Source organism: Notamacropus eugenii, chromosome 6 (assembly GCF_028372415.1).
Source record: "Notamacropus eugenii isolate mMacEug1 chromosome 6, mMacEug1.pri_v2, whole genome shotgun sequence".
Classification (NCBI taxonomy): domain Eukaryota; kingdom Metazoa; phylum Chordata; class Mammalia; order Diprotodontia; family Macropodidae; genus Notamacropus; species Notamacropus eugenii.
The window spans coordinates 318,084,847-318,229,025 of record NC_092877.1 but is presented as its reverse complement, the minus strand read 5'-3'; the positions used below and the strand labels follow the sequence as shown (position 1 = coordinate 318,229,025).

Sequence of the window (144,179 nt, the reverse complement as noted above, 5' to 3'; positions counted from 1 at the left end):
TGGAATTTGGCTTAAGGAGGGAATAACACATACTCTATTGGATATGGAAATCTATTTTACCCTGAAGGAAGGCAAGGGGATAGGAGAAGGAAGATAATAGAAGGGACATCAAATTGGGGAAAGGGATAATCAGAAGCAAACACTATTGTGGGAGGATAGGTCAAGGGAGAGAATGGAATAAATGAAGGGCAGAATAGGGCAGAGGGAAATGTTGCATTGTTACACATGTATGACCTATATTGAATTGCTTGTTTTCTCGATGAGGGTGGGTGGGGAGGGAGGGAGAGAATATGAACTCAAAGCTTTAAGAATGAATGTTAAAAACTGTTTTCGCATGCAACTGGAAATTAAACTATACAGGCAATTGAGCATAGAAATCTATTTTGCCCTACAGGAAAATAGAGGGGAAGGGGGATGGAGGAAGGGTGGGTAACAGAAGGGAAGACAGACTGGAGGAAGGGGTAGATAGGGTGCATGCTGTCCTGGGGTAGGAGGTAGGGAGAGATGGGGAGAAAATTTTGAATTCAAACTCTTGCAGAAGTGAATGTTAAGAACTGAAAAATAAATAAATTATATATTTTTTAAAAAGAAAGTAGATTTCCAGGGGGGTGCAGAATAATTTTTTTGAAAGGGGACATTGGGCCAGATAAGTTTATGAACCTCTGATTTTAATAATAAAGAGAGGTATTTTGATCTTAAAGGTGATAGAGAGTCACAAGAGTTTATTGAACAGAATAATGATGAGATTGCTGTTATCGTCCAGTCATTCAGTCATGTCACAGACTATGGCACACCAGGCCCTTTCATCCTCCACTATCTCTCAAAGTTCAAGCTCATATTCCTTGTGTACATGACACTATCTACCCATCTTATCCTCTACCATCCCCTTTTCCTTTTGCCTTCAATCTTTCCCAGCATCAGGGTCTTTTCCAATAAGTCCTATCTTCTCATTATGTGGCCAAAGTATTTAAGCTTCAGCTTCAGTATTTGACCTTCCAGTGAATAGCCTGAATTAATTTCCTTAAGTAGTGACAAGATTAGATCTGTACTTTAGGAAAATCACTATATGGAGGATGGGTTGAAGAGAGGAGGATAGGAAGCCAATTAGGAGGCTACAGAAGTACTCCGGGTACTGAATTAGGACAGTGGATGGGCATGTAGAGGAAATGGGACAAATAAAAGAGTTGTTTGAGAGGTAAGATTATAGGGTGGTTCTAAAGGTATAAACCTTGTTTCTTGGAAGGATGATGGTGCCATGAATAGAAATAGGAAAATCTGGAAGAGGGAAGGGTTTTAGGGGAAAGCTGATTTCTGTTTTGAACATGTTGAGTTTAAGATGTTTAAGAATTTAAGATATCTAGTTTTTAATGTCTAACAGGTAGTTGTTGGTGCATGATCAGCACTCAGGGAAGAAGCTAGGTAGGCCTGCATATATAGATCTGGGAGTGATCTGTGTAGAGATCATTAAAGCTATGGGAGCTGAAGAGGTCACTATAAGAGAGAGTATAACGAGAGAAGAAAGATCAGTACAGAACCAGTCACTCACCCCTTCCGGGTATCAGTCTCACACAAGAAGCACTCTTCTCTTCTCAAATGGCTGGGTTGCCACAGAACTAAGATTAGCACCACTTCCTTTTAGTCAAAATTAAAGGATGCTTGCTGTTACAAGCTGTCATCCTGGAGTGTGGGAATGAGAGCTGTGGACGAAGGTGGATAGCTTGACAGATAAATAAGCAGCTATTCTGAACAAACCTGACAGATTAATTTCGGTGAACTTATTGACCGTGATCTCAAAGTGCAATCCCTAGAGAGCAGAGACCAGACTGTTTCATTTGTTTTCTGTGGGAACAACACCAGTGGACTGACACACACTCTGGGGGAGGCAGTGTATAGATAAATAACCTTCCTTGGCACTGTGTTTTATAGCAAAGTTTCAACAACAATTGACAAAAATAGAACCCTTCGCTTTCAAAGGAATTTAGACAAGAGCTTTAGAGTAAAGTCTTTCCAAAAAGGATCTTTTGCTTAGTACTAATGGTATTGAACAGCATAAGGCTACCAAGAAGAAAAGACTCTGTTGAATATTTGAGCTCCTCAGACCTGTTTGCAGAAAATAAGCTCTAGGAGAGTGACGTCCCCCTCCCTTAAGAGTTACGTGAACAAATGCAGATTGAAGAACACAGAACCAAAAGAATGATACACCCAGTGACCACCATAATGTAAATGAAACAACAGTAAAAAACAGCAGAACTCTGATTAAATGTAATGGTCCTTTGGTGCCAGAGGCATAACATACTTCTTAGTAGAAAAGTAGCCACTAAGGACGCAGAATGGGGAATATGGCTTCATGCCAAATTACTATGTATTTTTTTCTTTTGCTTAGCTGTTTTTTCTTAGTTACAAAAGAAAGTTCAATGGGGGAGGCATGATTTCTTTTTTATAAGAAAAGCTCTTCCTATCTCCTCTATATCAGTCTTTTTTATTTCAAACTCACTGGACAGAACACAGAAAGGGGGATCCATAACAATATTGGTTGTTTTCATCCCCAACAAGACTTTTCCATGAGAATAAAGGGTGGGGATAGGAATGCCTCACTAGATGTGGTGGTTATTCTGAAGTCTGTGGCATTGAAAGGAGAGACCCATCCTTTTCTCTCCAGGGTCCACTGCAGGAGGAGTCTGGTAACATTAAAAAATGCAATTTATAAAAGTCTAAGAGAATTCCTGTCTTGCAGATTCCCACTCCAACACATCCCACGGCACATCTAATGAAGAAGCTTGGATTTGTAGAAAAGATAACTGGCAAAAACAAATACAGAAAGTGATAAAGGAGGGTAGGGCCAGAAAAGAGTGAAACCAAAGGCTAGGGGGCTGGAGAGAAGGGATGCTAATGTTGGAAGAAGTCAGAGGAAAGAAAGAAGCAAGAAGTCCCCAAATGACCAGATCTCTCTTAGTTCTTGGGGTTAGCAAGAAAAAAATTGTAAACACCAGAGTTTGCTGATTGTTAGCAGCAGAGACATTTTCCGCAATGCTTCTCATAGCAACCAACTGAGGGTCCACATGATTTACCCCAAAACCCAACTCTAGAAAAGTCCTCAAGTCATCTACAAATTGTAAAATAATAGAATGCCAACACTGCCAGTCAGTAAGTTAATAGAAATTTTAAAAGTACCTGCTATGTACCAGGCACTGTGCTAAATGCAAGGATGCCAAAGAAAGACAAAAGACAGTCCCTGTTCTCAAGGATCTCACAGTTTAATGTAAACAGCTATGACAAACAAGCTATACACTGTACAGGTTAAAATTAGAAGTAATCAATAGAGGGAAGGCACTGGACATTAAAGATAGATTCATTCAGATAGGAATGATAAAAGTACCTTACCTGCCTATAGACAGAGACTGGATCAGATGATTCTGAGGTACCTTCCATTTCTAAGGCTTTTTATTTTATTCAACCGTCTCACACAATTCAATTCAACGAACACTTATTAAGTGCCTTCAATGTTCTAGGCACAATGCTAAGCATGAGGGATACAAAAAAAAAGGCAAAAGACAATCCCTACCTTCAAGGAGCTCATCATTATCAATTTTCAGATGAGGAAATTTAGGCTGAGCCAAAGGAGTTCACGATAAAAAATAAATAAAATCCTTTTAATTGCTTGTGACTGGGCTGATTCAGTTCTTAGTGCCAGAAAACCATCTGACAAACTTAAATTCATCTTATATCCCTGATTAGGATACTGTGGCCCAAAATCTATTTGCAGAACTTGCTCAAAAAACTCACAGGAGCTAGGCACTGAAATGAGCCCCACTCCTGACATCCTCTGATTGGCATGCCAGTAAAATCAAGACAAAAACAAAAGATAGGTGAAGAGGACCAGTCTCCTTTCTACACTCGTGCTACAATTTGTGCATATTTCCCAAGAGCAAAAGTTCAAGGATCCTCTTTTGTTTGCTGTTGCCCAACACAACGATCCTTTTCTACTTACAACATGATATACCCAGATATAGAAAGATTAAGGGACTTGTTCAAAGTCACACAATTAATAACTGACAGAGCCAGAATTCAACCCTCCATCTTCTGACAGTGCTTTCACCCACTACTCCAAAGCTGGCCAATTCCATGCTATCCTTATTTTACATTCAAAACTGAATCCCATCAAGCAGCAAAATGGAAATACCTTAAGATGGCTTTGTTGAAAGTTAATGTTTTTTTCATTGATTGGTACTTTTGAGAAAGTGGTTGATATATCAGGATAATCCTACAGTGATACAGGGCTTTGAATATCTGGGAGGAGATAACTAAGGCTATGGAAACCCAATACATTTGGTGCCCCTAAGTGCAATCTTAAACAGTCTGCCATTTGGGATCCACTATCATGCTTTATGCATAGCAATTGCTTAATAAATGTAGTTCTAGGCTACCAATGCCCAGGATCACAGAAACTTTGGCACTTTGCTAGGAGAGTGAAGGAATCATGGATAGGGACACTCAGCAGTTCTAAAAAGAGTTCAGGTCCATTGTTCCAGTGACTACAAGGAAAGACTTTCACCCAGGTTTTGAAGGTACCCAAAATGAAGATGGTGAGACACAAGCAGATGAGCATGTGAATATTTACCAAGAAGAGAGAAAGTCATGCAACAGAAGAATATCCTGGAGCTAGGGCCAGACAGAAACCCCAGTTGAGACAATTGATACAGTAATTATCCTCATTTTTCATGTAATACCTAAGGGGAGAAGGAGCTTGGATGTGGAGGCCCAGGAGAGTTACTCCAAGTTTGAAACACTCTTTGGATCAACACTTACTAACTCAACGAATATATTCAATCAGCAGCTCTTTCCCCACTGCAGCTGTACCTTATTTAAAAGCATACCTGTGTTTATTACTTCATTCTGCTAATAAGCTCCATGGTCATTAACACTGATTTTTGTCTAAGCAAATAAGTTTGGGTTTTGAGATTGAGAGCAAGAAGACTGGCCCATGGGAGAAGATAGTCTTCTGGGTTTCACTAAAGTTGGGGGTGAACTGGGTAGGAAGTTTTTGTAACTTTGATAATTTCTGAAGGTATTCCAGAGTTTGCCCACTAGACTATCTTAGAACCCAGTAAGAGAAAATGTGGAAGGACACAAGCTAGTAGTAGCCTTAAAAATGGGAGATTAGCTCATTTGTCCATAAGGACATTGTTCTTAACCTAGAATTGTATATCCACATCCACACCCCATAGCCCTCTACCTAAATACATGTTGAATTAAATAGAATTATGTCTGAGGTAACCTAATTTTTAAAAAACACTAGTTACCTCATCACAGGTGAATAGGAATTCAGATGGATATAAAACATACTGAAGGCTACCCCAATTATATGAACTCCAGACCACATCAGAACTTATGGTACACCATGGACAACCATAGAAATATAAATATATACATATTATAACTCACAAAGTTATCCAGAGGTAGCCCAGGTCCACAAGGGACCCTCTGTCTGCAGCCAACTAAATTTTTCAGTCTGAAGCCACACCTTCCTGCCTTTTTCCTTCTGTAGTAGGCTTAGATTAGATCTGGAATCAGCTCACAGCTCCAGGTCTGGAGTCGGGAAGACCTGAGTTCAAATTCTGCCTCAGACACTTACTGGCAGTGCGACTCTGGGCAAGTCATTTAAGCTTTTCTCTGCCTCAGTTTCCTCAGTTGTAAAAAGTGGATAATAATAGCACCTACTTCACAAAGTTGTTGTAAGGATCACAAGATAATATTTATAAATTGTTTAGCATAGTACCTAGCCCATAGTAGGCACTTTACAAATGCTTATTCCTTTCTCCAGCTCCCTAATTTTGCAAACAAGGTTACTGAGGCCCACAATCATAGTAATCATAGAGGTGAGATTTGAACCCAGGGTCTCATATTCAAGAGCCACTGGATGTATTACCATTGTATCATGCTGCCTCCTACTAAATGCAGTCTGGAGGTAAAATGACTTCTGGTGGGCTGAATGGAACCAAGGGCAGAAGCTGATAGGGAAGAAAGCCAGGAAGTGGAGCAGGTCCTTTGGAAATGAGACCTACACACACACACGCACACACGCACACACGCACACACGCACACACACACACACACACGCACACACCGCCCCTGCCGACTTTCCCTGGGACCTCTTTTCTGGATTGTCTTTTCCAGGGCCTGAGTTTCCATAACACTGAGTGCAGGGGGAGGGAGAGCTTCTAAAATACTAGGTAATGAGCTTCCAACTTCAAAGGGACCCTGGAAAATGTATAATCCCTTTCTAGGTCCTTTCTTCATGCATGCTCACAGGATTTTTCCCCCATTCAGTATGAAGTTATCTAATAAACAGGCATATTTATTTTGAGCTAAAGTTTCTGTAGGATAAACGTATATATCAATTCTCTGCATTTGATAAATATACCTGTTTTTAGGAATAAATCATCATGCGTGGGCATGATTTATTGACTACAGTCTTCCAAGAAGCAGTATTACCAAGGTCATGAGATTCTGAATTCACAAGACTCTCCAAGGGTAATCCAGTTCTGGGGGAGAATACAAATAATTCTTCATATCACTGTTATCTAGTTAATGAAATTAATGGAGAAGAGTAAACAGAGGCAAAGGTCATATGACTTCCTAGGCCTAGAGGCCCAATCTTCTCATTTTACAAAATAAGGAAACTGAGTTCCACAGTGATTAATGAACACTGAGGCTCCAAAGTTGATCTTTTAGAGTCAGTTACCCAGTTGGATTGTATAGGTTGATCAAAGCAGATAATTATCAGTCCTCAGCTTCACCCTACTGACATTGCAGGAGCTTCTTGTTTTGTTTAGAAAATGCAATTCCAAAAGTAACCAGTTAGAAAACAAAAATAATTCAGGATGCAGAATATGCATTTTTAAAAACCTAATTAGGATTCATAAGTGTAATTGAAGGCTACAGACTTCCAATAGTAGGTTTATATAGCAGAGGATTGCTGAAATTATTTTTCCATGCAAATTTACTTTTTTTCCTTTAGCTATTGATTACCTTGGCAAAGGAGAGAATATTGACATGTGCATGAAAGCGTAACAGGTTGAAATAGTTTCAGATGGAGTATCTCAGGCTGTCTCCGTGTTCAGAATTAAGTGGGAACCACGGAGGTTCTGAAATCGATTCCATAACCAGTTTCATCACAGGCCTAATCATCCAAAACATCATTCCCCTTTAATTTGAATGAAAAACATTGAAAGAGCAAAGACTTCAATCTTTAAAAAGGATTTTCCACCCAGTCAGGTTATTTATTTATGCTTATTAGAGGCCCTCTGACATCATCACTCCCCCAGCCCCCAACCAAGACTAAATAAATTCAGTGGTTTTAATCAATACAGCCTCGAGGTAGAACTAAGGGAAAGAATTACAGAAACTTCTTGGTTTAGAAGCTGGGAGGCCCAGATCTGAGTCCCAGTTCTGCTGTTAGCTGTGTGACTTTAGGCAAATCACTTGTCTGCTCTAAGCCTCAATTTACCACTTCTGTAAAAAGGATAGAGTTCAACTGCTCCCAAGTTCTTAACATTTGGTGTGTGTGTCTGGAGAAATGGATGAATCCATTTTTAAATAAATGGAGGAAATGTTACATTTCAGCTAGGAGTTAGTGAAAATATGTGTGCTTGTGTGTGTGTGCATGTGTGTGTATTTTCCCATACAAGTTCACAGACTCCCCCGAAATCTATCTGTAGAGCCAGTGATATGCTAATAAATGTTTAATAACCAACACTTTGGGGAAAAAGTAGATAACACACTTTTAAGTTTAATTTGCTTTGTTAACATTTTCTCCATCACTTTCTTGAAGCTAGACAATCAAAGAAATAATCAATCTAGCCCTAATTTGTAGCCATTTGCCAATTTCTCATCCATCAGCTCTCTCAAGCAGAGCTAGTTCAAGCTGGCCGCAACACACTCCTGCATGGTACCCTGAGGGGTCCATGGACCCAAGGTTAAGAATCACTGGAGATAATCTCTAGAAATTTATGGAAAAAAAACATAAACACTGAACAAGATGTTTCAACTAAGCAAAGGCTCTTAATTCAATTTTTGTCTCAACAATTTGAGAAATTAAAAAGACAAAAAAAATTTTAAACTTTCCATTTTTTGTCCATTGAAACATGAGAAGACACACGAAATAAAAACTGAAGTGGCTAATGTATCATCTAAGAAATGGGAAACCTGGGTCCCAGGCCACCCCTCACCTCTTTTGACTGCTTTATTGCTTAGTGTGACCTTGGACAACTCATTTAACTTGTTACTTCATCTGTATAATGGAGATAAATAAGACCCTCTCTAACTGAAAGCAGAAGACTGAAAGAGATAAGCACTACAAATTCCTCCCTACTTTAAGATCAGATATTCTATATTCGATTGCTATGAAGACATATCTTTCTCTTAAGTAGTCTTATTTATTAGGCCTCTGTGAGGGAAAATTGGGCTATTTAGGAGTGATCCCTGAGATCTCTGGAACTGATTAAAAATTCCAGGAAGGCCAAAAGCTTCTGGGAGAAAAAATATATTTTCTTTTTGGTAATTTCATGGATCTAAGATTTAGACTGTGGGTTGTGATGTGAGCAACATTTTCTCCCTCCACACCATACAAGTTAGGCTAACTTTTCCTTAAACAGGATCCTAAACCATCCTTGAGACATCATTGGCTCAAGGGATAAAAAGCTCAAGTTTCCTGGTCACCTGAGAACAAAATAATCCTAAGGGTTCAGGTATACTCTGATGTTGGCCCCAAACCACCCCCTTTGAAGCTAGAGAACTTCTCTCAGGTGAGTCATTTCCTGGTTTTCTCAGGGCATATGTATCCTTGTTGAACTTCCTCAGTTTCTTTCTGTCAACTGTTGAATGACCTCCAACTATGTCATTTTGTTCCTATGTTACATACAAACTAGCAGAGGACCAGTCTGAGTCAGACCCAGCCCAGAGCATGGGTCATCCCACTTCTTCCACTGATGTTAATCATAATTGGTCTACACTATTTCCTGTTGAGTGCCTTTTGTCCACGGCTTTCCATTAAATCTCACAGAAGATTCACCCAATATTGAAGAGATAATAGCCCATGAGACATAGGTCACTCTTGTTTCAGATTCTCCCATGACATGATGAATCCATGTTTAGGGGAATTTGTCACCTCTCAAGTTCATAACCTTGATTCAAAATGTCAAGGTGACTCACTATATTAGACCATCCCAATTCCTCTTGCCAACACATGGCTTACAAAACTCAAAGGAGTTGCTAAGAGTCAAAGAAAACAAAATGGAAATTATAATAGAACCCATAGAAAATAAAGACACCTTCCCCCCATGAGCAGCTCTCTCTCCAGAGGCCTGTATAGTGTCTCATTCTGTTACAGTCACGACTGGGCAGGGCTCCAAGTCTACCTCACCTGGCACCATTCCTGGGCAGGTGGCTCCTACCCTCCTCCAGATCTCTCAGCAGGTAGCATCGTAGATGCTGCAGCTCCTCCACAATCTCCCTGCAGGTGGTACCACCCCAGCATTGCCCCTCATTACAGTCACTCTAGTCATCTTGCTCTTCTGGTTTTCAGGTCTTGCTAGCTCTTTGGCAGAGAAAATCCCTCACTATCATACATGCAATCCTGTTACTACATAGGGGAATCCTCCAGAGTTCCCCTGTCTTGACAGGAGACATTCTTCTGCCAGAGTATGAAAAACTAATGTGCTTTGGATTCAGAGAACCAGCTAATCACCTCACCTCTCTGGATCTAGGTTTCTCCATTTTTCAAATAAGGCTACTGGACTAAGCAATCTCTAAACTCTCAGTCTAGGAATTCATCATCCCTATATCACAGATCTATTGCAGTATCAGTCATGGGACCCTGAATCACAGAGTTTCTCACTTCTGATCTCAGAAATTCATCCAGGAATCTGGAACATTTCAACTCTATTCCAGGTGGATCCTAGTCACTACCACTGGTCCAAATATAGCGATGTCAAAACACGATGTCCAGTTTCCCTCAGGTTCACAGGGAGGCTATCTCCCACCCAAGTGAGCACAGCCTAGTATTTTGAGTCTAACCAAACACCCTGATTTCCTTCTGTCTCTAAAGCCCTAGAAAATCTGCTTGGGACAAATGGATATAAGATCACTCAAAATACCCAAAACTGTTATTCCCCTACACCAAAAGGAGAGGAGATGAGAGCAGTCAGTCAACAAACAGTTATTAAGTGGTTCCTACGTTTCAGGAACTGGGTCAAGCACTGGGAATTCAAAGGCAAAAACATTATCTCTTCCCTGCAGGGGTTCACATCCTAATGGTTGAGACAATATACAAATATCTATCTGCACATAAGATACATAGTGTAAATAGGAGATGGTCTCCTAAGGAAGATGCTAGCAATGGGGAGGGGGGAACCTAGGAAGCGGAGGTGAGGAGAGTGGGTATTATAGGCATGAAGGACAGCCAGTGTAAATGCACAGTTGGGAGAGGAGGTGTGTTTGAGACCAGTGTCAAATTATCCAAATAACCAGAGACACAAAAGGGAGGAGATATCCACCACCTGCTATTAACCAGTCACCAAAACAGCAGAGAGAACAGCAGGAACTGCCCACTTTAGATAGATGATCTTAAAGGTGGAGAAAATACATCTTCCAGGAAAGTACCTAGCTCCAAGAATGAGCTCTTCCTGATGATTTGTAAAGCAACTTCCTCCTGTCTCTCTGATTACGCTTACTTGCCAAAAGGCATGTTGTGTTCGTTGGTTTGTTACTCCTCCAAAATCTGTTCTCAGCATGTGACTTCCCCAAAATCGATCTGTGAGCTAAATAATACAGGTCTGCTGTTATTGAATTAAGGTAAGTCTTTTCTGACACATCAGTGCTGCCACGAGTTACTTAAGTCCAGTCAGTATCCCACATTTTGCTTATCTATTTAACAATCATGATTTTAAAAAAAAACTATAGATTGGATCTGCTCCATCTTAATCCCAGATTTAGGATAATCCCAGGTCTCAGTCTCTAAGTAGGAAATTTCTAATACAGAAATTATTTTCTCTATTCATCCACTGATCTTTAAATCTGAAATTGTAGCTCACAATTTTCTCCTAATGTCACTACAATGGCTGAGACTGTCCCAACAACTGGCTAAATGGCATAAAACAGGAACAACTCAGTATTAAATGATGAGTCATGACTGCACCCAAGAAACAAGACTACTTGGGGGCATTGCCCCACATAAAGACCCTCACACCCAAGTTAGAAGCTATCCCTTTTACCTGCCTCACATCTGCCCAACCCCAGTTATGTATTAATTTAAGTATTTACTAAGCACCTACTATGTGTCGGGCACTAGACACTGCAGATGCAAAGACAGAAATGAAAGTGTCCCTGCCTTCAAGGAACTTAAGTTTTGTTGGTCATATATGAAGTTATAAGGACTTTGAAAATAAGGAAGAACCAGGAATTTCTGAGGTATCAAGGTATACTTTATGTTAATTCTGCTGGTAATAAAAAAAGTAGGAAAATACATCATCATTCAATTCAATTCATTTTAATCTCCAACTAAGAGAGGTGCTTGGTTTAGTTCATAGAGATCCATTCTTAGAATCAATACTAGCTGTTTTACCCTGAGCAAATCCCCAGACCTCTTAGTTCCCCAGTCAATTCTCTAAAGTTATAATCTGGAGAACAGTTATGATATGCATTGGTAGAGAGAGTTTCTTTACTAGAAATTGTCTATATTAGAGTTCTGAATCAGAAATAAATATGTAGGGTACTGTGTGCTAAGCTGGTAAAACAATGTTTTAAAATGGCAGTCCCTGCCATCAAGTGGTTTATTGTGGGGTAGGGAATGTGGACATAATATATAAAGAAATGAGTGTAATGCAAAGAAAGGAATGATAGAGGGAAGGGAACAATAAGGCCATGTCCTAGGAAAATTGAAGAAAGAAAAGTTGTCTAAAATACATTTTTGTTCTCCTAAATGTAGCCTAGATGTCTCCATATTGTGAACACCTAAAAGCCAAGACCAGATCCAAAGTACTCTTTGGTTCAGTGGTCATTAAAAACCTTCATCTCAAGGCCATTCGGTGTATTCTCTCATAAATTATACCAGATTTGATACATGAAATAGTTAGTAAAATGCATCTAGTAAAATGAAATAGCAAGAAAAACAAGAAGAAAAATTCTTTTCTCATAACCAAAAGGGTACTCTTTCCCATAGATTCCCACACCGCTAGTGAAATAGGGAAGATTTATAGCCTAAATAATCCATATTCTAGGGAATCACAGCTGCCAAGCAGCTTCTTCCCTTCAGGGAATGTTTATAGTTCCTTTTCAAGCCAACTCCATAGCCTCAAGACTATTTTAACTCTTCTATGAGTCATACCTACAGCTGGACACAGACAGCCTGTTCCAACTATGTAGCCAATAGAAGGTAGCTGCTCCCACCCATGGGGTAAGAGAATGCAGGATGTAGAGTACCTCCATGTTAGGTGATCTAGGCATGCTCCAAGGCCCCATTAAATTATGAATAAAAATCCTTTCTCCAACATCCCTAACAAGTTGTTAGTTACAGACCTCTAACTGAGGGCTTACCTACTACCTCCCAAGGCAGACCCTCTCCACTTAGATTTTTAAAAGAAATATACAGAAGATGGAAGCAAGACCAGGTAGACAAAAACAAATATAGGAGGGTACTATGGCCCTGTAAAAATAGTATCAGGAATGCTAACGCTCACAATGAGTTGAAGCTGCTGAAGGAAGCTAAAAACAACAATGTTCTGTTAGTTATTCTGGAGGAAAAAGAAGGATCAAAGAAGGGATAGGACCTGGGTTTATGCGGTAAGGAGCCGTGCTGGCAACAGAGAAAAAGTAGAGCGGCTCAATTTTTACTTTGCTTCTGTTTTCTCTGCCAACAAGGATAACCTGCACACTGGAAACAATAAAATGGAAATGAGGAACAGGGAGTCAATGCCCAAGATAAATGAGAATAGTTAGAGAACAGTGTACTACTATTGAAGCATTCAAGTCACCTGGCCTAGATGAACTATGAAAGAAATAGCAGGTGTGAACACAGAGTCGGGATCAATGGCATTTAAAATATCATGGGAAATGGAAAAGGTACCAGAAGATAAGAGGAGGGCAAACTCCTGATTTTCAAAAAAGGAAAGAGGACAAAGTCTGTACACTTCAGGTCAATGAGCTTGATTTTGATTCCTGGAAAAATTCTAGAATGGCTCATTAAAGAGATGGTTAATAAATATCTAAAAAGAGAACTAGTGATGACAAAGAACTAGCATGCCTGGCCCCATAACTTCATTCTCTTTTTGGAAAGGATTAACTACATAAGGTAAGACTATGGATAGAGTGTAATAGATTTTAATAGATTTGAGCAAAGTTTTTTCTAAGTATCTTGTGAAGAAGATGGAGAGATATGGATTACAGAATAATTCAGTCAAATAGATTCGGAGTTGGTTAGATGACCATGGAGTAAGTTGTTAATGGTTCAGTGGCAATGTTAGCAGGTCTCCAGAGAAATACTTGTGTTGTTTAACATTTTTATCAATGCCTTGGACAAAGGTAAAAATAGTATGGTCATCAAATTTGCAAAAATGGTATTTGCATCAAATAAAGCTGCAAAAAATAGCTAGTATAAGATAAAAGAGGTATAGATCGACAGCATTTATGAAAGGCTCTGGGTTTTTAGTGAACTGCAGGAAGACTATGAATAAGCAATTTAAAATGGCAGCCAGAGAAAAAAAAACCTGAAATAATCTTGGACTTCATTAAGAAGGACTCTTTCTAGGAGTAAGGAGGTGGTGGTCCCATTTAACTTTCACCAGACCTCATCTGGAGTATTGTGTTCGGTTTGGGCCTTGACAAGATAAAGAATGTCCAGAGGACAACTAGGATGGAAGGGCCTTGAATCCATAACTTATGAGGGGCAATTGAAAGAAGTACTTGATATTCATTAGAGCAGGAGTGGGGAATCTGCAGCCTCAAGGCCACATGTGGCCCTCCAGATGCTTAAGTGTGGCCTTTTGACTGAATCCAAACTTCACAGAACAAAGGGCCACACCTGAGGACCTAGAGGGCCACAGGTGGCCCCAAGGCCCCAGATTTCCCATCCCTGCAGTACAGAAAAGAAGATTCAGGTGGCACATGACACATATCTTCAATTATTTGAAGAAACGGTATGTGGATGAGGAATTAAACTTGTTTTGTTAAGCCACAGAGGACAAAACCAGGAGACACGGATAGAAATTGCAAAGAGGTCAATTTAGATTTCTCGTCCTTGGAGTCGTTCAAGTGGAGGCTGATTAACCACTTGTATGGTATGGTAGAGATTCCTGTAGTATATGGATTAGTATAGTTGGCCACTAAGTGCCCTTCCAACTAAAAATTAATGATTCTTTGATTCTGTCATTTGAAAACATACTTCTTTTTCAAAAAAAAAATTCAATATATTTTTCAATTTTCCTATTTTCCCATAAAATACTTGAATGAATTAGAAATTTCTAGGAATTTTTTATCTGTAGTGATAGTCCTCTGATAATTCAACAATGGTCTCTACTATTCAATATAAAGAATTTTTTCCTAATTCTTGCCCTTACAATAGCTACTTGCTAACACAAGATTACATCTGCCCATCCCTATTGTACCTTTGACAATATACTTTTCAGTTACCATCAGCTACACTCCAGGAATATGCAAATATCCAGGGCTCTCCAAAGAGACAATCTCCAGTGGCTTTTTGTGGCAGTCACCAAGGAGAGATCAACCTGGCTGTTCCCTCAAAGCACCCATCTCTACTCCTGAATGCTCCCTTAGCTCTTAGGATATTTACTTTAAAAAAAAAAAACATTAAAAGAAGGGAAAGTAGAGAAAATACTCCATAAGGATAGAATAATGTTTTAGAATATGACCTAGAATATTTCAGAGTTTATAAGCAGAATTAAAATTTCCAGTCCTTCTTACAATTTTTTTAAAAGAGAGAAATTTTAGTTTTTCCATCCCTCTGATTTTAAAAATAAAGAAACTAAGGGCCAGCAAAGTAAAATACTTTGCCCATGGTGACTTATAGGACTAACACCCATGGTCTCCCAACTAATAATCTAATGATCTTTCTACTGTCATGTGATTTTTTCATCCTATGACTGATAGAAGTATTTAACCATATAGCATTAGATAGCCTCCACATATAGAAGAGGTGACCATGGTGTAATGGATAGAGAGCTGACCTCAGGGCCCAGATAGACCTGGGTTCAAGTCCTGTCCTTGACATATACTGGCATTGTATCCCAGGGTGAGTCGCATTCTTTCTCAACATTTTGAGAAATCTTCTTAGACCATAAGTTGCAGAGCAGGTGATGCTGACCTGCATTGATAGAGTTTTCTTACCTGAAAGTTCTCTATATCAATGAAATCACAAGTCAAATCCCACTCACTTTCACATACAGACTTATGGGGAATGACTCCCCATACTGGGATGGTAGACACAACATTTAAGGAAGATGGATTCTGTGTTTAAATTTCTACTTCTAGAATGCATATATTTTTCAGAATGGACGTTCCCAAGAAATTTGGGTTCTATGTGCAGTAAGAGGTCAGGAACATAACACCCCACTGTTTGAACCTTAAAATCAGCATGTCATCTCCTACCTCTTCCCCATCTCCCAGCAATGGAGGAGAGAACGGAACTCAGCAGAGACCATGTCTGCACTTCCACTTAGCAAGTGGAATTAACATTCCCACAAAAGCTGTTAATGTCCCCTTGGGAGTTCCTCTCCTTGTAATGATTTCATCATAAACGAGGCATAATAAATAGCATAGCGAAAATATCACATGAAAGTCATTAAGATTGCGTCTATGATGGCCAATTAACATCTTTGGGGACTAATGAACTGATGTAGTGGAAAAAACGCTGTACTAAAAGGCAAAAGACTCAAAAGACCTGAATTAGAGTTCCAGCCCTTCAATTTAATAATAATGGCTCCCATTTATATAGTATTTCACTCACCATTATCCCACCCCATGAGGCAGGTTCTAGCATTAATCTCTGTTTTACAAAACAGAAAGAAGTTAAGTAACTTATCAATGATCAAACATTGAGTAAGGGTCTAAGGTACTCAGATCTTCCTAACTCCAAGGCCAGCACTCTCTTATTTAAAAAAAAACACGACTTTATGTCTGTCATGTCTTCTGAGCCTTACAACATCCCTTTGAGGTAGGTATTCTAGAATTATTATTCTCATTTTACAGATGTAATGAGAGTTTGTCCTGGGAATGCTCAGAGACCTCTGAAACATGCCTAGATCACCTAATATGGGAGTCCGAAGTCCAGGCTTGTTTCTCCTTGTCATAACTACACACTTCACTGTTCCTCCACCCCCATCTCACTGCTTTCTGATGTGAACCAAGCCATTGGCTTGGTCCAGGAGCTAGCTACTCTACTTGGTATAGGACAGGGGTGGGGAACCTGCGGCCAGTCAAAGGGCTGCACTTGAGGATCTAGAGGGCCACATGTGACCGCGAGGTAGCAGGTTCCCCACCCCTGGACTCTAGGAACTCCTTCAGCCACTTTTATCCCTAGGAGTGAGTGACTCCATGAAGGAGTCATGTGGTTGGACAAGCCTCTCTGCAGGGGATTGTGTTTGTGACTTTACATAGCCCCTCCTCTTTTTCCAGTCCCCTTTGGTCTGTGTGGAATTCTTTTTAGAAGGCCAGATCCAAGGACATAGACCATAAGCTTGAGTCAGAGCAAAGAATAAAACCTTTATACCTTGCTTAAATCATTCATACTGAGTCATGGAAACAGAGTGGGAGGAGGACCTTTTCCTGGGATTCATGGACAATACATCTGTACATGCTTCCTGCCCAAAGAGTCTTCCTGCTGGAATAAAGTTATTTCTTGAACTCCAAGCAGTTAGTTGAATGTGACGATTGTCAGAGGCAGTTCTAGCACGCAGAGGGAAACAAGGAGTTAATGGATGAACCTAGAAGTCAGGCCAAGAGTGTCTGCGGGAGGTCAAATGAAGTAATTAGGGAGGCAAGGGAACTGGAACATTGAATAAAAAGGAGCAGGCAGGAACAGAAACTAAGCACAAGCTGGGTCCAATGATGTGGAATATTGAGGAAATCTGGAGAGGGAAAAAAAAACAAATAAACAAATGAGGAAAAAAACTTGAAGAAATACACCAGGAAGACCATTTATCACAAGAAGAGCACAGCTGTGGCCATGGCCTCTTTTTTCCTCCAGGCACTGAGGTCTGACAGGGTACCCCTACCCTGCCTCTTAAAGAAGACACCAGGTAAAAAATCAGTGACCTAACCATGACTTGGCCCAGCTTGACATGATTGGAGGAGGGTGATGAGGAGGACTCAGGGGCAGGGTCATGTTCTCAGGACCACTGTGTAAAGAGAAGGCACCTCCCTCTTCTAACCCCTGATTGGTGGCAGTGGGCATGATCAATAGTAAATGATTATTGTCCCTTAGAAATGCCCCTGGCGTTCCATCACATGGGCATTTGAGTCTTATTTTTCAACACCCAAATGTAGCTTCTATAAGCTACAATAACTCCAGGGAGCTCCAGAAAAGCCCACCCTATCCCTACTGCTAATTCAGTATTTGGCTCTGCACACGTCTAGGCTGAGATTTTTCCTTATAGTTTAATGTCAGTAAGTAAAATAAAGGCCAGCATCTACAAACAGAATACTGGGTAGAAATTTGGAAGGACATGCTGGTATTTGGACTGTCCCATTGCCTGCCCCCTCATGAATTTGAGTCAAGCTCACTGAGTGGCATCTATTACCTTGAACTATCCCGCCTCAAAGTCATGATGCACAGGATTTACCAAAAGTTATCCACATTATCATTTCAATTAAACAGATGGCTGAGGAATCTAATGAAAAGCCCTTGAGTGATAGGTCCAGAATCAATACAGTCTTTCTGTCTTATCGATTTAGCATTTTCCATGCAGTAGAATTGATTTATGTCTTCAGATTTATTTTGATAACTCAGTGATAGCTCCACTATTCCTAAATTAATGTCATCTTTTCTTCAAGCTGAGATTTTTCCTCCACAAGGAAAGGCTCTTGCATGGAGCCAAGCTGATTTTGCTAAGTAATTCTGTGGCTACCAGGATGCCATAAATCAGAGGAAATGATGTACTGCTGTAATTGTGAATCATTCATGGCATGGAAAGGTACAACGGCATTTATTTGCTGGTATTTTGATGGTGTTGTTCACTACCTCGTTGCTGCCTAACCGGGCAAAATGCATAATATGTCCATGTAAACCATCTTGTAGAATGAGCACTTTCCAGAAGGTATTGTCTAAAGCTAGCATTAAATTTACTTCCCACATTTTAAATGTCTAGGCTACGTGAGACACAACATAATATAGCAGATAGGATGATGGATCAGAAATTAGGAAGTTCTGGGTTCAAATCCCACCTCCAACACTCTCGGTATACTATATGACCCTGGGCAAATCACTAAACCTCTCTGTGCCTCAGTTTCTTAATCTGTAAAACAGGGGTAATAATAGTATCTACCCACCAGGATTGTTATGAGGACAACACCGGAAAATATTTGTAAATTGTTTTGTAAGCCTTAAGATGCTATACGAATGCTAGCTGTTCTTATGATCATCATCCCAGCTTTGATGCTCTCAGCTCACTAGCTGTGTGTTACTGAACCTCTCTGAGCTGGTTTCCCCATAGTGCACTGAGGATGATAGTACCAGAATATTTACCTCACAGGGTTTCTCAAATAAAAATGTCTTTAAAATATCTCACAAACCTGAAGGTGCTATCTAAATGTTAGTTATTTGGATGGTTATGTGAAATAAATATATCCCAGTTCTCAAATTAATACAATCTTCCTTTGGCTGCATTAGATATCTAGATAGATAGATAGAGTGACCATAGTTAGGTAAATAAAATAGATAGACCTATAAATAGACAGATAGACAGATAGATAGATAAACTGATGATAGATAGATAGACTGACCATACATAGATAGATGGATGGATGGATAGATAGATGGATAGATAGATAGATAGATAGATAGATAGATAGATAGATAGATAGACAGATAGATAAGCTGCCCATACATAGGTAGACTGACCATACATAGACAGGTAAATAAAGTTGATAGACCTATAAATAGACAGTTAGATAAACTGACCATAAATAGATAGAAAGATAGATAGACCATAGATAGATAGACTGACCTATAAATACATACATGCATACATCAATACATAGATACATAGATAAATAGATATAGATCTATCTATTCATCTATTCAAGAAATCTTTCCTGAGGTCTTATGTCCCTGCTAAGCTCTGCCAGAAATACAGAGCTAGGTAAAAAAACGGTCCCTGCCCTCATGGGGCTTTTAGTGTAGTAGGAGACTGATATGCACCTACTTCTACATAACAAACTGAACACAGGAAAGTATACAACAAACAAAAAAGAATAAATCCAATTAAACAGGCCTACATTTGATTGGTTTGGAGGTGACGTGGGTGGGGGGGAGGAACGGAGAATCTTAGAGATTTTCTATCTAGTTGTCATTTTAACAGATGAAAAAATTGAGACTTGGAAAGGGGAGGTACCTTGCCTGATGACACACATGTAGTAAGTAGTAGAGACTAGATTCTAACCCAGCTCTGCTGAGCCCAAACCTAGTGCTCTCAGGTGATTTTTTTCTCCCTTTTCCAGAGACATAGGATAGGAAGGACAAGAAAAGACAGGGCAATAGCAAGGAGGGAAGCCAGATGAAGTTAATTGGTTCACGTAAGGCACCTCGCATTGGGAAGAGCAATTTAAACTATTTATGCTCTCTGTTGGGCCCTGAACTAGTTATAATTTCTTAAGAAAAAAGATCTTGAAACTATCATGAAGAAACGTGTAAGGAAGATGTCCACTCAGGGCTCAAAGGAGGGCTTGCAGGAGCCATTATTAAGAACAGGCTAATGCCGTAAAACCACACCATAATGGCCAGTGACACAAAAGGTGTCTAACACAAACTGGGGCATCTTGACCTTGAAGACTGCTTCAATTTGGGTCATCTCAACTCAAAAGGAAATTAAAGAGGTCACAGGAGGGCAGTGAGAATGATTACAGTCTCAGTGAGGGTTCAGAACATCTACAATCCATGTGGGATAAAATGTTAAATTAAAGCCTGAATTAATTGGGAAGAGGAAAAAGAAAGAAGAGGGGTGTGCCTAGAAAAGGCTGTGAGCCAATATCCTAAGGCATCAGAGGCTCTCAAGGAGACCTTTGTGTAACTTCTAGACTCTACATGGATATTTTCGTGAGAGTGGCTTTATAAGGCTTCATCTTCCTCCTTGGGTGGGGGAGGGGTTGTCTGTGAAGATAAATAGATTAGGCCAGGCAGGACATTTTCCTATGGCTAATTCAGCACAACTCTGGCTTGGCAAACCAAGCACGTTAATCAGGCAGGAACTATGTTCTGACCTGTGGGGAGGCTGGCTCTGGAGTTTGTCAGAGAAAAATACAGCAGGGCTCAGGAATGCAAAGGTTCCCCAGGGATGCTCCTCCCCCTCAGGGCCGCAGAGAACAGCTGGGGCAGGAGGTAGGCATGAGAGCTCCCACGTGGGCCTGAGGCTAGCCAGGACATTTCAGGGAACCAAAGGATCAGAGGTGGAATGTCATTGATCAAACTGACCTATCTATGATGGCACAAAGTGAGAAGAAGATATGAGTGGAGGCCAGATGATGCCTTTCACAGCAGCATAGATATGGTAGCACGCAACACAGACTGACTCAGATGTCCAAGCCTAGGCATTTCTTTCTTTGGGTACAAGAATTTGTTCTTCCTAGGTGTGTGTGTTTGTCCTTTGTTGTTGAAGAAGACCTTGTCATCAGAGAAATGATGACATGACTTGAACTTGACTTTGTTTTGAGTGAGGGAGGGCTGTGCAAGTCACCAGCCTCACTTCTCCTCCAGAGCCATCTAAATCCAGTGACCAGATATTCATCAGGATGACTGGAGATGACCCAGGATGAGGCAATTGGGATTAAGTGACTTGTGCAATGTCACACAGCTAGTGAGTGTCAAGTGTCTTTGAACTCAGGTCCTCCTGACTCCTGCACTGGTGCTCTATCCATTGTACCACCTAGTTGCCCCTCTTTCTAGATAGAAAAGCTGTCAAAGCTGTCGTGACTTTTGGGGGAGGGAGAAGTAGGCAGAGCTGTGTGCGAATTTCTTCCTGCCTACATTGCCCACAAGACAGAATATCTGCAATCAGGGGAAGAAAACATGATTATAGATGGAATTTGAAAATATCTTAGAGGTCATCTGGTCCAATTACAGATGAGGAAGCTGAGGCCCAAAGAGGTGGTGACAAATCCTCATGTCAAGGTCAAAGTAGTTGCTCCCATGAACACATATTTTACACCATCCTAACCTACTAGTCCTCTTCCCTGGGTAGCCCACCACCCAATTCCTTCCTTACTGATCTAGGACTGCTTAGAGTCTTACATAAAAGTTGTATAGAACCCCCCCCCCAAGACTCCTCCCCTCTCCTTTGTGCACATAGGTTAGATTCCCAGAAGACAGCTCTCATGGATTCTAGGTTTATCCTTTGTAGAATTTTGTTCCTATAGCTTAGCTTACAAGCCCCCACTAGTATGCTTCCCATTTATATTCTACCAGGAGACACAATTAGTTCTTAGAAAAGGAATGTATTAAGATAACATAGTAAAAAAACAGTAGTTATAAAACATTCTTCCCCATAAATCTGAGCATATTCTCCCACAAATACACATTGGGAAAAATAGCCTCAAACTTACAGTACAATAGACATGTGACACAAACGTAGGATATATACGTGGCAAATTTGCAGAGTTCTCAAGTAGCTCTCCTTCTGTGTAGCATCTCTGCCATATGGGTTGCTCAGCTGAGTCCTAAGGGTCTGCTACTCTGTACAACTTGTATCTCAATGACCAAAGCCTGCTCTCTCTTGAGTCCATAACTGGCTCTCTCCTTGGCTTTCAGGGTTCCTCAAAGCTGATTCCTCCCTCAAATTGCTGTCTTTCTATATCTGTCTATCTGGAGTATATCTCTTCTCCCTACATTATGCCTTAAACTCATGATCCAATGAATCTCCCTCTGGACAAGTTGATGCTAGATACCATGGCCACTGGCGAGGAAAGAAGAAGAGAAATTCTTTACTTTGCACCACAAATGCTTTTTCCACAAAACTTTCCTGAACCTGTATTCCCTTGAACTCTAGAACTTAGATACTTAAAGCCCTGCACAAGTATTTCTAGTTTTTATTTGCCCAAAGAGGTTTCAATTCCATCAGCAAAAAGGGTTCATTTTTCATAAAGGGATCACTGGGTGTGGCCGTAACTTTACAGCTAGTTCAATAATTTATTACCACATAAAAACTTCATCATCTGTGACTAAGTCTCGTGACTATATCAACTGAGCTAGGAGAAAGGGGTTCACATTCCCCTTCTCTCCCCCCTCCACACATACAGTGCAATTTCACCAACTACAGTTTATGTTGTATAATTTCAGCTGAGCCCTCATTGGTGCTAGATAAGCCTATCATTCTATCTATTGACTCCTTAGGTTATCCTCCCCCCCTCTCCAATAATTATTTTAAAGCTTAGCTTGTCCTCTCTAGAAATCAAACACATTCCCTCACTTGTCTTAACGTTCTTCTCCACTAATAAGATTAAGACCACCTGATATGGATCTCCTCAGCTCCCCTCCCTCCCTCCTCAACCCTTCTAGGTTTCACCACTTTCTCTGCCCTTTCTCAAAACAAATGGTTGTCCTTACTACTAAGCAACACTAAAGGTTCTGTTGGCTCTCTTGATCCCATTCAATTCTGCCACCTTTGACAACTTACTCTTCTGGTTCTCCCCAATATTTCAAACACCTTCAATCTCTCCCTCACTTCCTCCCTCTCTGCCTACAAACATGGTCAGGTCTCCCCAGTCCTAAGAATGTCTTCCTTTATAGGATCATAAGTTTTAATCCCAGAAGAAACCTGAAAGGTAATAGATTCCATGTCCTTTTTCTCAGTCTTCCTTTGCCTTGACTTCTCTGCTACTTTTGACCCTGTTCCTCACCCACTCCTCCTGGATACTCTCTCCTCCCTGGGTCATCATGCTCTCCTAGTTCTCCCCCAAACTCTCTAACTATTCCTTCTCAGATAGGCAGCTTCTTCATGGGGTGCAGTGGATAGAGCGCCAGGTCTGGAGTCAGAAAGACTTCTCTTCATGAGTTCAAATCTGGCCTCAGATACTTACTAGCTGTGTGACCCTGAAAAAAATCACTTACCTGTTTACCTCAGTTTCCTCATCTATAAAATGAGCTGGAGAAGAAAATAGCAAACCACTCCAGTCTCTTTGCCAAGAAAACCACAGATGGGGCCATAAAGAATCAGAAACAACTGAAAATAACATCTTATTTACGAAGCTTTAATATGGGTAGTCCTTGGCTTTCTTTTCTCTTTCAACATACCCTTCAAAATTACATTCACTCCCACCTCCATGCAGATGACTTCTAAATTTATTCCTCCAGTTCTGGCCTCTCTTCTGAGTTCCAAACAGGCCTACACCTCTGACTACCTTCAGTGCATTTTCACTTGGATATTCCCCGGCACATCTAGAAGGCCAATGGATTTTGTACTGAGAGTTGTGCTATGGAATAATTCAATGAAGTAAGAATGGAAAGATTTCAGGCTGAAGACTGTACCTTGAACAGGGGTTCTTAAGCTGAAACTCCATTAACATTTTAAAAAAACATTTAGATAACTACATTTCAGTAGAATTAATTCCCCTTAAAATAGTTTCTATTTTGTTTTCAGAATTTAAAAACATTGTTCCAAGAGGGGACCCATGATCTTCACCATCCTGCCAAAGGAGCCCATCATACAGACAAAATTAAGTACCCGTGGACTAGAAGCAATAGGGAATCCCTCAACTTGTCCAAAAGAGACTACCTCATTTTTGGTTTTATCATCTCCCTTCCCCTCCCCCAAGCCTCTTTCTTCTAACTTCATTATTTCTGTCTGTGGCAACCCCATTCACCACATTTCTCGAGTTCATAATCTTGAACCCATCTTTGATTCAACCTCCTTTTATTATTTTATTTTATTATTTATTATTGTATTTTAGTCATTGGCCAGGTCCTATTAGATTCCACCTCCATAGCTCTCTCATCTTTCTTATTCTTCTGTTCTCCTGTAGTCAATTTAATAGGGGTGTTCACTGCCACCTATCTGAAGTATTTTAATAGCCTCCTTACTGGTCTTCTTAATTCCTCAATTCTACCCATCTCTCATCCATTACCTGATATTGCTGCCAAAATAATCTTTCTCACCCAAGTATCTGGTTATGACTTGCCTCTGTTAAAGTCATCGTCATCATCAGTAGCTTCCTGTTGCCTACAAAGTAAAATTCACATCCCTCTGCTTGACATTCAATGCCCAAGTCACCCTGGTACTAACCTGCCCCACTCACCTACCATCTTTCTAGTCTTGTCTCATATTACTCTGTTACCTTCAATTCTCTGTGTTCCAACTGAAACGGATAATTCTTCATCTGCTCAACACATGCTTTCATTTCACAATTGTGGACCTTTGCTCAGACTATTCTTTATGTCTGGAATGCCTTCCTTTCCTCCCTCCCTCCCTCTCTCTCTTTGTTTGTTGAATTCCTCCTCATGCTTTAAATCTCAATGCAAATGCCACCTCCTCCTAAGTTCTCTGTCCTTGAGCTGGTTCCATCCAGAGCCCACATTTTTTGTTTAAAACTCTCTTATGGACTTAATGCATCATGCATTATTAAAGTCATCACAATTGGTACCGTAAAATCACATGTAAACTACCTCTTGTCCCTGACTACAGGGTCACTGACGTGGAAGTCATGAGGGACCCAGATATTTTTGTTTGCTAGCTAGATGGTGTACCCAGCATTCTCCATACCTGTGGTCTTGCCTCTAACCTTGACTGTGAACAGACTTCTAGGAAGAAGGAGGAGAAGACATACTGAAAAAGCTATTAGAGTTGGCAGAGGCAGGGTGGGGAGGAGGGTGGTCATTCCAGCATGGATGAAACTATGGTTGCTCCTACTTACCCACAATAGCTTCTCCTCCTTCTCAGAAATCCATCCAAGTTCAAAGTCAGGGGAAAGACCACAGGAGTTTGGGAAATGCTGAGTAAATTAGCTGGCAGGCAAATTTGAGCTTCCCAAGGTTTCTGTGTCAAAGCTCCCTAAGGGTAGGGGGCCAAAAAGGGGGTTACAGATAAGATTTAATATTTAGAACTGGAAGAGACCTCAGATACTGTGGAGTCCAACCCCCTCACTTTTCAAATGAATCCCAGGGATACTATGTCATGTAGTAGTAAGCTTCAGAGGTACGATTTGAACTGAGCATAAGATTAAAAAATTCTTAAGGGCAGAAACTATATTTTAACCAGGCTTTATAACTTCCTTAGCACCTCACCCAGTCGTTTACACACAGGAGGTACTTTTTAAATGGTTGTTGAATGTATTATGTAATGCTGCACCACTGAATTAGGAGAAGAATGGAGAGGAATCAGTAATAGTTATAGCCTTATAAGGTTTACAAAGCATTTTAAATGCTTCTGCTTTAGCTCATTTGATCCTCACAATAGCCCTGTAAGGTAAGTGCTATCATCCCCATTTTATAGATGAGGAAATTGAAGGTGAGCAACTTTCCCAGTGTCTCGTAAGTATCTCAGAGGATACTTTTGAACTCAGGCCTATCCTGACTGCAGGTTCAGTATTCTATCCACTGTACCACCTTGCTGCTGCCAGACCCTAGTGCTAGCTCCAAAGGCATCAAGAGTCTACCATTTCATTTCCTTACATGGGAGCGTGGTGTTTCATAATGTCATCGGCTGCCTCTGCCCACCTGGCCCTGGACTGCAGTGCCACCAGACAAGTAAAGGACTCCCTCTTGGGTTGGCTGCTTCCTGCATCCCTGATCTCCTAGGCTACTTTTTTTCTTTAATGAAAAGGACAAAATATTGATTTTCTTTTAAGCATATGCTCTCATTTCAAGCTGAGAGGTCTCACTAAAAAGCCAAAGGAAGCAGAGTGCTATCCATGGGAGAGGGCTAGTGCCCCAGCTGAGAGGCCAGCCTAGCAAGAAACCTATTCCAGCTTCCTTAAAGGAGATGCTGCTGCTGAGAGGATGAAATCTCAATTCAAATCTGCCCTAGGCCAGAGCCACAGAAAGGAGGATTCAACTTGGCAGGTGAGGCCTCCTCTCAACAGCCAAATTTCTTCTTTATTTTAAGGACCTGTGATTCCATCCAGGCTGGTCCTCCCTCCCAGTCACAGACACATCCTCTTTACCCATGCACATGGTGTCTCTGAATTGTCAGTACCAAGAAAAGTGATCACCCAGCAGGCAGCCTTACTGATGATAAGCCTGTCTGCTGAGTTAGGATCATAACAATAATTGTCATTTATAGAATGCCTACTATGTGCCAGGCACTGAGCTAAGAACTATATAAATATTACCTCTTTCGATTTTCACAACCACCCTAGTTGTTATCCTGTCTTATAGAAGAGGAAACTGAGCTAGGGAGAGGTTGAGTGACTCATCCAGGGTCACGACAGCTAGTAAACGTCTGAGGCTGGATTTGAATTCAGCACTCTATCTAACTGCCTGTGAGCCTAAGAAGTACCCAGCCCATCTTTAGGCCCAAGTCAATCAATAAACCATTATTAATTATTTTGTATTTACTTCTCTGGGCCCGTGTTGTTTTTCTCAATAGAAAGTAAGTTTTTTGAGAGAAGGGATTGTTTCTTTTTTTTCTTAGTTTATCCCTAGCACTCAGCACAGTGCCTGGCACATAGTAGGCAATTGTGTTTGCCCTTCATTTTCAAAGAGGACCATGACATCAGAGAAATGATGACATGACTTACACTTGACTTTATTTTGAGTGAGAGAGACTATGCAAGGTCACCAGCCTCACTTTCTTCTGAGTCACCTGGATCCAGTGACCAGATATTCATCAGGATGATTGGCCCAGGATGCAATGGGAGACTTTGGCCTTGGACCTATTCAGTTACTCACTTAGGGTGAGGTAAGGCCCACACCATGAATAAACCCGTCTAAGAAGTAGTTAGGGAGTGGCCCCTTTAATTAGCAAAAGAAAAATAACTAAATCAAGCTGGAAGGGAAGGGAAACAGTTACAATTGATAATCACTCTTTAGCCAGGAGGGGTCCAGGAAACAGCCCTTAAGTAGAGTTTGGACAGGGACCCAGTCTATGGGCTTCAGAGTACAATAGGTTTAAGATTTAAGGTCAGAAGGGGAAAGGGCAGGACTAGGCAATAGGGGCTTAATAAATGTTTATTAATTTATTGCATTAAATTGAATTGAGTACATACTATCTGCAAGAGCTGGATCATACAAAGCAATAGATATGTGATTTTCTTAGTCTTTGTATAGAAACTCCTTCCGAGAAAGCCAAGCAACCACTCTACAATTTAGAAAAGTCCTAAAGAATTGCTTAAGATACAGAAAGGTGAAGAGGCTTGCCCAGGTTCCTATATCTAGTGTAACTGGTGATATTGGCACTCAGATCTTCCTGAATCCAAACCTAGTACTCTATCTACTTACCATACTCTTACCCTACAAAGGTCAAAAAATAGTCCCTGTCTTCAAGGGACTTCGAAAAGCTAACAGTCCACCACACAGGGCTTCTTAAACTTTTTTTCACTTGGGACACCTTCAGCATTTCTTAAACTGTGGGTCAGTTGGGACTCACAGTTTAAGAAGTGCTTGGAGAACACAACTTTTCTAGGCCTCAGTTCTTCATTTACAAAATGAAGGAGTTGGATTAATGACCTCTAAGATCTCTTCCAGTTTTCAATCTATGATTGTATATGAACAGAGAAAACAAAGATCATTAGCTCTGGATCTAGAGTGGGATTCAGATCCCACTCCTGATATCTACTGTGCTTTTAACCATGGTCATCACCTAACCTCCATAGGACTTGGTTTCTTCAGCTGTATGTAAGACATGTATGTGCCCATGTAAGAAATGGGTGTGGTTGTAGGTTGTCTAAATGTAAAAATGCAGTTCAGATAGATATGATCTGAGACTTTGCCTTCCTCTCAGGAGAAGAGGAAAATCAATGACATTCCCTGCACAATAGCTGAGGGAGGGAGTGTGGTTATTCCTTTCCACCAAATTTTGCCAGTTACACAAAAGACCATCACAAATTCAAGTAAACCCATTTATCCAAGCAAAACAGCAAATAATCACTGAAAGCATTCTACAAATTAGAATATGCCAGGAAATACACAAGAGTGGGTGAGCTCTTTGGCTTGAAGTAAGATGGGATCCAAGCTCAAACCAAGAGAGAGGGTTTCATCCCAGCCAAGGAGGACCACTCTGGTGGTATCCAGGGAGACAAAGTAGAAATCAAGAATATGTGGAAGACCTGACTGAGTAACATCTTCTCTGTGCGTGGAACCAAACATCTCCCTCTCCAAAGTCTTTGCAACAAACTCACTAAATTTTCTAAGCATGTCTCCCTAGTAGCATTCTCTCCACCAATCAGGAGTCACATCTCCTTCTACATCAGCACCCACATGCCAAATACCCCAGGCTTAGTTGGAAGGCCATTCACATATAAAATGAGAGGTTTGAGTCAGGTGACCTTTGATATCACTTTCAGGTCTAAAGCTATGATCCTAAGATAAGTTTACAATAATTTGGAAACGGAAAAAACCCTGAGGAAGGCATGAAAGGGGAAGAGATGAAAAGAGGGCTAAGAGGAGAGTAGAGAAGGCAAGAGGGACAAAGAGAAGGAAATAAATTCAAATTCAACAAACTTTATGTGGTGCTTACTATGTAAAAGACCCAATGCCAAAAGCCATTTCAACTCCATGAGACCTGACATTGCCTTCAAGAACATAGGGTGACATCCATGTCCCTTTCTGTGGAACAGCACTCAAATACCCAGTTACAAACATGAAAGCCTACCCTAGCTTGTAACAAGTTTCCTGTTAGACTAGGTACTGTGCTTATCTGTTTGCACCTGGCAAATGTGTATTTTAACCTTTCCTCAAGTCCCTGGAGGTCCCCAGCTGCTGCCAGGGCAGATGTTTGGAAGCCATAACTCAATTAAATTTGCATTTCTTTTTTTGATCTCTGGACCCTCCTATTTGGAATTCATTTGGATTCCATTGAAAGCTGCCAGGTGCATCTTCTCTGTTCCTACGTCCCCTTATTAGAAGGAGTTAAATTCTGTTTTTATTTCAGGTCTCCAGTAACTAACAAAGGCTTGTTGCCAAAAGTGTCTTTTGGGTGGCTCACAGGCAAGTAATTGTGGGGATTAGGAGCTCTCTCTCTCTCTCTCTCTCTCTCTCTCTCTCTCTCTCTCTCTCTCTCTCTCTCTCTCTCTTCCCCAGCCACGCACTTGATTTAGTTAGAATAAAAGCAGCAGTGACATTGCCAATGACCCAGATGTTTGAGAAACCCTTAGATTAAGCCACTGAGGCCCTTACCTTCAAATCCTATAATATTGCATTAACACAGGCTCAACCTACAGAATTGGATTTAAATCCAGTACTTGAAGGCTCGCCCTCCCTCATCCCTTCCCCACAACTAATCTCATTTTGTACTCTTGAGTGCCGAAAATAATGGTAATGCAGCTGCTGCAGAAAGTGACTGTGAGCAGTTTTGTTTTGGACTGTTGGGTTTGAGTTGTTTTTTTTTTTTTAATAAAATAAAAGGACTCTGAGTGATATAATATCTTCTCTTTCATTTCTCCTGCCTAAAAAATAATAATAAGTTACATTTCAAAATTCCATAGTCTGCTGTGCCTAAGAAGCTGGGGGAAAGGCTTCATTCATTTAATTTATATGCCATATACACACAGGATTTTCACCTGAACCCTATGTTTTGGGCCCAAGCTGAGACTTTTTTATGCAGATATATGAGGAATTTCAATGTAAACTTCGTAAAAGTGGGGGAGACAGTGGAAGGGAACCAATCCAGTTAGTCCCCTCATTAGGACCTAAAACTTTTCTCAGTCCCCCACATTAGTCCCATCTTTATAGTGTGTTCATTAATCTGACCTTAGAGTGGGAGCTTCCACTATAAGCCTGGACCTTTCTCAGTGATGAGCCCCTGGAAAACCATCACAGATTCAAGAAGGGTCATCACCTACTCAAAGCCACAGACCATGAGCATACACACACACACACACACACACACACACACACACACACACACACACACACACACACCCACCATCAACATCCCTTTTCCCAAACCAACCTAAGGACTAAACCAGTTCAAAGCCAAAGATATTTAACCAGCATAGCAAGCTAAAGGAGAGAGAACAAAGCCCATACACATAGGGACATCATCCACAGATGCTCATAGCAAACTACCTCCCATTCCCCTACTGCCAAGTCAAATCTCCTCCCATTTCCCCTCCCATTACCCATCCGTAGGAACCCAGGCAGTTTATAAGCGCTTGTGCTAGTTCCGAAATAACCCTCCTCCCTCCCCAACACAGCATGATAATAGCTAGCTGGGGCGCTCATAGAAGGTCTTAAGAAACCTTGTTGTGTTTCTTGGAGTATGCCAGTAATCTCAGCACCAGAATTGGAAAGCATTGAAACCAGCAGCAGCAGCATGGTTTCTCTATAGGGAAACAAAGATGGTGGCAACCTCTCTTTCTCCCACTTCTACAAAGGATAATATCAGTATAGTCTAGATGCAGGTGAAGGAAAAGAAAACCCCACATTGCACCACCCCAATGCTACTGTATCTTCTGCCATTTATGATGGATCGGGTAGGGATTAGATACAGGGGCTATGAATTGCTCCCTTAAAACCTCCTACATTAAGAGAGACATTCCATAGTCCTCTTGGAAATGCATTATCCTCCTGGACATGACATTCAGGTCTCTCTGCCAATGAGCACCACTCTTTGGCACAAAGCCTTATGGGGAATGTGGTTCAGAAAGTCTGCCTATTGGGACACTAGGTTTTATTTTTATTTTGTTTTAAATCAGGAACAGGTTTGGGTTGTAATAGCAATAAGAAATCCTGGCTGCCTTGGAAACAAGGCTCTTCAATGGCCAAATGGTTGATCATTTCAGAGTTCATGCTGCCACTTAAGACTTTCTCCATCAGCAATGGAATACTACGGTTATGTGACAGGTTCAGAATAATTCTATTTCTACTTCTCAGAACTGGACAATAAAGAATATAAATAAACATTTGATCTTCTGCCATAACTTTTCCAATTTAAGTAGAAGGCATCACTCTCCCTCCTTTGACTGAACCTAGCATATCATATCTCTCCTATTATACAGGGGAGATTATTATCATAATTTATCAATATATCATAATATTATTGATATAATTTAGCAATATTATATCAGATTATCCTTATTTGTGCATGTCTTACTTTCCCTATTAGACTGTAAGTTCCATAAAAGTAGGTATTATGTTTTAGTCTTGTTTAATTTTATTTTCTTTGCATTCCCAGCACAAAGTAGGTATTTAATAAATACTTGTTGATGAATTGATTCTTTGTTTTGTTTTGTCACAGGGATCTAAACAAAGGTAAATTTCATTGCTGTGGAGAGATGTAGCTTTCAGGAATAGGGAGATGATGATCCTTCTTTACTTAGTCTTAATTTGTCCTTATCTGGACCATTATGTCCAATACTGACTGCCACGGTTTATGAAGGCTGTTGAATAACAGGAGTGTCCAATGGAGGCAACCAGATTGGTGAAAGGTCTACAGTCTACTTCACATAATGATAAATTGAAAGTACTAGAAATAGTTAACCAAAAGAAGAGAAGACAGGATTGGAGGAGAAGGAGGGGAGAGACTCTGTTTGTCCCCAGAGGACTGAACCAGAAACAGAATGGAAGGTGAAAAGAAATTCAGACTTCTATCAGGAAAAGCTGTCCAGAAGTGGAACAGACTGCCTCAAGATGAGCAGGGTCCCCATCCTTCGAGTTCTGCAAGCAGAAGCTGGACAATCACTTCCTTGTCTGGTATAGTCTAGTAGAGCTTTTTTTAGTGTATGGTCTGGACTACACAGTCACTGATGTTCACTGCAATGTTCTGGCTCTGAGATTTTACTGAGGAGGGCTTGCGGTGCTCCAAGGTTTGATGTAATTAGTACAATGTCATTAGCAAATAGGAACATTTGAAGAACTTCACCATCCATAAATGTTCACTAAATTGAATTGAGTCAACATGGAATCATTCTTTAGTTTGGATTACGTGCAAGGCTCTGTCAAAGACAAATGTTATTTGTAAGGATCCCCGTGGCCTCTAGCATGGTCCCCAGGTGCACAGGCAAACCTGAGGCAAAAAGGAAGGACCCAACTTGGGGCATACTATCATGGCTCCCTAAGCCCTCTGGTGTCTGATGTGTCTTAACACCTGAAAAGCTTACAGAGTAGCCCACTGCACACTAGTGAAGACAAATACAACAGAGGAAAACAAACACACAAAGGTCTCGTCTGGCCCTCTTGCCCTTCTCCTTGAAACGGTTGTCTGTGCAGTAGGAAGACTAGGAAAATGCTAGCCCAGATCCCTGGACTAGCCTTGCTTTAAAAAAAAAAAACTTAAATAAACTGGATACAGACAATATCAGAAGAGGAGAAAGACTGATAGCTCCATTCCCACTCCACAGCACAATTGCTCTGATTTTCTGATTATGGTAACAACCTTGAGAAACTCCTTAGGTGAACACGTTTCATTGTTTTACACCAGGCTTTCTGTGGATCATTGAACAAAGTTATCTCTGTACCCACAGCCATCATAGTGACATGTACGTTTTACATTTGAATAGAAGATGCCTTGACTAAAGAGAAATCTTAAGGTTGTGTTTAGTTTAGCCACATTTTTAAAAATGCTTTTAAATAAATACTGAGATCTTATGATCTCTGTACCTCTTAGTTATGTTACAATAGCATTAATATTACACTATAGAAAATCATCCATAGGTGCTATCTAATGTTCTGCTATAAGTATCCTGCCTGACTTCTCATGTTTTCGTTAAGGATACCTTCAATATGTCCATAGACCTTTCTAATAAAGATCTTATAGAGATTAGAAAGTAGAAATGTAGTTCATCAGTTGACAATACCTTCTTACTTGCCTATTTTTTTTTTTGTTAAGGAGCATTGTTGATGGTCATTTCCATTGTTTTAGAATGTTGCTTTTTTAAATCTATCTTGTAAACAATCTGGGTGCCTTTAAAATTGGGCATGTGACCTTTAGCATGGATGCCTTCTGTTTATCCTTTATCAGTTCTAGCCATTCTTACCAATTTCATCTTCTTAAATTCCTACTTTCTGGTATAGTTCATCTTATACTGAAATGGTCCAAGACAAGTGATGTAGGGGGCAATTACCGTCACTGATGAGGTCACTTTTTAAATGCCCATAGATTTGTTTAATTTCACACCTGCTTTTTGTCTTTCCAGATTAATTTACAAATGTTCTCTATAATCTAGCTTGCTTTTTCCAGACTTACTTTCTCTTCAACCATATTTTGCTAATTTGTAAGGTAGCATGATCATAATCTGATACCAGTCATCGTAACGTTTTACAAGGTGAGCTTATATTCTAAATTAGTGTACCCTTACCTACCATGTTTGACAAAAAGACTGGGGCTGGGGAGCTTTGGGGAGTTTTGGCATTCTTAATCTGAGGACTATTTTTCATCAGTTTAGCTTTTCTCTAGGAAATAGTGTTAAGATCAAGGGGGTCCACAGTTTATTTAAGTAGTTCGGATTGTAAATGCTATCGTGTCACCCAGTATTCTCTCATTTTAGTTCTTTCTTTTAATTCATTGTAGTCCGACCTTTATCTTATCCAATCAATACCCTGACTGCATACCAACAACTGGTCATTTCTTGTCTGTTACAATAGGCAATTTCATTTTCTTTGATATTCAGTGTCTGCCATATTCACTGCCTTCCAGTTCTCTTCTTCAAGAAATTATTCGTGAGATGCATCTGTCAGGCTTCTATGCAGTCCATGAATGAGCCTTGGCCTCTTTCATTTCTTGATCCCAAACCACAAAAGCATAGTTCTCAATATTCTCCTGTGAGGCCCATTTCTGCATTGAAATTATCCATGAAGGTATAAGTTGACATAATTTGAGGAAAACCATTAAATGATATCCCTATTCCCTATTAAATTCTTCACCACATTTACTATTTTAGCCTCTACAGCGAGTGTTAGTATATGAGCTACAATTATCTTCCCAGTGTCTAGCACAGTGCCTGACGTATAGAAGGTGCTTAGTAAAGACTCTTTGGTGGATTGATTGATTCAAGATGGTCTATTTGTTTTTGCTAACTACACCCATTCCATCTCACTATCTCAGGGTCTTTGCATAGGTTTCTCCCTTTCCTGGAATTCCTCCCCCTTACCTTCTTACCTCGGAGATTTTATAAAATCTCTACTTCATAGATCTCTGTTGTTGTTCAATCATTTCAGTCATCTCTGATTCTTTGTGACTCCATTTGGGGTTTTCTTGGCAAAGATACTGGAGTGATTTGCCATTTCCTTCTCCAGATCATTTTATAGGTGAGGAACTATGCAAACAGGGTTAATGACTTGCCCAGAGACACACAACTGGCAAATGTCTGAGTGAAGATTTGAACTCAAGAAGATGAGTCTTCCTGACTCCAAGCCTAATGCTCTATCCACTGAGCCAACAACCATCCTTCTGCCCTTCCCCCAGTAGATCTCTAACTTCCTTCAAAGCTCAGCTCATGGAAGCTTCCACAGGAAGTTTATGTCCTGACCTCTCCCAGTTGCTAATATTCATTCCAAGCTAATGTAGTCCCTAATTTGTATACCTTATATATTTGAATTTATTCATCTATATTCCACTACTCCCCAAGACCATCACCACCATCACCACAAATAGAATGTAAATTCCCTGATGTCATTTGTGGTCATATCTTTGTATCCCCAGCATCTAATAGTACCTGGCACATAGGAGGTGTTTGATTAAAGCTAGTTAAATTGAATTAAATGGAACTGAGAGTCGAGAAGAGCAAATGTCACATGAAATGACATTTCTCTTTACAATCCTGCCAAATTCTTTACTTGACTCTCTAAAAGGAACCTGTGAGCTGTCCTTCCACTCAACTGAAAATTTTTTGTGTCTCTTGGGTTAATTTAAAACAATAATGCCAGCATAGAGATGGTTCCACTCCTCTAGTGTGTATCAACAAAATGGTCACAATAAACGTTAATGAAAAAAAGTGAATGTTTGTAGGCTAAGATCTGTGTAGTTATTCTTGGCACCTTCTGACCCCTGTTCTGCCTTTCTATCACCCTTCCTGCAGCAGGAGGCTAAATAGAATTGAGAGCCATTTTGTGGATTTGTCTATTTCGTAGCCTCATTGGATTTTGACCACTCATTGATTACTTGGAGAGTTAGCTTGGCATAGTAGATACAGAACTGTATATGAAATCAAGAAACTCTGGGTTCAAGTCCCACCTCTGGTACATAATGGCTTTGTGACTCTGGGTAAGTTACTTAAACTCACCATGCTCCATATCAATCATTCCCTGAGTTTACAAGCATTTAGCCAAGTGCTTCTCACTGCCGGCCATTGTGCTAAGAACTGGGGATACAAAGAAAGGCAACAAACACTGTGTCTGCCCTTCAGAAGGTCACTTCTAATTGAATAAACAACTTGCAAATCACTATGCACATATAAGAGACATGCCAGGTAATGGAAGGTAATCTCAGAGGGAAAAAGAGGAGGGAAAGTCTCCCTAAAGAAAATAGCTTTTAACCTGAGTCTTGAAGGAATCTAGGGAAGTCAGGAAAAAGAGAAAAAGAGCATCCCAGGCATGGGGGACAACCAGTTTAAATGCCCAGAGTCCAGGGATGAAGTGCAGAGGGAAGAATAGAAAGTAGATCAACGTATTTGGATCTCAAAGTGCCTGTACAAGCAACTAAAGCATAAGAAAATTGGAAAAATAGGAAGGGGTCAAGTTACCAAAAAACAACTTTAAATGCCAAAGAATTTTATATTTTATCCCGGAAGTAGGGAGCCACAGAAATTTATGGAGTTAGGATGTGACATGATCAACCTGAGCTTTGGGTAAGTTATATTGGCTTACCTGTGGATGTGTCCTGCTGCTTCCTCTCCCACTATTACTATTGCCAATAGAATGCAGCTTATAGTCTTCCTCTCTAAGATGATAAAATGCAGAGTAGGGGCCATCCCGCATTCATAGAAGGAGTTTCTTTACCCCAGAGTCCCTAATACCAATGAAATCCCAAGTCTAATCCCTACCCCTATCCACTAATTATTTGGTGGCTTAACCTGGTGACACCAGTTTGCTTCCCCATATTTAGCAAGACTGGTCCTCAGGCGAGATACATTTTCTGTAGCCAGGACTATACACAAAACTTTTCCAGAATAGAAACAGCGTCTTCCTAACTCTGTGCAGGAACAGCAGAGGAATGAGACCTTTGTGGAAGGCCTTAGTCTTAGTGAGTGATTAATAAATGTTTATAAAATAAAAGAAGAGGCAAAAATCAGCAACATAAGTCCCACAGACCAGTGTTATTTGTTGAACACTCATTGGCTTCTTCCTGCGCCAAATCGACGGTTTTTTAAAACGTTCACTTCATGTGCGGGTCATTGTGCTGACACTGAGGGGGAGACAAAGATAAATTAGAGACAGTCTGGTTAGGACCAGAGCTCACAAACGCAACTCAAGACAACCTTGATGATTACCAGACCAGCCAAGGCCCAGTCCTGAAAGCTATTTATTCAGTTGAGGGTGTCCTTACAAGAAAAGCATCCAAAAGGACTCACCAGTACAAGCAGAGCATTCTACCCCTGCACACTATCTCCCCAGAGTTGTTCCCCAAATCCCCTATATATCAAGGCCCCTGGACTACCATATTGCCTACTGTGACTCCCAGTGATTGTTTCCTCCTTGCTCTGTCCTAGAACTCATTTACTACAGCACTCCCACAAGAGCCCTGTTGCTTCTCCAACTCCTTAACCACAACCCCACACACACCAATTATCCCTTGGGTGGGGGACGTGTACACCCTGTATAGAGCAGGAGGTGTTCACCTTTTTAGTGCCTTTGGCAATCTGGTGAAGCCTAAGGATCCCCTTCTCAGTCATAAAATAAAAAAAGACTACCAGGGAAACCAATTCTATTTAAATAGTTATCAAAACATTTTTAAAATGTTATCTCTCTTACTTCTATGCATTATCACATTTCAATTTGTATTGCAGTCACTTGGGGTCCAAATTCACAAACTACAGATTAAGAACGCCTAGAATGAAGAGTAGGAATACAGTGCGGGGTATGTTTCATCTGCCTTTCTCCTCCCAAACAGCAAGTAGAACTCAAGGGGAAAGGGGGAAAGGAAAGGTCTCTCTTTTCTTTTCTTTTTTTTTTTTTTAAGAGAAAAGGTCCTGGCACCTGACCCAGGGTCCTATCTCTTACTTACTCAGTCCCCTCCAAAACAACAAAGCCCAAGGCTGTCTGGAGGCCTGTGTTTTTACCAAGAAATCATCCTCGGATCAGAGCTGACTCTTTCCCATGCCAACTCACTGTCTCAATTTTTCAACAAGCTTAACTCCTTAGCCACCCTAGCATCACTGTCCTAGTGAGGAAGATCACACAAGACCAAAAATGACTGGAAACAAACTGGAAGGTGCAAGGTAGACAGAGGTAAGAGAGATTACATCTGGCTGGAGGATCAGGGAAGACTTCCAAAATAACCTTTGTTATTCTTAAATCTAACTCATGTCATGGCTCTTCTCAAAACCTTTCACTGGCTGCCTGCTACATATGGAGTAAGACCCAAAGGCCTTTACCTGGCATCCAAGGTCCTCCACACATCACCAGACTGACTGCCAAAGGGAACTATGCCACACAAAAGAGTTTGCCCCTAAACATGCCCTGTGCTCTCTTCTCTGTTAGCTTCCAATCACCTCTATTTCCAGAATGTCCTTCCTCCATTCCCTTTGCCAGGTTAAACCCCATTCCCCTCAGTTGATAATGACCTTTCCTTTTGGACTTCACTTACTTGTTTTTGTACTTCTCATGTTTATTTATCAGGTAATGCACATTTTCAAAGCCATAGTGCAAAAATAATTATCTGCATTGTATCTTTTCCCCCCAATTAAACTATAAATTCTAGGAGACTAAAGACCATGTTTTATCTAAAGTTTGTCTCTCCCATTATTGGAATGATGTTCTGCACACAATAAGTACTTAACAAATGATTGTTGAATTAATATTAATGAATACAGAAGATGGCACCTGAAGGAGACTTGCAGCATGGGAAGAATTTCCCATGAGAGGAAACACATTCCAGATTATGGGGGAGGGAAGGGGCAATGCAGGCAAAGTTATACAGGCTGGGAGAGAATGGGACCAGCTGAGGGCACAGCCAATAATAAATACAATTTCACTGAAACGTCCAATGTGTGAACCATGAAGGGAAATAGGTAAAAATTAGGCTTCAAAAATAGGTTGGAGCCAGATTCCAGAGAGAGCCTTTAAGTGCCAACCTTTAGGCTTTCTTTGTTAGGCAATGTGGAACGATTAGCAAATTAGTAATGCTTTGGATCAAATTGAAACTTTGAAGGTTTGTGAGTGTGGGAATGAGACATGAACCAGTCTACACATTCAGAAGACTGTCTTGAGAGTGGTGTATAGATTCAGGGAGAGTTGGAGGAAGAGAGGTTATTATAACACCGAAGATAGTAATGAGTTTCTGAACTGGGTCAGTGCAGTAGAAATGGGAAGAAGGGGGCTAGACTCCAAAGCTAAGTGTGTAGAATTGATAGGACTTGGAAACCAAGGACAGAGGAGAAGAGGCAGGGAGAGGGTCAGAGATGATTCTGGGGTTTTGAACCAGGGTGACTAAAAGAAAAGTGATAATACTGACAGAAATCCATAAAAATGTATTGATCCCCAGCCATTTACATTGCACTAGGTGATGGAGAAGATACAAATAAGTACAAGGCATCGTCCTTGCCCTCATACAGATTACAGTCTAGTCAGTGAAATAGGAAACAATAACAAATCACTCAAAATACCATAGGCTAAAGGCCAAATGAGTAGTATAAATAAAAAACATATGAAGAAATAACAAAAAGGGGATCAGACCAAATCCTCAAGTCATTCCCATAGTTTGCTGGTCTCTATTTTATTTGGTGACCTCTGCCATGCTGTCGGGCACCACCCTCGATCTCTCTATCATCTGCCACCATCACATACCTTGCTCAGGTAGCCACTGTCTGCTTTCCAGTAGCTGATCCAGATACAAAAGTGAGTTTTTACAAAGCGTTTACTAGTTAAAGGGAAGAGGATGGAAGAACAAACAAAATTACAGCTACAGAGATACATTGTGCTACCCAGCTCAGGAGAATTTAGCCTTTGATCCCCTGGTGTCTGTTAGAATAATGGACTTTTTCAGGATTCAGGAAAAGGAACTCTGCAAAATACTCCCTGAACCACTTACTGGAGAGAGAGAAAGGACATTGCATGTGTTAGGGCCACCCTGTGTCCCAGGAAGCATGAGTCTCAGGTGCGTAGAGGACTTGTCCAGTGAGAAGCACTCTTCCTTTTAGGCTAAAGGCCAGATGTGAGTGACACCACCCCCACCTGTTATCTACCTGTGTTATAATCTCACAAAAAGAAGATGTATCCATGAAAGCAGCAGCAGCAGTTATTCCAAATCACTTGCTGCAGTAGTGATGGTCTGGTCTAGTCTCTCAGTCAAAGGCACTCTCTACATATTAGATCTTGTCCAGCACAGGAAATAAGTCTGAGATCAGTGAGAAGAAGTGGCTCCTTCTGCTCTATGTTTTCTGAAGTCAGATGGACATTGGTGAAGCAATAGGTTTTATTGTTGCTGAATAATAATGAGAAGGAGGAGTAAAAGTAGAAGAAGATGAAGATGAAGGAGAAGAAGAGGAAGAAGAAGAAGAAGATGAAGGTGAAGAAGAAGATGAAGAGGAAAAAGAAAGAGAAGTGGTGCAGCAGATAGCATGCTGGACTTCTAGAGTCAAGAAGACCCAAGTTCAAATACTGCCTCAGATACATACTAGCTATGAACTATATGCCTCAGTTTCCTCATCTGTAAAATGCCCTACCTCCCAAGATTGTTGTGGGGATCAAGTTAGATCATATTTGCAAAGTACTTTGCAAATCTTAAAGCGATATCCAAATGCTAGCTATTTTCAGTTGTTTTTGTTAAATCTCTGTTTAGGATAGATATATACATACACATTTTTATGTGGTGGGGGTGGGTGTCTAAATATAAAGATGCAGTTCAAGGGTGGAATGGATAGATATGAGCAGATTTCTGGCCTGCCTCGGTGGAGAGTAGGAGAGGGACTATGCCAGCACCATCAGCAACCTAACTGAGGGGTGGGGGAGGCAAGGTCCATTCCTCAAATATCTCTAGTCTAAAGATATAGAAAGCTACTTCTCCATCACTTTCAAGGGGGAGGGTAGCTCTTAACTTACAGTCTTACATTTGCCAATTTATACCTCCTTTCCAACAAACACTGGTTAATCAAAAGCCCATCACAAATAGAGTGTTAAATTCAAGCAAAACAAGAAACCGAAATCATTAGAGCTCTGCACTTTAGAATCTATGAAAGAATATATATGAGCAAATGTTCTCTTTTTCTGGGACCAAGAAAAGATCTCGGCCCAAACAAGGAGAAAGGATAAACTCAACTAGGCAAGGTCCAGTCCCTGCAGTCTCTAAGGCTGCAAGTCCTGAAAGTCAAGGGACATCATGGGACCAGCCTCACATGCATGTTCACAACTCAGGGGACTCCAGAACTCTATTTAAAAGTTTGTTCCTCATCTCCCTCTCAACCAACTCCCTGGAAGTTCTACCACCAACCATTTAAAGTAAGCCTATTTTGAAAAGTCCACATATACAACACATGTATATTGTTCTTTGGGGGCACTGCCTGGGGCAGAGGTGGGGGCTGTTCCATATGCAATGCCAATAGGGGCAGCTAGGTGGTTCAGTGAATAGAACACTGGTCCTGGAGTCAGGAGGACCTGAGCTCAAATCTGACCTCAGATGCTTGCACTTGCTATCTGTGTGACCTTGGCCAAGTCACTTAACCCCAATTGCCTTGCCTTTCCCCCAGCAAAAAAACAAACAAACAAACATATGCAATGCCAATTTAACATGTTCCTTTTAAGTGTAAAAAGGGACAAGAATGAGAAAATATCCTAATAAAAATTCCCACAATATTAAAAAAAACACAGGTTCCATCACCCCAAGAGAGCCATAGAGAGATGAACACTTCCCCATCAAAAGGGAAAAAGAGGATTAATAGACATGTTCAGGGCATGACAGACAGACTACAGACTTCTAGAAATTCTTTTAGAACAAAAGGATACCACTTCACTGAGCTTTAAAGATTAACAGCAGTAATGCAGCCAGTGTATATGTCAAACAAACAAAAATGATTTATCTGAAAAATGAAGTCCACAAAAGGGCCAAGATTAAGGAACAGAATTAAAATCTTATGGGCAACACCCACATGAACTCACCCAACATGGACAAAGACAAAGAAGTATCACCCAAATGGATGAGTCACGTGCACTGGTCATAACAGAGGAGTTTTTGCAATTCAGGACCAAGTCATTGCCCCTAGAAATTGCAGTAAGGTTATCCATCCTTAAGGAGTCCAGATACATTGTAGATCTACAATGTAGATTATGCAAGGAAATAGTAGAAACTGCAGAAAAGTTAGCACGCACTAAATGTCCAGATAGTTATGATTATGTGCCCAAAATTATATACCCAGTTAGGGATTTGCGATTTCATTGATATAAGGAACTCTCATGTAAAGACAACCAGGTGGTATAGTAGATAGAGGGCTGAGCCTAGAGTCAGGAAGACTGTTTTGAATTCTGCTTCAGATATTTCCTAGCTGTGTGACTCTGAAAAAAATCACTTAATTTCTCTTTGCCTTATTTTCTTCATTTGTAAAATGGAGAAAATAATAACACAGATCTCCCAAGATTGTTATGAAGATAAAATGAGATACTATTTGTAACAAAGGGTCAGTTAGATGGAGTCATAGTGCACAGAGCGCTGAACCTGGAGTCAAGACTCTGCTTCCTGAGTTCAAATCCGGCCTCAGACACTTACTAGCTGTGTGACCCTGGGCAAGTCACTTAACCCTGTTTAAGTTTCCTCATCCATAAAATAAGCAGGAGAAAGAAATGGCAAACCACTCTACTATCTTTGTGAGAAAATCCCAAATGGAATCACAAAGAGTCAGACACAATTGAAATGACTGACCAACAACAAATTAGTAAAGAACTTTGCAAACCTAAAGCATTATATAAGTGCTAGTATTATTGTTATTATTATCATAAGACATGGTGCTGCCACCAAGTACCTTATAATCCAGTATAAGAATGAGGAGACTCCCTTCTCGGTAGCTTATAGTCTTAGAGAGTTGCTTAGAACTCTAAGAGGTTGTGACTTGACCAGGGTCACACAGCCAGTATGTGCCAGAGGTGAGACTTAAACCCAGGTCTTCAAGGCTTACAAAGACAGTTCTCTCTCTGCTATACCAAAGTGCTTCTCATAAACCAGCACATGACAAATTCCCAGGCTATAAAATACACACCCTAAAATATCCTTGAGGATTATATCCACTGTCCTCAAAGTCAGAGTATAATCAGAGAAAAACACCCAGACCCAATGCTGACTCATAAAAAGTTTAAAACAACATTTTTAAGAGATATATCTATCTGAAATAGTCATAACCATCAGTCTACATGGGATGAAATGGAATTCCACCCACTTCAAAATGTGAAGAAGTTGGAGCAGAAAACAAAGCCACATGGAAAAAAAATAAAGTATATATCCCCCCTATTGGTCTTAAAGCATCAGAGCCTTGAAGATATTTTCAACAAGTCAGCACAAGATAGACTTACATCTCAATACTCTTATTCAATTACCAAAAACACTCATTTTTATCTGCCTGCTAAATAGCTTGGCTAACATTGAGTATACATGAATAACTGTAGAATGGTGACTTGTCCTAGGACTGTTTCTATCTAAATGATATAAAAAATAAAATGAGAAAAGTGGCAATAATTTGTGTACAAGGCAATATAATACAGAAACGAGTTAGGTAATAAACTATAAGAGAAGATAGACACCAAGGAATTCAAGAAAAATAAGTCAGATGTGGCATCTAATATTCCAAACAAAAATTTCCTGGTCACTTCTTGAGTAGGCACAGAGCCTTAAGCCTATTCCTGGCCCAGGTACATTATTTAGTTCTTCTGGGACTACATGCTAGAACTCTGTCATGTCATATCGACCAGCACACCCTCTATTCTGACCTCACTCTATTTAACTGAACCTGACCTTGGGTCCATGTGGAGTGGTCATTTTCCTTACAGAGCTACCCCTGGTATTATCATCCTGGTCACTTTGGGCCTCCTGGTCCCTTCTCCCATGAAGCTCCAGGCTGCCATTACCTTCTCCCCTCAAATTACACAGTTACATCATGACATCAAAATTCCACCATGAGTTCTCCAGTCAACCTGGCTCCATCCATTTATCCAGAGTAACTTGAGTGTTCCAGTGTCCCTCCCCCTCACCAGAGAATACTAACATTAGCAACAACAAATGTCCATTTTATGTTCACATGTGCCCACATTTAATCTCCACCCACAAAAAAGAAGCGCTATTTATTTCATTATAAAATATGACAGGAGTCAAGAGGAGGAAATGGTCATTGACCATCAAAGGCCATGAGAATGTTAGATCCTTAATAATGGGGATTGTTTCACCTTTTATATTAATACCCCCAACACCTAGCAGGATGCCTCATATACAATGGGTCCTTAATAAATGCTAGTTAATTGTTTGCAGTCAAGAAGTAAGACTTGATCTGGACCTAGCCAGGTCAACACGGCCTCATAAACTAATGATAAACCAAAAAAGCATGATGTACATCAAGGCAGGCCTCTCTACACAGTCAGGTTTTCATCAATGTATCCCATGTAACATTGTACCTGTAAATAATATTTTGAAATAGTACAGTTAATATATTAAAACCCAAATCTTACTATAAAGCTGCAAAACCCCACCATACTTAGCCGCTTATAACCCATTTGCAATATTGCAAGTATAAGGAGCTACATTTACATAATGCTGTAAGATCTACCAGGCACATGTTATTCTCAGTTGATTCTCCCAATAACACTTGGCAAGAAGAGCTAATCTTAAGTGGTTAAATGGAACTGGAGTGCAAAGGTCCTGTATAATTGGGGGAATGTCATCAGTGAGAAACGGAGTCAACCTAGAGAGTCTAGCCATTGAAAATTCTCTGAAGGAGGGAAATGTAATATATATGACCTCCAGGCAGTGGGAAGTCAGGGTGACCCCTTACCTAGAGAACCTCTGCCAGGCGAGCCATCACTGGATTCTACAGCTCACCTACATATGGCCACTGCAGAGCTGAATCCAGAGCACATTCCTTGGGAAACCAGTCAATGGGGTCCTCTTTGTTGAAATTTCTCCTCTCCACATTGAAGATTATTAAGCTATGAGTGGGCCCAGCTTCCTACATGGCTGTGAGGTCTGGGTCAGACACAGACATTGTATCTGACGTGGCATCTCAAGTGTTTTCATCCCAACAGCTGTTTGTTACAGACTGGCAAAGCAGGGAAGACAGCAGGAAGACCCTAGGGCATGGGGCTGGGCACTGGCAGATGACAGCTGAGAATCCAGATGAATATTGCATGGTCAAATGAACTAACAGAATCACAAAGGGAGTTGCAAGAGGATGATGGGGGGAAGAAAGGAGGCGTGGGAGAAAGGGCCGGGAGGGTGCTTCTGACAACCAGCTTCCCATGCTACAATGACTGTGCATGGCAGGCAAGTCACCCTGTCAGGCAGTGCTCAAAGCAGGAAGAACTATCTGGGAGCAAAGTCAGTGAGTAAACCCTGGATGTAGCTGGTGACAGAAGGCAATTGATAGAGACAGAGGATGTAGAGAAGTGTTGGTGAGACAGCAGCCTTTTTTTCAGAATCTCTCTCTGCCCTCAGAGGTGGAGTGATAGCCCTGCCACAAGTCATCTCTGTGGAACCTCTGTACCTGAGCCCAGGGTACTGTGGGAATTTTCTCACTTCTCTGGATCATGGTCACCACCCAGATGACCTGAGAAATCGACAAGCACACGTTAAGTGCCGACTATGTTCCAGGCCCTGTGCTACATGCAGAAGATACAAAGGATGGTGAAAGCTCCCTGCCTCTGAGGACCTCACAATCGAATGGGGGTGATAACATGCAAACAACTATGTGCAAACAAGATATAGGCAGGATAAATTGGAGATAATTTCAAAGGGAAAGCAGGAGCATTAAGGAGATGGGGGAAGATTTCTTGTAAAATGCGGGACTTTCTCTAAGACCTAAAGGAAGGCAGAAAGTAGAGATGAGAGAGGAACTTCCAGGCATGGGGGACAGACAGCCTGGGAAAATGCAGAGTTGGCAAAGCAGCCAGCATTATTGGATTATTGTTTGCTGCTTGTTCTTCATTCTCAGAGGACCATTTCTTCAGAGAGGTGATGCCATGACATGCAAGTGAATCGGATTTAAGTGAGGGAAGGCTGTGCAGTCACCAGCCTCACTTTCTCCTCTGGAGCCTCCTGGGTCCAGGGGCCAGATACACATCAAGACAACTGGGGATCTTCAGCAGGTCTCAGCTTGATTTAGGCAATTTTCATTCAGTGATTAAGGCTAGGTAAAAAAAAATGAGGTAAAGAATTGCCTCTTTAACCTTGTCCAGAAAAAAAAAATCAAACTGGGAGGGGAAGACTCTCAGGGTTTCTGTTCAAAACAGAAATGATTCCTATTTACGTTCACTCTGAGTCAATTAGGCCCCAAACATTGGCCAAGTAGGGTTTGGCCTGGGACCTACTGTTGGCCAATCAGTGAGAACCAGAGTGATTTGGTTTAAGCAGAGTTCGTGGAGGGGAGAGAGGTATCAGAAGACTAGAAAGGCAGGAAAGGCCCAGATTGGAATCCAGTCTGTCTCTAGGATGTCATCAGCCCCATGTGGATTGGCCACATTGTTCGAATGCAAAATGTATGCTTGCCAAAAAGACTATTTTATGGAGAACTCACATAGGGCAAGTGATCACATAGTGGTCAGAAGAAGCGATACAAGTACAAGCTCAAGAACTTTGGAATTGATTGTGTGATGTGGGAGACACTGGCACAAGACTGCTCAGCGCAGTGTGCCCACATCAGAAAAGGTGCTGTGCTCTATGAGCAAAGTAGAATTGAAACAACTCAAAGGAAATGCAGAATGAGCAATATTTAAGTAGCCACCCCAAACGTTCACACAAATTACTTATGCCCAGCCTGCGGTAGAGCATTCTGAGCTCATGTTGGTCTGATCAGCCACAGTCAGACACACTGAAACTTGACTTTATGATGGTGATGACATCTTGGTCCTATACAAGAATGAAGGACAACAACCAAGGGTGTCACCTTCTTCTCTGTTCAAATAAAAAGAATTACAAAGCTCAGAAAATAAAAGAGCTTTGTTTATGGGCTGGAGGGAACAAATAAGATTGATCTCAGAGCCCAGTAAAAAAATAATAGTATTCATTACTTGGCAGCTGGGTAGTGCAGTGGAGCAAGTGCTAGACCTGGAGTCAGGATGACCTGAGTTCAAATGTAGCCCCAGACACTTATTAGTTGTGTGAACCTGGGCAAGTCACTTAATGGTTGTCTGCCTCAGTTTCCTCATCTGTAAAATGAGGATAATATTAGCATCTATCTCCCGGAGTTGTTGTAAGGATCAAGTGAGATAATATTTGTAAAGCGCTTAGCCTTTATATAGTAGGTGCTATATAAATGTTTTTATTGCTATCATTATTATCACTCATTATTATTATTATCACTCACCCCCAGCCAGATACCAGCCTCTTACAATGATGGGGGATTTGAGTGTTTCTTCTTCCACTTTCATCCTCCCCTCTATGATTCCTCTAGCTCCAATGTTGCTTCTTTCTAGCCAGTCCAGCAGACATCACTGATAGATGCTCCCTGTCTCAGTCCCGATCACCTCCCAGTAGCAGATAGTCCTTTGTCGCAGGTTTATCTTCTTCACTCTGCAGTTCTCCTCAGGCTCCAGTAGATGGTGCTCACCCCCTTTCCCAGGGAACCAGCTATAAAAGAAGTACACCCTATGATAACAAATCAAGAGTATCCCCCAAGTCCAGAGTGTCACCCTTTTGGTAAAGCCTTCTTTGGTACACCAGCTCTGCAGACACATCGCTCAGAATATGAGATCTCCCACCATCTAGGGAATTGGGCAGAAAAAACCCTTCCTCTGTCTTTCCATCTCCTCTACTTCTCCTTGGACACCTAGGTTCAAATAAGATAATGTGTATGAGTATTTTGTAAACCTTATATTACTACGTAAACACCATTTATTACTATCTACACAATATTTAGGTAGTATAACAGAGTATATAGGGCACTGGAGTTGGAGTCAGTAAAATCTGGATTCAAATCCTGTTTTGAATGTTTTTTTATTGAATTCAAAGATTCAATACATTGGCTGAATTCAAAGAGGACAGTTGTGTGACCCTGGACAAATCAACTTCTCTGTGCCTCTGTTTCCTCTTCTGTAAAATGAGGAGATTGGACTTCATGATCTCTCTGGTCTCTTTCAGCTCTAAGCCTGTGACCATATGATCTCTCCACCATGCTGCCTCCCTTCTTTCCCTACTGCCATCGCTCCAGCAGAAGCCCTTCTTTCCACTTCACAAATCCTGTTACAATAATTTTCTAACAAATCTTACTTCCACTCCCTCCTTCCTTCAATTTTTCCTTTATACTGCTAACATATTAATTTTCCTCACACATAGATCAACTAAGGCATTCTTTCACTCAACACTCCTCTTTAGCTCCTTATTAAATAGGGAGTAGACCAGAGATATATCGAAACTGCAGTGGGGAAAGACATGATGTAGAAGAGATAACTGTACACAGTTATCTCAGTTGCCCACTCTTGTTCATTTTATTCCCAAGATCTGTAATGCTATATCCTCCCTTTCTTTTACCAATTCTAACAATTCTTTAAAGTCCATATAAAATGTCATCTCTCCTGTGTAGTCTTCACTGATCCCTCCCCTCTGGTCAGTAATATACCTCCCTTCAGGACTTCACAAAGAACTTTGTTTTCTCTCTTGTCTTATGTGTTTATCATGTATTATTGTGCCCTGTACTAATCTCTATAAAGAAAGTGACTCTTGTCACTGTCAGAAATATAGAAGAAAAAGTCACTGACTTTCCCCTTTCCTCCACTCTTGCTGCATCAAGATCTCAAAGGAATTTGCATGGACCCAGGTTAGTAAGCAGGGGACATGATTTGAACTGGAAGAAATACTTGAACACCAAATCAAAAAATAAACAGAATTTTTTAAAAACCTAAAGCAGAAGAAAAGCAGAGCAAAAGACAGTCTTATTGCCGACAGACTCTTCTGGCTCTTCGGCTGGCTAAAAATAGGGTCTGCGTCTGAATAAAAATAAAAATATATAGAACCTGAGGCTAGAATCTAAAAGAATTGAGAACCCCCACACACACACTTTTCCTGGAGGAAAGGTTGCATAGCTGCTAAAATTCAGGAGAAAACCAGCAGATGGCATTAGCGGAGAGCAGCTCAGCACAGATACAGGAGATAGAAGCACAACAGAGGGAACGAAGCAAGCAGCATAGGACCCCAGAAGTTAATAGAGGAATATAACTCCTACCCCAAGGGTGGGACACTTGCACAGCAGCAACATTGAAGGAAGGGAGAAGTTGAGGAGTGTGAATTGGCCAGATGGTGCACCTACAAGTGCATTGACTCCACTTTTCTCCCCAGGCATGTGCCCATGCATGTCATCCAAGCCATTTATGTATCTACTTTCCATAACTTCCCTAGGTATGCATGATCCCTAGCCACTCATTTTACCTACGTGTATTCTCTTTCTCACCAGTGGTATGGTTATCTATGGAATAGTGTTACCCTGTGTTAACAGAGGGGACCTACTCTTCAATCAATCAATCAACTTGTATTAAGAGCCTACTATGTGCCAGACATCAGACTAAGTGCTGGGGATACAAAAAGATAGTCCTTGCCTTCAAGGAGCTTACAATGTAATGTAAGAGACAACATGCAAACAAATACATACAAAGCGAGCTATATGCAGAATAAATCGAAAATAATTGAAAGAGACAAAACACTGGAATTAAGGGGGTTTAGGGAAGGCTGGGTGGGATTTCAGTTGGGAGAACTTGTTCTTGTAATTTATTTCTCTATGCTCTATGCTATTTAAACATCTTCTTTTTAATTAGTGATTGATGGAAGCTGGTGAGCTGTACAGTGTTACAGAACCTGCTGTAGTTTTTAGGAAGTCCAGATTGAGGGGTTACCTGGATTAAGCCCAGGATTGAGGGGACTCCCTGACTATCCCTGTTAAGTCAAATCAACTCAACAAGCATTTACAGCATTAAGTGCCTACTATGTGCCATGAACTATGCTAAGTGCTGGATGTGTCTGCTAATCTGCATGTGTATCATAGTCCCCTCCCCACCCCCACATCCTTAGACTGTAAGTCCCATAAGGTCAGGCACCTAATCTTCTCTCAATTTGATATCTCCCTCACTGTCTAGAATCACGTTCTGTACGCAAGAAGCACTTAATGTTTGTTGAAGCAAATTTAGCCTGTCAGCTAACAAATTGAATAATCAGAACTGCAGGATTTCAGAGGATCTTAGAAGTCGCCTAGTGCAGCCCCTTAATTTATGCAGGAGGAGACTGAACCAGTGAGAAGGAACTTGTTCACATATAAAAAGAAAAAGAAAGAAGAGTGGGGCCATACACCATGTGATTGGAAATTACTGGCCTCCTGTAGGCATAGTGTGTATTGAAAGAAGTCTGCTGGGGCAGCTAAGTGGTTCGTTCAGTTGATAGGGCAGTCAGGAGGACCTGAGCTCAAACTGAGCCTCAGACACTTAATAGCTGTGTGACCCTGGGCAAGTCACTTAACCCCAATTGCTTTAACAAAAATAGCAAAGAAGCCTGTTTCTGAATGCTCCCACTTTGATGGCTACCTCTTTTCCCTCCTCTCTTCCCTTCCAAGTTATCTATATACAGTCAGTTCATTCCACAGTTCCGCTGCTAAAGCAGATCATTCACAAATGCAAGTTTCTAAAAAGAAACCCTCTGCTGTCACTTATATAACAGAACTTGGCAAAGCACATGAAATGTTCTGCCTTTGCCTTTGCCTGAGGTTCTCTATGCTAATGAATTAGCACAGACACCTTGAGCTGTTTGGTTTCCAAGTATCATAGCTGAAAAGGCAAAGGAGTGAGAAAGATCCAAGGGGAGACCCAGGGCAGAGGAATGTGTTACACTCCGCAGACAGGGTTGCTGCTTCTCCTCTGGATGAACGTTTGAAGAAATCCATGCAACAAAGGGCCAAAATACAGTTAAGAAGGGGAAGGAGAAGCAATGCCATAAGACATCATAAGATTTCAAGCTGGAAGGAACCTTGGAAATCTTATGGCTCAATATTTTCATTTTATATTTTAAGGGAACTGAGACCCAGGAGGTTAAAATGTGTCTGTCCAAGGTCACACAAATATAGCAGAGCCTAAATTCGAATCCACATCTTCTGCAAATACCGAGGCCCCTTCCCCTCTGTTCTATTCCCAACAGTAACTGTTTCTCTTTTAGCCAGGAGTCCATAGGGTCTTCCCCTCCAGTTTGATTTTTTTTTTTTATTAAAAGGACCATCCCTTAAATAACTACTTAAAGAGACCTATTCATTGAATGTGTGTACCTCACTCAAAGTGGGAATCTAATTTAGACCTTAGCCTAAAATGGTCAGGGTCTCCCACTGCATCCTGGGCCATCTCCAATCATCCTGATGAATATTTGGCTACTGAACCCAGATAGCCCTGGAGGAGAAAATGAGGCTGGTGACCTCGCCCAGCCCTCCCTCACTCAAATGAAAATCAACTGCAAGTCATGTCATTATCTTCATGTAATGGTCCTTTTCGAGAACAAAGGACAAACATACAGCAATTCCCATCTCACATACAGCAACAAAGTATTTCCATTGCATGAACACCCCGCCTAATGAGCAAATTCAAAACTTTTAAGAATAATAAAGTTAATATAAACAGGGCACTTTTAAAAAGGCCATTGTAATGTCTACAGAATGATGATGACCTTAGAGACCTAACAATATTATGGAAACATTTTCATGCATGCTTTTGAAGACAGACTGTTCCTGCCCTGGATGCCCTTTGTAACTTGTCTCTCACTCCTTACTCAACAAAGACTCTCTGTTCAGATCAAGAAATTATTTTTTTGGATATGGCTAATGGGAGAAAATTGTTTTGCTTGATTATATATGTTTATAACTGGAATGTTGTTTTCCTTTCTTTCATGATGGAGGGAGAAAGTGAATTTTCATTGACTAGAAAAAATAAAAATTTAATTAAAAAAAAACCTCTGCTCCAAACTAGACTAGTCTATTCACTGTCCCTAGAATATGCTTTGTACATTCTGGCTCTACCACTATGAGCCTCTATGAGCCTCAGTTTCCTCTGCTGTAAAAAAGGGGGTAATCTGTTCTACCTTCTTCAAAAGGTTGCTGTGAGAATAAAGAGGATTATTGTGTATAAGACACTATGCAACTACCGACAATTATATTCTCCTTTTGTCTTATCCAGATCAGGTAATATCCTTCCTTCTGCCCATTCCTTGGCCTATCCAAACCTACCTATCCTTCAGTGTTCACCTCAAGTACTTTGTGAGACCTTCCCCAATGAGAGCAGCAGACAGCCTCTCTCTGCTTCTCTCCTCTGACTCCTGTAACACAGACTGTGCTCCTCTTTTAGTACTTAGTATAGACCACCTAGTTAAGTTGCTTTCCAGGTGTTCATAACTCAATTTTCCATGAGTTCCTGATCTACTTGAGGGCAAAAAGACTTTGTCTTTGTGACAAGACTAATATCTGTCAACATTTCCCTGATGCAGTTTCTTTTCCTTCATCCACAATATGAGGGGCTCCAGGGTCTTCCTCCTTCCCTTATCCTCTAGATTAGCTTTCCCTAAAAGAAGACAAAACTGTCTCCAGGTCCTGACTCTCAGATTTGGTGAATTTCTGAAGACCTAATGAAGTCTCCATAGTCTGACCTGATGGTCAGATTCATCTCCAAAGGCCAAAGATATTATATACCACTCTATCTTTGTGCCATCCTTTTTTTCCTAAGGAAAAGTAAACCTCCTTTTGCTAACTGCTCAATGGTTTACAGGTGAGTGCCTTATCTCATTCCCAACCTCAAACCTGAACCAAGAGAGTGCTGAAGTTAGGACCACTTCCAGATCTTACACAACAAAATTATAGGATGCTTTGTACCCAATAACTATCTGATAGAATATTGATCTTGTTCATTTGGTTCTGCAAGCACTCAACTGGAAGACACAAATGTATCACCATGCATTCTCTGGGTATCCTTAACTTGATGGCCAATTCAGCTCATTGAGTCATACATAGATCCTTGACCACCTTGTATTCGTGATGCAGAAAATGAAAGACAGCTAAGGTGCTGCCCTTAGGATCTCTAAAGCTGGCCTTTCTTTGGTGTTGCTTGGCTCAATCTTCTTTCGTTTAACCTGCAGCCTATGTGAACATATTCCCTCATCACCATCAGGTTTAAAAATTTCAAAGAAATTAAAAATTTCAAAATGACAGTTTCAAAGAAATCAAGAGTTCCTATGGTCACTTTCTTCCTAGAGAGAGATTTTCCTAAAAATGTGTTTCTGGGAAAAGGAAGCAGATTGCCAATATGTCTCCTGTAGCTAGACAGCCAGAACCATACCAAGTGTAGGCAGAAGATCTAAACCTTGACCTGCTATTAACATGAGCCTCTTAGATAAGGCAGGTATGCTGTGAAGGGAATATTGCTTCTTCACCCACCCTCCAAAATGTGTCTATCTTCTAAGAAGAATCTAATAGGTTGTTTGAGAATTTTCTGTTTCTGTAAATGTCCATGGGCTTTTATCATTCATTTGCATGTTAATGTATTTTCTGTAGGAAAAAAACTATTTCATACCCAATATGCTCTCAATACACTGAATTCCCATATGGAACTTATGGACCCTATTACCCTCACTTGTGTCAACCTAGTCACAATCTGCACCTAAGTTCTAGTTTGGAGATTTCACTCTAGGGTGGGAGCAATATGCCAGAGAGAAACTGATCCTTTGGGATGTCCCAAGAATCAGGGGTGTGGGAAAGGGGGAAGATTAGGTTACTGCTAACACCCACTTACTACCCCTGCCACAAGCAGGCACTGTCTACTTTGATCATTGTTCCACTTTTACACAGGTATCAGCCTGGTTTAATCAGCGGCTCTGAAGGAGATATGAAGGAAGGCTCTTCTCCCTGACCTGACCAGGAAAATGCATTGCTGGACCTTTATTGGATATAACAGGAAAGGGTGACTCCAGGTATGGATACATTCATGCAGCCCATATTGATCTTTAGATAATAACAAAACAAAAGCCCCATCAAATCAAATGCAGTAAATTAAGTGGATTCTTGAACATGAGACTTTAGCCAATGCCTGGCTTGATGCCCTGAATGTTAGGAAGAGCTCACTATAAATGTTTAGAGTTGATTATTGGGAAAGCTTTTGATTCAGTGCCTTTAGTTAATAACCTATGCTGCCCCTACTCCATAGCTCTTTCTGGAATGTTTGAAAGGGAAGCCAATTTAATTCAACCCAACAAACATTTATTAAAGGCTTGCAATGCATGAGGTACTATGCAAGTCCCTGGGAATAGAAAGAGGGAAAAAATACAAATAAATTGTCCCTGTCTTGAAGGAGCTCACATTCTCTGAGAGAACAGAAGGTCCTGCTCCCAAACAATCCAGACCTCCTCCCCCTACAGATAGCTAAATCGGCAGGAGGTCACTCCCAAAATAAAGTAATATATCTTTGAAGTAAATCTTAACAGAGATTGCTGAGAGAAGAGCCAAGGAAAGGAAGGGGTCAGCACAATATAATGGGGGAAAAAACTAGACTTGGAGTTGGGAGAGAACTGAGTTTGAATCCTGCCTCTGGTGTTTCCCAGATGGGTGACCTTGGGAAGATCATTTAACTTCTGAGTCTTAGTCTCCTCGTCTGTTACATGGGGATCATGATGCCTTTTTCTATAAGATCCACATGACATAATGTACACAAAGGACTATATAAATGTCAGTTCCAGCAAGGGTGTGCTGGGGACAACTGTGGCCAACTGTACAATTTTCAGTGAACATTTAAACCTCAGAAATCAGCAGACATTGCAAATTAGAGCTCAACATTTTGTTATTTGTTGTTGTTAACTATTTAGACTTAAGAAAGTAATGGCAAAAATGCTAATACTGCAGAATGAACTTAAAAGTGTTGCAGGGTACACTTTTTTTGGAGAGCTGATTGATTAACATTCATCAGCACTCTGCTGAGTATTATTAAAAGGTTAACTGGGACCATTTTCTCCTTTGTTATGTTTTGTTTTGTTTTTTGTGGTTTCTCCCATTCATTTTAATTCTTCTATACAACATGACTAATGTGAAAATGTGTTTAATAGGAATGTATGTGTAGAACCCATATAAGATTGCATTTCATCTTGGGGAGGGAAGGGGAGAAAATTTGAAATTTATGGAAGTAATTGTTGTAACAGCAAATACCCCGAAATACACAAGAGGGCCTGCTGTACAGGTTCTCAGATCTGCTTTTCTAAAAGGAAAGCAACTTTTGAGGGGGTCAACAATCTACTTTAATCAAGCACATATATCATTCACTTAGTTCAGGGGAAACAGCATCCTGAACTTCAGAGAAAATACAAACAGAGAAATAAAGATTAACAGACAGGGCTTCCAACTGTCTAACCATAAACAATACACACATCATAGATCAACAGACATATCCAACTGTCTGACCATTACATACATATATAGTTACCAGAGAGGGAAACACCGACATCTGGGTTTTCAAGCTGGGGGGCTCCTTAGTGACTTCCCAGAGTCTCATCTGGCATACAAACCTTCTTCCAAAAACTAAGCCCCAAAGTAAAACCTTACCTCAGAATATATATATATATATATATATATATATATATATATATATATATATATATATATATATATATATATATATATATATATATATATGACACACACACACTTTTCAGAGCCAGAGGGCATCCCAACCCTTGAGAACCTGTGCCTCCTCAGAAATTAACAAAAGGTGTGGTCCTCCCCTAATCAAGCTTCCCCCTTATGGGCAGGCCCATTGACAGGTGGGGAAAATCTTTAACTCTCATTAAAATTACAATTGTTGAAAACTGAAAACAAATAAATTAATAAATTTGGGGGGGGGAAAGAAGAAAAGGTTAACTGTGCCTGGAATAATTTAATATGGGTAAATTGAAAATTGAAAACTCTGGATAGCAGGCTGCACCCTTGTAACAGGATCCCTGTAGAGAGAACCCCAAGATTAAGTGTTAGTAATCAGCTTGACTTTGCTTTTACATCGTAACTCTCTCTAGACCTCTCCTCTCCCACACCAGTGCTGATGATGACCCCACCTCTTTAGCATGGTCAGGATTAAGAGTTGGAGGACCCTTCCCTCCACTCAGAAACATGTTATTGTTTCAGTTTTCCTTTGAAATGTCTCTCCCACAGGCAGAGAATGTCTTCAGTCCTCTATCTCTCTCTCCCTCCAGGCCATAAGATAAGCTGGTATGTGTCTGGCACTTTCCGCATTCCTTTCAGATAGATTCCTTCAGCAACCTCACCCTCCACACTCTTTTATTTCTTTTCTTGTTAGGGACCTGGATGAAGCTTTTCCTCATTTAGCAGGTGGAGCCCTTTGAGGTGCTTATTTAAAATAATTTGATATTCAGAAAGTATGTGTGTGGCTGAAAGCCATAAAATTATTCATTTCAAAGGCTTATTCTTTTCCATCAGCTGCTGATTGAAGTGTACACCAGTCCCCTTGAGCACCGACTCCTTTCTCAAGAGGCTCTTTTTTTCTGCAATGCTTTGCAACCTTCACTAAATAGAGTTGTTCAGACACACTTTGATCCTCTAGCTTGCTTTTTTTCCCTCCTAGAGTATATATGAGAGTTGAACAGCTATATAATTTAATTCATCATGATTTACTTTTAAATCACTTGGGTTGTACTTGTTGGGTTCAGAAAGCTGAGTCCTACTTTCTTAAGTTACAAAAGAGTTAGATAAAATAATTCTTAGAATTTGAATTAGCTACGTCTCCTAATAATGCAGCCTTACGTTGGCATAATAGTTTAGAGTTTAGGACGGCCAGGGAGGGCAGGTGCTACAAGTAAAACACCTTTAAAATTGCAAATATGAGCTATGATGATTATCATTATCTTCATTTTTACAGATGAGAGAACTGAGGCTCAGGGAGATTAAAGTGAGTTTTGCAGGTTTGCAAAACTGAGTCACTGAGTTTAAGCTTCTGACTCTGGGGTCTATGACTTCCCACTGCTTTCACACTGCTTTCTCAGAATGAACTTAGGAGGTCAAATGTAGTAGTAAACAATGATAGCCCCTTCCTATAGCAGGGGAGACTGAGGCTGGTGAATCACTTGAGTTTGGGGATTCTGAGCTGCAGTAGGGATAAAGCTCATTGGATCTCCACACTAAATCTGGCACTGATCTAGTGAGCCCCCAAGGGGATAAGGGGTATAAATCTGCCTAAGAAATGACAAACAGGTCCAGTTCAGAAATGGAACAGAACAGAACCTCCATGGCAATCAGCTATGGGCTCAGACCAATAAGTGGCCACTGCACTTCTAGGCTGGATGAGATAGTGAGAGCCACTTAAAAAAAAACAGTGAACTTAGGGTTCCATTTTTCAGATTAGAGGATCACTCGTTTTATCTATGAAGTACAAACACTCCAAGGTAGGGAAAGTTTGCAGGGGAAAGTCTTTTTAATACTAAATGAACCATATCAACATAATTCTTCCTGACAATCTAAACTGGTGTCATGATACCATGGAGTCAGATCTGCACATTTTCTTTCAGAAAAAGTGAGAATGAGACAATTACTTAAAGCTGAGTGTGTTATCAAAGTAACACAAGCAATGAACTGTCAAACAAGAAATATTTGTGTCATCAGAGAAGCCTGCTATTCCTGAATATAAAATTCTTATCACAAGTGAATCCTGTTGAAAGTGCAATAATTGAAAGCTACATTTCTCTCCTTCTTTCCTTTCTTTTTCCCCCCCTTTTTTTCCCAAAACAGAGAGAGAACAGAGAAATAAGGTCTTTTAATCCAGGACCTGGCACAGTGTTTCGAACATGGTAAGTACTTTATAAATGATTGCTGAATGTTAAAAAAGTTAAGAATAAAACATTTCTATAATACTTTTTATAAACAACTCATGAATATCAACTGTGCAGTGAGAACAGAGGGAGACTAGAATGTGATTTATAGCTAAGAGAAAATGAGCTAAAAAGTTACCATCCTTTTCAGTCTTTTCCAACCAGCCCAGTCCTTAGGATTTACATAGAACATAGGAGCATGAAGTATGTGGTAGAAGAGGCAGGTTTCTCTTAGACTTCTGGCCAAGCTGGCTGCCTGAACAGAAGCAGACAGGTCAGCTCCCACACAACTATGCCAGCAAAAACATAAAATTCACACCAAACTGAATAGTAATAATCAAAAAGTCCAGTGAGAAATTACAGTGACTTCTTCCACCCTAGAACTATACAAAATGTCAACCAGAAGCCCACTGGCCATAGCAAAGGGACCAGCAAAGCTATCACCAGCTGACAGCCTCCCAGCATGACAGAGACAATGGAGACTACAGGGTTCTGTGTCCCTGGGCAGCAACAGCCAAACACCCATCCCAAAGACCCAAGGGTGCTCAGAAAGCCCCAAGGTAGGAGCCTTGGAAGTAGGGGACAGCAGCAGAGAGTTAATAAGAACCCTGATCAATGAAGTGGCCAAAACCATGTATCCAAACCCATGATGAAGCATGTTACATGCTGTCAAAGGCATATGGATTGAAGCTACAAAAGGAAACATACATTTTTTAAACATGGCCATCTGGACTCATTTTGTGTCACTATGCTTATTTGTTACAAACATTTTTTCTTTCAGATTTTTAATGGGGAAAATAGTTTAATAGATGGAAATAGTAACAATAAAAAATTGAAATATCTTAAAGGATACACAAAAAAATAAAGAGAAAGGTTTAAAAGGTGGCTCAGACAAGAAAGACAGTTTTGGGCATAATATGTGGGATTTAATATATACTTTTCTTTAAAAGCAAATGGAGATTCATGTCATACACAATTTTCCCTCTATATTCTGCTTTGTATATGTTGTATATTTGTATATTCTGCTCTTTTGGGAGGGGGAGGAGGAAAGAAAAGCTAAGTTTTGGGTTTTAAAAATTATTTTTAAAAAAGAAAGCAGCTTTCTCACAACAATTTCACTTAGTACCTTTTACATTCGAGGGACCAGGGAAATGTGATAGGAATTAAGAATTAAAATGAGTTCCTAAACATGTCAAACATGAGTTGAAATGAGGAAATTGGAGGAAACGGAAAAAGTTCAGAGAAGAGGACTGAGCTTACTCTGGGTACCTAGTACCTTGTGTGATCAGCATGAGTGAAAGAAAGAGCCTCTCACCATTACCTGAAAGAGACTCTGTGAGAACTCCTTGGGTATACCCCATAGACCATGCATGCAAAGAGAACCATCAGTCCTTACACTTGAGTTTCTTCCTTAAATAATTCTTCCATTCTCCAATCACTGGAGAGTAACCAAAGTAAAAATCTCTGAATCCACTCTCAAGTTGGGGGATTCAATTTCTCTAGCATAGCTCTCTGCCACTAGTGGCATTTAGTTTCCTATGTTCTGCCAAAGAGGCATGAATGCTCAGGGAGCGCCAGTAATTAGGCACTCCTTGATGCTTGAAGTATCCTGATATTACCTTGAATGGACTGTAACAGGTCTCAATCAAGACCAACATGCCAAAGATGGTTGCTGGGTCTGAACATGTTAGAGTCATAGTGCCCACCTTTTTGCTGACACCTATTCCTTCCCCAAGATGTTTCAGATTCACATAGTGGTCCAAATATAGGTTAAGTCATTGAATCCTAGCCCCTAGATAATGATCTCTTTTACAAATATCTTTTCTAGAATGCTATCTCTAGGGTCCCTTGGAATGCTCTTGAGATCCACTATCTAACATAGCAGGACAGGGTGGGGAGGAAGACCTTTCCCCAGATGAGCAGAAGGCTGAGCCTCAAAGGCAGATTAATCATCTGCAGAAAAAGATCTTATTCACATGGAAATGAAGACTAGCCTTCTAGATAGGAACTCCTTCCTCTCCAAGACCTACTAGATCTTCCTATGGAGAAAAATCAACTAAATATTTTTCCTTTGTGTGGGTGAAAATCCTCACCAGAAAATCTAAAGTTTAAATCTCTATTCCCTATGCTGAAGAAAGAGATGGTGGAGTCCATTCCTTTGTGTATGAGATAAAGGTAACTCCTCATTTTGAGAACTCAAAGTAAAACCTGAAGATGGGAGAAGAGAGAATCTTCACAACCACAAGAGAACTCAATCCAGCAATCCAGAGAACCACCTGAGAGGTTAGGAGTAACAGAGCAATGATAATAGCTAACAGCACCTACTATGTGCCATGTGCTATGATAAGCACTTTACAAATATCTCATTTGATCCTCACAACCAAGAGAGATAGGTGTTGTTATTTCCCCCATTTTACAGTTGAGGAAACTGAGGTAGGCAGTGGTTATGTGACTTGCCCAGGATCACATGGCTAGTAAAAGTCTCAGGCAGATTTGAATTCAAGCCTTCCTGACTCCAGGCCCAGCTCTCTAACTCCTATATATAACTGTCAGGCTATATACAAAACAAGGTCAGTCAGTCAGTAGCAGGATCAGGAGAAACACCACAATGATGCCACCAAAATATATCAGTGACTTCATAGCACCCTGTACCTTCAGTATGAGTTGCCCTTCTATAAATGAGTCCTGCTCACACATGTTTCTTACATGTGTCCCTTTCCACTGTGCACTCTATGCATGGTCACTGGCCACATATTTCCTACCTGTATACCCTTCCGTATATGTTTCCTAGGACTGTTTATTATTCCATTGATACCATATATTTGTAGGAGTGTATCCTGACTTATGGGGGAAATGTTCTAATGCAGTGGTTATTAACCTGGGGTCCATGAATGTTTTTGTGTATTTTTATAACTTTAAACATAATTGGCCTTTTTGTAATCCTTTATATTTTGTTTTATTCATTTGAAAACATTATTCTGAGAAGGGATCCATAAGATTTACCAGACTACCAACAGGGTACATGACACAGGAAAAATTAAGAATTGATATTTAATTACTATACTTCTTAATTTCATTAACTACATTTACTCTGAACTGTGTCCTATGGCTTATTAGTAAGTAAACAATATAGATAAGTAGATACATCAGTCGTGGCTCATGAGCTATGGTGGTTTTTTTAAATAGACACAGACCCACAGTGTACCTTCAAGCTAGAACAGTTTTTCTACATGTAAGGGTCCCAAGTGCTACATCTGGCTGTACAAAGCAGATGCTACCTCTTCACTTACCCAAATGAGTTGCATCTGGGCTGTTCTCTGCTGCTACCAACAGAATGGTACTTGGGGGACACAGTATCTCTGAGCAGTACTAAACAAGAGGCAGTATCTCAAGACTAAGAATAGAAGAACTTGAGGTTTTTTGCTGACCTTTTATATCTTGAGTAGTTCAAATGGGATGAATTTGAGTTCTGTTCATCCACAGTGACGTTGCCTCTTCCCTTCCTCTCAGCCAGCACAATTTCAGCAACCGGACAGCTCCCTCTGATTTTGTAAGGCAAGATTTCTTGTTCATTATCAGGAACAGGTTCTGGGACTTTAACTAATCAATCTCTTGCTAAACTGTAGGATCTGCTCTGACTTTCTCTGATTATCCAGACACATATTCAGAAAACTGAAGAGCTTGAGGTTAGATAGATAGATAGATAGATAGATAGATAGATAGATAGATAGATAGATAATAAAAGACAGTTATAAGTTCTGGAAAAAGGAAATGACATATTGACAATGGTGTCTTAAGACAGGTGTCACAGGGCAGGACAGCCTACAACACTCCTGAAGGCAGTTCAATCCAGATTAAAATCTAATTGGAAAAATATTTAACAAAATAAATAAAAATACATAAAACATAAATAACATCTTTTAAAATTAAGTCAATATATGCCCCATAGGGATCCTTTTTACAAATTACTGGCCCCTTTTTCTTGAACTTGACAATACTGCCTTAAGAGAACAGATCTGGCATTGCTGTGTAAAACTGATAGGTTGGGGGCAGCACTCCAGGAGTAAGGTAACTAACTAATAATTTAATAATCCAGGAAGGAACTAAGGAATCAAAGCAGTCTTTGTTGGTATAACTCTAGACAGCAGGAAACACCATTGCTTCCTGAAGTTTTTATTCTGTTTTGGGGTAGCTATAACTGTTTGAGGTCTAATGAAAGGTGATGATTTTTCCTGGCATCTTCAAGCATAAATATACCTCTTTACAATTTTCACCTGTTGCATCTGGTTGCTTGAAAATCATCAGTGAAGGGGAGCCCACTGTCCATTCTCATTTGCATCCATCTGTAGTTAAGGTTTGACCTTCTCTCAAGAAAATGGCAGTGTCCCCTAGAGTCAAAAATATATATCCTTCTCTTGTGTTTAAGGATTGCCCAATTTGTCCTTAGAGCAAGAGAGTTATAATGAATTGATGCAGCAGATATTGTTACATCAAAACCTTCCTCTTGTGGAATTTTTAGACATAAATATTGAGGGGGAAAAGCCTGGTATCAAAATATGAGTATCTTACCTTAAGCTTTTTCTGCCTCATATGTTACTAAATGGGATGATGTACATAAAGGGCTTTGTAACTCTAAAGTCCTACATAAATGCCAACTATTATTATTCTAGATTCTGTGCCCAGAAAGCCTAAATCCCTCATGTTGCCTTGGTTGGTTCTTTGACTTGTTGTTGTCCTTCATTCTAGAAGAGGACCAAAATGACATCACTACATTGTGTCACTTTAATGAAGTAATAAAATCCCTTTAACAAATTTAGATTTGTCAGATGTTAATTTGCCTTTGTCCTGGGTGTGACTGAATTATCCCTGTTTTGATGAAGAAGCTCATGGGTACACATCACTCGATGAACACCTCATGGTTGGTGAAGAATCACACTGTTTAAGTCACAGCACCTTGGTTTTTCTCACTTCTGTTACTTGTGTGACCTTAAGCAAGTCCCAGCTTCTCTATGCTTCAGTTCCTCATATATATAAAATAAGAGGATTAGACTAGCCTCTAAAATCCCTTCCAACTCTAAACCTATGAATCTCAATCATATGAAGTTAAAACCAGCACTATATCCTTTGTCTTGGCTTCTATTTTGTTGTTATTTTTCTTTTGATAGTATTTTTTTAATTATATGTAAAGGGAGTTTTCAACATTCATTTTTATAAGATTTTGAGTTGCAAATTTTTCTCTCTCCCTTTCTCCCCTCCCCTCTCCCCAAGATGGTGAGCAATCTTATATAGGTTATACATGTGCAATCATGTTAAACATATTTCCACATTAGTTATGTTGTGAAAGAAGAAACAGAATAAAAGGGGGAAGTCACGAAAGAAAAAAGAAACAAAAAAAAGTGAAATTGTATGCTATGATTTACATTCAGACTTGATAGTTCTTTCTTTGGGTGTTGATAGTATTTTCCATCATGGTCTTTTGGAATTGTCTTGTCACTGTATTGCTGAGAAGAGCTAAGTCTACCACAGCTGATCACACAATGTTGCTATTACTGTGTGCAGTGTTCTTCTGGCTCTGTTCATTTCACTCAATATCAGTTCATATAAGTCTAGGTTTTTTCTGAAATCTGCCTGCTCATCATTTCTTATAGCACAAGAGTATTCCATTACATTCATATCCCACAACTTGTTCAGCCATTCCCCAACTGATGAACATTCCCTTGATTTCAATTTTTTTATCACCACAAAAAGAGATGCTCTACATATTTTTGTACATGTGGGGCATTTTTTCAGATCTCTTTGTGATACAGACCCAGTAGTGGCATTTCTGGATAAAAGAGTAAGCACAGTTTGATTGCCCCTTGGGCATAGTTCAGAGTGGTTCAATCGGTTCACAACGCCATCAACAATGTATTAGTATCCCAATTTTCCCACATCTTCTCGAACATTTATCATTTTCCTTTTCTGTCATATTAACCTGTTTAATAGGTATGAGATGGCAACTCAGAGCTGTTTTAATTCTCATCTCTCATCAACAGTAATTTAGAGGATTTTTCATATGACTATAGATAGCTTTAATTTCTTCATTTGAAAATTTCCTGTTCATGTCCTTTGACCATTTATCAACTGGGGAATGACTTGTATTCTTATAAATTTGACTCCATTCTCTATATGTTTGAGAAATGAGGTCTTTATCAGAAACACTTGCCATAAAGATTGTTTCCAAGTTTTCTGCTTTCCTTCTAATTTTGTTTGCATTGGTTTTGTTTGTGCAAAAACTTTTTAATTTAATGAACTCAAAATTATCCATTTTGCATTTCATAATTCTCTCTATCTATTGTTTTGTCATAAACTCTTCTCTTTTCTGTTGGGATTGGAAGTTCAAATCCGTGTGGACGGTCTCGGGCGGGTAAAAGTGGGACTTCTAAATCTTAGAGTCTTACGAGGCCCTCCATGAACAGCGGGGATTCGAGAAGGTCAGACTGAGCTAGCTCGGCTAGCTCGGGTATTTCCGCCTCTCCCCGGGAGATATGTGATGGGTGGAGTCTCCCTGCCCTCGAGGTCGTCCCGGATCTGGGCACACTATTGTTATCTAACAGAATGGTATTTAGATGCAAACTGTGTGGCTGAAGGTTAAGTAGGATTGAGGAAGCCTGAAAGCTCTCTTAGCACGTGAGGAGCCAAGAGGACAGTAGGCTCCGCTTCTCTTCTTTCCTCTCTCCCCTCCCCCTCTCTCCCCGCTTGTACTTCTACTTCCAATCCCTTAAGATCTTAGCCTCCTTAGGAAATCTCCCCCTCTTCCTCCTAAGGAAGATCCCCCTGCACTTGTAACCTAGACCCTGAAATAAAGCTCAACCCTTGTTCGACTCTGGAACGTCCTTTCTCTCATATGAGCATCCAGTTTTGGCCAACCGAAGACCTCAGAGGTGAGGTAAGAAGACTCGGGTAGCCCACACAGGCCTCTAGGCCTGGCACTTTTCCATAGATCTAACAGACAAACTATTCCTTGCTCTCCTAATTTGCTTATGGTATCATCCTTTATGTTTAAGTCATGTACCTGTTTTGACCTTATCTTGATATTCAGGGTCTTGGCTTTTAAAAGATAAGTCAGAGAAACATGGATAAAGAACACAAGAGCTGAGATAGATACACAGAACATAGGGCATATACATAGAAGCTCAGATTCCATCCCCTAAAGGGGAAGTCAGTATATCTGCAAGGTCCCTACAGTGAATCATTGGACTAAAAGAGAAGAGAAACCATATTGGCCCCAGAAGTCACTGTAAGCAGACAGACAGTGGTAAAATAGGAAGGGGGTCCACTGGCTGGGAAAATGCCCAGAAAAGGGGGGGGGGGAGAATAAAGGAAAAAAGATGGAGTTCCTATATGAATGAAGATATTCCTGGGCCAAACCTCCTGGACTCAGAAGAAGAATCTCTGAATAATGCTGAATCCCAGTGCCAAGCAGGAGAGTTTCTAGACTGAGAGCTCAAGTCAAAAAGCAACACTGGACCAAGTTACAAGATGGAGAAGTAAATCTAATTATGCCCTTCAATGGTACTATGAGATGTCAGCTGAAGGTGCACATAAAAGGGTCATTTCCTGTAGAAAGTGAGGAGCCCATTAGGAAGAGAAGTGGAACTGTGTAAACTATTTGTGGAATCCATTATGAGTCCTTCGTATATTTTGGTCAGGGAGTCTATCCTATGTCTGATGTTTTATTGTCCTGAATGCTTAGATGGGAGCTAAGGACACTCACTCATTTTTCCTTTTGTTGTAAAGATCTAGATACATACCAAATTCTGGTATTCCTGGAAGAGACTCTAGAGCATATGCCAAAAAGAGATATCTATTCAGTGCCCAATTTCCCAATCCAAGAACACAAACCATTAAACTCAGAGTTTGGAGCTCTAAGCCATGGGTCAGACTGTTGCTATCCTTCCTTAAAAATTATAATCCAACTATTTTTAACATTTTAAATCCCCATGAATAACTGGAATAATATATCCCACTCTTCTTTTAACCTAAAGAAAAGACCAGAGGGTATATAGGCATTAACATGATGATAAATTCACAACCATCTCGCAAGAAAAATTTAAGTTACACATTTTTAAGTTTAATCTGCATTAACATTTTCTCCATTGCTTTCTCAAATCTAGAAATCAATAAAACAATAAATCAAGTCATGATTTGTAGAGCTTACTGATTTCCAAGCTTCTTTAAGTCAGTTTAAAATAGCTCTAGCAGACCCTTGCATCTAGTCTAACCTGTTCTTGGTTAAGAATCCCTCCTAGATGGTGGAGTAGAAAGATACACATATGCTAGCTCCAAACGCACAGCCCATAAAATACCTGTAAAGAAGAACTCCCAACAAATTCTGGAGCAGCAGAAGCCACAGAACAACAGAGTGGAGGAGATTTCTGTTCCAGAGAGACCTGAAAAACGGACATGAAAAATCCATCACACACCAGACCCAGAGTGGAGCCCAGCCCTGCCTTGGCCATGCAGCACTGAGAGGAGCAGATCCAAGCAGGCTTCAGGGGCACAATCTCCAGTGGCCGCACAGGTCCCTCCACCCACAGGCGCCAAAGGTCAGTGAGAGGGTCTTTTCATCTTGCCGAGAGGGGAGCAGAGGGTATCCATAACCCAGGCCCCCTCGGGAGGCAGCAGCAGAGGCAGCAGCAGACAAGGGCTCCCAAAGCAGGCAGGATCCTCGATCAATTGTTGAAGGTCTCCTCATAAACCCCCTGAGGGAACTGAGTCCCTTGTGGTGGCCCTGCCCTCACCTGAGCACCTGAACTTAATCTCACACTGAATAGCAGCCCTGCCTCCGCCCAAAGCCCTGAGGCTGGGAAGCAGCATTTGAATCTCAGACCCCAAGCTCTGGCTGGGCAGATCTGGAGGTGAGGTGGGTGTGAAGAGGAAACTCAGAAGTCAAGTCACTGGCTGGGAAAATGCCCAGAAAAGGGGGGGGGGGGAGAATAAGACCATAGAAGGTTACTTTCTTGGGGAACAGATATCTCCTCCCATCCTTTCAGATGAGGAAGAACAATGCTTACCAACAGGGAAAGACACCAAAGTCAAGGCTTCTGTATCCCAAACATCCAAAATAAATATTCAATGGGCTCAGGCCATGGAAGAGCTCAAAAAGGATTTTGAAAATCAAGTTAGAGAGGTGGAGGAAAAACTGGGAAGAGAAATGAGAGAGATGCAAGAAAAGCATGAAAAGCAGGCCAACAGCTTGCTAAAGGAGACCCAAAAAAATGCTGAAGAAAATAACACCTTGAAAAATAGGCTAACTCAATTGACAAAAGAAGTTCAAAAAGCCAATGAGAAGAAGAATGCTTTCAAAAGCAGAATTAGCCGAATGGAAAAGGAGGTTCAAAAGCTCACTGAAGAAAATAGTTCTTTCAAAATTAGAATGGAACAGATGGAGGCTAATGACTTTATGAGAAAGCAAGAAATCACAAAACAAAATCAAAAGAATGAAAAAATGGAAGATAATGTGAAATATCTCATTGGAAAAACAACTGACCTGGAAAATAGATCCAGGAGAGACAATTTAAAAATTATGGGACCACCTGAAAGCCATGATCAAAAAAAGAGCCTAGACAACATCTTTCATGAAATTATCAAGGAAAACTGCCCTGATATTGTAGAATCAGAGGGCAAAATAAGTATTCAAGGAATCCACCAATCACCTGCTGAAAGAGATCCAAAAAGAGAAACTCCTAGGAACATTGTGGCCAAATTCCAGAGTTCCCTGGTCAAGGAGAAAATATTGCAAGCAGCTAGAAAGAAACAATTCAAGTATTGTGGAAATACAATCAGGATAACACAAGATCTAGCAACTTCTATATTAAGGGATTGAAGGGCATGGAATAGGATATTCCAGAAGTCAAAGGAACTAGGACTAAAACCAAGAATCACTTACCCAGCAAAATTGAGTATAATACTTCAGGGGAAAAATTGGTCTTTCAATGAAATAGAGGACTTTCCAGCATTCTTGATGAAAAGACCAGAGCTGAAAAGAAAATTTGGCTTTCAAACACAAGAATGAAAAGAAGCATGAAAAAGGTAAACAGCAAAGAGAAATCATAAGGGACTTACTAGAGTTGAACTGTTTACATTCCTACATGGAAAGACAATATTTGTAACTGTTGAAACTTTTCAGTATCTGGGTAGTTGGTGAGATTACACACACACATACACACACACACACATACACACACATACATACATACACATGCACACACACAGAGAGACAGAGAGCACAGAGTGAATTGAATAGGATGGGATCATATCTTTAAAAAATGAAATTAAGTGGTGAGAGGAAATATATTGGGAGGAGAAAGGGAGAAATGGAATGGGGTAAATTATCTCTCATAAAAGAGGCAAGCAAAAGACTTTTTAGTGGAGGGAAAAAGAAGGGAGGTAAGAGAAAAACATGAAGTTTACTCTCATCACATTAGACTGAAGGACACTCATTTTGGTATGAAAACCTATCTTACAATACAGGAAAGTGGGGGAGAAGGGGATAAGCAGGGTGAGGGGATGATGGAAGGGAGGGCAGTGGGAGGAGGGAGCAATTTGAAGTCAACACTCTTGAGGAGGGACAAGATCAAAAGAGAGAATAGAAGAAATGGGGGGCAGGATAGGATGGAGGGAAATGTGGTTGGTCTTAACACAACATGACTATTATGGAAGTCATTTGCAAAACTACACAGATATGGCCTATATTGAATTGCTTGCCTTCCCAGGGGAAATGGGTGTGGAGGGAGGGATGAGGAGAAGTTGGAACTCAAAGTTTTAGGAACAACGGTCAAGTACTGTTCTTGCTACTAGGAAATAAGAAATACAGGCAATGGGGTATAGAAAGTTATCTGGCCCTATGGGACAAAAGAGAAGAGGGGGACAAGGGAAAGAAGGGATGATAGAAGAGAGGGCAGATTGGTGACAGGGGCAATTAGAATGCTCGGTGTTTTTGGGTGCGGGGAGGGGACAGATGGGAAAAAAATTTGGAACCCAAAATTTTGTGAAAATGAATGTTAAAAGTTAAAGAAGTTAATTAATTTTTTTTTAAAAGGGGGAGAAAAAGTGATTTAAAATGCCAAAAAAAAAAAAAAAAAGAATCCCTCCTAAAACATCTCTAACTAGTGACCATGTAGCTGCTCCCTCAAGGTCTCTGGGGATGAGGAAGCCACTACCTACTTAGGCAACACCATTCTACTTTCAGATAGCCATAATTGTTATGAAGCCTTTCCTCAAGCTTAAAAATGACTCTCAAACTTCTCCCCATGGTTCCTAGTTCTACCCTCTTAGGCCAGGTCACATAAATTTAATCCTTCTTTCATATTACAGCCCAAATGCTTAAAGAAAACTATCATGTTGTACCCTAAGTCTTCCTTTCTCTTCCCTCATCCCCAATTCCTTCAACCAGTTCTCATATAGGATGATCTTGAGACCCTTGACCTCCTCTAGATGCTCTCCAACTTACTATTTTCCTTCCTATAATGTGATACCCATGACTGAACACAATATTCAAGATGCTATCTGGCCAAGGCAGAGTACAGTAGAACCAGCACCTCCCTAACATAGATATGATGCCTCTCCTTAAAAAAAAATTGTTCTTATGCCACAAACATTTCCCTGTTACCCTTCCTTGTGACAAAGAAAATAAGTTAAGAAAAATTAATTAACCAAACAACCATGTCTAAGAGTACATACACTATTCTGCATCCATAGTCCCTACTCACCTCTCTACTCAGAACTGGTAAATATATTTCATCATTGGTTCATTGGGCCTAAGATTAATAATTGTCTATACCTCTCTTAACACAACTCAAGTTTTCACTTTTTTGTTGTGAATCACCTGGATGACAGTGTGGCATGAAATGGTGACTTCAAGAGATGTTGCACAAGAAAAATGTGACTATATATAAAAAAGGAAGGAAAAAAGGAATCAGAGGTGGTGCTGAAGGCCAGGGGGGCCTGGAAAAATGATAGTTACACTGATAGTCATGAGTCAGGTTGGGAGAGAGAAAAATAATGACTTCTTCATTGTACATATTACATTTCAGGGGACAACAGAACATCCAAGTGTACTGAAGGAAAGTCTTTCTGGAGCCCTTTGCCATGGGCAAAAAATTCTACAAATACTTAAGGTCTCATACTATTAATTTCAGGCTTTGGAAACCCCAGAGCACTTGATGGGTGGATGGGTTTGGGGGACAAGGATGGAAAGAAATAAAGAAATCCAAGTCTCTAAATCAGTCTCAACTGATTTATTAAATACTTATCCAGACTGACTCTTTTTTTGTCAGTTTACCCATCACTAAAGCTTCCAGGAAATTTTACCCTTTATTCATTCCCCGGTTATTGTTCAGCTTATGTGATCCATCTGTGCCTCAAGTCTTTCTTGTAGACTTAGACAAATGAAAATAAATAAAAGGGACTCACTCTAAAGGGAGCAAGAACAATCTAATTTAACCACATGCTTAATAGTTATTATTGAACATTACCATCTTCAGGTCCCAAACTTCATCACATGACACTTGTGGAAAAGCAAATATAACCAAACCACTGGGATTAGTTCAGAGAAATCATGGAAGAAGAAGGGAAATCACACCCTCAGGCCACTCTCAAACATGTACCCCAATTATAGGGACTGCATCCATTCCAATCTGGAATTGAGAACCAAAGTAATGTCATTTATAATTGCTAGAGTCAGGATTCTAGGTTTAATGTACTAGTGTTTTTCTAAGTAAATTCTTCAGTTCCAAGAAGCTGTGATTGTAAATCCCAGGGTTCCTAGCTTAGTGGTAAAAGCATTTCATTATTGCCTCAAAATTTCCCCTTTATAAGTACTTTCCTCCCCTTCACTTCAAGTCTCACCTTAAAAAGAGAGGAAAACCATGAAAAGAGAACCCACTTCAATGTTACCACTATGTCTATTGGATATAGACAAGGAAGAGTCATAACAGTATTGATAGACCGTTAGATAGAAAGGCAATAGAGTGGGGGCAAATTCCAGACTTTAAAGTTCTGGAATCTTCAGGAGATAGAAAGTCATGGGTGTGCTGTGAGTAGATAGGTTTACTGACAGAGCTCAATTTTGCCCACTTTGCCATTCCTACCGCAACAATCTCAGGTCATGCCTTTATCCCTTTTCACCAGTTCCTCCAGGCTCCTATCCCTGATGGGGCATCCCATTCTTTTTTACTTTCTTTACATCCTCAGTGCTTAGCACAGTGATTTGCTAAGCCCTTAATAAATGCTTATTGAGTGACTGACCCTATTCTGAGATGATAGCTGGGATATGACGCCTAAGAATGGGGTGGGCAGGTAGACTTCTTGGTGGGACAATCCATGGAAGGCAATGAGGATGTAGCTATAAAAGGTAATAGAACTCAGTTTGTGGATAAGCAGAGACAATATGAGATATTGGAAAAGGTGAATGTGAAGTTAGAAGGTCTCAGTTCAAATCTAAGCTGTGGAATCAAAGATAAACCTTAACTTCTCTAGGTACCAGGTCCTTCCCCTATAAAATGAGAAGGTTGATCTAGATCAGGAGTCCCTAACCTTTTGGATGTCATGAATCCCTTTGAAAGTCTGGTGAAACCTATGGACCTCTTCTCAAAATAGTGCTTTTAAACATTTGAAGGAAAATATTAAGTTTCAGTTAAAGGTTAGTGAAAATAAAGATTTAATTTTTCTCCCATTCAAGTTCACAGATACTGTCCTCCACCCACCAAAATTTGTCCACAAGCTCTAGGTTAAGAGTCACTACTGTAAATGATCTTTCACTCCTGGAACTATTCCAAACCTTTTCTTTTCTCAATACCATTCCTATCCTCAAGGTTCCACACTTATAGCAGATGACCTGTCCTCATTCTCTGAAAATATTGAGGTCATCCAACATGAACTCTCTCAGATCCTGTCCTCCATTTCCTAATGCGTATCCTCTCTCTCTCCCTCTCCCTCTCCCTCTCCCTCTCTCCCTCTCTCTCTCCCTCTCTCCCTCTCCCTCTCCCTCTCCCTCTCCCTCTCCCTCTCCCTCTCCCCCTTCCCCTCCCTCTCCCCCTTCCCCTCCCTCTCCCCCTTCCCCTCCCCCTCCCCCTCCCCCTCCCCCTCCCCCTCTCCCTCTCCCTCTCCCTCTCTCTCTCTCTCTCTCTCTCTCTCTCTCTCTCTCTCTCTCTCCCCCCCTCTCTCTCCCCCTCTCTCTTTCTCTCTCTCTCTCTCTCTCTCTCTCTGTCTCATTCTTCTCTCTAGTCACAGAAGAGATATTCCTACTCACTAAGTCTAATCCTTCTAACTATGCGCATTTACCCCATTCCCTCCCACCTCTTCATGTCCCACCAGTAAGCCCCTCACACTCATGCCCCTTTAGTCTCTCCCATGGCACTGGTTCCTTCCTAACTACATACATACTCAGGTCATCTCAATACTTTAAAAAAAAAAATCCTCCCCTTGACCTCCCAGTTATTGTTCCATTCATTTCCTTCTCTTTACTACTAGGTTTCTTGGGAAAGTTATCTATACTCAATGCCTCCACTCACTCTTTACTCAATACCTCTTTCACACAGTGCCTCCACTCTCTTACCACATACTCTTTGATCAGCTCTTTACAAGCAAGCTTCCACCTTCACCTTGCCTTTTGAGTCACTGAAGCAGGAATATGGGGTCTTTCTCAATGGCAATACTGTCCTAGCTGAGCAAGGACACAGGACCATTGGGTCTGTGACTGAAAGTATCAGAGCAAGATGAGGAAATAAAGGAAACATGGCCTTTATAAAAGGTCACCAAGAAGGAAGAGTGTATCAACAATCTTTATAGTTGTTATTGTGTCTCAGGTGATCTCCACACAAAATTCCCTAATTGAACATCTCCATGGCCCCAGTTTTCTGATTCTGTCTTACCTCCTACTGGATTCAATGCACCAGAGGAATTTCTGACCCTCACATGGCCTTTTCCATAATAAGGGTTTCTCCTTATGCCAAGTGAGTCTTAATCATTAACATGAGTGACTCTCAATCCCACCCTATGGAGATTCTAGCAAGTGTCCCCAGAGATGAACCAGTCCCCGTGAGAAGCAGCTGTGTCTAATCACTATCTAGACATCCCCTAAGCTTCAAGTACACTGTGGACATAGAAGCAGGCCTAATTGTTCCTACTTCCCCTGAGAGCTGCTTTTGTTATCGTTAGAAAACTTTAGAGGTAAATAGGGAGTTAAGGCTGGAGCAGATAGATACATCAGAGTTTAAGGTTGAGAGTGAAGAATGAAGACCAGAGGAGTTTCTTTTCATGTCTTGCCCACATATGAATACATCCCATCACTCCACTAGTGTAGAGCTAATGTGATGTCCATAGCCACCATTGTGGACATGTATGAGTATTTCTAGGGTAAATTCACAAAATATAAACTCTTCCTCAAAGATGAAACCAAAATAATTATTCAGATACCAGAAAGCCAGTTCTACTATGGTAACAAGGAAGTTTGTACACATTTTCAGTAGACAGAGGACCACCATCCTCAAGTCTTCCCTCCATCAGGCCTCCCCACAAACAAGCTCCCTTAGGCAAAACCTCTCCCTCTCTCACTCAGGCTAGCTGCTCTGCTCTGCTCTGCCTGCTCTCTCTCAGCTCTGCCTCACTCTCTCTTCCTACTGCACCCTTCCTGCTCCACCCATTTGGCAAGTTCCTGCTACCATGGTCTTCATGTGACTCAAGCTGTGGGCTGGGCTAAAGCTCAAAGCAGGTCACATGGGTCTATGAAGGGGCAGGGAAGATTTTCAAATTCCCTTAACATTAGAACTAGGAAACAAAGAAAAAAGTTAAAAGGAGCAACCAAAGTCTATACAGCCTGTCTAAAAAGCAGTACACCAGAAAGCAAACAGATAAAAGTGTTGCTGAACAGAAAAGTAACAAGTTTAAGACACACCAGTATGATGTAGAATACCTGGAAAGGAGAGAAAATTACAGAAGCCAGAATTATCTCTTGCAGTTTCCCCTTACTCAAGCATATAGGAGACTTGGGGGAAAAGAAGTTTCTCCTCCACACCAGCATTAGGTGAGACCTGTGCCTGCTGAGTCTACGGGATGTGCCAAAGAACTGGTTTGAATGAGAGTGGGCAAAATAGTGCTTTCCTCCTGCCATGCTCAGCATGGAGGCAAAGATGCTGATCTGTGGGTGTCTGCACCAGCAGCAATAACCACTTCCCAGTCTAATGCTTACCAACTGCAGAGAAAACTCTGACCCTTCCCCTTGATACCACAGGGGTGGGGAAGATAGATGTCTAATAAAAACATTGGATTTCCAGCCTGGCTCACTTGCCCTACTAAGCTACAGCTGGGAGTCTGAAGAGGAGGAAACCAGACTCCAACCAGAGAAGGGTTTGTTTGTTTGGGGTTTTTGTTTTTGCTATTTATTTACTCATTCATTTACGGTTGGAACTGGGAGTTAGCAAGATGCCATGCTTTGCGACACAAATACCAGTTGCCTTTAATTGTGTCACATTTTTTAATCTAATCTAATTAAACTATTGTTCCCTTGTAACTTTGCTTTAAATAACACAGTGAGTCTAGAAAGGAAGTGATATGGCCGGTGGGGGCAGGGGAGGGGAAAAGAGACATACGAGTGATATAGAAAGATTAATACAGTCCCCCTAGATAAAAACCAAGGGCACAGCAGTGAGGTATAGAGGGAAGAGTGATTCACAGCCACCCACACCAGGACCCTGACTGTTGAAGGTATATCCTTAACACCACAGAGAAAATCAGGATGGAGGGCTGAATACATATGGAACTTCTAGCATATAACCACCCATTGCTACCATCCAAAACACTAATCTTCCACCCAGTGTTAGAAATTACTGTTATTATTACTATAAAAATTGTTGTTGTCTCTGACCCTGAATAATTATTAGTACTATATTTTAAGTTATTATTATAGCACCTACCTCCCAAGGTTGTTGTGAGGATAAAATGAATTAATATCTGTAAAATGCTTTACAAACCTTAAGACCACTATATAAATGCTAACCATTACCAAAACAGACAGGGTAAGTATCAGTCTCCTCATCCTAAAACCGCAAACCAAAAATCCTAAAGTGACAACTTTATGGTACTTGCTAAAAGATCAATTTTGGATTTTATAGACAAATGTCTCTGAAGTAGAAAAGGGTCATATATTTAGAGCTGGAAAGAACCTTCAAGATTATATGGTTCAACCTACTTATTTTACAGATGAGAAAACTGAAACCCAGAGAGATGACTTGCCCAAGGTCAGACAAATAGTTAAGGAACTCAGATAAGCTTTGATCCAAGGTCCTCCACCTCCAAATTCAGAACACAACTTGTGCTGATATGTGTCTTGTGTGTGTGTGTGTGTGTGTGTGTGTGTGTGTGTGTGTGTGTGTGTGAGATCCAGACCTGGAATTTCATTGAACAGCACTTTCATAACCGATAACATTAACAAGTTGTCTGAGACCCTGAAAGGTTAAGCAATCTGCCTTTGGTCACAAAATGAGTACAATCAGGCAACGCATAACCCCAAGTCTTCCTGCCTTTGAGGTCTCTGTCAGTTCTGCCACGCTGCTTCCTGGGATCACTCAAAGAACTAGTTTGCATCTTGCCTTGTAGCTTGATTAAGAAATCAAGCATCATTCTCAACTGGGTTTCAGCCTTAAAGATCTAAGCCATTTGGCTCAATGAAATTTATTTTTATTACTATTACTCAAAAGGCGTCCCTTTATGATAGGTACATCAAGTCCCACATAAACCCTTTACTCTTGTTTTATTTCACTGCCTACCCCTCCTCTTTATTTACTCTTTTTATGTAATTTTAAATTTTTATTGATGCCTGTTGTTATTATATGGAAATCATTTCAGAATAGATGCCTCCCCAGCCCCCCTACCCACCAAGCCATCTCTTGAAACAAAGACTGAAAACCAAAAAGGAGGGAAAAAACATTGCTTCAAAACCAGCCAACATATCAAACATGTCTAACAGTATATGCAGTATTCCATATCCATAGGCCCCCACTTCTGCAATGGAGAAGGCGAATTTTCCCAACTTTACTGGGGCCAACATTGATTGTCATAATTCTGCTACCTTTGCCTTCTTTAATTATTCCTTTCATTTTCTTTGTTGCTCATTTCTTATTACCATTATGATTTTTACCAAGACCAAACCAGCCATCTTGAGCACTGCCACATTTGCCACTCCTCCTTTTTGCCACATCCAGCTATTAGAACTCATACTGCCTGCAGAGGGGAAATTGAGTCATCTTTCTTTTGTAACCATATGGATAAGAGGTAGTCATTGTGAGAATTGTTGTTCTTTAAAGGCTAATAAAAAATAATTAGCTATTAAATACACAAAACAATTACACTAATTGAAATAAACCATATGCAGCTTACACCATGACTTTGGCAAAGAATTAACATATGTCTAGATGTGAAAAACAGACATTTTGTCAAGAAATAAATCAGTGGATACAGGGGATTATGGACTGCAGTTTCTTAACACCCAACCAGCTCCCTCCAACAAAATATCTCTTGAAAACATTTGCTTGGAATTTTTTTCCAGTGCCATATTAAAAAGAGTTTTCTATCAAAAACTGCCCCCCTCCTTGGCTATAAACAGCAAAATCATCTTTTGTTATATCTTATCTCTCCCCTTACACTTCTCCCTTTTCAGAGCAGTGGCTGCGGAGCAAGTTGAAAGAAAGTCTGAGTAGGAAAGAAGAGAAGAAAAAGAAAGAAGAGGAAAAGGAGAAAGAGTAGATATTTGCATTGTTTGTTACATTTGCAAATCTCATCTGATTATCATAACAGTCATTTGAGGTAGGTACCACAGGCATCCCTACTTTGTAGGTGAGGACACAAACTCAGGAGAGGACTGACGTGTGCAAGTGTGACAGCTGTCAAACCCAAGTCTCCTAATTCCAATTCTTTCACTCTCCCCCATCTGGGGATCATCTAAGGAATTCCAATGGGTGGATCCAGAAAAATGCAAGAGGAGAAGAAGGTAACCTGATCCTTTTGAAACAAGGTGGTACACAGTGAAAAGGAAACATGATCTGGAGGTAGAGGACTGGAATTCAAAGGCTACCTGTGGATTAGTCAATAACCTCGACATGCCGTTTAATCTTATTCTGTATCAGTTTCTTTTTCTATAAAATGAAAGAATTAGACTAGATGTTTTTGAACTGTTTTCCAGGTCTAGACCTATTGTCCTAGATCCAGCTGATCACAATATGGCAAGGATATGGCTGCTAATCAGTGTGGATATGCCCTCTGAGGGCAGAGAGTTGGGGCACAGGAGCCCAGGAATAGGTGAAAAGCCAGATGAGCTTGAGTAGCCATACCCAAAAAAAACCCTCTACATCTTGTTCCCATTCTTGGGATGACCTTCAGAAGATAGATATCATATCTATCAGTAAGTCTATAAGAAGGCCGTGTGGCATGGTGATAAGAGAGCTGGCCTGGAAATCAGAAGGACTTGAGTTCAAATACTCCTTCTGACATATAAAGGCTATGTGACTCTAGGCAAAACAATTAACTGCTCAGTGCTCTGGGCAATTCTCTAAGACTTCAAATGGCAGGAAAGATGCCAGCTTGCATAGGTAGAGGGAGCTTCCTTACCTGGGAGTCACCATGCCAATAAAATCACAGGTCTGGTCCTTGTCTCTATCAATAGATCAGTGGTCAGCAGAATGTGCTTGTGTTCCACCTGCACAACCTTCAGAAGCCCAGGGCGACCTTCCCACCAAGATCATGTCAGATAAGGATTTTAGTGGAGGGTGAAGCAAGCTGTCAATGAATACTAGTGAACCTCTATTAATAATACTAAAAATATCTTATGCTAGGCATTGTGGGGGATATGGAGAAGCATCAGACACAGGCCCTGCCCTCCAGGAGCTTATGATAAATCAACTTGGAGAAAGAATAATTAATAGTGATTGAGTGGGACAGACAACGAGTTCTGTGTCCTCCCAGAGAAGGAGAAGATCAATAGGAGTTGAGGCTACCTTAAGGAGGCTGGTTCATTGAGGTGCTAAAGGATACATAGGATTTTAATAAAATGAAAGACATGGGGAGGATGCTCTGAGTTAGAGGGAGGTGGCAAAGTGGCAAAGCCTAAGAAATATTTGGTAGAGGGTGATGAGAAAACTATCTTCCTGTGGCAATGAGGTCAGCAGCAGAGTTGTAAAACCCCTCCATCCTTTGCCTGATCACATAAATATGCTGAATGAGCAGCTAGGTGGCACCACAGTACACAGAGCACTGGAGTTAGTCAAGAACACTGCTCTTCCTGAGTTCCAGTCTGGCCTCTGACACTTACTAGCTGTGTGACCCTGGGCAATTCACTTAACCCTGATTGCCTCTGTTTTCTCTTTTGTAAAATGAGCTTGAGAAGGAAATGGCAAAGCACTGCAATATCTCTGCCAAGAAAACCCTGATAGAGGTCACCAAGAGTCAGACATGACTGAAACAACTGAAAAATAATGACAAAAATAAACATACATATAATGTGTACTCAAGGACTACCTACCACATCTTATCCTTACAGACAACCCAGATCATCTCATAGTAGCAACAAGGTCCAGAGATCTAGAGCTAGAAAAAGAACTGAAAAACCATGTAGTTCAACTCTTTCATTTTACAAAAAAGGAAACTGAGGCTTAGGGACACAAAGAGATTTAATCCAAAGTTTCACAGGTAGTGTCAGAGGCAGGATTCGAACCCAGCTCCTTGGACTCCCAGGGTCCATGTTCTTTTTACTGTACCAGGATACTCTTAAGGTATGGTTATCTCATCAGGACCACTGGAGATGGCCCAGAATGCAGTGTAGGGGACTAAGCCAGTTTGGATATCTCCCTCCCAGCTAGAAACGATTAGATATTAGATTATATAAAATTGTTTCTGGTAGGCTTGAGCCTAAAAACATGCATTGAAATATTAATAGCTTTTTCTTTAACAACATTATGCTACTTGTCAAAGGTTTTTCCTTCCAAAGGCTACTAAGAGAACCAGGGTACCTTTGAGGAAACCTCATTGTCCTCTCCATCTCCCCAGGCCTTCAGGAGACAGGCAAGGTTGTATGTAAAACAACTTTCCCTCACCCTTGTCCAACCCAGGAAGAGCCCTGTGGTGAGGGAAAGAGGGAAGTTGTAGGGAGGGAGTGTTGGAATTTCCATTACAAAGATTATATTGTTAAGAGGTCTCCGTAAAGACCTAATTTAAGCTTTTACAGTCTGAACTTTGGCTCCCGAGAAGCATAGCTGACATTTATAGCGTGTTTCCTATGAAATTAAGTGTCCCCTATAATGTTGTTTCTCCTAATGTCACGTTTTCTTGGACCTGTTAAGAACTTTATGAAGGGTATGGCTATATATCAAGTAGCTCTTGGCTGCCAACATAACAGACAAAGAGAACAGCAGTGTCCACAGAATGGCCTTAACCAGGTTCAGCAGAATCAACCAAGGGAAAGCTCAAAATGGTCAATGAGCCAAGGAAACAGTGGGTGGAACAGGAAGATGTGAAAGGAAAAATGGGACTGACTAGGCAAGCTGCTAGAAGCCCAGATATCTTCATTTTCACTGGCTTTCCTCATCAGGTGCCAAATGGACTCTTCAGCTCCTTTGATCAGAAACAAGGGGAGTGAGCATGCGATTAACTCCATTGGCTCTCAGAAAGAAGGTGATTTGGCAGCATCCAGAACACGCTCATCACACTGACCTTGAGAGCATGACAATCTAAATGACATTAAAACGGTATCTGCTCTCCTCCCTCCCCTTCCCCCAGGATTCTGCCAGCCCCAACTCACCTGCCCAGAAAGAAACAGGGAATCCGAGAAAAATCCCCCTCCCCAACCTTCTTGTGTCTCTTCTTTTCCAGCTGTCTTAAAAAGCAAAGCAAAACAAGTCTTCCCCCCCTAAGAATTGTCCCCAGACCACTCTGATAGTCTGCAGCGGGGTCAAAGAAGGGAATTTCTAATCCTTGTCCCAGACCCAATCAAGGACTGCTCACACACACGTGTGTATGTATGATGTATGCATACACGTATATATTGCATGTTTGTATGCATGGGTGTGACTGTGTGCATGCATGTGTGTGCGTGAGAGCATGCACTTCAGAATAGAATGTTAGCACTAGAAGGGATCTTATTGATCATCCCTTCCAGCCCCCTTATTTTATAGATGTGAAGCCTACAGTCAGGGAGGCCCAGTAACTACCCTAAGGTCCCACATCTGGGCAGGGGCAGGATCACCTTTGAAATGCCCGCTTCCTGAGGGCCAGTCCCAGGCTCTTTCCAATACTCTTTAAAATTTGCAAAGACCTTCCTATCCAAGGCCTCATTTTCACCTTCAAACAACCCCAGGAGGTGTGTTCAACGTTACACATTAGAAAACTGAAGAACAAAGAGATTGATGCTGATGACCAGATAGCTAATAAAAGTTATGCCAGGCCTTGTTGACCCTAAGACCCACAATCCACCCATTGCACCAGGCTACAATGGATAGGGACAAAAAGCAGGAAATAAATTCCGACAATAATGAAACTAATTTCACTCCCTTGTTATTAAAAGGGTGGAAAGCAGGCAAGTATCTCCTCTGGGACTCCCTTTTCAAAGCTTCTGGGAATCACTCAGACTCCATGAGTTGCAATTCTATCAATAGAAAAACTGACTGGACGCAGAATTACTTCCTAGGCCCTGCACTGGGGATTCAGAGATACAGAACATTCTTGAGCCTAAAAACATAGATTGAAATATTAACAGCTTTTTCTTTAACAGAGACTTTACAACCAAGCAGATGAGAAAGGTAGCTGTGGCATCCTGGGGAAAGAACTGGATTTTAAGTCAGAAGCCCCAGGCTGGAATCCTGCTTTTGTAGCTTACTAGCTATGAGATCTTCAGAAAGCACCCCTAGATGACTCAGTTTCCTCATCTTTAAAATGGTCAGAGTAATACCAACCTTCCTTAGAGATTCTGTGACACTCCAATGAGATAACAGGTGTAAAGTACTCTGTAAACCAGAAATGACTGTATAAGTGTCAGCAGTTATTGATGTAGAGGGCAGCAGGTTTTTCAGTCTTGAGCTTAATGTGCCCATCACCCTCAGGGGCAATCTTCATTCATTTATTCATTAAGTACCTATTACATTTGCAAGCTTGGTACTTTAAGACCCCTGCAGGGTTGGTACTTAGATCATAATCTCAAGGGTCCCCTAATTCCCTTGACTGTTTATTTCCAAGAAAAGAAATTAATAATGATTCAAGCAAAGGTCTAAAATATGAAATCCTTCCCCTGGAACATAAACAATATAAATTTTTGAGTCTGCTACTTGCTCAAGTAATCATGAGTCACTTAATTGATCAGCCTCACTTTGGGGCAGTCATATATTTAAGCACCAGCTGGATTTCTTGCTTTGTAATTTCTTCTTTTCCTGTGTGTCATGACTGCACTGGGGATTGACGGCCCAGTGCTAGCGTAGAATCCATCCATTCTGATCCCCAGTGAAGCTGTCACTGTTTTCCTAAGCAAGAGCTCCATTACATCCCGTATGGCAGGCAATCAGCCTAGATGCCCTTGAATCCATGCCCCTTTCCCCTTCCTGGATCAGAATTCCCTTTCGAGGCATTTCAGTGTACACAAGTACTGTGATTATTAAAGGGTCCCCCAAGAAGATTTGGCAGCAAAGTCCCTTACCCCCACCCAGGGGAACTCCCGTTAAAAAAAATGTCACCTTGTGCCAAATCAGAGGCCTCTCTGCCAGACTCCTGTGCCCTAGAGGAGCAAGCCACATACCATCCAAACAGATGGGCCACAAATGCAGACAGCCAAAAGCTTTTTGCAAATACACTGAATGTCTTTCTATAGGCGGAATTCTCAGCAGGGGATGGTGAAGTGACAGCCAGATCCTTTACCCAACAGTGAAAGAAGCTGGCATCTATCCAGGGCTTGAGAAGGATTCAAGTCTCCAGTGAGTGTGAAGGTATCCTGCAGAAGTTCTCAATGGCCTGTGTCATCCCTGTCGCCATCTTGGTTGATCAGTGAGCCACTGAGATAGGAGCTGATGTGCACATACCCAGATGGCCCCTCAAAGGCACCACTGAGGAATGGAGACTCATACTGAATTTGGAGTCACAAGACCTAAAAAAGGCTTTTGCCATTTCATAACTAGGTAACCGAGGGCAAGTCATTGAACTTCTCCAAACATCGGTTTTCTCATCTATAAATGAGGATCATAACAATAAATCACATTTGCATAAGGCTTTAAGGTTGACAAATTAAAGCTGACAAATTTCTCTCCTCAAAATACTCCTGTGAGGTAGAACACGGAATTTGGACTCCGAGAGCCTGCACTGAAGGTCTCTGTCTTGTTTGTACATATTTGTTTGCATGCTGTCTCCCCCATTAGACTGGGAGTTCTTGGATGAAGGGGACTGTCTTTTGCCCTCTTTTGTATCCCTGGTGCTGAGCACAATGTATGGCACATAGTAGGCACCAAGTAAATAAATCCTCCTTGACTTACTGAATGAAAGGGAAAAGGAGCTATAATAATTATTATTTTATTCTCATCTTTGTGATAATATTTATCCTTCTTATTTATTATTCTATCTGATGATCATATATTAATATAAAATATATGACCACAAATGAATGAATATATAAATGGCCATAAGCCAATACCGTTGTTGAGCCATTTCTGACCCCATTTGGGGTTTCCTTGGCGAAGATACTGGAGTGGTTTGCCCTTTCCTTCCCCAGCTCATTTTACCAGTGCGGAAACTGAGCAACACAGCAAGTAAGTGTCTGAGGCCAGACTTGAACTCAAGAAGGTGAGTCTTCCTGATTCTGAGTCCAGGACACTATCTAGCTATCTCTTAAACTAACATATGAAAATCTAAACTGACACATAAATTTTTGACCATACATGTTTTATGACCATAAATTAACCTATAGAAATATAAAGCTATTACTATTATCCCCACCATCCAAAAGTATTCGTCAAATGCCATATTTCACATGGCTGCTTCCCGCTAGTGGCCACCAATCTAAAACAAATAATAGTGATAATTAGATTCAATTCAATAAGTACTTATTAAGGATCCACTGCATGCAAGACATGGCTGAACACCTAAACTATGAGCAGACAAATGAACACGGAACATTGAACAAATAGATACTTAGCTCTGCCGTCCCCATCACTGCTGTTTTCACCAAGTCAAGCATAAATGCCAGCAATGTTGGGAAATACTGCACCGGAAATGACAGCCCATGAATTTTAGTGTCACGATGGACTGAAGGAAGAAATATGAGCAGACGCTTTAAAAGCCTCTAAACCATCCGAGTATGAAAAAAAGAGTTAAATGTGGAATATCTAATGCAGTGAGAAGCAGGAAGGAGAGGCTGTTCCAAAGACATATTCTACCTGCCCATCCTCCAACAGCAACTACCCCCCCATCCACAGAAGATTTAAATGCTTCCCAAGAATTGTTTGCCAGCATAGTGCTTAGTCACTCACTTTCTTATCATTGCTGCCTCTAAGGGACCTTCCCTGGCTTCTTCAGAGTCCTCTCTGACCCAGGCTAATCTCAGTGGAAATACCTCAGGAGGTAGTGAGTTCCCCTTCATTAAAGGTCTTCATAGGCAGGTTGACAATTGACCGATACGTTGTAAAAGAACTCTTTTTTCCCCAGTACAAATTGGTTGTTGTTGTTTGGTCCTGTCCAACTCTTCTTGGCAGAGATACTAGAATGGTTTGCTGTTTCCTTCCCCAGTTCATTTTACAGATGAGGAAACTGAGGAAACAGGATTAAGACCAAGTCTTTTGACCCTATTTGGAGTTTTTTGGCAAAGATGCTGGAGTGGTTTACCATTTCCTTCCCTATCTCATTTTACAAGTGAGGAAACAGGCAACAGAGCTAAACCCAACTTTTCTGACCCTATTTAAGGGTTTTTGGCAAAGATGCTAAAGCAGTTTCATTTCCTTTCCTAACTTATTTTACAAATGAGGAAACAGACACACAAGGTTAAGTGACTTACTCAGGGTCACACAGCTAGTAATCATCTGAGGTCAGATTTGAACTCCAGGCCCAGGGCTCTATTCACTGTATCACCTAGCTGCCTAGCATGCATTGGACTAGATGGCTGAGGTCTCTTCCAACTCTGAAACTGAGTGGCTGAGGGTGAAGGAGAGGGATCATACAATCATATATTTGGAGCTAGAAGAGACCTTAGAAGTTCCATTTTACAGATAAGGAAACTAAGACTTTACAGATAAGGAAACTAAGAACCAGCCTCAGAAGCAGGAAGACCTAGGGTTCCAGACCTACCTCTGATATATAGTGGTTGTGTAACTCTGGGTAAGTTATTTAAACCTCTAGCGATCTGAGAGAGAGAAGTGACTTGTCCATGGTTTCACCAGTAGTAAATCAGGCAGGATTTGAACACAGCTTCTCTGACCCTAAAGTCAGTGCTTTTTCCATTGCTGCCCAAAGGGAGGGGAGACCAATAGCTTCCTCAATACCCGAAGTAGCTTCTGAGCATCACTGAGTCCCTTACACCCATTACGGTTGGGCTCAGATTCCAACCTTCTTCCTCAGGGAATAATTCTCTGAAATACAGCTGAGCATCAAGGAACAACACAGAAGTTTAATTCCAGTAACCAGCTCTATTTCTGCAAGGCCTGAGGGTTCTTCAAGGAGGCAAGAAGCCGAGCTTCCTAAACCAAGATTAAAGAGGCCTTTGGGACAAGCCGCTCCTCCCCCATTCAAGGTTAATGTGAAAGAAAGGCATAAGTAAAGGGGTGAAAGGATAGGGGGTAAGCGAGAAGTGTACACATCCAAGGACAAAACACAAAACAGCTTCTTTCCTTCTGCAGAGAAACTAATCAGCTTGCTCTGGAAAGAAGCTTGCTCAGATACATCTTCTGGGGCAGTGTCGACATTTAGAGGACACTGTGCTGGGGCAGTAACTCTCCTTCATATCAGTTGTTTTTCCTTCACACCCTTGAGGTTTCTGCAAAATGAGACTTCTCCAATCTCATCCCCTACTTTCCCACCTCTTCGAATTTGCACAGGCTGACTCCTATCCCTAGAGCACACCCCCTCCTCATCTCTGTCTGTTGAAATACTTCTTCAAAATTCAGCTGCAGGACCTCTAGCCCTTCATAAAGCCTTCCCTGACTGTTGCCCCAAATGAAAATGATCTCTTCCTCCTCGATTCCTTCCAGTGATTTTTATTGATCTGTTCTGTTCTTATCTCATTTGGCACCTTTGTCTGTGAATCTGTGTGTGGTATTCTCCCTATCAGATTGTAAATTCCTTGAGAGCAAGGAGTGGGCTGCTTTTCATCTTTCAATTCACCAAGTGCCATGTTTTAAACATAATCATTGTTTAATAAATGTTTGTTGGCTTATTTAACTTAAATAAATTTTCCCTTTCCTTTACCACACTCCAAACGATTTCCAGTGAGCTAAAGGGTTTCATTAAATTCTCAGAGTCTATCCATGTGACCTTGGACAAATGACTTAATCTCTCCTCACCTGTCAAATTAGGTTATTTGGATTAGATCAGTGGGTCTCAACTTGTAGTCCACAGAGACTATGGAATTATTGTAGAGTCCACAAATCCACATGTCAAGCCACAGATTAAAGGTCACATGCACATACATGTGGGGGAGGGGGTGGGGGTGGAGTGCTATTGCAACTGATAAAGTAAAAATGCCTTTAAAAACATTAGCTTTTTCTAATTATATATTTTTCCAACCAACAGATGATGACACTACAGCTTCTATTACATGATAAAATCATAGGAATTAGAATCAAAAGTTGTAAAACACCCATGTATTTTATAGACAGGGAAACTGAGACCCAAAGAGAATAAATGACTCATCTGAGATGACACAGGGGGACAGCTAGGATTCAAATTCAGGTTCTATGATTCCAAATCCCTGTCCACCACACCACTCTGTCTCTGACCGGAGTCCTTTAAAAAAGATTATTGCTCAAAAAAGTTCCTTCATTTCCCAATCCTATAATCTTGACTTAATTTCCATTCATTTGAACTTTTAGAAGATGAGAGGAAGAGTAGGTATAGAACCAGCCTCAGAAGCAGGAAGACCTAGGGTTCCAGACCTACCTCTGATATATAGTGGTTGTGTAACTCTGGGTAAATTATTTAAACCTCTAGCAATCTGTCTAAAGGTGACTCTCTAAGATTATGTCACAGAAAAGGCATTCCTGGCCTACACTGGTAAAAAGGAATCTCTTTCAGGAGTTCCTCATCAGAGGAATCACAAGTCCACATCTGTACAAAGCTATTTATAGCAGCTCTTTTTTCCAAAGAATTAAAAATTGGGGAGGTGTTCGTTAATTGAGGAATAATTGAACAAATCATGGTATAGGAACGTTACTTTGTTTTCCAAGTAGCATCGACTCTTTGTGACACCATTTGGGGTTTTCTTGGCAAAGATAGTAGAGTGGTTTGCCATTTCTTTCTCCTTTACCAATAAGGAAACTGAGGCAAACAGGTCTAAATGACTTGCCCAAGGTCACATAGCTAGTAAGTGTCTGAGGCTGGATTTGAACTCAGGTCTTCCTGACTTCAGGCCTGGCATGCTACCCACTATGCCACCTATCCTCTTAGCCACCTATAGCACCCTATTGTGCTATAAGAAATGATGAAAAGGATACTTTCAGAGAAACCTGGTAAGATTTGTATGAACTGATCTAGAGTGAAGTGAGAAGAACCCGGAGAATAATTCATATAATAACAACACTGTAAAAATAAACAATTTTGATATCCATAAGAATTCTGATCAATTCAATAACAGCTATGAGTTCAGAAAAAATAAGAACACATACTACACACCTCCTGGCAGAGATAGGAGATGGACTCAGGGAGCACAACGAGACTTATTTTTCAGACATGGACAATGCAGGGATTTGTTTTAATCACACATATTTGTTACAAGTTTTGTTCTGTATTGCTACCAATGGGAGGAAGGGGGTGAAGGTGGAGATGAAGGTGGGAGTTAGGAGAAAATCTATTTTTGCTAACTAAAAATAAAATAAAATTGAATTAAAAAGAAAAAAGAAAGAAGGCATAGGTTCAGTCTGTCTCCCTAACTTTTAGAAGGTGGAAGGAGAGGAAGTATGGTGAAATCAAACAATGATGGGTAAAGCTCTAAGAAGTTTGAGAATCCTTGTGTCCCAGAGACTAACTGGTCCTCCCAACTAGGCCATCTGAGGTTCATTCATTCAAGCTTGTTCCATTCACTGACAATGTTGGACAGTGGATCATCTTGCTCAAACACTTATAAGACTTTATCACCTCATTAGTTTTCAATTATCTGTGCCTGGCACATCATTTAACAAGGGCTTCAGTTAATTGTTTCTGGAAGCAGCTGGACAGGGGCTTCTCCCAGCCCTTTTTTTTTCAACCTAGATCTCACCAGTCTCAAATCTACTTTCCGTGAGAAGGGGAATAAGCTTCAGCCCAGAAGAGAGGAAGTCACAGGGAACCCAGCTAGGTCAGAAGGTCTCAGGCCCTAGAATCTCCTTACCAGGCATGAACCAGGACTCTCAGAACATCTGAACGGATGCCGTGAAAGACCTGATTCCGAACCTCTGTGGCCACTCCACCCCACCATCCCCCACATATTTGCACTGCCCCTAACCTCCCCCCACCATTTTCCCCTCCTCCTTCTACCCCTTGGAATTGACCTCTAAATTTTTTTAACCCCTCTTACTCCCTTACCTGGTCCATGCTCTTTAATTTGCATAATTTTGTCATTCCTGCAGAAAACCATCTTTAATGATAACATTTCAATCACTGTGGCCCCCAGGTGGGGGAGATATTTTGGTTGAGGTTCAACCTGACTCTGCCCATTATAGAGATCTATCTTGTGCCACCTATGTCTTAACATGTCACCCCGTTGGGCTGCACCTTGAGGACGGGGACTGTGTTTTTGCCTTTTTTTGTATTTCCAGCGCTTCGCATGGTGCCGGACACAGAAGGTGCTTATTAAGGCTTGTTGACTGACTGATACTTGTTGGAGCCTGGGCATTTTTGTGGGCCTCAGTTTCCCCATGTGTAAAATGAGAAGAGTGAGACCTCTGAGATCCCGTATATATCCAACCTTGTGCTACAGAAACGCTTTAAGTCCTTTCTCCTAAGGGGTGAGTCAGTGATCAGACACTTTCGCTCCACTGCTCTGTGACCAAGGGCCGAGGCAGGAAAAGGAGAGGTGCCCAGAAAGGCCAGCCCCGGAGAAGCGAAGCTTGTGATACATTGTCTCTCCCTCGCTCGGGGAGAGCGAGAGCGCGGCGTGGCGGGGTGCTATCTGCAGTCTGGCCGCGAGATGGCGCTGCCGCTCCAGCAGCTCCACGCCGAGCCTGCTGCCTTAGAGCCAGGCCGCGCGAGGGCATCCTCGCAGCCTCTCCCCGAATCCCAGGCCGAGGGTTGCCCGGCAACCGGGACACAAGCCGGCTCGCGTTTCCGACCTCCGCGGCGCCCGAGTCCCAGGGTGGTTCAGGGCAAAACTAGGCTGGCAGAACGCCGCACGGCCAGGCAGCCCCCCGACCCCGACCTCCGCCACCTTCAGGTTCCTCCGGAGCCCGCGAGTAACTGACCAGAGGCGCTGGCAGCCGGCGGGGGCCCCGGACCCCGCTCGTCCGTCCTGGCCCCGCGCTGGGAGTGCGCCGAGCCTTGGCCAGTCCGGGCCAGCCAGCCCTGCTGTCCCTGCCCCTGCCTGGCCTCGGCTCCCTCGCGTGCCAGACAAAGAATGCGCAGCGCAGCTGGAAGCTGCAAAGGTCCTCAGAGACCGGCTAGGAGGACTGATGGCCAAGCGCTGCCGACTTGGGGAAAACTGAGTTCGAATCCTGCCTCAGGTATCAGATGCCTGTATCCCTGGTCTGGCTCTGGACAAGTCAGTCCAAATCCTGCCTCGGGTATCAGATGCCTGTATCCCTGGTCTAGCTCTGGACAAGTCAGTCCAAATCCTGCCTCGGGTATCAGATGCCTGTATCCCTGGTCTAGCTCTGGACAAGTCAGTCCAAATCCTGCCTCGGGTATCAGATGCCTGTATCCCTGGTCTAGCTCTGGACAAGTCAGTCCAAATCCTGCCTCGGGTATCAGATGCCTGTATCCCTGGTCTAGCTCTGGACAAGTCAGTCCAAATCCTGCCTCGGGTATCAGATGCCTGTATCCCTGGTCTAGCTCTGGACAAGTCACTCAGCCTCTCTTAGCTTCCATTTCCTCATCTGTCAAATGGGGCTAATTTTAATAGCACCTACCTCAAGGTGGCAGTGAGGATCAAATTAGAAGTGTTTTTTATATAAAATATATGCATACATGTATATGTATGCATGTGTATTGTACATATATGTGTGTATACATGTTTGTGTGTTGTGTACATGTGTGTGTACACATGCATGCATACATACACATATATTGTGTGTGCATATATAAATGTGTGCGCACATAATGTATATATACCTTGATATAATCCCATATACATATGGGATTACATACACACATGTATCTGTGTATATGTGCATATACATGTGTAATATACACATATTATAATGTATATTCACATGAATATGTATATACACACATGAATATGTGTGTATATATACATGCAGGTGTTTATAATCTCATATACATTGTATGTGTGTTCATATATGTGTATACACATACATACATGCAATATAATGTATATATTTATGTGTGCTCTTGTATACATTATATAAATGTGTATATGCATATATGCTTGTATATACATGCATGCATATATTCATATACATATGCAACACTTCGGAAACTTCAAAACACAATAAAAATGTTTAGTCCAACCCTCTCACTTTACAGATGAGGAAACTGAGGCCCACCTAGGTTATATGACTTGCCTAAGGTGGCACCAGGAGTGAGGAGGATTGAACCCTGACTACAAAACCAGAAATCTTTCCTGCACCAGATGATCCCTAGGGTCATTTTCAATTCTCTATCTCATGATACCCTCCCTTCTCCACCTCACAGGACAATAAGAATGTGGGGGGGGGGGTGAGAGAAATAGTTTAAAATAGTTCCTTCACCCTCCACTGCCCCCATTTCCTCATCCCATAGGATCATCCAGGCGCACACACACACACACACACACACACACACACACACACACACACTACACTCGCTGAATTCCATCATTCCCAGAGGCCACCAGCTCAAACTCTAGTTTGAGTACCTAAGGTACCTAAGGCTGCAAAGGTTCCCGAAGACCATGGGACAGGATTAGAGGCCAGGATCTATGTCAGGTCATGACCTCCTTGTGTCCTTCAGAAAAAAGCAAGTAGGGCTGCTAATGTATCAAAACCCTGGTACCCAGATTCCCTTAATGAAGGAATGAGCATTTTTGTAACAGCTACATGCCAACGGCTGTACTAAACACTCTTTACAAATATTGTCTCATTTTATCCTCACTACCGCCTTTTAAGGTAAATGCTATTATCCCCATTTTAGTTGATACTGAGGAAACTGAAGCAGGGGTTGTGATTTGCCCAGAATCACAAAGCCAGGAAGGGGCTACAGACAGATTTAAATCCAGGTCTTCCTGACTCCGGGACCAGCTATCTATCTACTGCACCACTTAATTGGCGAACTAAATGTCCCTAGGTAACACCTACTGTACTAAATGTCCCTAGATAACAAATCTTTTTCGTCTGGGAGCAGCTACTGAGGAGTCGGTATTTAACTACGTATTGTTTCCCCAGCCAAAGCAGTGATCCAACCCTGAGCCTGACAGTCTGCCTTTAAGAAGAGATAGAAGGGGGGCTGCCTTCCCATTCCCAACAAAACAACTTTGGGTCTAAGGTCCCCAGTGGAAACGACAGGACAAGAAAGTGGGGTTCAAAGGTAGATTTGGGGGAGCTACAGCCAGACCCAGAAGTGCTACTACCTCAAATGTGTCCAGGGCTAACATCTTTATTTAGCATCCAAAACTGAACTTTTCATATTTCTATACACACACACACACACACACACACACACACATCCCTGACTCCATCTTCCTTTATCCCTGGTAACACTATCTCTCTTTTCCAGACATGAAACCTTAGGTTCCATCTACTCCCTGGATTCTAATCTTTTCCCCCTCTCCCCTGAAGTATCCATACCACCCCTTCCCATCCTAATCTAGCGCTCCTTTCATTTGACATCTTTCATATCCATATTCTCCATTCTTTTTCCTGGTTCAGGTTCTCATTACCCTCTCACAGAGAATAATGCAATAACTTTCCGGTTGGACTGCTTGCTGTCATTCTCACCCCTGTCTAATCCAGCCTACGTATTGAAATCATTTTCTTCCATCCCAGAGGAAGATGGCACTCCACAATGCACCAACCTGTTGTGGCTTCCTAATGCCTACTGAATAAAGCCCTAGCCTAGCATCCAAGGCTTTCTGTGCCCTTTTTCTAGCTCCACTTCCTACTGTGTTTCATTTATCCCTCTTTGCTTTGTTCACAGGTCACCCTGTCTGAAATACCCTGAGCCCACTCAATTTCCCACCAGAGATATTCTTTCCTTCCTTTCTACTTTGAAGCACTTTGTAACTTTCCTATAGCAAATCACATTCTATTTTTCAGTGGTTTTTTTGTGTATTTGTCCTATCTTCCCAATGGCTTGTAAATGTCTTGAAAGCAGACTCTAAGTCACTGTATCTCCTGGAGTGGGCCCATTCAATGGCTCATGTTTAGTTAATGTTAATAAAAGTTTTAATTTGATCACATTTATGCTCTTCTTTCTTTTGTATTTTTGACCTAAAACCAAGGAATGTTAGAGCTGAAAAATGCCTGGGAGACAAAACAAGGAGGCCAAACAGTCCAGCCTCCTTGTTTTATAGATGAAGAAAGATAAGTGACAAGGGCCCAGAGCTAGTTAGTGAGAGAACTAAGGTCACCAGCTCCTCAGTCTTGTTCTCATTTAAATTTGTTATTTTAAAAAGAGTATTTTAATAAATCTTTCTGGGTTTAGAACTAAAGGAAAATTGAATTGGGCTATCAATGACCAGGTATGTCAATCTACCTCTGCTGGTGGACCTGGCAGCCCAGAACCAGCTTGCCTTGCAAGAAGATGCTAATGGTAGGAGTGGGGAGAGTCCTAAGAACAGATGGTACAAGGAGGAGCACTGGTTCACCTGTCCTCTCCAACAGCTCCTACTACCTGCATGTCCCTCCCTAACAGATTTCATTCTTGAGGGGCAAGTTTTCATTACCACGGCCAAGGTCCTCAAGCACTGCCAGCAGGTATTTTAGCATCAATCACCCTCAATACCTAAGCTGCTACGTGTGAGACAAGGTACCATTTAAGCAGACCATTAAAGGAGATTCCATGAGAGGGACAAAAGGGTGGTTCTAGAGTAACACTGTAAAAGACTTGGCCTTATTCCTCTGGCAGGTGTAGGAATGGACTAGGTTTTGACCTAGGGAAAACCCTGTATGTCAGGGTGGGGAACAGGGTGACAGCATCAGAACAGGTTTAGTCATTATGAGTTCAGAGAGGACCAAGGGTGGGGAGAAGGGTGTTGAGTTGATGCTGTGCATAGCCAGTAACTGAACAAACGCAGCCTATATACCTTGGTCTTAGATCTTTAAATGCAAAACCTCTAGGCCAGGAGTGGGGAACCTGCAGCTTTGAGGCCACATATGACCCTCTAGGTTCTCAAGTGTGGCCCAGACTTCACAGAACAAATCCCCTTCATAAAACTTGGACTCAGTCAAAAGGCTGCGCTAGAGGATCTACAAGACCACAGGTGGTTCCTCACCCATGCCCTCAGCTTCTCTGTCCCTGAACTTTCATCCACCCTAAGGCTAGGCTCTGTGGTGGCAACATCTGAAGGAAGAAGTATTACGGATGTAGGAAAGCTACAACAAAGGAAGCAAGTCAGATAGTAGATGAGATGTCTGGTTGTAATGAGATCAAAGCTAAATGGGGGTAGAGGGCTGGAATGGGGGCATGGGAGGTGAGGGACAAGTGTCTTGGGTGGAAATCAGGAAGGTCATTCTGCTTTGAGGGTTGGTAACAGTGCCAGGTACATCTCTGAGCAATAAGACGTCTCGTCAGTTGTGAGTTTGGGTACTTGCTGAGACCCCATTCTCTAGGCTGGGGGGGATTTCTAGGCTTCCCCCTCATCCCAGTAGTCTCTGAGGGACCTGCTCTCCAGTTTTTACACTGGCATGTGGAGTTCATCATATTCATCCTGGCCATCTTCATCAAAGTTGGGTTCAGCATCTACAGAGTCCAGCTGTTTGGGGCAGGGGCAGGAGGGGAAAAATAAAAAGGGACAGAATTCAGGGCTCTCCTCCCCTGACCTCACCATCCACAGCTTCTTCTTCCCCCTACCCTGGTTCTCCCCATGTCTCTAGGTTCTCCCAAATCTTATGATCTCTCAACCCTCCCCCTACACATCTCCCCAGTCAGTCCTCCAGATGACAACCCCCACTACCCCCTCTCTGATGCCTGGTTCCCTGCAACCTCACACAATGTCAGCTCTTGTTTCTCCATATTCTCACCGCCTGAAGTTCCCTGTCTTGAAAGATTCGAGGCAGCAGAAAATGCCTCAGTGGTACTGTGAGCAGCAGCACAAAGGGGAAGGCCAGTGAGGCAGATGTAGACTTGATCACCCAGAGCAGTGCGATGCAGCTCAGCTGGATAAGGGTAAATAGGTGCATGCGCCAAGTCTTCACCTTTGGGGAGGCAGAGCAGGGACAAAAGCATCAGGACTTTAGCGCTCAGGGTGGGTCCCCATCTCGATTACACAGCGTATCTGGGGGAGACCTGTTCTCCTGACTTATCCCTTACATTTATCAGTAGTATGGAATCTCTTTGAGGACAGAGGCCACCTCACTTTTGTATCTCTACCTCCCATGTCTGGTACATGGTCCTGGGCCAAGTCAGGTGCTTAACAAATACTTTTTAATTGACTGATGACTTGATTTGCTCCTGGCCCAGACTTCCCTTCCCATCCCTTTTGCTCCCTCCCAGGACCTCGCACCTTGGACACATACGGCTCATCAGGATGGTGTTTGGCGGACATCAGCATGAGCAATATACGCTCTGAGAGCTGTATCCCAGACAGAGAGGTAACCCCCATGTACAGGAAAATTCCAAACAGCACAGCCAGTGGAATCTGACGCAGCACTGGCCCCATCACAATGGACAGACCTACAGGAAAGGAGGGGACACTGACCCATGCTTATCACTCAGTGTGACCCCATAACAATGCACATGGGACAGGCAAAGGTGGAAGACTGGCAAAGGGGATGGGGAAGAATGTGGTGACTGTATAGATTTTAGGGGACAAAGTTAGGGAGTCAGGAAAACAGTTGGGAAAATGAACTTGGAGATCCATAGGTAATGCTGAGAGGCAGAATGGGGAACCCCAGGTGAGCTCTGTAGTAAGATGTGGGTTTGGAAGCTTAAGACAGGTTTCCTAGGGGTGGTCTGAGAGACCAAAGGCCAGGTTGGGGAGGAGGAGAACTGCTCACCCACAAGGCTGGCAGTGAGCAATCCTGTGAGTCGCTGCTCCCTGACCTCTTGGATCTGGGGTTTCTCTCCAGGAGCAATGGCCTTGCGCATTACAGTCAGCGCATTAATGTGGGTGATCGATCGAACGGTGGCAGCTGTGAGCCAGGGTAGCCCAAACAGCCCACACAGACCACCCAGAGAGCCAATCAGCAACAGGTCAAGGTGGAAGCCCGAACCCTTGAGCAGCCCACGAGCTTTCTGGTTGACAATGAGCCTGCCAGGGAGTTGAAGGCACAAGGTAAACTCCATGCCAGGGGGTGGGGAGAAGGAAACAGACAGAATATGGGGGACAGGACAAGGTAAGAAAGATTTGGGAAGAAATATGCCCCCTGCAACACAGCTAGATTTTCAGTTTTAGCTCCTTGGATGCTGAGAATGATTTTTTCCTATTTAAAACTGCTCAGTTTCCTGCTTTCTCAGCTCTAGGTCTTGCTCACTATTCCCCATGCCCAGAATGCCACCACAATCCCATAACCCCAGCCTCAACTGTTGGATCCCTACCCTTTCTTTCAAGCACAACTCAAGTGCCACCTTGGCAGGAAGTTCCTCCTTAATCCCTTAGCTGATGATGACTTTTCTTGGACCCATTTGACCTCAAACAGAGACCCCTTAAGAGCTGAGGCACTCATGGATTACAACTGTTTATGCCTCCGACAATCCCCCACCCAAAATGTGAGTATCATCTTATCTCAGAGTTTTGCACCTCTCCCAACACCATGGACAACAATCTTTACATGAGGTGGTGCATGATAAATGTTCTGGCCAATTTAAATAACACATGTGATAGCTGATAAGAATCTAAGCCAAACTGATAAACTATGGACATTTGTAGTCCATAAACAAGAATACAGATACTCAGCCAAAATGAAATTTAAAATGTGTGTGGGTATCCCCCAGAGACCCAACTCTACTACTCAGTCTAGACCTCAACTCTAAATCTTAAAGCCAAACCCAAATTCTCACACCCTTGATGCCCCTTACTGGCCCCCTTCCCCCGCTCCACCCTTCTTTTCCTGCCCCCTCACGCAGTGATCTGTGTCTCCATGAAGATGAGAATAAGAACAAGGAGAGCTGGAATAGCTGCTGCCACCATCATCCAAGGTGGGAAGGGTTGAGAGATTCCCATGGGTGGGATGAACCAACTGCGCTTCTCTGGAGAAGTCACTGAGAGCCCAGTGGGTACGGTCAGTTTCTGTGGGGTTGAAACGAGCAGGGTTTGTGGTGCAAGGTTCTCTAAGACCTCCACTCACTGACAAATTGTGCAAGCACCTACTCAAAGCTGATCAGAGCAATGATCTCCTTAAAGAACCCATTGAGACTTCTACACTAAGCTGGAACAAGGGTTTAGTCATCCTAAAACTCCCTTCCTTCTCTCCCAATATTCCTGTGATCTCAACTCTTCCATCTTGTGGTGACCCCTCCTCCATCTGGCCTCCCACCCTCTCACCCACTTACACAGATCTCAGCTACAGATCACATCATGGACTGGCTCAGTGCTAGAGTTTGGCTGACCCTTCTGGTGCATGACAAAAAAAAAAACCCTAAAAAACCTTGGGCAGGGAGAGAGGGGAGTGAGGAGACAGGAAACTTGGAGACTCTAATAAAGCCCCTCTTGGGCATGCCTAGACTAGGACCAGACCTGACTGGTAGCTGACCATTCTTCACCCTTAACTTTAGAAGGATAAGAATACTGACCAACTCGGTTCTCAGGCCCCCTGAATACCTAGCACAACAAGTTACCAACTTAATAACTGTTTGCTGAGTTGAAATAAAGTGGAGATAAAAAACAGCCTCTGGGGTAGGAAGGCAGGTGGGAATGGAGGCCAGGAGACAAGGGAGAGCAATGTTTCCTCACCTGGGTATAGGTGTCCACAATAAAGTAATCCACCGAAACCATCACCAGAATGGAGATCGGGATCCCAAAGTCCCCTATAATTCGGCGTACCTTGTGGGGGAAGGGAAGATGCAAAGGGGGGAGAAGGAACAGAGAACACAGATGACAACATGAGACACAGAGGAGGCCCCCTCTCTTCTCTCTAGAATCTGACCCCAGAACCCATTTATGATATTCATATTCTGAAACCCTAAGCAAAGCCAAGCCTTCCATCCAATGTCAGACACCCCTTGTACCACTCTGAGGACATTATGCTAGCTAGAGCCTAACCCACATGTCCTGAGACCTGTGGCCACCAAAGACCAGACCTAAGGAAGTCGAACCCTTCTACCACTGCCTGGAAGACAAAGGAATGCCCCCCTTCCGGCCCCTAGACCCAGGTCATGCAGGCCCAACTCACACCTGGCCCCCCAGAAAACGGCTGTTCCTGAATTTCCGCAGGAAGAAGGCAATAAAAAAGGTCCCAAACATGAGGATGAGGGAGAGCAGTGCGGTGTTGGGCTGGTTCCGGGGGTTGGATGGGCCCTCCGTGGTGGGCAGTGCGCTGGAATTCAGGTCTAGGCGAGACTCCAACGACCTGTCCCATTCAATCTCCGGAGGGTAGGAGGTCCGTAAGGGATGCTCCTTAAACACCTGGGCAAGTGAAATGTCCCATGGAGCCATCACATGCTAGTCCAGGCAGGTCTTCCCATCCAACTTTGCAGGTGAGGGCAAGAGGGAGTGATGCAGGCCATCATCAACAACTTGTAACATCCTTGTAAAGGGGAGTCCCCATCAGGAAACCTCCAATCTCATACCTGGCATCCTTACAGCACAGCATCTGCCACATTGTATACATGAAGCAGGTATCCCCCCCACCCCCAAGACTACAGGCTACCTGATACAAGTCCTGTCTCTCCTCCTGGGCCCTCTGGCTGAGCACCCCAAAGACTAGGCCACCCCTCACCAGGCCTTCTCTCCCAAGGTTTCCAGATCCTTCCTCCCTCCCTACATTTTATTCATTTCTGCCCTGCCCCTTCGCCCGACCTTGCCAGCTCTCCACCTTATAGAGCTTGTGGAAAGTCTCATAGATGAAAATGAGGGAGATGAGGAAGGCGAAGATCTCCTGGGTGAAGGGCGAGATGTATCGGACGAGGAAGCTGCCCTCTGCGGCCACCAGTACTATCACAAAGACGATGAGCCAGAAGCCAACCCAAACCCGGCCTGTGAGGTACTCCAGCTGCTGGGCATGGCAGAACTGGGGGCATGTGGAGGATGGAAGGTTACCCACATGAGGCCCATCAGGCAGTTTTGTCTGACAGGATTGGGGGATGAAGGCTCCAAGGAGGGAGGATGACTGGCAGAGGGCATGGGACGGGAGAAGGTCTAGATGGTGGCCAAGGGGGTGGGGCACAGAAAGGTTACTAGACAGATTGTGGGGAGATGGTGGGACAATGGGGGCATCACCTTGAAGAAAGCTTCCTCAAAAACGAGCAAGGGCCCTGAAAAGCCCACCACAAGCAGCGGCTGGGCACCCAGCAGGGAGAAGATGAGACCGATCGTGGCAGTGGAGACGATCATCTCTGACACACCCATCAGCCCCTCCGTCTTCTCCCCTGGGGTTGGGCAGGGGGCTAGTGAGGCACCCAGCCCCCTTGTCCACCTAACTCCTTACCCCCACCTCACTTGACCTCCTCTTTCCCATCACTTTCTCAGGCTCATCCCCAAACAGTAGTACAAGAGGAGGGACCAATTACGAGTCCTACAAGCACCCATTGCCCACCCCTCCAAGGTGACAGCCATCCCCACAGCCCTCCAGTCCTCTCTCACCCAGCAGTCCTCCAAAGGTGATAGCTGGGCTCAGAGCTGCAAAGTAGATAAAAAGCACAGCAGCCAAGCACTGAGAGTGCAATGCATCCGTCAGGTCACTGCCATAGTGGGGGTACCGGCACCTCATATCTCGGACAACTCCCCCAAACAGGTAGCCTGTCCGTTTAAGAGGGTCTTCATCTGGGCCCCCTTCAGAGCCTCCTAACTCCACTGACATCTCTAAAGTGACAAAGGAGTAAAGAGATCACAGGCCTCACCAAGGTGCCCTCCCCAACCAGTCTGCCCACCCTGATGCCAGTACTGACAGCATGGGGCGGGGCATAATGAGATAGATCAAGGGATAGAAGAACGAACACTGGATCTGTAACCAGAGATACTTGGTTCAAATCCTGGCTCTGCTCCCTATGAAACACACACACACACACACACACATATACACATACACACATACACACATATACATACACACATACACACATATATACACATACACACACATACATACACACACATACACACACGCACACAGATATACACATACACATATACACATACACACATATACACACACATACACACACATATACACACACACACATACACACACACACACACACACACACACACCACTTTATAGGCATCATCCCATCAAATGAAGTTTAACTTGATGGTCTCTAAGGGCCCTTTCCAAGCTCAAAATCTTACAGTTCCTAGGATTATATTCATTGATGAAGCTGGGAGCTCTTACAGCAAAGCATCCATGGAGTTAGAGTCTCCAAAGGAGAGTGCCTGGGGATTGGGATGTGGCAGTCTGGGCCCAGATTCTGACCTTTCCTTGGAGCACTGTACACACCCCGGGGGGGCAACGAGGTCTTGCTCTCCCGCTCACTCCGCTTCCTAAGCAGCTCCCGCTGGAAGGCAGACACTGACCGCAGCAGATCACGGCTCTCCACGTCAGATGGCGGGATCACAATGCTGCCATCCAGGAACTCACTGATGGCACCCAGCAGATCCTGCCGATCATCTGCCTGGTACGCAACCTCGTGGAATATCTTTGGAACAGAACAGCCAGGAGTCTGAGGCAGCTGGACAGGGACCACTCATTCATATAGCTTCTAACAGTCAGCCCATTCATCCACACCTGCCTCCAGCCCAAACCATCGCTCAGGGAGCCAGCTTCCAACACCAAAGGGATTGTGGGAGTGACAACGAATCTGGTCTTTGAGGAGAAGAGAAAAGGGGCTAGGATAAATCAAGAACAAGAGACCAAGGGGGCCTGACAATGATAAGTCATAATTTAATGAACAATGGGACTTTGGTACCCCCTAAAACTGTGGCCCTTGGAGGAAGAGCACCCTACTTGTCATCATATAAACCAGTGGGGTCAAACTCCAATAGAAATGAAAGCCACTAAACCAGAGATAGGGAATCTGCGGCCTCAAGACCACATGTGGCCCTGTAGGTCCTCAAGCATGACCCTTTGATGGAATCCAAACTTCACAGAACAAATCCCCTTAATAAAAGGATTTATTCTGTAAAACTTGGACTCTATTGAAAGGCCACACTCAAGGAGCTAGAAGATCATATGTGGCCTCAAGGATGCAGGTTCCCCATCCCTGCAACTAAACCATACAAAAAGACCCCTGTGGACCACGTGTTGACTTAGAAAACTATGTCTTCACATTAATTATGTTTTATTTTATTTCTCTTTATTTTGTTGAATATTTCTCAATTACATTTTAATCTTGTTTGTGAATTTGGGAGTTTTGTGAACCATGTGATGCAGGCCATGTGTTTGAAACCATTGGTATAAACCCACTTATATCTATAGGGGCTCAGGGAAGCTTGGAAGGGTTTGGGAGAAGGACCTGACCTTATCGGACATGAGAGTAGCAAAGGAGCGGCCCAGCTCGTGGTAGTCAGTGCCACTCTCTCTCGGCCCCAGCATTACAAAGATGAAACGGATAGGCACAGGAACCTCGAGGACAGATTCCAGGAGCACAGCCTCATTCAGTCTGACAAAAGCTGCAGCAGGCTGTTCCAAAAAAGGGACAGAGCCTAGGGAGCAGGGAGAAAGGCAGCCTATGAGGCATGGGACACTGGGCACAAGAGAAATATGAAGAGATAAAGACTCAAGAATAGAAGGTGCTGCCCTGGGAAGGAACAGAGGGCAGAGAACTTGGCTAAAGTCTAAGGGAGAGAGGTCAGCAGAGATATAGGACACCAGAACTGACAATTTAAGTTCAAAGATGGAGCCATCAGACTGGGCCATAACACAGGGCTAGGGTGGGAAGGGAGCACCCTCAGCAGTAGAGCTAGAAAGCCAAAGTCTCAGAGAGAATGCAAGAATTGTAGCCCTTCCTCCAGCTCTCAGCTTTCCCTAACCCGTCTCACCCACAAGTACAACTGTGGCTTCAGCATCCTCAGGGATCTTCTCCAGTAGCTTCAGGCTTTTCCCTCTGTGGCCATCTCCTCCAGGCATGTGCAGGGGCTTCTGAGGAGACAGAGCTCAGATTACAGCTGGGACCCAAACTGAGGATCATGACATCTGATTAAGTCTCTTAACCCATTCCCCATGTCAAGGAACTCCCCAGTGGGGGAAGACTACAGGCTATTTCATTTTTTATATCTGCATCCCCAGTGTCTAGCAGAATGCCTGGCACGTAGTAGGTTATTTAATAAATGTTTACTGATTGACTGATTGGCTGTATCCTGTGGTATAGATGAAAGACTATGTTGGATTCAGAAAAAGACCTGGATTCAAATTCCAGCTCTGATGTGTATTTTCTATATGACTGAAGGCAGATCACTGAGTGTCTCTAGACTTCAGTTTCTTACTCTGTAAAATGATGAAGTTGAAAAAGTCAAGAGTTAAAGTGATTGTTAGAAGTAACTAGAGCAGTGACCTTTCTTGAAGTTAAAATGTTGCAAATAAATACTCCTATCTTCATGTCATTATTTATTAATTCTGTTAATAAATTGTATTGACCCACTCACTGATGTTTGTTGAAGCCTGGGATATTAGGGATTTTGATACATAGAGATAAGCAACTGTTCTCAGGAAAATATCTCTCCAGTTTATTAAATGGATAACATTTAATAAACTGGGTTGAGAGCTCTGAAGTTGGGAACTCTCTGGTTAATTAATGAGAAAAAGGTTACAATTTTAGCAATTAAGAAAGAAATATTCAGCATATCCTTGGATTACCTTAGAACCCAGGATGACAAGAATATCTATGGTAACTAGTGAAGTAAGCAGGCTGATGGGTGGGCATCCCATTTAAGATATGAGTGAGCATGGTCGACTCCAAAACCTCCCACATGAGTTTTCTTTCATTTTTTATTTAATGAGAGCATTGGATCAAATAACCAGTAATGTCTCTTTGAGTCTGAAATTTGACAATCCTGCTATTCAGGATGCAGGATGAGAAAAAGAACCACAATATGGCATAACGGAAAAAGCACAAGACTAGCCAGCAGAAAGTCCGATTCTGAGTCAATGCTCTCTCATTCACTAGTTACATGATCTGAGACCACTCATCTCAGCTCTCTTGGGCTCACCCAAAACAGAAAAGAGCAACTTGCTGGTGATTTAAGGAAATCATTGTGAGGAAAGCAAATGGCAGACGTGAAGGAGGTAAGGAAAGGAAAACTGTCTGACTCCCAGTTCTGCCATTTTGTAGTCATGCAGACTCAGGCAGTCCCTTCACCTCTCTGGACTTCAATGTCCTCTTAAAGAACCTGTGACTTTGTTAGGGGCGGGGCACTCACTGGTGCACAGTACTGACTCTTTTTGACTTAACAGATAACTGTCAAGAACTGCTGAGGCTGAAAAATTCATCACCCTGTCGGCCAAGCTGGTGATGCACCTAAAATGCCTGAGATAATCCATGTGAAGAGTCTTAGGCTCTCAGTCAATCTGCAAATATGCCATAACAACTAAAGGGAAGATCTTTCAGCAGGTCTGACTCCACATCTTTCATTGTGACAACCACAAGCTGTCTTATTTTATCATCTAACCATGGCTTACCTCACCCATCCAAGAAAAAAGTAAGTGCTATTAGGTCAGTGACTATATCTTCCATATCATATAATTTTAATCAGCACTTTAATTAATTCAAACTGAATTGAAGATCCCTATGTTTGTCTCTGACTCCACCAAGGATCAGAGTTTGAAGGGGAGTCACTAACCTCTCTGCTGTCAGGATCGTGGGGCCAGAGCGGAGCTGGTTCACTGAGGTCATCCACCATAGTAGGGACAGAACTGTCAGAAATATGGCCTGGAGTTGGGTGATGGTTCCCCAGCATGGAGTTCACACTGGAGCTGGAGGGATTTCGGGGGAAAAAGCCTCCCTCTTTGTCATCATTAGGGTGGCTGACCAGGAGACAGGAAGAGAACACAGAAGGTTAGATCCCATAGGAATTATTCCCTTTTGCTTCTCTATTACCCACCTCACCTCCATGTTGCTTGCCTGCCCTCCCTTACACACACACACACACACACACACACACACACACACACACATACACACACACGTCTTTGGTACCTGTGTTTTAATAACAGAGTGCGCAGTACATTTGCTCTGTCCTCAGGACGGATTTGGTCTGACACAATCATTGTTTCCACCACAAGGTGTGCAATGCCAGGTAGGGTGGTCTGCTCTAGGTCCAGGAGGGTGGCCCCTGAGAGGACAAGTGTTCACGCAAGAAGAATACAGATGCTGATGGAGAAGGGCTCAGAAATGTCCTCCTTACCAGTCCTAGCCCTTTGCCCTCAGAAGACACTAGATATCTCATCCCTAAAGATACCCACAGTCCCACTGAGTCAGATACTTGGGAGTCTAACTAGCTTCTGCTCTACAGTATAGCAGGAATTATAAACATGGACATAAGACAGAAACAGCTCAAGAGAAAGAGTCAGCCAACCTTACACAAGGACAAAATCTAAGGATACTAGGAAGATAATCCTATCTCTAAAATAAGTCTCTACACACGGGCTGAAGTCTGTATTTGAATTTCATTCCTTCCTTTGGTGAAAGCTTTAACCCTAATAAAAATAAAAATCCTCCCTGAGGAAGGTCAAACATTATGCTGTATTTATATTACTTAGTATTGCAGACTTCAGGCCATCAAATCCAGCCCCTTCATTTTAGACATGAGGAAACTGAGGTCCAAAGAATTTAAGTAACTTGGTTAAAGTCACACAGATTGTACGTAGCACAGCCAAGACTTAAACCCAGTTTCTCAGACCCCCTAGAGTCCACCAAGGCATCACCTTGATATGAATATGTTTATCAGGCTCTTTCCTAAGAGAGAATTTTTGAGAGAGGAGAGAAAGTAGGAATGTGACAGGTATAGTGTGAGCTAGACAGGAGCACGGTGAGGAAAGGGAGGGGACAGAACCAAACATAAATAATACAGTACCATACAATTTTAGAAAAGGTCACTCTACCTCCCTCCCCAGACTGATTCTATCATGGCAGTGATCCTGCGACCCTGGCCACAGTCCCATAGCCATGGTGGTGCTCTCATTGGAGCATTTGGTTAGACGATGGAAAACCTGGATTCTAATTCTTGTTCTGCCTTTAATGAGCTATTTGACCTCTATCACCTCATTTAATCTCTCAGTCTCAGTTTCTTCAGCTGTAAAATGGGAATAAAAGTCAAATCTGCTCAGTTAAGGTCTTGATATGTGGGAGGGGAAAAATGATACAAAGAAGTAAACCTTGAAACCATGAAGCATGATGGAAATATGTTCCTATTAAGAAGAACAGCCACAATAATTGTTCCATGGCCCACACAACTGGGCTTGAGTTGACCCTGGGCCTCATGTTGTAGTGGAAATGGAACTAGTTCTAGAAAAGGAGGACCTGCGTTCAAATCCCAGCTCTGCTGGCGACCATGTGACTTTGGCCAAATCACCTGACCTGTCTGAGCTTCACAGTCTTTATTAGTCATCCACTGAGATCCCTTCCAGTCCTAAATGGATGATTCTAGAATCCCAATATCAGTCCAGCCTGAGACCCATCATCTATCTCCTCCCAGAAGTCCTCCAGTGTTAGTGACCAATGAGTTAGAAAGAGGTGACAGGCTAGGACCCAAGGAAGACAAACGGGCAAATGGAAAGCATTGAGAAGAATTAGAATAGGGTTCCCAAAATGGTGGGGAAGGAGGAGGAGGCATTCATACCACGGGCAATGGTTTTCCTCAGCTCCAGAAGGCTACGAAAAGACAGCGAAGCAACATGGGGCTTCCCCCAACGCTCAGTCTCCTCCTCCAAATCTTCCTCAAACTTGATCCAGCGAGCAGTTTCACGCCATTGAGGCTCTTGGGCCTTGTCCAGCACGAGCTCATTCAGTTCCACAAACACCTGGGGAAGAAAAGAGCGGTATCAATATGACCTCTTAGAAAGAAGTCAGAGATTAGGTTCAGATGCCATTTCTGATGCTGATGGGCAAGTTGCTAGGCCTCAGTTTCCTCATCTGCAAAATGAGAAAGACTGAGTAAAATGGCCTCTGAGGTAGGTCCCTTCCAGCTGGAGTGCTGTGGTCCTATGAGAAGAGTCAGGAACTAGAGTTGAGAGAAGGATCATCAAAGTCAGCACCAGGGAGATTGAATATGGGGAGAAAAGTGTGATAAAGAGAATCTTGGCAAAAGGAGGAAGTCACAAAGAGAAAAAAAAATGGGTCTTGAAATAAAGCAAACAATTGGCACCATCCAGATGCAGAATGGACTGTCAATCAATAGTCAATAAATATTTATTAAGCATCTACTATGTGCCAGGGACTGCACCAAATGCTGCCTTGAAATGTTGGGGAAAGAAGGGATTTGCCCAACATAAAGGTCTTCAGACAAAGTCCAGTCATTTGTTGGTTTTGTTGTGGACAGGATTCCTGTACAGGGAAGGCTTGGATTGGACAGGCTCTGAGGTCCCTTGAATTCTAAGAATCTAGGATTTTCAGGGAAGGGAGGGAATCAATCAATTCACAAGAAATAATTATAGAGGTGTGCTAGATGTCCTAGGTGCTATGGATAAACAAAGAATCAAACAACAATCAAGCCACCAAGAGCTCACATTCAAACAAAGGAGATAAGGACACAGAGAAAGACACGCAGAATAGGTCTAAAAAGAGCAAATACACAGATACAAGGTGGCTGCAAAGGATCAGCCCTGGCAGCTGATGGGGAGGCGGTGTCAGGAAAAGATTCATGTAGAAAGTGGTGCTTGGTCTGTATCTTGAAGGAAGAGAGGGATAACACAAGGTGGAAGTGAGGAAAAGGTGTGGATCCAGACGTGGGGGATGGTCAACAAAAGAGCAAAGAGTCAGAGCTAGAGCATTATGTGTGAAGAACGGAGACCATAAGAGCACAGGATGGTGAATAATACCCAGTGAAGCTGGAAAGAGAGACTGGAGACAGGCTGCTAAACAGAGGGAGAAAAAGGACACAAAAAGGGGGGCAGAGGTCAACTTCAAAGCCATCTACCCCAAGCTCATACCTCATGAGGCCTCCGATCCAGCTTCTTCTTTTTCTTTTTCCTCCTCAAAATAGGAGCCAGGCTAGGGCTACTTCTCACGCTCTGGATCCGGGAGGGTTTCTTCACTAGATGCCTCCGAACTCCAGGGTTGTCTTCCAGCCGATGACCTAGGGGGAAAAATGTAGTTGTGGACTCAAGAAAGGTCAAGAAATTAGATCCTTGGAAGCACAGCCAAGTCCACTCTAGTAACCTTGCCCAAGAAATGCACAGTAGCCCCCAAGCCTACCCTCTACGCACAGGCTGAAGGAGCACCCAAGTCTAGCATAGTATAATTCTATAGACTTGCCTATCCATATCTGTTCATCCATATAATGGATTCACATCCATGCTGACCCATCTGAGATCCGCAAATGACCTTCAGCCTAAGTCCCCTTGACTGTGACTGTTATTATGGGATCTCTAGTTCCCTATAACTGACCTCATCCTTTACCCACATGCCCATTCCCCACTACTCCCCAAGATTTTCCCCTCTAAACTTGTAACCTAGAAGAGAAAAGAATGGTAACTCACAAGCTAATCCCCCAGCAACGGGGCTCAGATGGCCCCGGATCAACTCCCATAGGTCATAATCCTCAAACTCCAGCACAAACGTCTCAAAGCCCTCAGAGGCCTGATATTCTTGAAGTGGGGAGCCCAGAGCCCCCTGAGGGCTAGCCTCAGTCCTAGTGTTCAGAGCTCCCTTCTGTTCTGCCTCCTCCGGCACACTTGCCATTACCCCCTTGTGACTAGGCACAGCTTAGTTTTATGACCACATGCCCACCCTGTCTGGCACCAAGTCCTCACAGTCAGGGTCCCCAGCTGAGGTTGGGGCAGGGGGAGGAGGAAGAAGGGAGAGCAGGATAGATGGTGGTTCTTCTGAACCCAATGTCCTCCCAGCTCCCAGAACTGATCCCTAGTGCCAGCAGCCCCCACCTGGGCCCTTTAAAGACACACTTCTTATCCCCGCCTCCCCCCTTTCCATCCTGCTGCTGTCATCGGACGGATTGTTCCTGCCCCTGTCCTCAGGCCCTGGCTACTTTCCATGACGTGTCTGTGCTCAAAGCATCGGCAGTGCCCCCCCACCAACCCTTATACCCCGCCTACATGTCGTGGTAGTGAGAGGGAGGGAGGAAAGGGGAGGGTGTGGTCAGTGGGGCCCTTGCCCAGGGCACAGAGCTTCATGGGTGATGACAGGTGGTACAGAAAGCAGCCTACTGATAATAAAGAGAGAATGTGCATAGGCCCAATAGAAGCCAAGGAAAGAAAGGGAGGGGAGAGAAAAGGGCAAATGGGGTAGAAAGAGAGAGAAAACAACAGAAGATAAGGCCAGTGTGTAAAATGGAGCGACACCTCAAAATAATAAAAACAGACATTTACAAAGCTGAAGATTTGCCAAGTACTTTTCATGTTATGTCACTTGATCTTCACAAGCAGCCTATGAGGCAAGCATCACTGTTCCCATTTTACAGGTAAGGACACTAAAGGTGATGGAGAAGCTAAGTGTCGTAGTAACAGTTCCCATCCTCATGGCACTACAGCACAGTGCCTATACTATCTCAATAGAGCCTCTCAACTCTATGACACAGATGTTATTCTTTTTCCCATTTTACAGATAAGGAAACTGAGGCAGACAGGTGAAGTGACTTTTGCAGGGTCATACAGCTTGCAAATGCTTAAGATGGGAACCCATGTTTTCCTGACCCTGCATGAGTCTAAGGGCTGAGGCCCGGGGGGGCCTCCCACTCACTCTTCATGTCATCCAGGTCAGCAGAGCCAAGCATCTGGGCCTCGGCCTCATCGGTGGGCACCTGCTGTTCCAGGATGCCCGGGCTTTCCAAGGCACTGCCAGGGCGCAGACGCTCCCGCAGGTCATAACTTGCTGATGGACTCCATGGCCTGGCCTTCTCATCCATGCCTCGAGGAGTCCGGGGCCGGGGAACCGGGGGACTGGGAGAAGAGGACAGCTGGGGCAGGGAGCTGGGATGGAGATGAGGCCCCTGCTTCCCTCACCTGCACTCTCTGGGAAAGGCCACCACACGTCTCGGGAAGAATTCAGACCCTCACAAGAGCCTGCAGTGGAACTCTCCAAGCACAGGCCCTCTGCCCTCAGGAGAACGCTGAATTCTCTTCCCACCCAACCTACAAGGCAGGCCCCAGAAGCATCAGCGGCTCAGGGGCCACTTGTATCGGGGAAGAAAAAGTGAAGGAAGGTGAAAAGGGAAGCCAGCCCTCTCCCCAGCCCTTCTCACCCCTCTTTCTGTCCTCTCCTCATCATTCTCACCAATCTACTCTACTCTCATCCTACTTTCTTCTCTCATTCAATTCCATTTTCTTCCTTCTTTCTTTCTCCCCCTCCAGCTCCTTTCCCATCCCACTCTACCCCTTTCCCTCCTTTTTCCTCTTTTCTCCTCCTCTCTCCTCTCAGTCCAATGCTCCTGATTACTTCATTTACTCAGTATTGTATGTAGATCATAATTTGAAGATCGATGCCAAGGGCTTCTACAGAGACCCAGGCTCTAAGACCTAGAGGATTTGGAGGAGGGGTGAGGTTGGGGAGGGGAAGTTGTGCAGCCGGACAGGCAGCAGGGGTAGAAAAGAGGCCCTTGTGCCTTCGTTACCACTCCCAACCCTCCAGGAAAGGGCCTCTCTCCAAGGTGGGGGATGGAAGTGTGGCATATCCTTGGCCAGGTCACTCTGTAGTTCTGGGGGAGGGTCCAGTCCCTGAGGAAGTGGCCGAGTTAGTGATGAATACCTGCTGGAGGGTTCAGAGTCATGGTCCAGGCCCAGGCCAGGCTGAGACAAGGACTTTGTGGAGAGACTCTTCCGTGGGAGGCCCACAGTGTCATCATCATCACTCCCAATGGAGAACTGGGGGTCAACAGGATGAAGCCTTAGAGCTGTGCTCCCTACTCTGACTGCCCACTCAGGCCCAAAGCCACACCCATCAGTTTCTCTCTGTCCCCTGAACATTTACTCCCTCCCCCTTGGTCATTCAACCATTATGACCCCTCCACTGCACTGTCCATCCAACTCTGGCCCGCATATCATCACCTTGACACCACTCTACCCTCACCTCAGCTCCCAAGAAAGTCACTCTTACCTTGGCTCTGCCTGGGGATCCTGAAGGCAAGGGTTCCTGATCCAGTGTCTCTGCCTCAGACTCCCCTTCTCCTTCCTCTTCCTCCTCCTCCTCTTCTTCCTCCTCTGCCCCAGCTCCCCCCTCCTCCTGGATGGGAGGGGTGCCTTCAGAAGGGGGAGCAGAGGTCTTCTCCTTCTTCCTCTTTGTCCTGGCCCGACGGGCAGAGGTGGTGGGTAGCTGACGAAACTTGTGGGGGGGAGGCAGTCGAGTTGACAGCGGGTGGTGTGTGTGGTGGGATGTGTGACGGTGAACTGAGATTGTAGGGAGAGTTGGCCTCAGGCCCCTGCCCTGGGACAGCAACGCCCACCCCCAATGCACCTTACCTTAGCCACAGTTCCTAGACCCTCCTCCCAAGTCCCTAATATCTTTCTTAGACCTACATGCTACATTTTCTCTCTAACTCAAGACAAAAGATCTCCCCACAAACTTTCCCAATCCCCCTTCAGTTGTGTCCAGGTCCCTACGACCTGATGAGGACTAAACAAGTCAGGAGGACAGGTGGGGAGAAGAGAAGTGGAGAGAAAAGAGGAATCAGGAAGGAGAGAGATGGAGAACCAGTGAGGAGCTGAAGAGGAGAGGTGAATATATGAAGACAGAGCAGGGGACTAAGGAGAGAGAGAGACAGCAAGCCTAAGGAAATGGGAGAGATAAGGGAGGGCTACACCTTACTACTAATACTTTTAAGTGCCCATGTCTAGAGCTCCTGCCATGGAGAATGGGAGTGAAGCAGTGTGGATCACCACCACACAAGAGCCAGCAAATAATGGCTTGGAGTGGCTAGGATTAGGTGGCGACAGTGATGCTGACGATTGTGATAACGTGATGATGATGGTAATAATGATGGTAACAGGCTAGGGGCCCTAGGGTTACGCACACTCAAAGTCTCTCTCACTGTAGCTTCGGCTTGGTTTTTCAGGGTCCCAGGCAGGAGGTTTGCTGATCAGGTCCCCAAACCTGCTTACGGCCAAGGTCTTTCCTAAGTCATCATCATCTTCGTCTCCATCAGGACTCAGTGGGGGCTCCTTCAATGGCACCCGAACCTGCAGATCCCAGATACCCTCTTCCTAAGTATTAATGATCTGGACACACCTGGAAGACACTCAGGCCTGGATCTACCCTTGAGTAAGAGCCCCCGGACCTTGGTCAGCCTTGCTTAGAATAGACCTAAAGGCCAATTCCTTCCACTTCAGTTCTCTGAACCCCTAGTTCTCTGAAACATCCCATGGAGGCTCTTCATCCCTTTGATGACCTCCCCCAACCCCTGACCCCCAGTCTCAGTCCTCTCCCAGTCACATCTGGGACAAACTCTTTCACCTGGGGTAGAGGGGAGGCGCCCCCGGGAGGTGGAATCAATCCGTTAGCCATCGGTTTGGGCTTGTGGGTGGCTCCCCGTCGGTCTCTGTCACTAAAGGGGTACAGGATCTAAGTGGGGAGGTCTGAGGGTTGAAGGAGCGGAGGTGAAGAAAACAGAACAGGACAAGTGCACCATCCCCACCCTGCAGGCTCAAGGAATTATCTCTGGGGTCCATACTCTTACTCCAGCGCCCCCACCCCCCAGACCCCACACATGTGCACTCCTTCCCCATCCCGTCCCTGCCCCCATCTCTCAATGCTCGCAGGGCCCCCGCCCAAGGAAGCCGGGGTGCCCTCCCCCATCCCCGTGACCTTCTCCTCCGTCCCCCCCTTCCGCAGTCCGTTCCCTTCTACGCCAGGCTCGGGCTCAGGTTCGGACCCTGGCCGGGAGACCCCCCCACCCCCATCCTCCCGCCACGCCCCGCATCCGGTCCCCTCGCCCCCGCTCCCCCTCCTCCCTCCTCCCGCCCCCCCACATTGGTACCTCGGGGCTCCGGAGCCAGCGGCGGGGGCCGGGAGCTTCCCATGTCCTTCCCTCCCACGCTCCACTTCGGGGCCTCGGGGCGCCCGTGCCACCTCTAGCGGAGACCGAGACAAGCCGGGCTGACCGGGCAGCACTGGGCAGACAGACGCAGGCGCCCGAGCCCGCAGCCTGCACCCGCAGCCCCGCACCCGCACCCGCAGCCCCGCGGCTCCACCTCCTCAGTCCCCGCCCGGCGCAGCAGCTCAGCTGAGCCTCGGGCCCGTTACAATGAGAGCGAGAGTGGGGTCGTGACTCACACCACGCGGGCAGAACCAGCTCCCCGCCTGCACGCTCCCGGACCCCGCCATCCCCCGCCCCGCCGCAGGCTGCACCCCTCCAAGCCCCCAGCCTGGCACACAAGCCCCGCTCCCCCTGGCACATCAGCCTTAGTTACTGCACAGGGGGCCTTCAATTCCCACAATCCCCCAAACACGCCCCCTTCCCACTGCAGAGATCCCCCCTTTTCTGTCCCCTTCTGCCGCATACGGCGTAAATAACCCCTAGTTTGTACCTCATCTTTAGCCAGATACTAGCCCTCCAAAAACAAAACTATTCATTTCTTATCAAACACAAAGTACCATTCATCTTGCCCCAGTCCAATACACAAGGTTGTCCTTTTGAATCACAAATCGACGTAGTGAGAAAAACATCTTCAGGAAACCTGACTTCTAATTCCAACTCTATTTATTATTTATGTTACTTTGGGAGAAACAATCTCTGTGAGCCTCAGTTTCCCTCTCTACATAATAAGGATAACATAATGGTCGTCCTGCCTACCTTTACAGGATCAAGGAAAATGCATCCGACAATACTTGAGAGCTGTAAATAGAACATGGTGGTATTGTCCAAGAAGTTTCTGGAGGACTAGAGCTTGGAATAGCGCCTCAGAGTCCCAAAGTAAGCGCAGCTCTGCTCTTAACTAACTGTGAGGGCTTACCCAAGATGCGCATTTCCATTTTCTTATCTGAAAAATGAGGGAAGTTAGACTAACTGATCCTACGAAGTCCGTGCTAGCTCTAAATTCTATATTCCTCTGAGGACAGTTGCTGTAGGTAGGAGGAGACCCAACCACAGTAAATTCTCAAAGTTGGAAGATACCTCAGAGGTCATCTAATCCAACCTGAACAAAAACCTCCTCTACCATATTCCCAACAGGTTACCATCCATCCAGTCTTCACTGGAAGACTTCTAGTGAGGAAAAACCCTCCACCTCCCAAGGTAAACCCATTCTCCTCATTTTTTTGTCCAGAACCTGTGTGTAGATTCTCTAGTGGGGAAATTCCCTGTACCAATTCAGACTAGTAACCTTTCCTCAGATTTTAATCTTAGAGAATTATCTGCGAACACTAGGTTAAATGACTTGACCAGGGCACACAACCCATCAATGAGTCAGAGTCTACACTTAACCCCAGATCCTGATTCTGAGGACCCTTCTCTATCCACTACACCAAGAAAAGCTCTCTATTAGGAAGTTTTTAATTATATTAAGGCTTTACATATGTAGCTTTTGACCCAGGGTTCCATTATGCCTATGAGACCAACCAGAAAGATCTCTCTGCCCTACCAAGTATAATCTCTTTTCTATATAAGTCTTTTGAATATTTGAAGACATATATTATCATGTCCCTACTAAAGTCTTCTCTTTTCCAGGTTAAATATACCTAATTTCTTCCATGCTTTCCAGTACCTTTACCATTCTAGCTGATTTCCTCTAGACATAACTGTAGATTACAAATATATCTCATTAAAATGCTAACATGTATCACAGAGGTAGACACATGTGCTATCCCTAGGGCATGCCACTAAAAACTTCCTTCCAAATTGATATTGAACCATTAATGAACCTCTTCGGATTCAGTCATTCAACCACTTCAGGAGCCTCCTAATTGTAATATCATCTAGGCCACATCTTTCCACTTTTTCCCAAGAGATTAATCTGAGATATTCTATCAAATGTTTTGCTAAAATCTACTATCTACATTATTCCCTTGGTCTACCCACTTATTAACCCTGCTGAGAAAGGAAATGATGACATCCTTGATGGAGCCATGCTGACCCAATGATCATTGCTTGGATGATCACTACTCATTTCTTTAGCGATACATTCCAGAATTTTGCCATCAAAGTCAATTTCATTGGCCTGTAGTTTGCAGATTTCCTTTGGTTTTTTTAAATTAGTACAACATTTACCCTTCCTCAATTCTATAGTACTACTGATATTTCAAAGATCCCTAATGGTAGTTTTACCAACACACCAGGCAGTTCTGTCATTTCCATGGGATGTAATTCATCTAGACCCTGTGAGTTAGCTTAGAGAAGGCAGCTTGATACTTACTACCTCTTTACTTCGTTCTCAATTTCCTACTCTCCATTTTCTTTCTGTCCTTCCTTCTCAATACAAGTATCATAATAGAGAAAATAGAAAGGAAAGGATTGGTCAATTCCTTAATCCTCTTTCCAGCAACACATTTGTTTTTATTCAATTTCAATTCATTTTGAGCTAGTGAAACTTTCTTAAAGGACTCCATCCTTTTTTATTTAATTTCCATTACTAGTCTTTGCCTCCATTTTCTATACACAACTTTTAAAAATCTAAGATGTGCTAGCCTAAATCTTTACAGAGATATGGTAGACTATGAGTGTACATGTGGTCAATCAGAGTCAGTTGTTTTGCTTACCTAATCTTTGTTATCAGAGAAGGATCTACATTTTAAAAAGATTTATCTGCCTTGGTAAATGGCTCCTCCTGTACCCACAACTATCTCTTTGGACAGTTCCTCTCTTTTCCTTCCTCATTGAAGTTAGTTCTTTTTGGGTCTTCAGAATTTCACTCTTGAGAATTTCCCATCCCACCTGGATTGACTTCTGCACAATGTTAAAACCATGGGATCCCCCAACCTGTCCTTTCTCTGAACATTTTGAAATTTGCTCTCCCAAGGCCTAGTGTACGTGTCAGATTAGGCCTAGCCTTCCTCTCATCTATCACAAATCCTAAAATGGAGTGGCACCTTCCCTACTCCAAAGTTTGGATCCTTTCTGCTTTCTGCTTCAGCAGTTAGTTTTTCCCTGTTGGTAGAATCACATCCAAAATAGCAGCTCCTTTCTTTGTTTCTTCCCCTGTTAGCACTTCAGGCTTACCCCTATATCTCCTAACCTTTTCTCAATTAACAGTCACACAGCTTGAAAAAAAAAAAAAAGAAAGAAAACCTTCTCATGTCCTCTGGAGTTCAGACAAGGACAAGGCCCTGTGGAGAGGGTGGTTAGTGAGGCCTCAGGCACTGACTTTGGGTGAGAGTTGGAACTAATCGCAAAGCCAGGAGTTTTACCATTCACACATGGATTTGTAATGAACCCACAGATGCTCAAATGAAATTGTTTTGTTTTGTTTTAATACCCCTTCTGAAGACTGGGGCAGACTAGGAGGCATATGCATCTGCATTTGCCTGTTTGCAAACAGTTTGCATCTGGTCAGAACTTGCACCTGCAGGAAAGGAGTTTTTGTCATACTGGTGACAACTGACCTGAGATATTGTCTGTGATCTCAAGTGGTAGCAGCAAAGGCAGGGAGCCTGATGCAGCTTTGAGGCTCTGGGATACAGAGCCTCAAGCCCCATGTCTCCAAGGGCAGAAGGAGCTCAGCCTACATTCTGAGTTCACAAGGAGCTTAGCTTGGGTATACAAGCTGAACTCAGACCTCTCTACCCAGTGGAGCACAGCAAGGGACAGGACAGCTCAACCCAGAGAAAGCAAGTAGCTATTAACAACTGTTAATAGCCTCTGACCTCAAAATAGGGGGGAGGTTGAAGTCCTGACAAATAGAACAGTCAAGTGATGACAGAGGCCCCAACTCTAGATATATAAGGGAAGATCTGCAATTTAAGGTGCAAAGCCCTTAAAATAACAGTCATGGTTGAGCAGTTCACCACCAATTCTGTTTGGTCAGTCAACGATCATTTATTAAGAACTATATATATGCCAAGCACAGGACAAAAAAAAAATAAAAGGCCTTCAAGAAACTTCATTGACCATGTCTTATACAAAAGAATGCAGAGGGATAGGTTGAATTTTAAATTTAGGATTGGTTACAAGATCAAGTAATGTAAGAAATGGAGCAAGAGTTTAAAAAATGATATTATAAATAGAGTGAGAAATCCAGAATAAATCACTGAAGAAAAGTGAAAGCTCAAAAGACTCGGAAGGAGAACTAACAGCTTAGTAAAAGAGGCTCAAAACCTTATCCAAGTAAACAAACTCTTTGAAGATTAGTATGGATCAAAAAGAAGTTAATGACTCGGTGAGACAAAAAATATTTTTATAAAAAGTCAAAATAATAAACAAGAAAACATAAATTACTTAGTAAAAAACTCTCTATTTGATTAAAAAAAAAACTGCTGGGAAAACTGGAACGCAGCCTAGCAGAAATTAGACTTACACAAACTCATTACAACCTAATCCACAATATGGTCTAAATGGATAGATGACCTTAATATTAAAGGTCATATTATTTTACAAATTAGAAGAAATAAAATGCCTCTCACAGCAATGGGCAGGAGGAGATGTATTCTTACTCAGGGGATAAACTAGAACATTTTTATCACATGACACTAAAAATAAAAGAAAATTTAATGTATTTCACCTCAAAAACAATTGACCTAGGAAACAAATCAAAGATGAAAAAAAAAATCTAGCATCATTGGATTACCTGAACACCATGACCAAAAAAATGAGCCTGGGAACCATATCTCAAGAAAATTTGAATGAAAACTGTCCAGAACTATTGGAACCAGAGGACAAAATGAAAACAGAAAAAAAAAAATTCACCTTTTACCTCCTGAAAGAAATCCCAAAATGAAAACTCACAGGAATATCACAGCCCAAATTGATAGTTTCCAGGACAAATAAAAATTACTTCAAGAATCCACAAGGAAAAAGTTCAAGTACATAGAAGCTACAGTCAGTATCACAAAAGATTTAGCAGTTAACGGAGAGGAGAGCTTAGAATACAATATCCTGAAAAGAAAAAGATAGAGGCTTGAAATCAATAACAACATCCAGCAAAACTGAGTATAACCCTAAAGGTATTTTAAAAATCTGGATCTCTTATTTCATTTATAATATCTTTAAAAAAAAACAAAAAACTCTTGCTAGCTGGCTGATCCTGAGCAAGTCACTTAACCTCTGTTTGCCTGTTTTCTCAACTATAATATGAATAGTTTTACATAAACTATTTACATAAACATAAAGATAAAAGATAAATGAAGATAAAAAACAGCACTTACCTCACAGTGCTTACCGCAATGCCTGGCATACAGTAGGTGCTTAATAAATGCTTATCTTTTTTTCCTTCCCTTCCTTTGGCATCATATCAATCAGCTCTCTCTGGTTTGGCACTGGGAAATTTTGGCTTATCTTGGGATGTTTGGTATTATCCAGAACTCTACACTGGGTTATTATTATCACAATCCAATTCTCTCTGTGGCTATCTGAAGAATACAATTTTGATGTCTATCTTAGCTTAAATTGTATATAACTCGTAGCATCAATCACATTGCTTACAATTCAATTCAACAAAGATTTATTAAGGAGAAGTTCTGTGCAAAGCAATGTTATCAAACAAATGAGTGAATGAATAGACAAATGAATGAACAGATGGATGGATGGATGGATGGATGGATGGATGGATGGATGGATGGATGGATAGATGGAAAAGCATTTATTCAGCATGTTCTGTACTCCAAGCACTGCACTAAACTCTGATTATACATATGCAAAAGCAAAGATCGTCCCCTTGAGGTAGAGGTGAGGAGACAGGCATATGACTTGCAAGGCAAATCAAATTTCCACCACCATCTTGAACATCATATCCACATATGGGCTGTCATGGTATTTTATGGAGACAGCCCAGGGTCTTGAACCCAAGAGCCTTGGGAATAGCATGGCTTTCAGCCCATTGCCCCTAGATATATCATCCTGGAAAGCAAACTCTGTGGAGCTGCAGTCTGATAATTGCTCCTATAGCTGTACAGAAGATCCAGAAGAGAAAGTTCTTGCCACCAAAATCTTCATGTTGTTCTTCAGTCATTTTGCAATCATGCCCAACTCTTTGTGACCTTATTTGGGGTTTTCTTGGCAAAGAAACTGAAGTGGTTTACCATTTTCTTCTCCAGCTCATTTTACAGATGAGGTAAACAGGGTAAAGTGACTTGCTTACTTTTTCTCTTGGTATGGCAGTGATTTGCACAGGAAGTGCTTAATAAATGCTTTAGTCATTCATTCCCTATCCTCATGGAGCTTACTTTCAAATGGGGGAGACAACACATAAAAAAGGAGTGGTTGTCAGGGAGGGGGGCACTGGTCTGAAATTGTCCCAGGGATGGTGAGTTAAGCCTGGGCATCAGGGGAATTGAGTGACATGCTTCATATAGAAATCATGGCAGAATCAATGGTACACAACAGGAGCAAGGCAGTTGGCAAGGGGAAGAGAAGGTACAGAGAGTTGGGAGTGAAGGGGAGGAGTGCCTATGTCTTGGTCCAGGATAGACACAAAGTTAGGATGAGGCACAGCATGGATCTTCTATTCCAGTATTGTAAAGGTCCAAAGTGGGGAAAGACCACATCAGTCCAAGAGAAGCCCAGGTATTTTCATCCTTCTGATTCACAGCATCTATTCTCAAGTGGCTCACGGTCTCCCTTGGGAGACAACACCAATAATATCTGACACAATCATAGTTCAATAGTGCCCGCCCTTTAGGTCACCATGTGCTGACCCTACACTATAGTTGGTTCTTCCCTCATAAGATTATTTGCTTTGCAAACCATGAAGAACTATGTAAGAAACGTGAGTAGTGATTTTTACTGCTCCTCTGTGAAGCAGGTGGTACAAAGGCTGTTGTACCCATTTTATAGAGGAAAACCCATAAAAAGTTCAGAAAAGTGAAATGACTTGCTTCAAATTCACATAACCAGTAAATGATAGAGCTAGGATTTGAACTCAGATCTTCTGACTCTGAATCTGGTCCTTATTTCACTAAATACAGTTGGCTTTCTTTTCCTTTCTTTTTCCTTTCTTTTCTTTACAAGCTAGCTCTCACTGTCTTGCCCTGGCTCACTGACCCAATCCCTAAACCACTAGGCATGGAAGTTTTAGCCTGCAGTATTATCCCAGCTGGATCTGGTTCACCCTGGTAGTCCTTCATTTCTAGAGACTCACCGTATTGATATCAGACTTAGTGTGGACATCCATTTGTCTTCCTACTGCAGCTCAGAAATCCTGGGCTTGGGTGACCTACCAGCCCTCCCTTCCCCCAAAACATGGACCTACAGGTATCTGCCACCCACTCCCACCAGCCACCATATCTGGCTTTCTAACAAGGTGCTGAAACATATATAAAGCAATAATATGGGTGGTGAAGCAAATAGATTCTATAGGAATCTAAAGGGAAAACAGGCTAGCAATGGGCTTTCTCAAAGTCACTCACCCACTCCCTGGGTAGACTCAGTGGTTTCCAGGTTAACATGCCAATTAATTTTTTATCTCATTTGACCATAACTCTCCCAGTTCAGCAGTTTCCAAGAGATGCTTAGGGAAAGGGTTCAGGTAGCTCCTGGTTCTGCTACAGTAAACTGAGCTGGAGTCCCCAGTTCTTAACAGTGACTGGTCCCCGCCTCCACTGCCTAGAATAGTAACACAAGATTTGCTGTTCACCATTCCTCTGATGCACAGTTTAGTCTCCTCACCACAACATTCAGAGGTGCCTGTCCACTCACTAAGCCCACACTCAGGTTTCAGAAATAAATCCTGTTGCAGGAAAACAACATCTCTCAGTGTGATCTCTCGCACTACTAAGCAGCACTCCTCTATTCCCCAAAGCACAGAATTCATGTGTGTACTTGGGTTTTTGTTGTTATTGTTTAAGTTTATTTGGTTATTTTTCCATAGTGGGATGTGAAGTCATTGGAAATCTTGCCAGAGTTCTCCCCTATTCCCCAAAGCACAGAAGTCAAGTGTGTATTTGAATTTTTGTTGTTATTTAGGTTTATTTGTTTGTTTTTCCATAGTGGGATGTGAAGTCATTGGAAATCTTGCTAGAGACACTCCAAATAGGATGGAGACTAATCCAGAGACAGCACAGTTATGGCAGCTTCAAAGTTTTAGAATCTTTGAGTTGGAAGGAATTTTAGAGAGTCAGCTATTCAAACTCCTTGATTTTACAGATGAGGGAACTGAGGCCCAGAGAAGAAGGAATTTGTCCACAGTCACCTCCTTGGGTCTCCGAGGATTTTAACATTCTGGTCCTGCAACTGTTCTTGGTAGGGGAGAGGAGATACAGCATGCCTAAAAATGGAATTTTCAAACAGGGCAAGTCATGAGGCAGTTCATGACAAGAGGGAAAAATGAGGAATCTATAAGCTCATAGTATTTGCAGTTGAAAGAGACCTAAGAATCTAATCTTCACCTCCCCCCCCCCATTTTGTATGGGAAGAAATTGAGAACCAGAGACAGTGTGTGACTTGTCCAAAGTAGCAGACCCTAGATTGAATCCAGTCCATTTTACTTCTAGCTTCCTCGAGAGAAGTTTTGTTGGAGAAACAGCAGGTCTTGAGTCAAAGAAAGAGAAGGAATTGTAAAGGTAATTTGGAGAGCTCTGGAAATGTAAAAAAGCTAAGAATGAATTCAGGAATGGGAAATATGGAAGGAGAAGATAAAAGGAAGAAGAGGTGAGGAACCCAAAAAATAGAGATACAGAAAGAGGATGACAAAAGCTGTAGGGAAAGAAGGATTGAAACGGGGAGGGTTTAAGCAGAAAAAACAGTCTTTTGGTTAAACAAGCAAGGTAAGGAAGAAAAAGAAAGCTAGCTATGGTTGTCCAAACATGAACAACAAAGTGTGTACCAGTACAGTTCTCCAAAGGAGCTACCGAAAAGACAAAGACTAAGATCTCACTCACTTCTAGTGAGTATGGACAACATGAAGAACTTAATGATCTGAATTGAGGGTGGGATGTTTCTATTTCTATCATGCTACCTATGCTCAAAGTACAGGCTGATTTCCTGCCTAGAAAAGAAGGTAAAAGATTTGAGAAATGGTACTCCATTTTCCAAGTTATCGGGGAGAATGAATTAGTCTTTGAAAAAACAGGTCTTTAATATTAATAATAACAATGTTCAATAAAGGTGAAAAAGGAAGTAAAGGAGAAATCCTTGCATCAAGAGGAAGATGGAAAAAATGTCACAGAAGAAAAGGAAAAAAGAACACTGAACACTTGAAGCTAAAAAAATAAACGAATGTGAGAGTCCTTCCAAAGAGGAGGAAGCTGTAGTCTAAAGACTTGTTGGAGGAATGGGATGTTGTAGAATCATCCACAATCTCATTTAAGAAATCAGACAGGAATAAAAGTAGTAATGGGTGAGTCTTAGATAAATGGTATTAAGGTAGCTATTTGCTGAGCTAAAAATAGTGAAGAGGGCATGTATCTGAGACATAACAGGATCACCATGGATTTGTCAAATCTAATGAAAACCCCTTCCATTTCCAGTGATTCACATAGATATGCACGAGATATTCCTAGAAAAAACCCAAAAGCATTACTAAATATTATGTAGTCTTGGACAAGAAATAGAAGACCCTGGGGCAAGGGGATTAGATGGTCTTTTCATGACTACTACTCATCAAGGCAAAGGATTCAGAAAAAAAAAAAAAGGCAGATTTGGAAAGAGAGCAACTGATTGAGAAAATGGTGTCTGAGAATCGGATTTTGATGATAGTGTCAATAAGGAGAGTTATGAGAGGCTCTTGAACAGAGCTGTAGCGTGCCTCACACTCCCTTCCCCGGTTCCCATCAGATTGCTCCTACCACCACGACCTCCCCCACAAACAAAAACAAACACCTTCAGTCTCTCCCTAATGGTGGTTCGCTGCCTGCTGCTTACCAACATGCCTACGTTAAAACAACAATAACAACTTTGCAACCTTCTCTTATAGACATCAGCAGTAGAATCCGGACCTGGAAACTATTCTACAAAAAAAATAAGTTCTCCAAATTTATCCTCCCCAGAATCAGTTTCCAGCCTTCTTCACAAATCCACACTCCTCCAAAAAAACCTCACAATTTCTTTCTCAATCCCCTTTAGTTGTTCTCTCTTGTTCTGCTCTTCCCCGAAAGGCAGCTATGTGGCACAGTGGGTAGAGCACCAGTGCAGCAGTCAGGAGGATCCGAGTTTGAATCTCACCTCAGACACTTGACACTCACTAGCTGTGTGACCTTGGGCAAGTCACTTAACCCCAATTGTCTCATCCTGGGTCATCTCCAGTCATCCTGAAGAATATTTGGTCACTGCATTCAGATGGCTCTGGAGGAGAAGTGAGGCTCATGACCTGCACAGCCCTCCCTCACTCAAAGTCAAGTGCAAGTCATGTCATCATTCCTCTGATGGCATGGTCGTCTTCAGCAATGAAGGATGAACACACATTTCTTTCTTCCTTGAAGCAAGCTCATCATAAATTTTTTCACTGACCTTGCTTTGTGTTATAGGGGCAGATGAAGGGTCCTTTCTCACTAGAAGTCCTTACTCAGAAGCTACCTAACCATTTCTGGAGTCACCACAGAAGGGGCAATTCTTACTTCAGCATTTCTTGGACTAAATGACTTCAGACTTCCTTCCCAATGCTAGTATATTTTGATCTTGTGATTTCTCTGATTCCAAATTCACTCTTCTATGTCTCTTGCCTTATCTGTCTGAGAGGTGGACGAAGAAATGGATAAAGGAAACTGCTCACTTGTAGGGAACAGCACAGAGAGCACAACAGATGGGGAGGAGGGAGCATAGGAGAATGGAATGTGTGAGTTAGCACCAGGATCAGGAGGGTTAGAGACATACAAAGTCATCTTGAATGTACACGCAGTTTCCTAACTTGGAAACAGGGTTGGTTCCAAAAGTGATTGTCTCACTCATCTGCTGTCATCTGTTATTTCTGATCTGCCCTTCTCTTCATCTCTGGCCCGCTGCAGAAATAAAGACAGTCCCATGGTTTCTCCCATGTTTTTAGTCCATAAAGCAAGCCCAGGGCCCTTTGGGACTTCCTAAATAAAGGCTTTAACTCCTGGACACTCTCTCGTATCACTCCTACCTGATCCCATCCCTCTCTTTGGTTTGCCTTTTTTTACCTGAGAAAAAACAAAGACCAGGGACAGACACAACTGAGCAGTCTAAATTTGGAAAAAAGTTCAAACTTCCTTTCTTCTCCCCTCAATCCTCTCCAGTTGAGAGGGAGTCTAGCTTGAGACTAGATAGGTTGTGAGTGACAGGTATTAAGAAAATTAGATGAAAAGCAAATTCCGGCTGAGACCAGTCCCAGGGCTTGGAAGAGGTTTTGCCTAGCAGATTTTCCCTCTTCTCCAGTCCTGACTCTGTATCTATCCTCAGTGTTCAGGATGGAAGTGTTTAACAAATGCTTGACGTACACGACTGATGTGAAAATACATTTAACATGATTGCACATGTTGAACTTCTGTCAGATTGCTTACCATGTTGGGGGGGTGGAAAGAGAAAAATTTGGAGTCTAAATCTTATAAAAAATGAAGGGTGAAAACTATCTTTACATGTAATTGGAAAAGGTAAAATGCTATTCACAAGAAAAATGTTTGCAGTTTGATTATTGAATGACTGGTTATCTGAACAAGTTCTGGAGTGGCATTGGGACAAAATGAGAATCTTTAAGAGTAGGGATATATGTATATAAAAATAGGTTATATGTATGCGTGTGTGTTTGAATAATACATTTATGTATGTTAGTGTATGTATATATGTGGGTATATACATATAACTGCATTTTAATATTATTGATTTCCTTTGGGATTCCTTATTTTATGCCCTTAAAACATTCCAAGAAGGAATCCACAGGGCTTGATCAGACTTTCAAAGGAAACCATTACCCAAAAAATATTAAGAATTACTGGTAAATTATGGAAATATATTTTGCATGGACTTCACATGTACAATCAATATCATATGGCTTGCCTTCTCAAGGGAAGGATGGGAGGAAAGGAGAGAATTTTTAAAAATTCAAAATTTTAAAAAATGAATGTTAAATGTTTTTAAATTGTAATTGGGAAATATTTAATAAACAGAAATATCTTGAAGAATCCCTGATAGCTGATTCTAAAACCCCATGATTATTATGTAAGAAAGGAAATTTTGTAAGCCCATTGTAAGTTAATAATGAACAATTGCAATATGGAAGGCAGGTCTTACAGAACTGGCCCAGACAGCCCAGCGGTTCTGAAAGAATCAAAAGACAAATGGGAAAACGTGGTGTCACTCCAGTGCAAATCAATTTGACAGTCACTACAAACATGGCCCACTGTGCATGCCAATAAGTAAACCAAGAGCCAGACTGAAATGTCATGCTACTTTGAGGGCACTAAGATTCAGACATCTCCCCTTCTGACTGCAAAGTTGCAAACACTACAAGGCAACATCAGGAAGAGGAAAAAAAAAAAAAAGCTGATTTATAGACCCTAGAATGCCTCCTGGATAAGCAACCTTGGAGCCACTAAGACCTGAGCCTTGCCTCTTCAAGTCGTGCCCCTGACACACAATGGCATTTTTACAAGTCACTTAATGCCCTCTACCAGCTCTCTAAAGCCAAGTTGCAGAAAAGGTGTAAACCTACACTGGTGGAGGGTGTTTGCTCCCCTGGGAGTTCCCTATAGCAATAAAATCACAGGTCTCATCTCAGGTGACACTACAATGCAGAACTCAAAGGGCATGACTGAATTCATGGCAGCAACAAACCCAATTAGGGGGCCGTATTTTCCAAAGTCACTAAAAGTGTCTGTGGACAAGAGAATGGACGGAAACAGCAGCAGTGTCATACCTCATTGAACATCTCTGCTGTCTCTGGAGTGAATGTACTGGACTAGGAGCCAAGAAAAGCTCTGTCCTTCCCTCCTAGCTTCCCTGGGCCTGTCTGGGCCTGGCACCTAGTCTATGGACCTTTCATACATGTTTATTGGCTGACTGATTGATCTAGTAAAATGCCAAGAACTGAACAGGAATATTTATAACAGGCTTTGCAACTCTAAGTCTGTGGTTCTGTCCTAGAAGCTGAGCTCCCTGGAGCACATACTTTCTAGTCTTACCTTGTTATATGACAGCTCCCTGCATGCATGCATCCCATCAATAGATATCCTGAGCCTTTAAGCTTCTTGGTTCAGGGGGCATTTTGTCTACTTCCTTGTACCTCCCAAAAGTGCTAAGCACAGAGTAGGTACTTAATAAATATTAACTAACAAAATGAAGTACAATGAGAACAGAATTGTCTCTTGGGAGAAGTGTGGCAAGATGACAGTTTATGTGAAAGTGATCTGGAGGTTTCAGTGGACTCCAAGCTCGACATGGGACAACAAGGTTGACATTATATCCAGAAAACCTCGATTGAGCCTTCACTGCATTCAGAGCATTATATCATCCAGAACAAGGAAAGTGGTGGTCCTTCTGTACTTGGCCCTGGCCAGACCACATCTGGATGCTCTGGTCACCATATTTTAGGAAGGATGTTAATCTGGATGCCACCCAGAAGAAGGCAGGACTGAAGCCTGTGGTATAAAAGGAACATCTTACGGAACTGGGGGTGTTCAGCTTAAACTTTCAGCATGAGCTTTTAACCCCTCAGAAATCCAAAAATGTTACAGTCGATTGTCTAGACTTAAGAGAGTGATGCAGATTAAATTTAAAAGGGTGTCCTGCGTACAATTTTTCCCCAGCAAGCTGGTTGTTAAACATTTCTTAGCACACCCCTATTAACCGCACTATGTCTCAAGGAAAAAATGCGGGAAGGCCGTTTCCCAACCTTAAAGAAACTGAAGACGTTTGCAAGGAATCCGATCGCTAAGGGAATGGATACAGTTCTTATTCAAACAAGTGTTTGTGAGCCACAAGTGATTATGCTCCCTCTGAGGGTCACACTACTTGACCTTGTCCCATCAGCTTAGTCATTCTGCTCCTTCAACACAGTGGAATAACAGCAACAATAATGCCTGGTATTTCCCTAACACTTGAAAGTCTGCAAAGTACCGTATGTGTGTATTTCATTTAATCCTCAGAACAACCTTATAAGGTAAGTACTATTATCATCCCCATTTTGCAGATAAGGAAACTGAGGCACACATAGATTAAATGACTTGTTCACTCAGACTGTAATCCCACCTTCCGATGCAATGTAGAAAGGGTCCTGGGATTGCAGTCAGAGCACCTAGCCTCTAATCCTGGAGGTGCTGTTCACTGTTCAGCTTGGGCAAAAAGAGACTTTACCCTCTTATCTATAAATAATGAGACAGCAATGTTAGATGATCTCTGAGGTTTCTTCTTCCTCTGAATCCTATAATCTGCAGACCATCACAAGATCTCAAATGTGTTTGTTTTCAAAGGTATCTTTGAGAGGCAGAGCAAGACTTTAACAATGAGAAAATACTTGCTCTAGTTTCTGAGTTACATAAAATCATTGCCTCTGCCACATATTGGCTGTGACCCTGAAAACAAGCTCAACTTTCCCATGCCCTCCAGGTAACTGTAAGACCATACAAAGTGAGGACCTGTATTGGTAGGAGACAACTCACCTATCCCAATAAAATTAAGTCTCTACCCCTATAAAATCAATGAAGCGAAAAGAGATGCCATCTGTGCATATTACTAAATGTGTGCTAACATTTTAAGAAAGTTTTAATTTTGTTCATTAAAATTTCACTGAGGTAAAAAAAATTAAGTGGGGCATTCAGGGCCCACCTTAGGCAAAACCCAAGTAGGTGACGTTTCTTGATGCAGCATCTCTATCCTCCTTTCTGTTCCCCAGTGTCCTCATGCATCAGAGTTCCTCACTCCATACCTTTGCTTCCAGCCTCATCTCCTAAAACTAATGTCTCCCAAGGCTCCACCAGGTGATTATTTAGCCCATCTTATAAACTTCTCCTTTGCCACAGTGCTCATTGAAGCCAGTGGCTGATTTCTTCCTCTCCTCTTCCTCTCCCTCCAACATAGAATTACTTGCCAAATCCCAGAAGTTTTGACCTCCATATTGCCTGCAAGCATCTCAACCCTTTCCCTCTATTCATATATCCTTGGTTAGGTTCTTCCACAACTCTCAGCTGAACTCTTCCAGTAACTCTCAAGTGTCTCCTTACTCCAATTCATTCTCCACAGTTACCATTGTGATTTTCCTAAAGCACAAGATAGTCCACATCACTCTCCTTACTCATTCAATTCCAATGACCTCTATAAACTTTTCTAGTTGGCTTTTCAAGTTCTTCAGAGCTTGGTCCCAACCAATCTCTCCCATTCTCTATGGTACAGAGCTGTGGACCTGGAGCCAGGAAGCCCAAATTTAAACACTGCCTCAGACATTCACTATGTGACTCTGAGAAGGCACTTCACTGCTACCTGCCTGTTTTCCCTTCTGTAAAAATAATAGCACCTACACCTCACTGTTGTTTTATTTGTAAACCATAAAACACCGTATAAATAAGGAGCCTGTACTAAATGATTTCTTAGGTCGCTTCCAGCACTAACCTTTACCTCTAGGAGACAACAGAGACAGTGATTCCCAGGATGGAGTTTAAGGTCTGCAGTGAGTCTGCACAAGCCCTTATTCTGTCCCCTTCCCTACAACCAAACAGCAATAGCTTGTATCAATGGGGCAATTCGTGACTAGAAGAATCTTTTGCGTCCATGATCTTCGTTGAGCCCCAGAAGAACATTGATTCGGGCTGAGGACGGCATGCACCCTGGCTATGGTTCCAGGGCTAGAGGTGAACTTGCACTGACCTGTCCACACATGCTGGCCCTTTGTGGCCAGACACTTGGAGAGGGACTGGCTGGGTTTGGGTGGACTGGTGGAGGCAGCTCATTGACCCACAGGGCCTTGCAGCTAGGCCCTTGGCCTTCTTCACTTGGCCTGCAAAACACCAGAGCTAACAATCCAGTGGTTCAGTCCAACCAACCCTGTTCCTGAAAAGGCCTTTCTGCAAGAGAAGGACCTCCAAGGAGGGCTGAAGACCCACTGCCCTCTTGTGGCAGATGAAACAAGGAGACACCACACATCACTAGGGAAGGGGAAAAATCCATAGCTTTTTTCTAGCTTTCCAGTCTCCTATGGGACAAATGATATTGTCACTAGGGAAATGGGAAATTTGGAGAAACTTCAGCCACTTGCTGGAAATTATGTCAGCCTCCCTGAGGTAGTGCCTTCACATAGCCTGCCATCATGACTCCAACAGGGAAGAAAAGGAAAGCGAGGCTTTCCCCACCCAGCCTCCCAAACCCCACCTTGTTAGACACTGGGAATCTGTACCATAATACAGCCTGACCTAGACTTAGACGGTCCAACCAACCTCCTGGCAGCCCCATTGACCCAGTCATAGTCATGACATCAGGAATGGAAAAAACTTTATTGGCACCTGAGAAACAGTCAATGTCACATTGAGCTGATCCCTGGACCATCATCTCTGCTGACAGCTCGTTCCCCTCCAGTCAGAGCTGCCCAGGGAGCACAGCAGCATACTCTTGTCCTTCCCTCAGGCAAATTTGGGGCAGGAGACTGGACCATGAATAGCATGACAGGTCAGTTCAGTTCCCAGAGAGTACAGTTCTCAGTCTCACGGATCAGTGTCTGGGACCTCCCGGGTCACCACTCGAAGTCCAATGGAAAATAGCTCTTCCCAGGGACCTCGGATCCAATCCAACAGTGCAGTCAATTGCTCTGGACACACAACACGAAGCGACCAAAAGCTCTCAAGTCTCGATACCTACGGGCCAAGGCAGCAGTGACCTCTCTAGCACACAGGAAGCTGAGATCATGCTAGTGGAGAGAGGCCCTGGAGGAAAAGCCACTCCCCCACATCTCTCTTCTTTCTTCCCAGCCCTACAGCACCACTTTTCTTGTCCCGAGTCCCAAGTCTTCTGGTCCTTCATCTCCCTTTACCTCGATTACCCATGGTACAACAGTGTTCCTAATTACCTCTCCCAAAGTCTTAGCTTCCTCTGGTCTACCCATCATTTTCCCTCCTGATGCCATGCCCTCTCCAAGGTTTCCTGCTTTTTCTAGTCTCTGTACCTTCCCCTTCCAGACTGCCTATTTTCTCCCCAAAACATTCACAACTCCCCTCCAAATACACATACCTCATCATACAGAGCCAGGCGAAAGTCCATCGGGGTTGTTCGATAAACCTGTATGGAGTTGAGGCTGCTGAGTGGTTGCTGATCATGGACATGGACAGAAGCATCCAGTCTTGAAGGAAGGGTCATTATGGATGCTTCTCTAGCTGTCTCTGGAGGGGAAGGCTCAGCCTGGGACCACATGGGATCTTCATCCAGCAGGTACAAGGTGGATGGAGTTATCAACAGGGACACTGGGCAGGAAGTGGAGCCTGAAGAGAGGGAAATGAAGGCCAACAGACATAGGACCTGAGATGATTGTGAAGCGCTCCCTGCCTGAAGGGAGAAAAAGGGCAGAAGCCAGCACTGCAATGTTGGGGTGAGGGGGCATAATAGTGTATGATCAGTCATTAATTTTTTCAATCTCTCCCCTAGTGCTATAAGCCCTCATCCTAAAACCCAAGAAGCCTGTGGCTTCCAGAACCTCCATGATCCTGTGAAGAGCCTGAAGAGTTACAAGATCTTCTCCACCACCCAGAACAAATAAAGTGAGGGGTAGCCACATTCTGTTTTCTTTAGCCCAATAAAGGGTGGCCAGATGGCTATCTCTCTTGAGGTGGAAGTGAGGGTGAGAAGTGAGGCCCACCAAGTCACTGCAACAATACAGACTTAAACTTAGGTGAGATCCAGCCCACCTTAACAAACTGTGATTCAACCCCTATTCCAAAACTCCCAAGCCTTCCCAGAGCAGAGGCAGACAAGGCCCTTCATCTCAGTGTGCCCACAGTGTCAGGAGGGATTTGCCCAAGAGATCCATTCCCCTCACCCCCCAGATGTAGTACCTTCAACCAGAAACGCCTGCAAGTAGAAGAACTGGGGGTCCTCAGGGCTGGAGTCGGTATCTAGCAATGGCCTGGGGGGCAGGGGCCATGGGAGGGAATGGGTATCAGTGGCAGGCTAGGTAGAGGGGCAGGGAGAATATGGATATGGCAGAGAGGGAATGGGTGAAGGGCAGTGGCAGAGAAGACTATAGGGGCCCATGGAAGAAGATGACTGTGGGAGCAGGATGCAGGGGCTGGCCAAGGGCAGAATGGACAGCAGTGAGCAGAGTTTTGTCTCTTTGGGAGGACTGAACAGAGAAAGTGTTCTGTAGAGTTGTTCTTAACCCAACACCCCATCTTGGTTTTCACAGCTGGGTAAGTGGGATGGAGAGGACTTGAAGGCACCATGTAGAACTTACCAGAGTCGGTGCTGAGGAGTCACTTCCTCTCTGCTGGCAGTGACACGGGGCCTTCGGCCAGGAGGCAGCAGCTGAAGGGTGGCTGGAGAGGGCCACAAGGTGAGATTGGGAGTGGGGAACAGGGGTCAGGCTCAGGTGCTTGCCTCACTTCTAAGAAGCCTCTTCAAGTAGTCACTGGTCTTCTCCATCCCTGCCACCCTCACCCCTCACCCTTCACACTCCTAAGTTCCAAGCTTTCAGCAACATCACCGAGGGGCCTCAATGCTCCTCCCCAGCCCCAAATCCATGGGCCCCTCACCGCTGAGCTCCTCTAGGAATGCACGGCAGCACTGGGGTTCCCGTGGCAGCAAGATGCAGCCACCTCCACCCCCTGCCCACTCCAGTCGAAGGCTCTGCCCGGCCAGGCCGAGTTCTAGGCAGCTCAGGTCCTGTAGAGAGACGGTCACGCATGGCTGCAGCCAGCTAGATGGCTGACCTCTGTGGAGAGAGGGAAGGCAGAGTGACCAGAGAAATGAGCCAAGGGAGAAAAACACTTTCACAGGCAGAGTTCCCCTCTTCCTCTTCCCCAGTCATTCCTCACTCACCGCATCTCCCCAGTCACCTCCAACACATAAAGCCGGACATCAGACACAACAACAAGGGAAGAAAACTCCTTGGACTGGCTACGTAGTATCACTGGCACCTAGGAGGGAAGCGCAGGGCCAGAGTTGTAGAGGATTCAGAGCCAGGGTGAGTACAGGTCCTGAGAAAGGAACAGATAGACTAGAGGAAGAATTGGGCCCCACCTTGAGACAGCACTGAAACTCTTCCTGGACATCTTCAAATATCTCAACATCCAGGAAGAGTCGGAGTCGGTGATCCACAGCGCGGAGACCAGAGCGGTCAGAAGCTGAAGGCCAGGGACAGAATGAGTCCAGCTAGACAACTGCTAACTGGATACTCCCTCCCCCAGGGAATCTCATATCTCAATAATAAACAATACTAGCTTACACCTTTACGGCACTTCAAGGTTTACAAAGCACTTTTCTCACATCAACCTTATGTGGCAGTTAGTGCATTATTATTCCTATTTTATGAATAGGGAAATTGAGGCTTAGCAAAGCTAAGTTGTCGGTGATCCTACAACTAGTTGAGTGTCAGAGCCTGAACTCTGGAAACAGGCCTTCCGACTCCAATGCAGTGCATTTCCTCACTGAACTTCCCCTAAGTCTGTCCCATACTCACGAGGATGAAGGCCCCAGCTGTCAGTGGCATGGGGTGCACAGGCCTGGAGGGAAGGACTGCTGGAATTATCGCCATAGCCCTCATCTGGAGAGCCCAGAGGGGTTCTAGGAAGCGTGGTGGAAGCTGGGTCCAACTCCCCTTCCTTCTGCTCCCCTTGGGGGGCTACATCATGCTGAGGCAACAACACCACATGGTCACTGCCACACAGGGGACACAGAAGCGGGCCGTCTGCGGAGAGAGTAGGACCCTGAGGTGGGAGCATGGTTCCAGTAGCCAACATGCTTCGTCAATAAGGCTCTCACGTCTGTTCTCTCGTCCTGTTCCTGGCTGGTGGCTCCCCCAGCTCCTATGCACACCTCCCGCCTTCTCCATGAGGTTTCATCATCCCCACACCATCCCTCAAAGCTCTGATCTCTCCTGCCAGACCCCTCCTCAACATCAAGCTGGGACTGTTCCCTCCCTAAGATGGAAGGACAGACAGGAAGGAAAAATGGCCAGGCCCCCTACCAGTCTTTGAAGTCCATTTGCCCTGGACATCCATCTCCTCCTGAGGAGTCATCACTGAGCTGATCTGATGGCAGCGGAGGCATCGAAGCTGGCCTCCTGCTTGGCCTCTGCCTACCCCAGCCTGAAGCCTCAGGGCAGCTGCTGCTGGGGCTAAGACGGCCAGTAGCTCCTGAAATGTAAAAGCATCACAGAAGAGAATCGTCCTCTTCCTCCTGCCTGCCAACTGCCACCCTTCTGCTGATCCTACCCTGGCTTTGCCCAACACCAGGCTTCACCTGCACAGCAGCATGGGAATCAGGCTCTAACACCAGGTATCGCCGCAGCCGCCGGTCAGAACGGATGTAGGAGAAGCGTAGGACAATAATAGGGCCACTGGTAGCAGCATGGTCAGAGTCCTGGAGAGCGGGGGGAGAGAAGAGGAAAGGAAGGCCTCTTAGGGTATGGGACAGAGCGCACCTTTCTGATGAATGCCAGGAGGGCCGAGGGGAGACACGCCATATGGCCCAGAACAAAATTCTCCCTCAGCCTAGGGGTGTGACTGTCCCCCAGAGCCTTTCCCTCCTGCTCCAACCAGCAAATCCCACTAATTCTCCTCAGCTCTGGCTCTCACCACAGGCATGGCCCCGCTCTGGGTCTGAGGCTCTGTCTCTAACTCAGCCGCCCAAAGGCTACGAAGGTCCAGTCGCTCCAGGGTCCGTGCTGCCTGCAGTTCTACCTCCAGCAGATGCCCAGATGTGACCCGTAGAAACCTCTCCTGGCCACGCACCCTATCAGTCCCCTCCAGGAGACACACCAGCATGGGACGACATAGCTCCGCTGTAGAGAAACCCCGCTGCAAGGCCCTCAGACTGTACAGATGCTGAGATACATCTCTGAGTCCCCCTGCTCATCTCCCACTGCCTCCCTCCCCTAAAAACCATCCATGCCCTTGCCTCCCAGGGTGAGACAGCAAAAGGCCACTTACCCTCCACTTCCTGATCTTCTATCTCCTCCTCCTGCTCCTCCTTGGTGTCTTCTTCCACAGTTGCCACTTCCATCATCTGTTCCTCCTCCTCAATCTTTTCCTCTCCTGGCCCGGTCAGAATGGATTCATCTAAACTACTGGCTCCATCCCCCAGCTGCACTGAGCTAGAAAGGCTCTGAGGGTCTGGAGGGTCCACAGGGACTGGACCCAAGTCAGAGGTCTTGGGGGTCTCCAGAGGAGGCGTCCCAGGAGTCTCGAGGTGGCTACGGTACTGCAGCCAATCACAACCAAATCTCTCCCGAAAACTGTTCATAAGCTCAAGCTCCCGTTGCTGCTGCACAAACCAGCCTAGAAGAGACAGAACACAAGGTGAGCAGCAGTGCCACAATACATCTTCCAATGTTCGTCCATGCCTTTCAGGATTCTTCCATCTTCAAGGACCTAGGACTTCATAGTGGGGAGGAAGCAGGGTGGGAGGAGGGGTGGCCTTCATCAATGCAGGCTGAAATTCCTTAGTGCCTTAGAAGAGGCTCTTTGTGGGCTGCTAAGGCTGAGGCCCTGTGGCTAACCCAGTAATGAGGTTTTTTGAGCTTAGGTCAGTCCATTTCTAGGCTGGTCCTCAAAGCCTTTTCAGTTTGGTAGAACCTAGAGCTTCCCTTCTGGGTTGGCACGGAGTTGAGAATCACACCGCAAAGAGGATGGCATCATAGAAGGACTTTAGAGAAGGATGCCTTTCCTAAGGGGGAAACTAGAGAAGGGTTGGAGATGAGGAGATTAGTAAGGAAGGTAGCAATAGTCAGCAGGGACAGATACAAAGGTCAGAAAGCACAAAACTGAAAATCTGGGGGAGACAAGAAAAATCAAGGACCAGGTCTTACCAGCAGGGGAGGGCTCTGGAGTTCGGGGTTCTGGGTCAGTATCGCTCGGCTCTGAGATACTAGCCTGCCTCACACGGACTCGGCTCTGAGAATGACAGACAGAATTTCTTTTTCAAGTTAAGCAGGACCCCAAGACATCCAGCCCTTTGCCTCAAGGTACCACTACCCTCTCCCAAACCAAAGAACTGCCTAGGGGAAGGTTGAATACTTTTCATTACTGGCAGAGTAGCCATGTCAGAGGCTTGAGTCCCCTGTCACAAGGCAGCATGAGCTCACCTTAGCCTTACGAGGGAGAGGGCGAACCAAAACACCTCCTGAAGAGAAGCTGTCACTCAAGTCGGGGCCATACGACGTCTCAGAGGTACTTCCAGCTGCAGAGGGGAGAGGGAGGGCCAAGGAGCAAAGGCCAGAAGATGTGGGAGGCTGGAAGCACATAAAAAGAATGGGTCTTTTATGAGGATGATAGAGGATCAGTGCTTCTTTTTCCTTTCCCAATCATGGTAAGGAAGAGGGTTATAGCTGCCAATTAGGCAGGAACACACACACACACACACACACACACACACTCTCTCTCTCTCTCTCTCTCTCTCTCTCTCTCTCTCTCTCTCTCTCTCTGCCCCAAATCCCTGGTGCCTGCCCCACCCTTTCAATCCCTGCTCAGTCCCTCCCACAACACTGACCTGCAAGTCACAAGGTGTCAATGGCTCCCCATCAAGAAGAAACTGAAAGGAAAAAAGCACGTGTGTGAGTGCGTGCTAGGGAAGAGGGGAGGTGATGCAGATGGGACATGAGCACATGATCCTGCCGCCCAGACCCTGGGAGAAGGGAGGCAGGGCCATGAGAGGCTGCAATTGTCTCCCTTTGATGTTACCAATGCTGGGTGAGAATAAACAAAAAAGATGATGGGCACACATCATGTTCCACAGGTCTCAGGGTGGCCCTACAACTATTGCCTGGGGAGAAGCAAAGTAAGCAGAAGTGAGAGAACCCCTCCCACAATGGCCGCAGTGCAAAGAAGGTCCTCCGAAGGACCCACAGCTTCACTTTCTCCTGACTCCCTGGGGAGAATGAGTGGAGCACAAGTGGAAGGACACAATTCCCCACAGCCAGGGAGCGGCTGCCTTGTTTTGCTTGATTGTCCTTTCTGACAAGACAGCCTTCACTTGGGAAGGATGGCAGAGGAAGGGAAATCATTGGGAAGCAGCAGTGTCATTAATAAATAAAACAAGAGCATTATTACTGAGGGGACTTTTAAAATTTGAAAAGCAAAGCAGATTGCCTATCTATTGGGGAATGGAGAAACAATATGGTACCTGAATTTGACAGAAGACTACAGTGCTATAAGAAACAATAAGCATGATGAATACAGAGAAGCAGAGAAACATATAACTGGATGCAGCGAAGTAAGCAGACACAAGGCCTACAACAACGTAAATGCAAAGAACAGAACAAAACTGAGAGCTACGAAATTAAGAAGAATGAGCTTTGCCCCAAAGAAGAGTGATGAGAAGATGCCTCTTCTTTCAATGTCTGAGGTCCACAGGGTTGAATCACTCGATGTGTTAATTTTACTGATTTTTCTCTTCTTTAATCTTTCCTTATTTAAAAAAAAAATCTTTATTACAAGGATGACTCTCAGACAGGAAAAGAAGGGATGGAAAAAAATGAGGGCAATGTAAAAACAAGATATCAATCCAAAAAATCTGTTTAAAAAATGTTTTTAAAAAGTTGGAGAAGGGTTACATGATTTAGGTATAAAGGCTGATACTATAAACAAACCAGGGGAGCAAGGAATTGTTTATCTGCCAGATTTATGGAGAATGGAGGAATTTATGACCAAAGAGACAGAGAACCTTATGAAATGAAAAATGGATCATTTTGATCAAATTAAATTAAAAAGTTTTTGTACAAACAAACCCAATGCAACCAAGATTAGGAGGAAAGCAGAAAACTGGGAAAGAATTTTTACAAGTAGTCTTTCTGATAAAGCCCTCATTTCTAAAATATATAGAGAACTAAGTCAAATTCATAAGAATACAAGGCATTCACCAATTGATAAATGGTCAAAGGATATGAACACGCAGTTTTCAGAGGAAGAAATTAAAGCTATCAATAGTCATATGAAAAAATGCTCTAAATTACTACTGATTAGAAAGATGCAAATCAAAACAACTCTGAGGTACCACATCACACCTATCAGATTGGCTAACATGGCAAAACAGGAAGATGATAAATGTTGGAGAAGATGTGGGAGACTTGGAACACTAATTCATTGTTGGTGGAGCTGTGAGCTGATTCAACCATTCTGGCGAGCAGTTTGGAACTATGCCCAAAGGGCTATAAGAATATACTTACCCTTTGACCCAGCAATACCACTTCCAGGGCTGCATCCCAAAGAGATCATAAAAATGGGAAAAGGACCCACATGCACAAAAATATTTATAGCAGCTCTTTTCTTGGTGGCCAAGAATTGAAAATCGAGGGGATGCCCATCAACTGGGGTATGGCTAAGCAAATTGTGGTATATAAACATAACGGAATACTCTTGTGCTGTAAGAAAAGATGAACAGGCGGACTTCAGAAAATCCTGGAAAGACTTATATGAACTCATGGTGAGTGAAGTTTATTAACCGATGCCAAATGAAGTGAGCAGAACCAGGAGAACACTGTTCACAGTAACAGCCACAGTGTGCAATGACTGATTTTGATAGACTTAGACCTTCTCAGCAATGCTAGGACCTAAAACAATTCCCAAGGACTCATGATGGAAAATGCCATCCACATCCAGAGAATGAACCATGGCGTCAGAATGCAGAGTAAAGTACACTACTTTCTTTTTCTGTTTTGGTTTTTTTCTTTCTCATGGTTTCTCCACTTCATTATAATTCTTCTATGCAACATGACTAATGTGAAAATGTGTTTAACAGGAATGTATGTGTACAGTCCATATCAGACTGCATGTCATCTTGGGGAGGGAGGGGGAGAAAATTTAAAATTTATGGAAGTGACTGTTGAAAACTAAAAATAAATAAATTAGAAAAAAAAGTTGAAGAAAGGAAGGCAAAAGGCAGATATTGGGGAAAATAGCTTACCCCAGAGGGAGAAGTATTCCTGGCCTGAGGTGACAAAAACTGGACAGTAGCTGCTCGGTGATCAGGGTGAAATGACAGGGGATTCCCCTCCAGGTGAAGCTGCGGAGGAGACAGGAGATAAAAACCCCAAGATGATGGCTCTGAGACAGGAGGAACACTGCTCCCTCGACTTCATTCTTCCAGCCATAGGTGTACTTTGGGCCCTTGGTTGACTCTCCCTCATTCCCCATGTCCCATGGTCCTCTCACTCTCTGGAGCTCAGCCAGCATCCTCAAGGGCATCAGCTCCCCATGTTGTTCCAGCAGATTATAGGCCACATCCAGATGTCGAAGGCCCCTCAGCTGATCCAGCCCTAAGCATAGAGAATCAGTATAAAAGACAAGGTCCATGACACACTTATGCCCCTACCACTGAACAGATTCACACCATCCTCACCAGCTTTCTCCTCTGGGCCATCCCGACTCACCACACAAGCTTCGAAGCTCATTACCCCTCAGCACCACTGTCGTCAGCACAGCCCCTGAGGGGCCCATCACCGGGACAGACTGAAGGTGGTTATAAGAGACATCTAGATGCTGCAATTCAGATAATGACTGGAAGACAGGGATGGCATAATAAGGCTAGGATAAAGTTATGCCCACATGTGAGAGATGAAACAGCCCAAATGGGCAAAGATTTAAGTCAAAGTGGCTGCCTGAGATAAAGAGTAAGGTAGAGGGAAGAACCCTGTCAAGGGGCTGGAATGCAGATATAGTACTCAACCAAACCCTCCCCACCAACCTCTACCCTCAGACTCACAGTCAAGAAGTCTTCACAGTCCGTAACTTGATTATGACTCAGATTCAGAATCTGAAGAGCTGACAAAAGATGCTGAGGGAAACAAGTTGGAAAGGAGTCACTCGGGGGCTCTCCTTCCTCCCTCCTCCCTTCAGGGTCCTGTGGCATCTACTTGCCCCACTCACCAAGGATCGGTCCAAGGCAGTCAATGAATTATAACTAAAGTTGGCACAAACCAGAGAGAGCCAGGGGAGAGCAGAGCAGAGGTCCCCTCCACAAGCTGAGAGAAGTTCCTGAGCAAGGGAGAAGGGATCAGCACCACTGCCCACTCTCTGAGGGTCCCCACGGCCACATGAAGACTCTCATTCTCCACCAGCAGGCACTATGCTCTCCCCCTTCCCTCACCTCCAGTGCTTGGAGGCTCCGGCTACAGATCAGAGTCTCGAGCTGAGAGTAGATTCCACGGAGGCCACACAGACAGTGGAGAGGGACAGCATGCAGCTAGGGAAGGCAAAGGGGACAGGAATCAACATGGAAGATGATGGTGGGAGTGGAATGGTCATAAAAGGAAGGAGAAGAGGCCACGCTCCACTGGAATCAGGGGAACCCATAATAGCTCAATTACATAGAGAGTGGCTAGGGATGGAGGAAAGTGCAGCCCAGGATCCTCACAAAGAATGCCCTCTCAGACCCCCAGAGGACTTCTTCAAGCAGGGCTGTACACAGCCATGGCCCATCTCATCGTACCTCCAGCTGTTTCAGGGACTTGAAAGGGAAGATCCTGATGGGGCCTTGAGGGCCAGGGCCTGGGACATGGACTAGCTGAGAAAGAAAGAGAAGAGAATACAGCTCCAGGGTGTGTGGTTGGCCTCTCCCTCAGCACCGTGTCCCTAAATGTGTGGGACCTCCTGTCCTGGGTCTACTCTCATACAGACCTTGAAACAACAGGTTTCACACAGCCCCCTCAGATATAGTCAAGCTCACTCAGCTCCCTCTTCCCCCCAATGCCCATGTGTTCCCCTCTGAACCCTAACCTTGAGTGACAATGTTTTCTGTAGCACATCAAAGAGAAATTGAAGCTGCAGGATAGTTGGGGAGTCAGCAGGGTGGGAGGGCAGGGCCACAAAGCCAGCCTGCCCGGGGCCCCAAGGCCCCAGGTGAAGCTCGAATACATGATTCAGCTGCTGCAAGGTGGTGGTCAGCAGGGTCAGAGTGCTGCGGCCAGACAGGACCAGGTCACCTTCAGGGAGGACAAGGGAGAGAAGAACCAAAGAAGAAGGCAGACAAATGAGGCTGGGATGCTACAGACACAGAGAAATCACGACCCCCAATCCCAGTTCCACTTCTCACTGTTTGACCTTAAGCAAATCACTGCACATAAAATGAGTATGTTGGTGACATGTAAGGTGACTCCCAGCTCTAAGTCCACATACCTATGATCCTACAATGCAGCAGGTCCTGTGCCAGACACGGGGTGGGAGAACCTGCAGCCTCGGGGTCTCATGTGGCCCTTTGACTGAATCCAAACTTCGCAGAAAAATCCCTTCAATAAAAGGATTTGTTCTGTAAAACTTGGACTCAGTCAAAGGGCTGCATGTGAGGTCCTAGAGGGCCACACATGGTCTCAAGGCTGCAGGTTCCCAAACCCCTGCCACTAGACAAAAACGAAACAGAACATGACATCAGGAAGCTAAAGTCTACTGTACACAGATAAGTGAATACAAAATATATACAAAGTAAATGGAGGAGAAGGGAAAAAATCAGCCAATAAACATCTGTTAATCACCCAGTATGTGCAGGCACTGTACTAAGTGCTGGGGATACAAAAACAGGCAAAAGCAGCCCCCGCCTCATGGAGCTCACGTTCTCACAGGGGCAACAGCAAATAAAATGTACAAATGAACCACATAAAGGACAAAATGGGAAACAACTAAGGCAGGGGGGGCTCTAGAATTAAGAGGGGCTGGGCCATGCTCCCTATAGATGATGGGCTCTTAGCTGTGACTTGGGGGAGTCAGTGAGCCGACAATGTGGACAGAGTGCAGGAGAAAGCTGGGGAGAACACCTAGAGCCCAGACACGTACTGTCTTGTCAGCACAGCCAGGAGGCCGGTGTCACTGGACTGAAGAGCGAATATGGGTCACTAAAGATGGAAGACAACCAGGGCTCTGGGGACCAAACGCAGGACTTTGTATTGGAGCCATGGGAGGTGACTGAGTAATGGAGGCAGAAGGAGAACACAAAGAAACAGGAGGCAAAAAGTGTTCCAGCTCCCACCATTTGGCCAGTGGCCAGGAGAACGAACCAAGGGGCCATCAGTCCTGGAAAGGCTCAGAACGGTGAGCCGGGAATCAGGGCTAGCAAGATGGAAGCAGCAGGAAAGGAAAAGACTTAGGCTGAAGGCAGTGTGTTGCCTATGCTTCCAGGCATTTCAGAGGGCACAGGAGAAGGATGCAGCTGGGACGTTGTGGGGGATGGAAGATGGGGAATGGTGTCTGGACAATGGTCTTCAGGAACTCAGAATCACTGGGATGTGCAGGTGGGAGAAGAGTTGAGAATGCTCATCACTGAAGGGAAGGTGTCCCTCCTCTGCTGTCCAAAGGCTGGAGAGGAGACAAGAGATGGGGGACTGGCAGCTCAGCAGAAGATGGAGATGCTCTTAGTCCTTCTGCCCCTCAGGGACCTCACAGGAGATGGCAGCTCGGCCAGAGGAAGACCTCAGGAAAGGCATTGCTTCAGAGGTGCATTTGTGCCTTGACAGAGGCTAGAGATTCCAGCATATGAAGGTGGGGTAGAAGGGTACTCCAGGCACGGGAAACGCTGGGTACCTTTGGGCTCCAGAACTTGAAATGGATGAGAAGAGGGGATTCTTCACTCTGTGGTCACTGTGGATCTCCATCTTTCCTGGCCCTGACTCCCAGTGACTTCCCTTTCAACTCAACTGTTCTCAACCTTCGATGTCCATCTCCTCCATAAAACCCTCCTTGCCTGACCACCCCAGGACTGAGTGACCCCTCACTGTCTTCTCTTAGCCCTACAACACCATTCCTGGTGCCAGCCTCCAAACAACGTCAGAGATTCCTGGAGGCCACACAGTAGGAGAAAGTGCCTGACTTGGAGTCCAGAGTTCAAATCCCGCCTCAGACACTCACCAGCTGTGTGACCCTTAACCTCTCTGGGCCTCAATTTCCTTTTCCAATCTGTAAAACAGGAATAAGAACAGTTCCTACCTCCCAGGATGGTTGTAAGAATCAAATGGGAAAATACAAGAAAGTGCTTCACAACCTGGAGGCCCTATAGAAACACTAGTTGCTATTATTAAGTTCACACAACTGGAGCACTTTAGGGTCTGAAAAGCACTTTCCCTCTGAGGGTAAATGGAGAAACCGAGGCTCAGAGAGGGTGTGTTACCTTTACAGAACATTTACATATCACCTCCTGGGTGCGGGGCCCTGTGCTACAAGTACTTCTGCAGTTATTATCTCTATTCATGACAATAATAATGGTTGATATTTATACAGCACCTACTGTGTGCCCGCGCTAAGCGCTTTTACAATCATCTCCATTCACAATCATAATAATAGTTAACGTTTATGCAGCACCTACTGTGTGCAGGACACTTCTCTAAGCTTAACAAGCATTATCTCTTTTAAAATAATAATCATGTTGACATTTATAGCAGACCTACTATGTGCGGGGCACCATACTTTAAAATTATGCCATCAGATTGTCACACCACCCTGTGAGGAAGGTGCCAGGATTACTCCCATTTTACAGCTGAGGAAACTGAGGCAGGGAGAGGTGAAGTGACTTGTTCAGGGTCCCACAGCTATTAAGTGCCGAGAAGCTGGATTTGAACTCAGGTCTTCCTGATTCCAAGACAGGCCTCCCCCCCGTGCACTATGGCGCCCCCTAGTGAAGCCCCTGGGGAGGGCGAGAACAACTACCGAATCCGACACCCACAAAAGGGTTGGGTTTCAGGGTGTCGGGGAGGGGCTGGTCACGGTCACGTGAGGTGCCCATGCACTCCCTCCCTTCCCCCTCCCCGGGCCCACGCCCTCTGACCCGGAAGCACCCTTACCCGAGTCCTGCAGCAGCCCCGCCAGCTTCCACACCAACGAGCTGGTCGCCATAGCGACGGGGAGCTTGGGGGCGGAGCCGAAGGAAGAAGGCGAGGACGACTCCGAGGAGACAGAGGGAGAAGTCGAAGGATCACACGTCGGCCCCCTCCCCCAACCTCACGAGAGTCAGCTGGGGCGGAGGAGGGGGCCTGGCAAAGCGACACTTCACGGCTCCGCAAAGCAGGAGAGAGCGCGGGGCGGGGAGCGAGGCCGGGCCCGCCGGCCTCCCAAGACCCCGGAGGAGGGCTCGCGGCCGGCCCGAGAAGCTCCGGAACGATCCTCCCAATGCCCACCCCTTCCTACGGGCTCAGCCGCTGGACACCGGCCCGGGTAGTGAAGAAGCGGAAGTTCCGCCCCACCGGGGCGGAAGTTGATCCTCGCGGCTTCCGGGTCCGTCAGCGATGAAGCGGAAGAGGGGGCGGAGCCAGGCTTCCGTCCCTCGGAGCGGTGAGTGAGGAGCAGCGTGCCAACCCGCAGAGGCAAGGGCTGGTCTAGGCGAATCCGACGACCGCTCCTGGTTTTTATGCTTCGTCCAGGGGGCCGAACCTCTGTCCCGTGACCCTTGACCCCAGGGCCCGACCCAGCCACTTGGGTCGCCTGCTCCACCCTCCGCGCCTGCGCAGGTCTTTTGCCTCTCTGCTTGTTCTGAATATACTGCGGATTTTTTTAATAGAGCTTAATTGTCAGCACAGACTAGTATCAGATACGCCAGATTTCTAGAAGTAACGCAGAAAGCCCGTAGAGGTCAGCGCCGACCGCCTCGCGGGCATCCCTGCCCCGCACCGCGTGGGACGGCGTGGCTTCCCGCGGCGCTGGAGCGCGTGTTCCGGTTCTGTCGGCGTGTTGCGGGCGCTGGTGCGGGGGCCGCCACCTCCTTGCACGCCCCGCTCGGCCGGTCCGGGCTCGGGGAAAGCTGCCTTTAGAAGAAGTAGATGAAATAAACGTTCTCTTTCTTTGTGTTACACAAACTCCTTGCGATGTGCCAAGAGCAGTAAATGGCCTTTGTTCTGCCCAGTTCGGGTGTCACCCCTTCTAGGGAGTTTTCGGGTTCTTCACGTTGGGATTAACGTGTCCCCCCTCCCCCATACACAGTGCGCTTATCTTTCGATTCTGCGTAATATGTTTAAGCCCCCTAATACATAGCATGACAGCTGCTTCGCTAAGTACTTCACAAAGACTGTCTCGTCCTCACGGCGACCCTGGGATGTGTGTCATCCCTGTTTTATAGATGGGGAAACTGAGGCAAACAGGCTGAGCGACCTGCCCAGGGCTACACAGGAAGCGTCTGAGGCTGCATTTTAATTCAGATCTTCCTGACTCTAATAATAATTATCATGAAAATGGCTCACCTTCGTATAGCACGTACTCCTGTGCCAAGGGCTTGAAGACACTGGCTAAGTGGCTTACTCTGAGTCCCAGCTAGGAAACGTCGGGAGCCTGGATTTGAACTCAGATTTTCCTGACTCCAGGCAGACAGCATTATGCACTGTGTCACCTTGATGCCTCATAAGCTCCAGAAAAGCAGGAACTTGGAATAAAGGTACTTTAAATGCTGGGTTTAAAACCTTGGTAAATGTTCTGTTCCTCTGTGGTTAGTACCAGCTTTGCCCCTGAGATGAAACAGGACGGGGCTTCGTGTAGGGAGTGTGTAACTCTCTGTGTGCCAAGCAGTTTGCCCATGTAGAATCACTTCATGGATGTTGAATTGAATCCAAGAATTGAAACATGATTTGAAGATTTGTGGGGTGGAATCCAGTTGAGTAGGAACTTCTTGAGGTCAGGGATAGTGGGAAAAAAAATGCTGAAAATTATGTTCTAAGTACTTTCTTTAAGGAAGATGTATTAAGAAATAAAAGAAAAGAAGCTGAAATAAAAATTTTACTCAAGTGGTTTCTTGATTCTTAGAAGACAAGATTCAACAAGGGGCAATATTTCTCTAGAAGAGGAGGAAAGTTTTACCTACTTGTTGGTCAGGGCCCCTCTGCTATAAACCACTTAGAATTAAGCAGGGATTGACCCTCCCCCCACCCCAGCCTGACATCTCTACAGGCCTTGCTGTTCATCAACTCTAGGTACCATGTGGCCATAAAAGGCTACGCAGTCATTTGGCATGTGAGCTTCCGGTGATTTCCATTTCTCTGTGAAGTGGTCAAGCATCAATGGACTGAAATCTTTTTGTATGACACAGCAAAGTATTTAGGCTGAGCCCCACTTCTGTCCATGCCAAACTGGTTTTTTCTTTAACCACCACAGCATTTACAGCCCTAAAACCTAGCTTGGGATTGTTGTGTGTCCTTCCTTCTCAAAGATAACCAATGACATCACAGGAGTGATGTTTGACTTGTGGGTAAATTGGTTATGAGTGGGCACAGCTGCACAAAGTTTGTCAGCCTTGCTCTGTCTTCCAGAGTCGTTGCAATCCAGGGGCAAGACAAAAGGATGTCCCAGGATGCAGTGGGTGACCTTGGCCTTTCCCAGTCTTGGTTTGTCTGAGAACACACCCATTCAAGGACTGGGTAAGAGTTAAGACAACAGATGACTTACTAGGTGGCCCTGCAGGTAAAATACAAAGATTAGAGTCAAAAAGACCTGAATTCAAATTCTACCTCAGACATCTGCAGGCTGTGCAACCCTGAACAAGTGACTTAAATGGCTACATCCCTGTCTCAGTTTCCTCAACTGTCAAGGGTTGTGAGGATCATAGGAGATGATACTTGTAAAGCACCTGGCACATAGTAGGTGTCAGATAAATGCGTAATCCCTTCCCCCTTATTCTCTGTTTAATGTGTGTCTTGTTTCTCCAGGAAGCTTTTTGAGAACAGGGACAGTGTTTTATGCTTCTGCTTCACTGTTTAGAAGGAGGCTGCTTTACATGCTGGGTTTAAACAAGAATCTTGTTCAGTGTTCTGTTCAAATGTAGTTAGAAGCAGCTTTGCCTTGGAGGTAAAATGACCAATAATTTCCGGGGTAAACTGAGATTTTTCTTTTCTTTTTGAAGTTCCTTCAAACTGGGTACCAGAAACAGCTGCGGGTTTTTAAGAAGACCCTGAGCAAATACTTGATAGGGTGGGAACAATAATAGTTAATAGTTAACATCTGTATACTGGTGACTTAAGGTTTGCAAAGCACTAGATAGATAGATGGATATGGAGAGACGTTTTCTTATTTGCTCCTTAGAAGGTGCTATTATCATCCCCATTTTACAGATGAGAAAACTGAGACTGAGAGAGGTCCACTTAGCCAGATCCACATAGCTAGTAAGTGTCTGAAGGAGGATTTGAACTCAGGTCTATGCTGATTCAAGGTCTAATACCTTGTCCACTGCACCACCTAGTAGCCGCAGCAGCAGCAGCAGCAGCAGCAGCAGCAGCAGCAGCAGCAGCAGCAGCAGCAGCAGCAGCAGCAGCAGCAGCAGCAGCAGCAGCAGCAGCAGCAGCAGCAGCAGCAGACGACGACGACGACGACGACGACGACGACACCTGCCTGGTCCTTAGGAATGTGTTCTTACGGAGAGCCTAAATTTATCCCCTCCTGACCCCAGCACTTCTTCCAGGGCTCCTATGGAAAGACAGCTCAGCTGGTGGATCTAGGGAGATAAGAAGGAGCCCTGGCTTGGTCCTTCAACCTCTGAGACTCAGGGTCTCCGTCTGTTAAATAAGATGAACTAGATGACCTGGAAGGTTCCTTCCCTTTCTGAACTTCTGAGCTTGTTAACAATTGTTTGATTATGGTCTTTTTCTTTTTTGATGAGACAGAATGTCCTAGTGGGTAGAGGTCTGGGCTTGGAGCCAGGGACACCTAGATACAAATTCTGCCTCAGATGCTTACTAGCTGTGTGACCCTGAGTAAGGCACTTCTAAAAAATGAGGAGGTTGAACTAGTTGACCT

At 43.3% G+C, this 144,179-nt stretch overlaps 2 protein-coding genes and 4 long non-coding RNA genes across 19 annotated transcripts; 2 read left to right on the top strand and 4 right to left on the bottom strand.

The window, feature by feature from the left end:
• Positions 1-46,945: 46,945 nt before the first annotated feature.
• Positions 46,946-67,038, bottom strand: LOC140509880 (uncharacterized). The gene is made up of 3 exons (XR_011968971.1): positions 65,864-67,038; positions 60,944-61,057; positions 46,946-47,475 (listed from the first exon to the last, which is right to left on the bottom strand). It is a non-coding gene; the product is annotated as an uncharacterized lncRNA (long non-coding RNA).
• LOC140509881 (uncharacterized) lies at positions 53,518-76,292 on the top strand. The gene is made up of 3 exons (XR_011968972.1): positions 53,518-53,624; positions 57,436-57,494; positions 76,213-76,292. It is a non-coding gene; the product is annotated as an uncharacterized lncRNA (long non-coding RNA).
• A 4,354-nt stretch (positions 76,293-80,646) lies between these two features.
• On the bottom strand, positions 80,647-82,956 carry LOC140509882 (uncharacterized). Its single transcript, XR_011968973.1, has 2 exons — positions 82,515-82,956; positions 80,647-81,751 (listed from the first exon to the last, which is right to left on the bottom strand). It is a non-coding gene; the product is annotated as an uncharacterized lncRNA (long non-coding RNA).
• A 9,513-nt stretch (positions 82,957-92,469) lies between these two features.
• Positions 92,470-110,469, bottom strand: SLC4A3 (solute carrier family 4 member 3). 8 transcript variants are annotated; one of them, XM_072617906.1, is made up of 23 exons: positions 110,302-110,468; positions 109,779-109,900; positions 109,339-109,504; positions 108,426-108,715; positions 108,078-108,193; positions 107,073-107,272; positions 105,308-105,453; positions 103,999-104,179; positions 102,357-102,492; positions 102,001-102,184; positions 100,204-100,303; positions 99,683-99,867; positions 98,639-98,861; positions 97,810-98,028; positions 97,447-97,595; positions 97,043-97,237; positions 96,403-96,633; positions 95,962-96,051; positions 95,132-95,298; positions 94,067-94,320; positions 93,574-93,743; positions 93,092-93,265; positions 92,470-92,823 (listed from the first exon to the last, which is right to left on the bottom strand). In XM_072617906.1, exons 2-23 carry the CDS (start codon positions 109,827-109,829, stop codon positions 92,746-92,748), a joined length of 3,705 nt encoding a protein of 1,234 aa, XP_072474007.1. In that variant the 5' UTR covers positions 109,830-109,900; positions 110,302-110,468; the 3' UTR covers positions 92,470-92,745. The 8 variants fall into 8 exon arrangements, with proteins under 8 accessions (XP_072474007.1, XP_072474010.1, XP_072474009.1 ...); XM_072617909.1 differs by having other exon boundaries at positions 109,357-109,504; XM_072617908.1 differs by having other exon boundaries at positions 109,779-109,869.
• LOC140509877 (uncharacterized) lies at positions 108,344-133,851 on the top strand. Of its 6 annotated transcripts, XR_011968967.1 has the most exons (8): positions 108,344-108,451; positions 108,911-109,042; positions 109,381-109,586; positions 111,126-111,237; positions 111,496-111,558; positions 127,924-128,036; positions 128,681-128,827; positions 133,228-133,851. It is a non-coding gene; the product is annotated as an uncharacterized lncRNA (long non-coding RNA). The 6 variants fall into 6 exon arrangements; XR_011968969.1 differs by lacking the exons at positions 128,681-128,827; positions 133,228-133,851 and having other exon boundaries at positions 109,471-109,586; positions 127,924-128,052; XR_011968964.1 differs by lacking the exons at positions 128,681-128,827; positions 133,228-133,851 and having other exon boundaries at positions 108,345-108,451; positions 127,924-128,052.
• STK11IP (serine/threonine kinase 11 interacting protein) lies at positions 126,764-140,376 on the bottom strand. Of its 2 annotated transcripts, XM_072617915.1 has the most exons (24): positions 140,252-140,376; positions 137,205-137,410; positions 136,918-136,992; positions 136,576-136,671; positions 136,356-136,463; positions 136,192-136,263; positions 135,860-135,986; positions 135,642-135,745; positions 135,394-135,492; positions 132,982-133,023; positions 132,578-132,724; positions 132,302-132,386; positions 131,424-131,771; positions 131,070-131,275; positions 130,735-130,854; positions 130,460-130,628; positions 129,953-130,180; positions 129,514-129,617; positions 129,313-129,410; positions 129,027-129,205; positions 128,729-128,810; positions 128,331-128,401; positions 127,513-127,760; positions 126,764-127,139 (listed from the first exon to the last, which is right to left on the bottom strand). In XM_072617915.1, the coding sequence occupies exons 1-24, from the start codon at positions 140,301-140,303 to the stop codon at positions 126,990-126,992; spliced, it is 3,216 nt and encodes a 1,071-aa protein (XP_072474016.1). In that variant the 5' UTR covers positions 140,304-140,376; the 3' UTR covers positions 126,764-126,989. The 2 variants fall into 2 exon arrangements, 1 of the variants encoding a protein (XP_072474016.1); XR_011968963.1 differs by lacking the exon at positions 128,331-128,401.
• Between the last annotated feature and the right edge of the window lie 3,803 nt (positions 140,377-144,179).

Bases quoted from the DNA above. Each gene is read 5' to 3' on its own strand.
- SLC4A3 (XM_072617906.1), bottom strand. From the start codon at position 109,829: ATGGCTAACGGATTGATTCCACCTCCCGGGGGCGCCTCCCCTCTACCC. The intron at 98,862-99,682 runs GTCAGGTCCTTC...TCTGTTCCAAAG, and splicing joins CTACTCTCATGTCCGATAAG to ATATTCCACGAGGTTGCGTA. The intron at 98,029-98,638 runs GTCAGAATCTGG...TTGTCACTTTAG, and splicing joins GTACAGTGCTCCAAGGAAAG to AGATGTCAGTGGAGTTAGGA.
- STK11IP (XM_072617915.1), bottom strand. From the start codon at position 140,303: ATGGCGACCAGCTCGTTGGTGTGGAAGCTGGCGGGGCTGCTGCAGGAC. The intron at 130,181-130,459 runs GTAGGGGGCCTG...CTCTCTCCGCAG, and splicing joins CAAATGGACTTCAAAGACTG to ACGGCCCGCTTCTGTGTCCC. The intron at 127,140-127,512 runs GTATGTGTATTT...CTTGGCCCGTAG, and splicing joins GCCTGGCTCTGTATGATGAG to GTATCGAGACTTGAGAGCTT.